Here is a 144,179-nt window from a genome sequence, read left to right as displayed (position 1 = left end):
CATAAATTACTAATTAAATCAAATGACCCATAATTTAATATATTATCAATTGAATATTATTTTGTTCCACTAAAGAATAATATTGCTCTCCCATTTAAATCACCAAATTACAAATAATTTGGGTCCATTTTATTTTACTATATTTCCGGCTTTTAAGATTATCTTGATCCATCAATTTAATTCTATCGTCTGCTATATGACTTGAATTAAATTAATTCTCTGAAGAGTTTTCTAGTTTGAAACTTTATTTATTATTCGTGGAATAAAATTCCAACTGCGCAGATTTCTGAATAATAAATTCATTTTTCAAACACCTCTTTGTGGATCACCCCTTAGGGATTTAATCACACCACATTGGGCACGCGAATTCTATTAAATAATATTCCGATATCTTCATGTTATTCAATTACTACCACCCAAGATATCATGAATTTGAATTACATACAAACTCTCACATATTGATAAGTCAAAGTGGTGTATGACTGAATAAACAATATTGATATTAATATCAAAGACTAGAAAATACTAAATTTTCTGAAATATATTCTTACAGTAGATAGCAATAAAGAATACATTTCGTATTAGATCCTTTCAGTGTTTTACCACACCGGTGTTACTAATCTCATCTTAGGTAAGAGAGAATTATCACAAACACCGCAACCGTACCAATAGGTAGCCAAAGCCTATCTAGGTTGTGAATACGTTTTTCTTCTTACTAGATCTGGCCAAGTCCCCTACTGGAAAACTCATGAGGAGATTCATCGAATTTCCCTACTTGACCTTCTTAGTAAAAAGCCTTAGACTTGTTTATCATATTTCAATAATAAACCATTATATTATATTATTTATTCTCATAATTAGGTAAACAAGTGGCCGTGGCGTTTTTCGTATACATGCACAAGCTGACTGTACAAAGGCATGTACACTTGAAGCATCTTTTAGTATACAAACCCCAACACCTCTTTGGGATGTCGCAACTAAGTTGAGTCATTTCTTTTTTTAACAAAAAACAAAACATCCAATCACCCTTACTTTATTCCACTATCTAGTAAGTACTTTACTCTCTCTTTATGTTTCCTATTTTATTCCACTTTCCTATTTTTCTACACAATTTCTTAATCTCTATGCCCAGATGTTATGTCTCAACCTAGTTGGGACGGAGGGAGTATATCTTTAGATTTACTTTAATCCAAAAGAAAAAACTTTTTCAAATTTTGTCAGTAAAAAGAGGCATAATATAAAGAATATTATTTAAGTTTGAGTTTAGTGTATATAGTTAGAGTAAAATCATATTTGATATGACATTTACACTAAAATTGATTTGAGTTCAGTTTAATTGGTTGGAGATGATCTTAGAACTAATTACCTATCTCTTTTTAGGTTTTAATGTACCTAGAGATGGTCTAACATATTTGAAGACTATTCTTTTTTATGTTGAATAATGTAAAAAGTTATACTTCTTCCGTCCCTCCGTAGTTGAGTTGTATTCTTTTTTGGGCTGTCCTACTATAGTTGATTCATTTCATTTTATGGGAAGAAGTAACACATATTTTCTCACTTACTGTCCCTTCATTTCTATATTTAATTATAATTCCTATTTTATTTTTTCCTCACTTAACAAAATTTTCTTATATCATAGGCCTAAAAAAACGTCTCTACTACATAGGGACAGAAGAGTATTTTATTTGAGAATATGTACGATAGAAAAACAAATACTCTCTCCGTTTCTTCATAGTTGAGACGAAATTTTTCGGCACGGAGTTTTAGAAATGAATATTGGGTGTGTTAAATAAATAGATAAAAAAGTAAGAGAGATGTAAAGGTAGAGAGAATAAAATATGAAGTGAATAAAGTAGACAGAATAAAGCAAGAGAGAGTAAAGTAAGAAAGAGAAAAAAGTTACCATATATGGAAATGACTCAACTATGAAGAAATTTTCCGAAATGAAAATGACTCAATTATAAAAAAACGGAGGGAGTACTAAGTAATGAATTGTTTTTGATTGGGGTTATGGTTTTGACTCAACTGTGAATCATATAAAGCCAACCAAGGAAATGGGTTTGTGAAAGTCTGGTTTTAGCTCTCGGTGCGCACAGAAGAAAATAAACAGGTTCCCTTGGTCCAGCAAATCCACTAGATCACGCGGTCTAGGAACTCGTTGGTCGTAGGAAATCCTGGTCGTCGGACACACAGAGCACTCTTTCAAAAACCCTCAACCACTTTACTAAACCTAGTATATGGAAGTAGGGATCGATCCCACAGAGATGGATGCGTAATAATCGTGTTCAAGGATTTGGGTTTGTTTTTGGTGTTGGCTGCTGCCACGCATTTTGCTTGGGTTGAGGAAAAAATAAACTTGACTTGGGAATTTTTAAAACGGCTACGCTAACAACTAGACTAGGCGAAGCAACAAGAAAACTATGCAAGGAAAATTAACCGCACAATCACTAGATCTAAGAAACTACTCTAATTACCTAGACGTGGGAAATAAACTGACTGTGGGGACCATGACTGAAAAAAAAGCAGAGTACAGGCGAAAAGCTGGCAGAATAACTAACTCTGGTTCTAACTAACAGCGACATCATCTTCTTCAACCAAATTGCGTAAAAACTCATAAGAAAAACAACATGAACGAAATCAGAGCAGAGCAAACTAAATCTAAACCAATTTGATGCATAACAACAAGAACTAAACAGATCTAGAGATGCTAGACGAAGTAAAACAGGAAACAAGCGGAAAACTCAAATCCATCCAACAACTCCCCTTTCTCACTTTGGATCCAACCTCAGACGCTAAATCCACTCCGGATCCAAGCGTCCGACACAAACTCCAACCAACATAAACATTTTATAACTTCAGATTTTAACGACAACCTTCAATAAATCAACAGACCACAGATCTATCACCAAATTCCCAGATCGAGTACCACAACATCAAAATATAAATAGAGATCGACATTAAACTTGTTAAAATAAACTCTCAGCAGCAAGATCTACGTAAATCAACTTGAAATATCACAAATAAACGCAAACCAACAGAAGCGAAAGGATAACAAGTAACATCAATAGCCGAGTCGACTCCCAAAAGTGAAGTTCGACCGCAAAAGTGCAAAAACAACTGAAATTTAAAGAGATTGTATCTTCGCCCACACGCGGACGGTGTTGCAACTGAAACTTCTGAAGAAATGAACCCCTTCGTGACCCAACTACCCCAGATCTCCCATTCCCAAGTGTGTTTTGTGTGTGTATGAGCTAAGAGTGAGCAAAAAAAGTGATAGCCTCCTCTATTGTGTGTTGCATGCTCTTCTATTTATAGGCGTTGGAGTGGGGCCCAGCGAGGTATAGATAGACTTTGTTGCCCTCAGCTACTGACTCCCTCCGTCACGCCTTCTTTTCCTTTAAAGCTTGCTCATTTCACTTTATTCCTTCGCTAGATTGTTTCCTTCAGCATTCCTTCGATCTAGCAATTCTATCACACACCTGGCTTAGGAAACGTGTTAGACCCAGCAAAATGTAAAGCTTTTCACCATATAACTGATGCATGAAATTAGCCTTATCAAACTGCTCACACTTAAACCATACTTGTCCTCAAGTATAAAGACAAGAAAGAAAAGAAAAAGAATAAGGCGAATTTCAAGCAAGGTTATCTCCTGACTGACTCCTTGGACTCTAGACAGACTCCTAGACCTAGACACGAATAAAAACTTAAAAAGTTTAACAAAAAACATACAAACACATAACACATATGCATGAGCTAGCTTCAACTTTTAGGCAACCATCCCCACAAGATTAAGGTCAATCCAACAGGTTGCATCCTCCAAATAGGCCCTTTCCCTTCCTTTACCTAGCCAATCTGTCAGCTTGTCAAGATGGCCTTTTACTTACTCAATTGTTGGATTCACTCGATCACTCATTCCTCACCAGGGATGTTAGGGTCGATTCTCTCTTAAGTTAATGGTGCACCACTGAAGCGTCGGGTTATGAGAGTTCCTCCTTTTCCTGGGTCAGGCTATTATCATTCCTGCCCTTTAGACAACTTCCCTCTGGACTTCGTCCAGCTTATTCCTCCTTTTATATATATTTTTTATATTTTCTCCTCCTTTTATATATATATTTTTTTCTTTTTCTTTCTTTTCTCTCTGGACTTCGTCCAGCTTATTCCTCCATTTCTCATCTCTTCTGGATAACACCTTACCCTGGACTTCGTCCAGCTTATACCTTCATAACCCAATTTCCATTTTTCTCCTTCACAACTCTTCTTCCTAAGCATTCAGTGGTGGCCCTTAAACATGTGTTAGCTCGAAGTTATTTAAGGCTTATTACTCACTATTATAGTAGGGCTTCACAACTAAGTAAGTAGAGGCATCCTCCATCGTTCTCGCTTCACTCAGATTAACTAGGCTTATTACAGGGAAAAGCTTCTAAGTTGAAATGCCTCCTATTTTCAATTACTTTCACTAAAGGGATCATGCCGTATTATATTCACTGGCTCATGCGACAAAATTTAGACCTACAGACTCTTAACATGCAGACAAAATAATGCATTGACTCCTCTCCCCCTCCCACTTCACTCAGGCTTGTCCCTAAGCCATCGTCGTGAAGGGGGAAAACAGAGAGATCAATGCAAAACAATAAAACAGGTTATAAAAACAGAAACTTCTCACACTTAGACCAAGCATTGGGCTAAGTGGGAGAAAAACACAATAAAACAGAAAATACAAACTTCTCACACTTAGACCACGCAGTGGGCTAAGTGGGAGAAGACACAGACAATTATAAAACACACATAGGTAACAGAGATAATAAAAAAAAACTAAAAGAATGAAAATTAAAAGTTACTTGGTCATGGGGTGGTGATTCACTTCTGGGGCTGGCTCCCTCGAGAGCCAGACTGGGTGGGATTCCGGGTTGGGTCATCCGTACTTTCTTCTTTGCTGGCTGCTCCAGCTCTTCCTCCTCCTGTGCTGATTGTTCGGGTACTGGCTTCCTCACTATAGACTTTGATTTAGATGGGCCTGGAACTTGTTTGGGAACGGGTGGGGAGATCAACTGCTTGAGCGATTGCTACGGTTGCCTGACGGAGGGACTGCTCTGAATGGGCTGCTTGACTTCACTGCTGGACCCAGGAGTTACCTTCGACTGTGTCAAGGGGAGCGTCTGCTGCAGCCACTTCAACATTTTCATCGAAAGCTCCACCGCATCCGTCATTCGCTCATTTTGTTTGGCGCACTTCACCGCCAAATCTGCAATGTTGCCCCTCAGGGTCTTCACTTCCTCCCGATTCCCGTTCAATTCCTTTCTGATCCCACCAAGTTCCTTTATCATATCCCTCCTCATTAACTGCATCTGTTTCTTCACATCCTAGACTTCCTTATGTAGCTCTTCAACCTCTTCACTTGGCATGGCTTCCTCGGCTTCCTCAGGCTCTGCTTTGACCTTGTCTCCTAACGAGTAGAAGAGGGTCTTGGCGCCATGAGTCTGCAGCAACCCCTTATTGAAAAAATAATCAACACTGAACACCTCCGGGGGTTCGCACATGACTACCAACGGAGCGGCCTTGGCAATCTTCATTTCTATGTTTCGTTGGAGGTAGGCGCCAAGGAGGTGACAGGTATACATATGACGCGCAGGGTTGCTCGCCATTTGGTGGCATGCCTGAGCCAGCCAATAGCCTAGGTGCACCTTTACGCCTTTCGCCATGCACCATGTGAAGTAGAGGTCGGTAGTTGTAAGAGCTGAATTAGCGGTACCCATCAAGTTGTAACTGACAAACGTCTAAGCAAAGTGGAGAATTCGGTCTTCAATGTGGGAGGCTTTGGAGTAGATGGACTTAAACGTTCCCGCCTTGGGGTGCGTGATCAATTCCCATGCCGTTTGCACCTTGAAACCGGGCGTGTTCTTCGGCACTCCAACCATCCTTTCATTCCATGCCCCCTCCTCATCCTCAGCTTGGGTAAACAACCCCATCCGCAGAGACCATTCCCGAATGTTCATCTCATATTCTTCATTAAAAAGCCTAAACGTTATTGAATCCGCATCGAGATCAGTGGTGTTCTTCAAACGAAAGGTGGAGAAAAACTCCCTTGCTAGATCCACGGGCACCCTCTCCTGGCTGTGCTGTAATAACCACTCAAACCCTATCGAATAGATACAAGCGCGGAATTCCTTGTCACATGTAATCATTTTAAGCTCCCTTGAGCTGTACTGCTTCCCAGATTTGGCCATCTTCCCAGCGCTACATCTTTCCTTGTACACTGCGGTCCTCTTCTGGTCGTCAAACTGCCTCATCTCCTCTAACAACTCTTTAGTCAGCCAGACTTCCGGTCGTCCTGGAATAGGCTCTTCTCCAGCTTCTTCAGATTCATAAACGGGCTCAGGGATGGGTTCGTCTTGTTCCTCGACAGAGGGATCCTCGGTTATAGGGGAAAGGGTCTCCTCGACCTCCTTGACGGAGGGAGCTTTCCTTGACCGGGTTGATGAGGTCGCCGCCGCCTTTCCTTTCCTCGCCCTTTCCTTGGCCAGGCGGCGTTCCTCTGCCTCTGCAGCATCAGGAACTAAGTCATTGACTTCATCAAGGAGACTCCTCCTGGTGCGCCTCCTTTCTGCCCTCTCATCTATTTTAGGTTCATCCTCAACCTGGTCACCCACCAGGTCCACAATCAATTTCAGCCCTCCCTCGGGCTCCGGTACTCCAGTCGCAAGTAGATCTGCTTCTTCTAACAGCTTTTCCGGGGTTTCCCCTTCACGTTCCACTATCGGGGTCGCCCCCTTAATATAAATGGGGTTCTCCCCCCAGACACCACTTGGGGTCGCCCCCTCTTCCACGAACTCAGGGGTCGCACCCCTGAAATCAATTGGGGTCTCATCCCCAGTTTCCAAAGGGGTTTCCCCCTCAGCAACATCCTTCACAATAGGGGTTTCCCCCTCAGTTGTACTGCCCACAATAGGGGTTTCCCCTCCACAACTTCATTTAAAACAGGGGTTTCCCCCACACAACCTTCATCAAAAACAGGGGTTTCCCCCTCACAAACTTCCCTACCCTCAAAATTAGGGTTCTCGTCTTCTTGCCTTCCTGTCTCCACCATGGTTTCGTCGTTCGTCGGTCTGTCACCCCCCGGCCGTTCGTCCACCGCCTCCTCTTTCTCCGCCTCCTGTGAAGCGGTTTCTGTGCGTTGAGATGTAGAATCTTGTGGCCTTTCCTCACGAAGATTCGCCGGTTGTGCAGCCGAGTCTGCCAGAGTCGTCAGTGGTGGTACGACCGGCGCGGACGTCATCAGGCTAGCGGCGAACAGGGCATATACCTCTTTTGCTTTCTCGACGCTCCCCAATTTCTGCATCAATTCCGCCAACAGGGTTGGGTCGTACACCGTGCTTTGTGAACTTCCTGTGAGTTGAGTTGAGTTGAATCCATCACTGCAGATCTGAAATTGAAAGAAAATTTGGTCGAATTTGGGTTAGGGTTTATTTTCTAGAGAGAGAGAACAAAAGTAGAGATAAGAAAGAGTAAATGCAGATATTCGTCAATTTGGGATTATTGGGGAGAGAGAGAGAGACGACGGTTGCTTTTCTGATGAAAGGATGGTGCAGTTGCAGGGATGATGTAAGCAACCGTACAACTTCCATAATTATCGGCAGATTTGAAATTCAAATTTTCTCCGTCCCTCCTTGACCTCTTCCTTCAGGTTTCTTCTGATTTCTTCCTTTAGATTCTCCTCCAGATGACTCCCTAGACCATGACCCTACATAATAAAAATTGAAGGTTCCAGACTCCCAGGTCAAGGTTAAAGTATAAAGTATTGGTTCCCTTCGGAGTCTGGTGCTTCGAAAATATTTTTGGATTTTTCTTATGTTTGAAAAGTTATTAAACTATTTACACACTTCTTTAGAGTATTCCCGAAATTCCCTGGGTCAGTTTGTATTTTCAAAATTGTTAACCTACTACTCGACCCAGGAATTCATCGAGAATATCCCCTCGTCCGTCTAGGCGATAGTAGGGTATGAATGTAGTGGAACTTCGTCCACCACACACAACTCGGAATTATCCCTATAGACTTTCACTCTATGACCATTGACAAGGAAAGGAACAGAGTTAGGAGCACTTCCCTGGATCTTCACTGCTCCGTTTGCGCGGATGCCGACGATGGTATATGGGCCGATCCATTTAGACTTCAATTTTCCTGGCATTAGCTTGATCCGGGACTGGAAAAGGAGCACCTTCTGTCCCACATGAAGTTCCTTGACCCGAAGATTCTTATCATGCCATAACTTCGTCCTTTCTTTGTACCACATGGCAGACTCAAATGACTCCAGCCGAAGTTCCTCCAATTCTTGCAATTGTAATTTCCTCTCTTCTTCGCAAGCTATCGGCTTCATGTTCAGTTCTTTCACTGCCCAGTACGCCTTGTGCTCAATACCAACAGGTAAGTGACACATCTTTCCAAACACAAGCCTGTAAGGCGACATTCCAATAGGCGTTTTAAAAGCAGTTCTGTAAGCCCATAATGCGTCTTCGAGCCTCTTGCTCCAGTCTTTCCTTGACGGATTAACTGTTTTCTCCAATATCGCCTTGATCTCGCGATTAGAAATCTCTGCCTGGCCATTAGACTAGGGATGGTACGGAGTCGACACTCTATGGTGAACACCATATTTCTTCATCAAAGCCTCGATGGTGCGATTACAGAAATGAGTTCCTTGATCCGAGGCGATGGCCCGAGGAACTCTTTATCTGTTGAAAATATTGGCCTTCAAAAATTTTGCCACCTCCTTCGATTCGCATGTTGTGGTGGCCTTAGCTTCTATCCACTTAGGCACATAGTCTACTGCAACCAATATATATGTGCTCCCACAAGATGATGGAAACGGTCCCATAAAGTCCATTCCCCACACATCAAAAATTTCGCACACGATCACCGGGACCTGAGGCATCTCGTCCCTTCTTGAAATTCCCCCCGTCTGCTGGCACCTCTCGCAACATTGGCATAACTCAAAGGCATCCCTATTTAGCGTCGGCCAATAAAAACCACTGTCCAAAACTTTCCTCGCTGTCTTCCTCGGTCCAAAGTGACCTCCACATGCTAAGGTGTGGCAATGAATTAACACATCTCTTTGTTCCCATTCGGGAATGCAGCGTCTAATCACTTGATCTGAGCACATTTTCCACAGGTAAGGGTCGTCCCAAAAGTAATATTTAGCGTTACTTCTAATCTTTATCCTCTGGGCCTGGAAAACTTCGTCTGAACTTGGCATCTCTCCCGTGACCAAGTAGTTGGCTAAATCAGCAAACCACGGTTCTGCGTTCAGTGTGCGCTTCCCCTTATCCGATTCCCCTAGACCAGTTAGAGCCAAAACTGCTTCCCAGTTAAGTGGTCTAGGAAATTTCTCCAAAAGGTACAAATGCTCCTCGGGGAAGGCATCGGGTATGGCCTCTTCTGTTTCCCCCTGATGTATTCTGCTCAAGTGATCGGCTACTCTATTCTCCGTTCCTCTTTTGTCTCTTACTTCCCAGTCAAACTCCTGCAAGAGTAACACCCAACGGATTAATCTCGGCTTAGACTCATTCTTAGCCAGCAAGTACTTAATCGCCGCGTGATCCTTGAAGACTATAACCCTCGACCCAATGAGGTAGGGTCGAAATTTTTCAAACGAGTATGCGACAGCCAACATTTCCTTCTCTGTGGTGTCATAATTTTTCTGAGCCTGATTCAGCGTCTTGGAAGCATAGAAAATCACATAGCTTTTCCCATCAATTTTATGTCCTAGGACAGCTCCCACAGCAAAATCACTCGCATCACACATTATCTCGAAAGGATGGTTCCAGTCTGGTGCCCTGTTAATTGGTGCTGATACTAACCTGTCCTAAAGCAACTGGAATGCCCTTTCGCATCCTTGGTCAAAGACGAATTCCACATCATTATGTAACAACCGAGTGAGTGGTTGCGCGATTTTTGCGAAATCCTTGATAAACCTCTTATAGAACCCTGCATGACCTAGGAAGCCTCTCACCTCTTTTTGGTTCGTAGGGTATGGTAATTTTGATATCACATCCACCTTTGCTTTGTCTACTTGAATACCTCTCTCAGAAACCACGTGACCCAGGACAATGCCTTCAGTCACCATGAAATGGCATTTATCAAAATTCAACACTAAATGCTTCTCTTGGCATCTCTGTAACACTAGATCAAGGCTGGCTAAACAAGTATCAAATGAGTTCCCATATACGGTGAAATCGTCCATGAATATCTCAATGCACACTTCCAACAGATCCGAGAAAATGCTCATCATACACCGTTGGAAAGTTCCCGGTGCATTACACAATCCAAACGACATTCTTCGGTATGCATAGGTACCAAAGGGGCACGTGAATGTGGTTTTCCCTTGGTCCTCTGGATTAACGTAGATTTGGAAATAACCGCTGTATCCGTCAAGGAAACAAAAGTACTGTTTGCCAGCCAGTCTTTCCAGCATCTGATCAATAAAAGGTAGGAGAAAATGATCCTTCTTTGTGGCTTCGTTCAACTTCCTGTAGTCGATGCACATCCTCCATCCTGTCACTAGTCTGGTGGGTACCAGCTCATTTTTTTCATTCTTAACAACCTGTATTCCAGATTTTTTTGGTACCATATGGACAGGACTGACCCACTCGCTATCTGGAATGGAGTAGATGATCCCTAGGGCAAGCAATTTTAACACCTCCTTTAGGACTACCTCTCGCATGTTCGGATTCCGGAAAAGTTTCCGTTGTGCATCTCGATGAGCCTTCGCACCTTCTTCTAAACGAATGTGGTGCATACAAAGATCAGGACTTATTCCTACAAAATCTGAGAGAGTCCATCCTATTGCTTTCTTGTTTCTTTTGATGACTTCCAATAACTCCTTCTCTTGCTCCTTGGTCAGGTTGCTGTTGACTATTACCGGAAATGTCTCATCCTCCTCCAAGTAAGCGTACTTGAGGCCTGGTGGAAGTGTCTTCAGCTCCTTTTTTGTTCCATTCGTCTCCTGGGGCAAGGGATTTTTGTCCACAATTTCTGGTAATGCCTCCTTCCCAGACCCAGGAGATTTTTTCAGACTAGCCACGTGAGCCGATCCTTTAGATTTGGCTGACTCAGGACTTCTGCAGAATTCCATAATGGCCTCCGTGAGTTCCTCATCTGTCAATTCCGCTGTGCTCATTGCTGCACACCATCCTACAACTTCTCTGTCAATCGAATGACTCAACTCCGAGTTGTCGATTTGTTCCTGTATCAATTCCGTCTCAAGATACTCTTGGACCAAGGGGTTAATAACATCAATAACATAGAGATTCTCAACATCTAAAGGCCTTTTCATCCCCTCATCTATGCTAAAAGTATACTTCTCCCCGTTATAATCCAAGCAAATTGTTCCATCAAAGACATCGATAATGGTCTTAGCGGTACGCAAAAATGGTCTCCCTAAAAGTACCCCACTGGACTCAGCAGACTCATTATCATTCATCTTGATCACATAAAAATCAGCAGGATATAGAAAATCATGCACTTTGACTATAACATTTTCCAACACTCATTAAGGGCAGATGCAAGTTCTATCTGTTAACTGGATCACTACCTTGGTAGCAACCATCCTCACTCCAGTCAATTTCTTATAGATCGAAAGCGGTAAAACATTTATTGACGCCCCTAGATCACACATAGCATGCTCGACCTTGATATCCCCTAGAGATATGGGTAATGTGAACATACCTGGGTCGGTGCATTTTGAGGGCATCCTTCTCTTTTTTTTTTTTTTTTTTTTTTTTTGGTGGAGGGTTGAGTAGGTCCCTCATCCCATCTATATCATGTCAACCAAGGTTTTACAAAATAACCATTCCCAAAAGTGGATGGTTCATACAAGAGACGTACATTAAAACGAAAAGGAAATCAAAATCTAAAGCTCGGCATGCCGAGTTGATCAAGCCTAGCAAGAGCTTTCGCCCGACTTGGAACAACACCTCCTTCAAATCTCTCCAACTCCTGGCTATCTCTTCCCATTTTTGCAAGGAAATCCGCTACTTTGTTACCTTCCCTCCTAATACATGAAACTCTCCATTGAAGCTCTTTTAGCTCCCTGCCGATTTTTGCCATAGTGTGTCTTGAATCAGCAGGGCCCAACTGCCTCTTTTCTAGTAAAGACCGCACCATCTCAGCATCCGTCTCCAGCCACAGCATCAGGCCGTGACGTTTAGCCATTTTCACACCCTCTAAAAGAGATTTCAGTTCAGCCTCAAAACCTGAGGATGCAGCCACCGGGGTGCAGAATGCCTCCACGATGTCTCCAAGGTGATCGCGCACCACTCCTCCACCCCCTGCCCTACCCGTGCATCCTTCAAACGACCCATCAGTATTGACCTTTAGCCATGGCCATTCAGGTGGCCTCTACACCACCTTGTCCACCTTTCGCACCTTACTCTTCCTGGACTGTGCTTCCATAAAGTCCACTTTCGGGTCACAGCCAACCACTGATCTGGCCCCAGGAACCCTGCTAACACCAAGTTTCTCAAATATGCAACAACCCTTTTACAAACATTTTCTACCTTGAAGACATTTTCCTGATGAACATATCCGTTTCTTTCAGTCCAAATAAACCAGCAGATCAGGCAAGGGATCAAAATACAAAGGTGATGTTTATTCTTGTTCCCCGTGTGCCTTTGCCACCACCTCAATCGACCTTCCAAATTATTCCCTCTCCTGGCAAACTCCGGAGCATAAGGGAACCATCTTGCAAAATGTTCCCATATCCTAAAAGCTGCCTCACTGTTTACAAAGAGATGTAACCTTGTTTCAATGTCTGGATTCACACAGCAGCGGCACCTAGATGCAATAGAGACGCCCCTCCATTGGATTTTCTCATCGACCAGGATTCGGTTGGCTAAGAGTCTCCAAAGAAAGACCGATATTGTTGGGCCTATGCCTCTATCCCAAATGAACTCAAACACTTCCCTTTCTTCTCCCCTATTTCTGACCAACTCCCAGGCCGAGGACACTGAGAAATTACCATGAGGTGTCAAGGCCCATCGGCCTAAATCCCTGGCCTCCACATTGAAAGGAATATCCATGATCTCCTCACTCACCTCCCTCGGCACACCCCATTCATCCAGGAAAACCGAGATGTCCTCTTTCTTCCAGCCAGAGCTTGCCCAGAAATCCTTTACTCTTACGAAAGGAGGAGTCCCTGCTCTCGAGCAAAAAGCACTAATTGGTTGATCCTTAACCCATATATCATCCCAAAAACTAATTTTCCCTTCTCCCAACATCCATTTAATAAGGCTCTGGCATTTGATTCCAGCTTTAAACATCCTTCTCCATATGGGACTAAACCTGCTGGATCTATAGATGTTTAAGGAAGAAGATATTGACCAGTATTTCTTGTACATAAACTGAGCCCATAAAGAGTTTTGTTCCCGGAATCTCCACCACAACTTGTAACTGTAGGCTTCAACAATATCCGCCATGCATCGTAACCCAAGACCTCCTTCCGAAGTAGGCCTACATACATCCTTCCATTTAATCCAATGAGTTTTATTTGTTGTGTTACACGACCCCCAGAAATACCTGGCCAGAACTTGCTCCAGCATTCTAAGGGCACCCTTTGTTGGCTCAAGGACTTGGAAGATATGTACCGGGATAGCTTCAAGGATGCTTTTAACCAAAGTGAGCCGACCCCCAAAAGAAAGGTGTCTATGGCTCCAACACATAATCTTCTGGGAGATTTTCTCGCGAATAAACAAGAAAAGATTTGTTTTCTTCCGACCTCTGAAAATAGGAACCCCGAGGTAGGTACAAGGTAAAATACCTTGCTGAAATCCTCCTACTGAAGTGATGCCCGCAGCCCATCCCTCATGCTTCTTGTCAATGAAGAAACAACTCTTCCCCTCATTAATTTTCTGCCCTGAGACTTCCATGTAGTGTCTGAGACATCCCTTAAGCTTCCGGAGAGAGGCTCGTCTAGCTTGTGTGAAGATGATAATATCATCCGCTAGGCCAAATGAGAAATCCCCATTGTGTGTCTAGCTGTGCAATATCTCATTTTCTTGTTCCCCAGGATGGGGCGGTCCAAAGTTCTGGAAAGGTAATCAGCCGCTAGGATAAAAAGAGATGGAGAAAGAGGGTCTCCTTGCCGTAAACCCCTCGAAGACTTGAAAAACCCAGCTGGAGATCCGTTTATTAGAATAGAAAACCAACACGGGTTTATGGACCTCTCAATCAACCCCAACCACATCTCTGAAAAGCCCATCTTCCTCAACACTTTAAGCAAGAAAGGCCACTGAACACGGTCATACGCCTTGGCCATATCTAACTTAAGTGCCATATTTGGTGAAGGGTTGCATTTCCACAATTCGTGGAACAATTCTTGCGCAAGCAACACATTATCACTAAGCAGTCGACCTTTAATAAAGCCACTCTGATTTGGCACCGTGAGATCAGGGAGCAGCGGTGCCATCTTTGTTGCCAAAAGTTTTGAGATGATCTTGTTTGTAACATTGCATAGACTTATTGGCCTAAACTCCGACCACATGGTGGGGTTTTTCTTTTTGGGTATCAGAACGATCATGGTAGCTGCCAGGCCTCTTGGCATCTCAGTTCCACGGAAGAAATCAATAACCGCTTCAGTAACATCCGAGCCAACTATATCCCAACATGATTGGAAAAAAAGGGAAGAGTATCCATCCGGCCCCGAAGCACTATCAACATTTATCTCAAAAACAACCTTTTTGACCTCCTGTTCTGTAGGGAGTTTTTCCAGAGAACTCATATCAAAGTTCTGGGGCAGAGAGGATAGGAGCTCCAAATTCGGATCCTGCAAAGACTCAACATCAGAGGAGGGCATCCTTCTCTTTTGTATCACAGCAGACACATTCTCCCCGATCACAATTTTCCCATCTGGCTTGGTCTTCTCTGCAATGAACTCCTTAATGAACTTGCTGAAAGCAGGCATTTTTAAAGCTTGCAAGAATGGCAGGTTGATTTCCAACTTGCTAAAAATCTCCATGAGATCCTCTGTATCATCCTTTTTCTTCTTCGCTTCCCTGCGGTATGGAAATGGCTTTGGTCGCTTTACTGCATTGGTGGAAGTCCCAACCTGGGTTCCATCAACTCCACTGTTTTCTTCCTTACTCACTTCTTCAGGTTCGGGGTCTAGGAAGAACGGGTCCCTTGGTCAAGGTAGGGATCCCCCTAAATCTCCCTTCTGGAGGTCTTCCTGAATAAGGATTTCCCTGGGTCTAGCGCTTTCCTCTTGATGCAGCTGACTCTGTTTTCCTTCACTAGCCTGCATGGGTACTTCCTCATCAATTTTCAACATCGGCCCTTCATAACCCCGCCCAGATCTCAAGGTGATTTGACTAATGTTTGCTCGGTCTGGCGGTTTGACGGTGGCAGGAAGTTTCCCTTCATTTCCTCGCATCTCATTCAAGGAGACTGCAATCTGGGACAGTTGCTTTGCCATCATATCCATGGCGGCTTTATGTTCAGACTGAGCATCTTGTAACTTGTGCACCACGTCATTGTTGGAGTGTAGGTTACTCTGCATGAATTGCTGTGAATTCACTAGATCGTGGACCATGTCATCCAAACTCCTCTGTGGTCTGGGGTTGAATTGACCAGAATTCGGTCCTTGACCTTGATTCTGACGATAGTTACCTTGATGATTGTTATATTGGTTATTAGACCCTTGATTTCCCTGATGGTTGTTGTACTGGCTACCAGACCCTTGATTCCCTTGATGATTCGGTTGGGAATTCTGGTAGTTCCCTTGGTTATTTCTCTGATGAGGTGGCACATAGGAGCTCCCTGGATTGTTCTGATTCCTATTTCCCCAATTAGTATGGTCCTGATTCCTGTACCCCAGCTGCAATTGCCCCTCTTGACCTTTTCCTGACCAGTTGGACTGCCTCTCCGGAGGATGTGCATAATTCGTGAGCTGAAGTGGGGTTGATTAGCCTTGCTCATGGTCAGTCCACCTGAAGTTTGGGTGAGTCCTCCATGGAGCATCCCTCTGTCTTCCATGGTTCCAACTTCCGTCGGGATTCCAACTTCCCATCGAATTTTCCTGAGCTTGGCACTCCCCTTCGCAGGGCTGACTGTAGTACGGTTGAAGTTGCCTTTCCTCTTGACCAGGGGGTTTCTCAATTTCCACTGGAGCATGCGGATTGTATTTCTCAATTGCATTTAGCAAGGCTTTTTCCAGTTTAACGATCCTATCTTCCACCTTCTTGTCTTCTTGTTCCATTACTGCATTGGCTGATCATCTCCTCAATATGCTTCGCGGGTTATTATAGGCCTTCTTCGCCTCAATCAGCCTTCCCGAAGTTTCCCGAGCTTCACGTGCTTTATTCTTGGTAAAATTTCCCCCGCTCGAGGAGTTTATCAAGTCCTTTGATTCAGGGTTTGCACCTTCGTAGAACAGATAATAAGTCTCCGCTTCTATCATCCTGTGGTTCGGACAAGCATCCAGCAGCCCCTTGAAACGGGACCAATAAGAACTCAGAGACTCATCGTATTCCTGCTTGCACTCCTGAATCTCCTTCTTCAAGACATTCGTCTTGTTGGACGGAAAAAAGTAATCCAAAAACTCTAATTTAAAGTCCTTCCACGTGTTGATCGAGTCTGGTGAGAGCCTTAGCAGCCAAGTGTTCGCCTCCCCTTTGAGAGCAAACGGGATTGCTCGAAGACGGTAGTCCTCCTCTGTTGCCTCGTTGGGTCGCTTCTGAATGCTGCATAGTTTACTGAACTCGTTCAAAAATTCATAGGGGCATTCGTTCCTCCGTCCAGAGAAAGTGGGTAAAACTCCAAGTACATTCGTCTTGATATCGATCGCCCTCCGTCGTGGGTTCGAGACTATAGCATGAGCGGATTCACCGTCGAGATGTGCGGTGAGCGACCCTATTTCCGGATCAGGATCTACTAGATGAGCCATATATGGAAATGACTCAACTATGAAGAAATTTTCCGAAATGAAAAAATGACTCAATTATAAAAAAACGGAGGGAGTACTAATTAATGAATTGTTTTTGATTGGGGTTATGGTTTTGCTACTGATGAATAAAGGAAAATAACCAAAATGCACATACCTTCATTTAACCTGTGAATCATATAAAGCCAACCAAGGAAATGGGTTTGTGAAAGTCTGGTTTTAGCTCTCGGTGCGCACAGAAGGAAATAAACAGGTTCCTTTGGTCCAGCAAATCCACTAGACCACGCGGTCTAGGAACTCGTTGGTCGTAGGAAATCCTGGTCGTCGGACACACAGAGCACTCTTTCAAAAACCCTCAACCACTTTACTAAACCTAGTATAGGGAAGTAGGGATCGATCCCACAGAGATGGATGCGTAATAATCGTGTTCAAGGATTTGGGTTTATTTTTGGTGTAGGCTGCTGCCACGCATTTTTCTTGGGTTGAGGAAAAAATAAACTTGACTTGGGAATTTTTAAAACGGCTACGCTAACAACTAGACTAGGCGAAGCAACAAGAAAACTATGCAAGGAAAATTAACCGCACAATCACTAGATCTAAGAAACTACTCTAATTACCTAGACCTGGGAAACAAACTGACTGTGGGGACCATGACTGAAAAAAAAGCAGAGTACGGGCGAAAAGCTGGCAGAATAACTAACTCTGGTTCTAACTAACAGCGACATCATCTTCTTCAACCAAATTGCGTAAAAACTCATAAGAAAAACAACATGAACGAAATCAGAGCAGAGCAAACTAAATCTAAACCAATTTGATGCATAACAACAAGAACTAAACAGATCTAGAGATGCTAGACGAAGTAAAACAGGAAACAAGCGGAAAACTCAAATCCATCCAACAACTCCCCTTTCTCACTTTGGATCCAACCTCAGACGCTAAATCCACTCCGGATCCAAGCGTCCAACACAAACTCTAACCAACAGAAACATTTTATAACTTCAGATTTTAACGACAACCTTCAATAAATCAACAGACCACAGATCTATCACCAAATTCCCAGATCTGGTACCACAGCATCAAAATAAAAATAGAGATCTACATTAAACTTGTTAAAATAAACTCTCAGTAGCAAGATCAATGTAAATCAACTTGAAATATCACAAATAAACGCAAACCAACAGAAGCGAAAGGATAACAAGTAACATCAACAGCCGAGTCGACTCCTAAAAGTGAAGTTCGACCGCAAAAGTGCAAAAACAACTGAAATTTAAAGAGATTGTATCTTCGCCCACACGCGGACGGTGTTGCAACTGAAACTTCTGAAGAAATGAACCCCTTCGTGACCCAACTACCCCAGATCTCTCATTCCCAAGTGTGTGTTGTGTGTGTATGAGCTAAGAGTGAGCAAAAAAAGTGATAGCCTCCTCTATTGTGTGTTGCATGCTCTTCTATTTATAGGCGTTGGAGTAGGGCCCAGCGAGGTATAGATAGACTTTGTTGCCCTCAGCTACTGACTCCCTCCGTCACGCCTTCTTTTCCTTTAAAGCTTGCTCATTTCACTTCATTCCTTCGCTAGATTGTTTCCTTCAGCATTCTCTCGATCTAGCAATTCTATCACACACCTGGCTTAGGAAATGTGTTAGACCCAGCAAAATGTAACGCTTTTCACCATATAACCGATGCATGAAATTAGCCTTATCAGTTTGCAATATTAATCGTTTAAACGTGTTAAATTTGTTTGACTGTGTGGTTAGTGGTTTAACTAGGGGTGGGTCGATACGATATATCGTATCGAAAATGTTGTATTGTGTATCGTATCGAAAATATCGATATGAAAGAATTTCATATCGTTATCGTATCGAAAGTTTCGATATATCGAATTTTGATATATCAAACTTTCGATATGGATAATATCAATATCATTATCGTATCAATATTTTGATATATCGTACCGAAATTCGATATATCGTTAAGAACGATATATTGAAATATCGTTATCGTATCGAATATCTGTATATCGAAAAATATAATTTCAAATTGAAAAATAACACAAAATTTAAATGGATTTATATATATTTATAATTTTAAACTTCAATATATATTGAATTTCAATATGTTTCGATATATACAATATATATCATGTATTCGATATAAAACGATATATCGAAAATATCGATATACTCCCTCTGTCCCATTAGAAATGCAACGTTTTCCTTTTTGGGTTGTCCCACTAAAAATGAAACAATTCCTAAAATGGAAACATCACTCTCTCTACTTTTCCCTGAATCTTACTTTAATCTCTCTTCATTAACTCACAAAACAACACTTGCATAAAATCCTGTGCCGGAAACCAAATATTTCATATTTATTGGGGCGGAGGGAGTATATCGTATATTCGATATAAAACGATATATCGCGATATAAGAAAATTTATATCGTTATCATATTGAAAACTTACGATACGATATCATATCGTATCAAAAATTACGATATATCGAAAATTCGATAATTTTTTGATATTTTTTAATACGATACGAGCGATATATCATTTTTTCGGTATTTTTCCCTAGCGTTAGGTTTAACTATAGAAAAATTAGTGAATAAGAATGTAAGGAAGACATTAACATGAAATATGAAATTTGAAAACAAGTCAAAACAGTGTCTATAATTCTATATCCAGGTATAGACTTAGATCGATAACATGAATTTATAGCCATGAATTAACTCGATTATTTTATAATGTGATATTAATAGGGGAGGGGTAGATCGGTAATTATAACAACAAATGGGGCAGCCACAAATAGAATTAAAAATTAAAATAGTTAGGAAAGTAGGAATAGCAAATTCCGAGAAAGAAGAATAATTAAAGCGCGCACGTGCGGGCATCATGTAATGGATTTTTGTGCGCGGGACCCACTTTGTCAAATTTCCCCGCTTTACCAGCCACCCACCTACATTAGACAAGTTAGATGGTTGATTGATCATATCAAATTTTCAACGCGTTTAAGGTCATATGCCAATTGCACAATGTTTTTAATAGGGCCCCGGAGCTACAACCGATGCCAATGCAAGAATCCTTGCAGACCGAAGCACCAGCCGTGCAGCCCGACGAGCTAGGTGACGAGGGAAGACTTCACGCCCAAGCAAATACAAGGATTTTACATATCATTAATTAATACTCCCTCCATCCCACAAAAGATGTCACATTTGTGGGATGACACGAGATTTTAAAAGGTTTTGTTTTGTGTGTTAAATGGAGAAATAAAATATAATTTTTATATTCATGTGAGAGAGAACTTTTTCCAAATGAGGAAATGTGACATCTTTTGTGGGACAAACTAAAAAGGAAAGTGTGACATCTTTTGTGGGATGGAGGGAGTAGCATATATCTCTCTTGGTGAGTGATCAATTGCTAACTAATTAGCAATCCCAAACTAAGACTAAATCTTAGTCTTAGATTAGAAGATCTAGTGATTGAAATAATGTCATATGGATTATATTTTTAATTAAAAAAATTAATAAATAAAATTAGAGGTTATTAATTTCAATTCTCTCTCATTAAAATCATATTAAAACTTTAAATTGACGTAACTCTCTCGATTTAAATTATTTTTTCGCAAAAAATATATTAAATTAAAGATAATTTTATAAGGATTCCAACGAGATGTCAATTGCATATGTTCCGACGACGTTCGGATGATGAAATTTGATATTTTTTATTTTAGTTTTCGTAAATGTTGATAACCAGATTTTTATCAACAAATACATCAAAAAATCTCAATAAAACCATGTAAAAATCTCAATAAATATGTGTTGATATTTTCTTGTACTAGTGTTGATATTCTTATGTCATATTATTGATATTTGTAATACACTATGTTGATATAAAAAATATTCATGAAAATTATCATATGATAACATAATGACGATATTACCCTTTTGTTGATATTTTGTCTACTATTTATTGAGATTCGTAAGATTTAATCTCATCCACTCATTTCAAAATCTAGGGGTGAAGATTTGATCTTGATTTTGGATTAGGGTGTTATAAGCATTAGAATATGACCATATCTCTCTTATTTTTAGGTTATTTTCTTTGACGAATATTATTAATTTATTAGATTAGATTGAGTCAAATTTTTTTAGTTTTTCTGTTTTCTATGTTACAGTTCTTATGTCTCTCTAATAATCAAATAAGTGGTATAGTTCTGAATCTCTAATCCACCTCCATCATCAATATGGATTTTAGTTGCAATCAATTCTTGGGTCATATACCATTATTTCCTACCAAAGCATATGCAATCATGTTGAATGGAAATATATTCGGGTCCAATTTCATCTATTTGCAAAACACCCTACGATGATTGAAGAGTTGATTTTCTGCTTGCTGTATCCTATCAATTTCTAATTACACACTTCCTAGATCCAGTAAATCAACTAGATCACAAGGTCTAGAGACTCACAAGACTGGAAGTCTGGTCGTTGGTACGCAAGCAAACCTTCAAAACCCTCAACCACAGATACTAAACTAGCACAGGGAAGTAGGGATCGATCCCACAGAGATGGACTCGTAAAATACATGCGTAGAGAATTGGAAACTATTTTTGGGTTGGCTGCTGCCACGCATATTTTGGGTTGAGGAATTTAACTAAGTGAATTTGGAAATAAAGTATGCTATGCTAACTGCTAGATCTAGGCAAAAAAATGAATTATGTATAAGAACTAAATCAAATCAACTACTAGATCTGGGACTTCTACGAACATCTCTAGACCAAGGAGATTAAAACAAGTGGGGACCAAACTCTGAAAAAGGTAAGTACGGACAGAATCGAATCTGCAGCCTAACTAACTAAAGCATCAACTGAAAATGACTTCATCTTCTTCAACGAACACAAATAAATGCAGAGATCGAGAAAAACAAACTCAGATGTAGATTGGAAACATAATTTTAACGGTAAACGAAACAACGACGGAAATCACACTACTAGACGAAGCAAACCAAGCAGAACAAAATCCCCATAATCTCATGCACAAATTTCACCTCCCCTGTTCAGATCCACACTTCGGATGCTAAATCCACTCCGGATCCAAGCATCCGAACAAAAATCCAACCGAACACAACTTCAATACCACGATTCTCGAATCTCCTAAAATATTCAGCAACAAATTCAAGAGAACATCTCAAATAAACAAACCAAAATAGCAAGCGTCATAATAATCAACACGAAATCCAACTTCATCAAGGCAAATCAAACGTAAACAGAACGGTTAAACTAATCCAGCAACAAAAACAGCAAGCTCGACTTCCAAAAGTGAAGTTCGAGACGGAACAGAGTAGTAAACAGAAATTAAGAGAACAATTGTTTCTTCGCCCTCAAGGGACGGTGGTGCACTGATACGTAATTCACGAAAACGAAAACCACCCCAAATTTCCCATATCCCTAGTGTGTGTGCTAAGAGCGTGACTGTGTGTGGAGTGTAACCGATCTGCCATTCTTGTTGCGCACTCCTTTATTTATAAGCTTCGAGGTGGGGCCCAGCGAGGTATTGATTGACTTGATTGCCCTCAGCTTTTGGCTTCCTTCCTCTAGCTTTTCCTCGTGATTCCGTTCCTGCTCCTCGCTAGATATCCTCCTCCAGCATCTCCTGGATCTAGCGCTACACACACACCTGGCTTAACAAAACTTGTTAGATCCAGCAGAAATGTGATGTTTTTCACTACATAACCAATGCATGAAATTAGCCTTATCAAACTGCTCACACTTAAACCATACTTGTCCTCAAGTATAAAGACAAGAAGAAAAGAAGAATAAGGCGAATTTCAAGCATGGTTATCCCCTTGACCGACTCTACAGACTCTAGACAAAACTCCTACACCTAGACACAACTGAGGCAAAGCTAGACACTAAAACAAAGAGTACATAATCACATAGGATGAAAACATATAAACACATATGCATGAACTGGTTTCAACTTTTAGGCAACCGTCCCCACAAGATTAAGATCAATCCAACAGGCTGCACTCCTCCAAATAGGCCTTTTTCTCCCCTCTACCTAGCCAACCTGTCAGCTCGTCAAGATAGCCTGTTACTTCCCCAATTGTTAGATTCACTCGATCGCTCATTCCTTACCAGGGATGTTAGGACCGATTCTCTCTTAAGTTATTGCCAAACCACTGAAGCCTCGGGTTATGAGAATTTCCTCCTTCTATCCTCCGTCACTATCCCCCTTTTTTTTCTTTTTTTTTTTTTTTTTTCTTTCTTTCTGGACTTCGTCCAGCTTATACCTCCTTGATTTCCTGGACTTCGTCCAGCTTATACCTCCTTGATTTTTTTCTCTCTTTTTATTTCCTCCTCTGGACTTCGTCCAGCTTATACCTCCAGATTTTATGATTATATATTTTCTCCTTTCCCCCTTTTTTATTTATATTTTTTTTTTTTTTCTTCTCTTTTCCTTCAGCATTCAGTGGCAGACTTTTGACATATGTTAGCTCTAAGTGTTATCACAGGCTTATAACTCACCTCTAGAGTAGGGCTTCACAACTAGGCAAGTAAAGGCATTTACTATCGTTCTTGCTTCATTCAGATTGGTTCGGCTTACTAAAGAATCAGGCTTCTAAGTTGGAATACCTCCTATTTTCAATTGCTCTCCCTAAGGGAATCTGCCGTATTATATCCACTAGTTCATGCGACACACCCCTAGACCTACGACTCCTCAAAGCATAATAACACTGCATTGATTCCTCTCCCCCTCCCACTTCACTCAAGCTTGTCCTCAAGCCATCGTCGTGAAGGGGGGAAAACAGAGAATTCAATGCAGAATTAAACAACAATTTCACTTCTCACACTTAGACCGAGCAACGGGCTAAGTGGGAGAAGAATAAACCAACAGAAAACATAGAACTTCTCACACTTAGACCAAGCATTGGGCTAAGTGGGAGAAGATAGCATAAAACACAGCAACGCATGGAAATAAAACACAGAAAAAGAAACACAAAAACTAAAATTTACTTGGTCTGGGGAAATTGCTCATTTCTGGGGCTGGCTCCCGCGAGAGCCAGACGGTGGTGGAACACTGGGGCGGTTTGTTTTCACTTTCTTCTTCGCTGGTTGCTCCAGCTCTTCCTTTCCTTCTGCAGCTTGATCGAGTCCTGGTTTCCTCATTAGCATTTTCGTCCTCGGTGGATTTGGAACTTTCTCGGGAATAGTCGGGGTGGTCAACTGCTGGAATGGCTTGATCGAGGGACTGCTGTGGATGATCTTCTGTGCCTCGCCACTTGACCCAGGAGTCGACTTCGACTGGGTCAAGGGAAGCGTCTGATGCAGCCATTTCAACATCCGCGTAGATATCTCCACAGCTTCCGCCACTCTTTCACTTTGTTTGGCACATTTCGTGGCCAAATCTGCTACGTTGCTGCTCAGAACTTTTACTTCTTCCCGACTCCCATTGAGTTCCTTCCGTATTCCCCCGAGTTCCTTCATCATCTCCTTTTTCATCAGTTGCATTTCCTTTTTCATGTCCTGCACCTCCTTCCTAAGCTCTTCCACCTCTTCACTTGGCATGGCCTCCTCAGCTTCCTCCGGCTCCGCCTTCGCTTTATCTCCCAGCGAATAGAAGTAAGTCTTGTTGCCTTGAGTTTGCAACAAGCCCTTGTTGAAGAAGTAGTCTACGCTGAAAACCTCTGGGCGGTCGCACATCACTATGGGCACTTGGGGCATCTCATCTCGCCTCGAGATTCCCCCTGTCTGTTGACATCTTTCGCAGCATTGACAGTATTCAAAGGCATCCTTGTTCAATGTAGGCCAGTAGAATCCACTGTCTAAAACTTTCCTTGCGGTTCTCCTTGGTCCGAAATGCCCTCCACACGCCAAGGAGTGACAATGATGGAGTACATCTCTTTGTTCCCATTCAGGAATGCAGCGTCGAATTATCTGATCTGCGCACATCTTCCAAAGATAAGGATCATCCCAGAAGTAATATTTGGCTTCGCTTTTAAGCTTCATCTTCTGGGCCCGGGAGGCTTCCTCTGAACTTGGCACCTCTCCCGTGACCAAGTAATTTGCCAGGTCTGCGTACCATGGTTCTGCGTTACGTACGCGCTTTCCTCGATCAGATTCTCCTGGACCGGTTAAAACTAAGACAGATTCCCAGCTTATCGGTCTAGGTGGTTCGTCCATATAGTACAAATGCTCTTCGGGAAAAACATCGGGAATAGCCTCGTCCGTATCTCCTTGATGAATTCTACTCAAGTGGTCAGCCACTCGATTCTCTGTTCCTCTTTTGTCTCTTACTTCCCAATCAAACTCCTGTAGAAGTAGGACCCATCGAATTAGCCTTGGCTTTGATTCTTTCTTAGCTAGCAAGTACTTTATTGCTGCATGATCAGTGAAAACAATAACCTTTGACCCAAGAAGATAAGGGCGGAATTTTTCGAACGAGTAGACGACAGCCAACATTTCCTTCTCCGTAGTATCGTAATTCTTCTGAGCTTGATTTAGTGTCTTGGACGCATAGAAAATTACGTAGTTTTTCCCATCTATCTTCTGCCCTAGGACGGCTCCCACAGCGAAATCGCTCGCGTCGCACATTATCTCAAAAGGGTGATTCCAGTCCGGTGCCCTGATAATTGGTGCGGACACTAGTCTCTCCTTGAGCAATTGAAATGCCCTCTTGCATCCCTCATCAAACTCGAACTCCACATCGTTGTGCAGCAAATGAGTGAGTGGTTGCGCAATTTTTGCAAAGTCCTTGATAAACCTTCGATAAAACCCTGCGTGACCGAGGAATCCTCTAACTTCCTTTTGATTTGTAGGGTAAGGTAGCTTTGCAATCACTTCCACCTTTGCCTTGTCCACTTGTATTCCTCTTTCAGAGACCACATGACCTAAAACAATCCCCTCAGTTACCATGAAGTGACATTTTTCAAAATTCAGAACTAGATGTTTCTCTTGACATCTTTGCAGCACTAGGTCAAGGCTGGCTAAACAAGTGTCAAATGAGCCTCCATATACAGTGAAATCATCCATGAATATCTCGATGCACACCTCTAGTAGATCCGAAAAAATACTCATCATACAACGTTGGAATGTCCCTGGTGCATTACATAGACCAAATGGCATCCTTCGGTAGGCATAAGTTCCAAAAGGGCATGTAAATGTGGTCTTTTCCTGGTCCTCTGGGTTCACGAAAATCTGGAAATAACCGCTATATCCGTCGAGGAAACAGAAATACTGTTTGCCAGCCAGCCTCTCTAGCATCTGGTCAATGAATGGTAAAGGAAAATGATCCTTTTTGGTGGCTTCATTTAGTTTCCTATAGTCGATGCACATCCTCCATCCAGTGACCAGTCGAGTAGGCACCAACTCGTTCTTGTCATTCTTCACCACTTGTATTCCAGATTTCTTCGGTACCATGTGAACCGGACTGACCCACTCGCTATCTGGAATAGAGTATATGATTCCAAGGGACAGTAGTTTCAGAACTTCCTTGAGCACTTCCTCCCTCATGTTTGGATTCAGTTTCCTTTGTGGATCACGCCGAGCCTTTGCCCCTTCCTCTAGTCTGATGTGGTGCATGCAAAGATCAGGGCTAATTCCAACTAGGTCAGAAAGTGTCCACCCTATGGCCTTCTTGTTCCTCCTTATTACTTCCAGCAGCGCACTCTCTTGGTCTTCAGTCAAGCGGCTGTTAATTATCACTGGACAAGTTTCTCCTTCCTCCAGGTATGCATACTTTAAATTTTCAGGCAAAGTTTTCAACTCCTTCTTCGGTGTGATGGCTTCCTGAGGTAAAGGGTTCTCCGCCTTACTTCTTGGCGCCATTTCCTCTAGATTCGCTCCCTCGTCTGGGCTCTTCTCCTGAACAGATCTGGCTGATTGGAATGATAGTGGCTGGTGGCAGAATGCCATGATCGCTTCATTGATCTGATCATCTGTCAAGTCCTGTGTGAAAAAAGTTTCACACCATCCTGTCACCTCCTTTTCTACAGTCTGGCTCAGCTCCGAATTGTCAAACTGTTCCTGCATTAGTTCAGTCTCAAGATATTCTTGGACTAGGGGGTTAATTACATCTACAACATGCAAGTTTTCAACATCAAGCGGTTTTTTCATAGCTTCTTCAATGTTGAAGGTGTATTTCTCCCCATGATAGTCCAGGCATATGGTTCCATCAAACACATCAATAACAGTCTTCGCGGTGCGAAGGAAGGGTCTCCCCAGTAACACCCCACTAGACTCAGCAGATTCATTACCCCTCATTTTTATCACATGAAAATCAGCTGGGTATAGGAAATCATGCACTCTGACTATGACATTTTCCAATACTCCCTCAGGCGATATGCATGTTCTATCGGCCAACTGAATCACTACTTTAGTATCGACCAAACTGACTCCCACCAATTTTTTATATATTGACAGCGGTAGGACATTTATCGAAGCACCTAGATCACACATGGCATGCTCAATTTTAATATCACCTATAGAAATAGGAAGAGTGAATATACCTGGATCTGTACACTTTGACGGCATCCTCCTCTTTTGTATCACGGCGGATACATTTTCTCCTATAACAATCTTCCCATCAGGTTTGGTTTTTCCTGCTATGAATTCCTTGATGAACTTGCTGAAGGTGGGTATTTTCAGAGCCTGCAAAAAGGGTAGGTTAATCTCCAGCTTACTAAATATTTCCACAAGGTCCTCAGTATCATCTTTCTTTTTCTTGGCTTCTCCTCGATATGGGAATGGTTTGGGTCGCTTTACTGCATTCGTGGAACTCCCTGCTGGGGCTGCACCTGTCTCCCTGCTTCCCTCTTTAAGTTCCAACTCAGGTTCTGGATCAAGGAAAAATGGGTCACTTAGTCGAGGCATAGATCCCCTTAAATCTCCCTCCTGGAGGTCATCCTGTATAGGAATTTCTCTGAGTCCAGGATCATCTCCTCGAGACTTCTGATTCCCCTTTTCTCCGTTCATCTGTGAGGGTGTCTCCTCGTTTATCACTTGCTTCGGTCCTTCATAGCCTTTCCCCGATCTCAAGGTAATTTGACTAATATTTGCTCGGTCTGGTGGTTTGACAGTGGCAGGCAATTTCCCTTCATTTCCCCGCATTTCGTTCAGCGACGTGGCCAACTGGGACATCTGCTTTGCCAACATGTCCATGGCAGACTTCTGCTCCTGCTGGGCATCTTGAATTTTGTGCACCACGTCATTATTAGCCTGCATGTTATTCTGCATGTGTTGTTGGAAATTTACCAGGTCATGCACCATGTCATCAAGATTCCGCTGTGGTCGGAAACCTTGAATTGAACTGGGATTAAATCCTTGATTTTGATTGGTTCCAACCACCTGGTTCTGGCGAAAATTTCCCTGACCTCCTTGATTATTGTTGTACTGGGTTGCTGGACCTGGGTGACTCTGTTGGAAATTTTGATTGTTTCCTGAATTGTTCCTCTGATGCGGTGGCACATAAGAATTCCCTTGGTTGCTCTGGTTCCTGTTGTTCCAGTTATGCTGATCCCCTTGGTTACGGAAATTCCAGTTGTTCAACCCCTCTTGCTGCTTCCCTGCCCAGTTAGAATTATGCTGTGGTCCTTCCTGATTCCGGCTGGGCCATGTCTGCTGGTTCTCCGCTGGACCTGGGTGTTGTGACTGTGGTTGTTGGTTCCCTTCAGCCCATCTGAAACAAGGATTGTCCCTCCATGGTGCCTCCTTAATCTTCCACTGGTTCCAGTTGGTATTTTGATTACTTTGATTCCAATTCCCCATTGCATTCACTTGAGCTTGGAAATCTCCATCGAGTGAGGGATTATTGTAAAATTGAAGCTGATGTTCCTCTTGACCTGGGTTTTTTTCCTTATCAGTCGACCCAGGGGTATTTTTCTTTTCAATGGCATTTAGCAGTGCCTTCTCCAGTCGATCTATTCTGTCTCTAACCTCTTCTCCTTCTCGTTCCTTAACTGTGTTCGCGGAGCTTCTCCTCATGATAGCACGCGGGCAGTCATACGCCTTCTTCGCGTCGATTAATCTTCCCAGAATCTCGCGTGCCTCGCTTGCCTTATTCTTGGTGAAATTCCCCCCGCTCGAGGAATTCATTAAGTCCTTGGACTCAGGATTTGCCCCTTCGTAGAATAGATAAAATGTTTCAGCCTCCGTCATCCTGTGATTTGGGCAAGCGTCAAGCAGGCCTTTAAACCGAGACCAATATTGGCTTAAAGATTCATCGTAGTCCTGCTTACACTCTTGAATTTCTTTTTTCAAAGCGTTTGTCTTATTGGACGGAAAGAAATAGTCCAGGAACTCCAATTTGAAATCCCTCCATGTGGTGATCGAGTCAGGTGGAAGCCTCAGCAACCAAGTGTTTGCCTCTCCTTTCAATGCAAATGGAATCGCTCGCAGGCGATAGTCCTCCTCGGTAGTTTCGTTAGGCCTTTTCTGGATGCTACATAGCTTACTAAACTCGTTCAAAAACTCATAAGGACACTCATTCCTCCGTCCAGAGAATGTAGGTAAAACGCCCAGCACATTCGTCTTGATCTCAATAGACCGCTGACGTTGATTTGACACTATGGCATGAGCTGGCTCTCCGTCGAGATGTGCAGTTAGCGAACCAATCTCTGGGTCTAGGTCCACTAAGTTTGCCATTACAGACTCCTCTTCCTCCCTTTCCGAATGCTCAGTTTCTGACGACGACCGTGAATCCTCTTTCCCCGATGAATTCCACTCTTCTTCACTCCCTGATTCAAACGGAAATGGATCTACAGTTGACAACCCCGATCTGGTAGTTATGGCGGATGTTGATTCCTTAACTTGCCACTTCAACTGCACGTTCCTTGACCAAGATGGGTTGCTCCAGATTCCTGACCTTGAGCCCTTGCTCATAAACTGCCAAAAGCGAAATTCAAAAGATTAAAACTATTTACACCAAATCTCTAAACACATAAACAAACTACGCCATCCATCCCCGGCAACGGCGCCATTTGAAGAGTTGATTTTCTGCTTGCTGTATCCTATCAATTTCTAATTACACACTTCCTAGATCCAGTAAATCAACTAGATCACAAGGTCTAGAGACTCACAAGACTGGAAGTCTGGTCGTTGGTACGCAAGCAAACCTTCAAAACCCTCAACCACAGATACTAAACTAGCACAGGGAAGTAGGGATCGATCCCACAGAGATGGACTCGTAAAATACATGCGTAGAGAATTGGAAACTATTTTTGGGTTGGCTGCTGCCACGCATATTTTGGGTTGAGGAATTTAACTAAGTGAATTTGGAAATAAAGTATGCTATGCTAACTGCTAGATCTAGGCAAAAAAATGAATTATGTATAAGAACTAAATCAAATCAACTACTAGATCTGGGACTTCTACGAACATCTCTAGACCAAGGAGATTAAAACAAGTGGGGACCAAACTCTGAAAAAGGTAAGTACGGACAGAATCGAATCTGCAGCCTAACTAACTAAAGCATCAACTGAAAATGACTTCATCTTCTTCAACGAACACAAATAAATGCAGAGATCGAGAAAAACAAACTCAGATGTAGATTGGAAACATAATTTTAACGGTAAACGAAACAACGACGGAAATCACACTACTAGACGAAGCAAACCAAGCAGAACAAAATCCCCATAATCTCATGCACAAATTTCACCTCCCCTGTTCAGATCCACACTTCGGATGCTAAATCCACTCCGGATCCAAGCATCCGAACAAAAATCCAACCGAACACAACTTCAATACCACGATTCTCGAATCTCCTAAAATATTCAGCAACAAATTCAAGAGAACATCTCAAATAAACAAACCAAAATAGCAAGCGTCATAATAATCAACACGAAATCCAACTTCATCAAGGCAAATCAAACGTAAACAGAACGGTTAAACTAATCCAGCAACAAAAACAGCAAGCTCGACTTCCAAAAGTGAAGTTCGAGACGGAACAGAGTAGTAAACAGAAATTAAGAGAACAATTGTTTCTTCGCCCTCAAGGGACGGTGGTGCACTGATACGTAATTCACGAAAACGAAAACCACCCCAAATTTCCCATATCCCTAGTGTGTGTGCTAAGAGCGTGACTGTGTGTGGAGTGTAACCGATCTGCCATTCTTGTTGCGCACTCCTTTATTTATAAGCTTCGAGGTGGGGCCCAGCGAGGTATTGATTGACTTGATTGCCCTCAGCTTTTGGCTTCCTTCCTCTAGCTTTTCCTCGTGATTCCGTTCCTGCTCCTCGCTAGATATCCTCCTCCAGCATCTCCTGGATCTAGCGCTACACACACACCTGGCTTAACAAAACTTGTTAGATCCAGCAGAAATGTGATGTTTTTCACTACATAACCAATGCATGAAATTAGCCTTATCAATGATCTTGGATACTTTGACCTATCAAATAATCAGTTGACAGTAGAGGTTCTCAATTGTTGGGTCAAAATGCAAAGCTTGAGATACCTCAATTTGGCTAACAACAGTTTTTTGGGTGAAATTCCTCTCTTTCGGCAACTTACAGGAATTAGTTGCACTCCAGATGCATGGTAATGGTTTATCTGGTGAGTTGCCTTTCAATTTTAGTTTGTGCCAATATTTGCTTATGATTGATGTTGGAGTGAACAAGTTGACCGGAGAGATCCCCATTTGGATTTGCCAACTGTATCAAATGCAATTTCTAAACTTTCGTGGAAATAAATAGCAAGCCAGTATTCCTCCTAAGATATGCAATCTTATTTATATTCAAGTTATAGATTTATCAATAAATAATCTATCTTTGTTAATACTTGATTGCTTCAACAATTTCTCTATCTTAGCAAGTGAGAGTTTCACTGGCACATATGTTGATTCAATTACTTTTGGTATACGATACGATACCTATGAAAAATGGGAGTATGAATATTCAACATTTCAATGGAAGGGTCATGATAAGGCTAATTTCATGCATTGGTTTAGGGATAAATTCTGTGATTTCCTGGGTCTAACAAACCTTTTTGAGCCAGGTGTGTAGAGAAAATTGCCAACCCCAGGAAGAAGACAGAGATCACCTGGTGGAGGAAGCCGGAAAGGGAAATAAGCTGAACAAGGAAGAGCGCTAGACAAAAGAGCATTGAATCGAAGGGCAAAATGGGCATTGCAAGAATAGTCTAGAAGCTCTATCCATTATAAAAAGGGAGCACGCAATCAACATGGATCATCACCTTTCAGCTCCTAACTTAGTTTCCTGCTTTTTCGACACACTCACACACTTGGGGGAAATCGTAGGGGGGTTCTCGTTTCATCGGAAGTTTGGGTGCAACACCGTCTCTACGGAGGCGAAGAAACAATTGTCTTTATTTTTCTGTCTACTTTTGGTACTTGCCGAGCCCTCGATGTTCGAGGCTCGGTTTTGGTGTTGTTTCTATCGTTCGACATTTCGTATTTTGCAATGAATATGTCTGTTTATGTTTCGTTTATCTTATCGTGTTGTTTTGGGTTTGATTTGCTGATTATTGTTGGTTGATCTTAGTTTGGAGTTGGTTTGTAAGAAATCTGTTGTCGATCGGTTGGATCTACGTAGACTAGTGAGGATCGGAGGTGGAAATGATGTTTGGTTGTTGTGGATGGCTTGGATCCGGAGTGGATTAAGCGTTCCGTGGTGGGATCTGCTTGTTTTTGTTTCATTCGATTGTTTAAGTTCTGTATTCTCATTTTACCTCGTCTAGTAGCCGTAGATCTGCTTTAGTTTTAACTATTCTTCATTTTTGTCGGTTTAATTCCGTCTACTTTGCTTTGATCTTCGTTCTTGCTCTTTTTTGAACTGGTTGTTTCATGATAAATGTTGGAGAAGATGATGTCGTTGTTAGTTAGTCCTTTAGTTAGTTATTTTGCAGCTTTTCAATCGTACCACATTTAGTTGCTTTCCCAGGTTTAGGTTAATTCAGGAAATTGTTCGTTCGATCTAGTATTGTCTCGCTCTCTTTCGTTTAATATGCATGTTTTTATGTTTCTGCCTAGATCGAGCTGTTAGGGTAGCATATTTCAATTATCAAGTCTAGCAATTAAAGCTCAACCCCAAAATTGCGTGGCAGCAGCCAACAAAAAAATAGTTCCCAAGTCTTTGAACATGTTTACTTGCGCATTCATCTCTGTGGATTCGATCCCTACTTCCACGTACTAGTTTTCTTAATTAAAGCGGGTTGAGGGTTTCGAAGAGGGAGTTAAGGTAGTGATTGTGTGCCCAACGACAGGTAGCTCAAGGTTCTCTGAGTTCCTAGACCCAGTGTCTAGCAGATTTCCTGGACCAAGGGTTTTCTACATTATTTTTGAGAACACGCTTTCGCTCACCATCATTAGCTTCTAAAGCAGCTCTTCAAATGGCGCCGTTGCCAGGGATGGATGACGTAATTTGTTTACGTGTTTGAGGATTTGGTGCATATAGTTTAATTTCTGTTATTTGTTTTTCTTGGTAGTTTATGAGCAAGGGCTCACGATTTGGGAACTGGAGTAACCCGTTTGGGTCGAAGGACGCTCAAGTCAGGTGGCAGGTTAAGGAATCGACATCCACCATCACCACCAGATCAGGGTTTACGACAGTAGATCAATTCCCATTCGAATAAGAAAGTGAGAAGGAGTGGAACTCGTCAGAAGGAGAGGACCCGAAATCGTCTACAGAAACAGAGCACTCCGAAACCGAGGAAGAGGAAGACGTAGATATGGCACACTTGGAGGATCCCGATCCGGAGATAGGTTCACTCACCGCGCATCTGGACGGTGAGCCCGCCCATGCCATAGTCTCGAACCAGCGCCAGAGGTCTATTGATATTAAGACAAATGTGCTGGGTATTCTACCTACATTCTCTGGACGAAGGATTGAATGTCCTTACGAATTCCAGAACGAGTTTAGTAAGTTGTGCAGTATCCAAAAGCGACCTAACGAGGCTACTGAAGAGGACTACCGTCTGCGTGCCGTCCCGTTTGCCCTTAAAGGGAAAGCTAATACTTGGCTGCTGAGGCTCCCACCAGACTCGATCAACACATGGAAGGATTTCAAGCTGGAATTCCTGGATTATTTCTTCCCGTCCAACAAGACTAATGCCCTAAAGAAGGAGATTCAGGAATGCAAGCAGGATTACTATGAGTCTTTGAGTCAATACTGGTCTCGATTTAAAGGGCTGTTCGACGCCTGTCCCAACCATAGGATGATGGAGGCTGAGAGTTTTTACTTGTTCTATGAAGGAGTTAATCCTGAGTCGAAAGACTTAATGAATTCCTCGAGCAGGGGGAATTTTACAAAGAATAAGGCAAGTGAAGCACGAGAGATTTTGGGAAGGCTGATCGACGCAAAGAAGGCCTATGATCACCCGCGTATCATGAGGAGAGGTTCAGCAAACGCAATCAAATAACAAGAAGGAGAAGGAGTTGGGGACAGGATAGATCGGTTGGAGAAGGCACTTCTTAGCGCGATTGAGAAAAAGAATTCCCCGACCTCGCAGGAGAAAGAGAAGCCGCCAGGTGCAGAGGAAAATCAACTCCAACTCTATTATGGTCCACCACCCGATGGAGAGTTCCAAGCCCAAGTAAATGCAGTGGGGAATTGGAATCAAAGTAATCAGAATACAAGCTGGAATTAGTGGAAGATCAAGAAGGCACCATGGAGAGACAACCCTTGTTTTAATGGGCAGACGGAAACCAACAGCTCCAGCTACAGTACCCAGGTCCAGCAGAGAACCAGCAGAACTGGCCTAACCATGGTCAGGACGGACCCCAGCATAATTCAAACTGGTCAGGGAAAAACAAGGAAGGACCGAATAATTGGAGTTATCGCAATCAAGGGGACCAGTCCAATTGGAACAACAGGAACCAGAGTAATCAAGGGAGCTCTTATGTGCTGCCACATCAGAGGAATGCCACTGGAAACAATCAGAATTTCCAGCATGCACACCAAGGAAATCAAGGGTCAGGGAACCAGTTCAGCAACAATCAAGGAGGTCAGGGTAATTATCGCCCAAATCAGTGGAGCGGACCGAGCCACAATCAGGGGTCAAGTTCAAATCAGTCGAACTACAAACCTCCGAGGAATCTGGATGAGATGGTACATGACCTAGTCAGCTCTCAACAACACATGCAGAACAATATGCAGGCAAACAATGATGTGGTACACAAAATCCAAGATGCTCAACAGGAGCATAAGTCTGCCATGGATATGTTGGCTAAGCAAATGTCACAATTGGCCACTTCGTTGAATGAAATGAGGGGACACGAAGGAAGGATACCAGCTTCAGTAAAACCACCTGACCGGGCAAATATTAGTCAGATAACTTTGAGGTCAGGACGGGGCTATGAAGGTCCGGTAATGAGAAAAGATGAGAATACACCTCTATTGACGAGCAAGGAAGGAAAAACCCCTGACCTAGAGGATACTTTAAAAGAGAGATGATTACACGGTGTGCGCACAGAAAGAATAAACAGGTTTCCTGGGTCCAGCAAATCCTCTAGATAACGCGGTCTAGGAACTCGTTGGTCGTCGGAAAATCCTGGTCGTCGGACACACAGAGCACTCTTTCAAAAACCCTCAACTACTTTACTAAACCTAGCATAGGGAAGTAGGGATCGATCCCACAGAGATGGATGCGTAATAATCATGTTCAAGGATTTGGACTTGTTTTTGGGGTTGGCTGCTGCCATGCATTTTTCTTGGGTTGAGGAAATTAAACTTAACTTGGGAATTTAAAACTGCTACGCTAACAGCTAGACCTAGGCGAAACAACAAAAGCATGCACGAAAAATTACCCGAACAATCACTAGATCTAAGAAGCTACTCTAATTACCTAGACCTGGGAAACAAACTGACTGTGGGGACCATGACTGAAAAAAAAAACCAGTACGGACGAAAAGCTGGCAAAACAACTAACTCTGGTACTAACTAACAACGACATCATCTTCTTCATCGAATTGCGTAAAAACTCAGAAGAAAAACAACATGAACCAAATCGGAACAGAGCAGACTGAATCTAAATCATTTTAAAGAGCAATTATGAAGAACCAAATAGATCTACAGATGCTAGACGAAGTAAAACAGAAAGCAAGCGGAAAACTCAAAATCCATGCACAACTCAACCTCCTCACTTCGGATCCAACCTCAGACGCTAAATCCACTCCGGATCCAAGCATCCGACACAAATGCAACCAAAAGAAACATTTCATAACTTCAGATTTAAACAACAACCTCCAATCAATCAACAAACCACAGATCTATCACCAAATTCCCAGATCGAGTACCACCGCAGCAAAAACAGAGATCGACATATAACTTGTCAAAATAAACTCTCAACAGCAGGTTCTATGTAAATCAACTTGAAAAATCACAGATAAATGCAAACAAACAGTAGTGAATAGATAATCAGTGGCATCAACAACCGAATCGACTCCCAAAAGTGAAGTTCGACCGTAAAGTGCAAAACAAACTGAAATTTAAAGAGATTGTATCTTCGCCCTCAAGCGGACGGTGTTGCGACTGAAATTCTGAAGAAATAAAACCCTTCGGAACCAAACTACCCCAGATCTCCCATTCCCAAGTGTGTGTTATGTGTGTGAGCGAAAAAGAGTGATAATTTGTGTGTTGCATGCTCCTCTATTTATAGGCGTTGGAGTGGGGCCCAGCGAGGTATAGATAGACTTTGTTGCCCTCAGCTACTGACTCTCTCCTTCATGCCTTCTTTTTCCTTAGATTCTGCTCATTTTTACTTAATTCCTTCACTAGGATTGTTTCCTTCAGCACTTCCTTGATCTAGCGATTTTGTCACACACCTGGCTTATAAACCGTGTTAGACCAAGCAAAATGTAACGCTTTTCACCATATAACCGATGCATGAAATTAGCCTTATCAAACTGCTCACACTTAAACCATACTTGTCCTCAAGTATAAAGACAAGAAAAAAAGGAATAAGGCGAATTTCAAGCAAGGTTATCCCCTGACCGACTCTTTAGACTCTAGACAGACTCCTAGACCTAGACACAATTTAAAACTTAAAAAAAAATTTGACCAAAACATACAAACACATAAACACAAAAACACGTAAACACGTATGCATGAGCTAGCTTCAATTTTTAGGCAACCGTCCCCACAAGATTAAGGTCAATCCAATAGGTTGCACTCCTCCAAATAGGCCCTTTCCCTTCCTCTACCTAGCCAATGTGTCAGCTAGTCAAGATAGCCCTTTTTCTTACCCAATTGTTGGATTCACTCGATCACTCATTCCTCACCAGGGATGTTAGGATCGATTCTCTCTTAAGTTATTGCCACACCACTGAAGCGTCGGGTTATGAGAGTTCCTCCTTTTTCTGGGTCAGGCTATTATTGTTCCTACCCTTTAGACAACTTCCCCTTGGACTTCGTCCAGCTTATTCCTCCTTATATATTTTTTATTTTCTCATTTTTTTTTCTCTCCTTTTTTTTTTTTTCTCTGGACTTTGTCCAGCTTATTCCTCCATTTCCTCCTCTCTTCTGGACTTCGTCCAGCTTATAACACTGGACTTCGTCCAGCTTATACCTTCATAACCCAATTTCTTATTTTTTCTCCTTCACAACTCTTCACCCTAAGCATTCAGTGGCGGCCCTTAAACATGTGTTAGCTCGAAGTTATTTAAGGCTTATAACTCGCTATTATAGTAGGGCTTCACAACTAAGTAAGCAAAAGGCATCCTCCATCGTTCTCACTTCACTCAGATTGACTTGGCTTATTAAAGGAAAAAGCTTCTAAGTTGAAATGCCTCCTACTTTCAATTACTTTCACTAAGGGAATCATGCCGTATTATATTCACTGGCCCATGCGACACAACACAACTTAGACCTAAAAACTCTTAACATGCAGACAAATTCATGCATTGACTCCTCTCTCCCTCCTACTTTACTCAAGCTTGTCCCCAAGCCATCGTCGTGAAGGGGGGAAACAGAGAAATCAATGCAACAATATCAACAGTTTATAAAAACAAAAACTTCTCACACTTAGACCAAGCATTGGGCTAAGTGGGAGAAAAAAAACACATCAAACAGAAAATACAAACTTCTCACACTTTGACTATGCAATGGGCTAAGTGGGAGAAGACACAGACAAGTACAAAACACAAAAAGGTAACAGAAATAATATATATATAAAAAAAATAGATAACGGAAAGCAAGAAAATTAAAAGTTACTTGGTCATGGGGGGTGATTCACTTCTGGGGCTGGCTCCCTGAGAGCCAGACTGGGGTGGGATTCCGGGTCGGGTCATCTTTACTTTCTTTTTTCCTGGCTGCTCCAGCTCTTCCTCTTCCTGTGCTGGCTGTTCGGGTACTGGCTTCCTCACTATAGACTTTGATTTAGATGGGGCTGGAACTTGTTTGGGAACAGGCGGGGAGATCAACTGCTTGAGCGATTGTTGCGGTTGCTTGACGGAGGGACTGCTCTGGATGGGCTGCTTGACCTCACTGCTGGACCCAGGAGTTACCTTCGACTAGGTCAAGGGGAGTGTCTGCTGTAACCACTTCAACATCTTCATTGAAAGCTCCACCGCTTCCGTCATTCGCTCATTTTGTGTTTGGCGCACTTCACCGCCAAATCTACAATGTTGCCCCTCAGGGTCTTCACTTCCTCCTGATTCCCGTTCAATTCTTTTCTGATCCCACCAAGTTCCTTTATCATTTCCTTCCTCATCAACTGCATCTCCTTCTTCACATCCTGGACTTCCTTTCGTAGCTCTTCAACCTCTTCACTTGGCATGGCTTTCTCGGCTTCCTCAGGCTCTGCTTTGACCTTGTCTCCTAATGAGTAGAAGAGGGTCTTGGCGCCATGAGTCTGCAGCAACCCCTTGTTGAAAAAATAATCAACACTGAACACCTTCGGGGGTTCGCACATGACTACCAAATGAGCGGCCTTGACAATTTTCATTTCTATGTTTCATTGGAGGTAGGCGCCGAGGAGGTGGAAAGTATACATATGACGCGCAGGGTTGCTCATCATTTGGTGGCATGCCTGAGCCAGCCAATAGCCTAGGTGCACCTTCATGCCTTTCGCCATGCACCATGTGAAGTAGAGGTCGGTAGTTGTAAGAGCTGAATTAGCGGTTCCCATCAAGTTGTAGCTGACAAACGTCTGAGCAAAACGGAGAATTCGGTCTTCGATGTGAGAGGCTTTGGAGTAGCTGGACTTAAACGTTCCCACCTTAGGGTGAGTGATCAGTTCCCATGCCGTTTGTACTTTGAAACCCGGTGTATTCTTCGGCACCCCGATCATCCTGTCATTCCATGCCCCCTCTTCATCCTCGGCTTGGGTAAACAATCCCATTCGCAGAGACCATTCCCGGATGCTCATCTCATATTCTTCATTAAAAAGCCTGAACGTTATTGAATCCGCGTCAAGATCAGTGGTGTTTTTTAAACGAAAGGTGGAAAAAAACTCCCTTGCTAGATCCACCGGCACCCTCTCCTGGCTGTGCTGTAGTAACCACTCAAATCCTATCGAATAGGTACAAGCGTGGAATTCCTTGTCACATGCAATCATTTTGAGCTGTACTGTTTCCCAGACTTAGCCATCTTCCCGGCGCTACATCTTTCCTTGTACACTGCGGTCCTCTTCTGGTCGTCGAACTGCCTCATCTCCTCTAGAAGCTCTTTAGTCAGCCAGACTTCCGGACGTCCTGGAATAGGCTCTTCTTCAGCTTCTTCAGATTCATAGTCGGGCTCAGGGATAGGCTCGTCTTGTTCCTCGATAGAGGGTTCCTCGGTCATAGGAAAAAGGGTCTCCTCGACCTCCTTGACGGAGGGAGCTTTCCTTGACCGAGTAGATGAGGTCGCCGTCGCCTTCCCTTTTCTCGCCCTTTCCTTGGCCAGGCGGCGTTCCTCTGCCTCCGCAGCAGCAGGAACTAAGTCATCGACTTCATCGAGGAGACTCCTCCTGGTGTGCCTCCTTTCTTCCCTCTCGTCTATCTTGGGTTCATCTTCCTCCTGGTCACCAACCAGGTCCACAATCAAATTCAGCCCTCCCTCGGGCTCCGATACTCCAGTCGCAAGTAGATCTGCTTCTTCCAACAACTTTTCTGGGGTTTTCCCCTCATGTTCCACTATCGGGGTCGCCCCCTCAATATAAATGGGGTTCTCCCCCCAGACACCACTTGGGGTCGCCCCCTCTTCTACGAGTTCAGGGGTCGCACCCCTGAAATCAGTTGGGGTCTCATCCCCAGTTTCCATAGGGGTTGCCCCCTCAGCAACATCCTTCACAATAGGGGTTTCCCCCTCAATCGTACTGTCCACAATAGGGGTTTCCCCCTCCACAACTTCATCTAAAACAGGAGTTTCCCCCTCACCAACTTCGTTACCTTCAAAATTAGGGTTCTCGTCACCTTGCTTCTCTGTCTCCACCATCGTCCCGCCGCTCGTCGCTCCATCTTCTTTTTCCGTCTCCTGTGAAGCTGTTTCTGCATGTGGAGATCCAGAATCTTGCGGCCTTTCTTCATGAAGATTCCCCGGTTGTGCAGCCGAGTCTGCCGGAATCGCCGGTGGTGGCACAGACGTCATTAGGCTAGCGGAGAACAGGGCATATACTTCTTTTGCTTTCTCGACGCTCCCCAATTTTTGCGTCAATTCCGCTAACAAGGCTGGGTCGTACACCGTTCTTTGTGAACTTCCGGTGAGTTGGGTTGAATCCATCACTGCAGATCTGAAATTGACAAAAAAACTGGGTCGAATTTGGGTTAGGGTTTGTTTTCTAGAGAGAGAATGAAAATAGAGAGAAGGGAGAGTAAATTCAGTTTTTCGTCGATTTGGGATTATTAGAGAGAGAGAAGCGACGGTTGCTTTTCTAATGAAAGGATGGTGCAGTTGCAGGCATGATGTAAGCAACCGTACAACTTCCATAATTATCGGTAGATTATGAAATTCAAATTTTCTCCGTCCCTCCTTAACCTCTTCCTTCAAGCATTCCTTGACTTCTTCCTTCAGAATCTTCTCTAGCTAATTCCCTTGATCATGACCCTATACTTAATAAAAAAAATTGAAGGTTCTAGACTCCCAGGTCAAGGTTAGAGTATAAGGTATCGGTTTCCTTCGGAGTCTGGTGCTTCGAAAATATTTTTGGATTTTCTTTAGTTTGAAAAATAATTAAACTATTTACACAATTCTTAAGAGTATTCTCGAGATTCCCTGGTTCAGTTCATATTTTCAAAATTGTTGACCTACTACTTGACCCAGGAATTCATCGAGAATACCTCCTCGTCCGTCTAGGAGATAGTAGGGAGTGCGTGTAGTGGAACTTCATCCACCACACACAACTCAGAATTATCCCTATAGAATTTCACTCTATGACCATTGACAAGGAAAGGGACAGAGTTAGAAGCACTTCCCTGGATCTCCACTGCTCCGTTTGCGCGGATGCCGACGATGGTATATGGGCCGATCCATTTAGACTTCAATTTTCCTAGCATTAGCTTGAGCCGGGATTGGAAAAGGAGCACCTTCTGTCCCACATGAAGTTCCTTGACCCGGAGATTCTTATCATGCCATAATTTCGTTCTTTCTTTGTACCACATTGCAGACTCAAATGACTCTAGCCGAAGTTCCTCCAATTCTTGCAATTGTAACTTCCTCTCTTCTTTGCAAGTTATCGGCTTCATGTTTAACTCTTTCACTGCCCAGTACGCCTTGTGCTCAATACCAACAGGTAAGTGACACATCATGCCAAACACAAGCCTGTAAGGCGACATTCCAATAGACTTTTTAAAAGCAGTTCTGTAGGCCCACAATGCGTCTCCGAGCCTCTTGCTCCGTCCTTCCTTGACGGATTAACTGTTTTCTCCAATATCGCTTTGATCTCGCGATTAGAAATCTCTGCTTGACCATTAGACTGGGGATGGTACGGAGTGGACACTCTATGGTGAACACCATATTTCTTCATCAGAGTCTCGATGGTGCGATTACAGAAATGAGTTCCTTGATCCGAGACGATGGCCCGGGGAACTCCATATCTGTTGAAAATATTTGCCTTCAAAAATTTTTTCACCTCCTTCGATTCGCATGTTGTGGTGGCCTTAGCTTCTATCCACTTGGACACATAGTCTACTGCAACCAATATATACGTGTTCCCACAAGATGATGGGAACGGTCCCATAAAGTCCATCCCCCACACATCAAAAGTTTCACACATGATCACCGGGATCTGAGGCATCTCGTCCCTCCTTGAAATTCCCCCCGTCTGTTGGCACCCACGCAACATTGGCAGAACTCAAAGGCATCCCTATTTAGCATCGGCCAATAAAAACCGCTGTCCAGAACTTTCCTCGCTGTCTTCCTCGGTCCAAAGTGACCTCCACATGCCAACGTGTGGCAATGCATTAACACATCTTTCTGTTCCCATTCGGGAATGTAGCGTCTAATCACTTGATCTGAGCACATTTTCCATAGGTAAGGGTCGTCCCAAAAGTAATATTTAGCTTCGCTTCTAATCTTCATCCTCTGGGCCCGGGAAACTTCGTCTGAACTTGGCACCTCTCCCGTGACCAAGTAGTTGGCTAAATCAGCAAACCACGGTTCTGTGTTCAGTGTGCGCTTCCCTTTATCCGATTCCCCTAGACCGGATAAAGCCAAAACTGCTTGCCAGTTAAGTGGTCTAGGAAATTTCTCCAGAAGGTACAAATGCTCCTCAGGGAAGGCATCGGGTATGGCCTCTTCTGTTTCCCCTTGATGTATTCTGCTCAAGTGATCGGCTACTCTATTCTCCGTTCCTCTTTTGTCTCTTACTTCCCAATCAAACTCCTGCAAGAGTAACACCCAACGGATTAATCTCAGCTTAGACTCCTTCTTAGACAGTAAGTACTTTATTGTTGCGTGATCCGTGAAGACTATAACCCTCGACCCAAGGAGGTAGGGTCGGATTTTTTCAAACGAGTATACGACAGCCAACATTTCCTTCTCTGTGGTGTCATAATTCTTCTGAGCCTGATTCAGCGTCTTGGAAGCATAGAAGATCACGTAGCTTTTTCCATCAATTTTCTGTCCTAGGACAGCTCCTATAGCAAAATCACTCGCGTCACACATTATCTCGAAAGGATGGTTCCAGTCTGGCGCCCTGATAATTGGTGCTGATACTAACTTGTCCTTAAGCAACTGGAATGCCTTTTTGCATCCTTCGTCAAAGACGAATTCCACATCATTGTGTAACAACCGAGTGAGTGGTTGTGCAATTTTTGCGAAATCCTTGATAAACCTCCTATAAAACCCTGCATGACCCAGGAAGCCTCTCACCTCTTTTTGGTTCGTAGGATATGGTAACTTTGATATCACATCCACCTTTGCTTTATCTACTTGTATACCTCTCTCAGAAACCACGTGACCCAGGACAATACCTTCAGTCACCATTAAATGGCATTTCTCGAAATTCAATACTAAATACTTCTCTTGGCATCTCTGCAACACTAGATCAAGGCTAGCCAAACAAGTATCAAATGAGTTCCCGTATACGGTGAAATCGTCCATGAATATCTCAATGCATACTACCAACAGATCCGAAAAAATGCTCATCATACACCGCTGGAAGGTTCCCGGTGCATTACACAATCCAAACGGCATTCTTCGGTATGCATAGGTACCAAAGGGGCACGTGAATGTGGTTTTCCCTTGGTCCTCTGGATTAACGTAGATTTGGAAATAGCCACTGTATCCATCAAGGAAACAAAAGTACTGCTTGCCAGCCAGTCTTTCTAGCATCTGATCAATGAAAGGTAGAGGGAAATGATCCTTCTTCGTGGCTTCGTTCAGCTTTCTGTAGTCGATGCACATCCTCCACCCCGTCACTAGTCTGGTGGGTACCAACTCATGTTTTTCATTCTTAACAACCTGTATTCCAGATTTTTTTGGTACCATATGGACAGGACTGACCCACTCGCTGTCTGGAATGGAGTAGATGATCCCTAGGTCAAGCAATTTTAACACCTCCTTTAGGACCTCCTCTCGCATGTTCGGATTCAGTTTCTGTTGTGCATCTCGATGAGCCTTCGCACCTTCTTCTAAACAAATGTGGTGCATACAAAGATCAGGACTTATTCCTACCAAATCCGAGAGAGTCCACCCTATCGCTTTCTTATTTCTTTTGATGACTTCCAATAACTCCTTCTCTTGCTCCTTGGTCAGGTTGCTGTTGACTATTACCGGAAATGTCTCATTCTCCTACAAGTAAGCGTACTTGAGGCCTGGTGGAAGCGTCTTTAGTTCCTTTTTTGTTCCATACGTCTCCTGGGGTAGGGGATTTTTGTCCGCAATTTCTGGTAATGCCTCCTTCCCAGACCCAGGAGATTTCTCCAGACTAGCCACTGAGCCGATCCCTTAGATTTGGCTGACTCGGGACTCTTGCAAAACTCCATAATGGCCTCCGTGAGTTCCTCACCTGTCAATTCTGTTGTGTTCATTGCTGCACACCATCCTACAACTTCTCTGTCAATCGAATGACTCAACTCCGAGTTGTCGATTTGTTCCTGTATCAATTCCATCTCAAGAGATATTCTTGGACCAAGGGGTTAATAACATCAATAGCATAGAGATTCTCAACATCTAAAGGCCTTTTCATCCCCTCGACTATGCTAAAAGTATATTTTTCCCCATTATAATCCAAGCAAATCGTTCCATCGAAGACATCGATAATGGTCTTAGCGGTAAGCAAAAATGGTCTCCCTAAAAGACGCCCCTAGATCACACATAGCATGCTCGACTTTGATGTCCTCTAGAGAGATGGGTAATGTGAACATACCTGGGTCGGTGCATTTTGAGGGCATCCTTCTCTTTTGTATCACAGCAGACACATTCTCTCCGATCACAATCTTCCCATCTGGCTTGGTCTTCCCTGCAATGAACTCCTTGATGAACTTGCTGAAAGCAGGCATTTTTAGGGCTTGCAAGAATGGCAGGTTGATTTCCAACTTGCTAAAAATCTCCATGAGATCCTCTGTATCATCTTTTTTCTTCTTCGCTTCCCCTCGGTATGGAAATGGCTTTGGTCGCTTCACTTCATTGGTGGATGTCCCAGCCTGGGTTTCATCAACTCCCCTGTTTCCTTCCTTGCTCACTTCTTCAGGTTCTGGGTCTAGGAAGAATGGGTCTCTTGGTCGAGGTAGGGATCCCCCTAAATCTCCCTTCTGGAGGTCTTCCTGAACAAGGATTTCCCTCGGTCTAGAGCTATCCTCTTGATGCAGCTGACTCTTTTTTCCTTCACTAGGCTGCATAGGCACTTCCTCATCAATCTCCAACGTTGGTCCTTCATAACCCCGCCCAGATCTCAAGGTGATTTGACTAATGTTTGCTCGGTCTGGCGGTTTGACGGTGGCAGGAAGCTTCCCTTCATTTCCCCGCATCTCATTCAAGGAGACTGCGATCTGGGACAGTTGCTTTGCCATCATATCCATGGCGGCTTTATGTTCAGACTGAGCGTCTTGTAATTTGTGCACCACGTCATTGTTGGAGTGCAGGTTACTCTGCATGAACTGCTGTGAATTCACTAGGTCGTGGACCATGTCATCCAAACTCCTCTGTGGTCTGAAGTTGAACTGATTAGAATTTGGCCTTTGACCTTGGTTCTGACGATAATTCCCTTGATGATTGTTGTACTGGTTACCAGACCCTTGATTCCCTTGATTATTCGGTTGGGAATTCTGGTAGTTCCCTTGGTTGTTTCTCTGATGAGGTGGCACATAGGAGCTCCCTGGATTGTTCTGATTCCTATTTCCCCAATTTGTATGGTCCTGATTCCTGTACCCTAGTTGCAATTGCCCCTCTTGACCTTTCCCTCACCAGTTGGATTGCCTCTCCGGAGGGTGTGCATAATTCGTGAGCTAAAGTGGGGGTGGCTGGCCTTGATCATGGTCAGTCCACCTAAAGTTTGGGTGAGTCCTCCAGGGAGCATCCCTCTGTCTTCCTTGGTTCCAACTTCCGTCGGGATTCCAACTTCCCATCGAATTTGCCTGAGCTTGGCACTCCCCTTCACAGGGCTGACTGTAATACGGCTGAAGTTGCCTTTCCTCTTGACCAGGGGGTTTCTCAATTTCCACTGGAGCATGCGGATTGTATTTCTCAATTGCATTTAGCAAGGCTTTCTCCAGTTTATCGATCCTATCTGCCACCTTCTTGTCATCTTGTTCCATTACTGCATTGGCTGACCCTCTCCTCAATATGCTTCGCGGGTTATCATAGGCCTTCTTCGCCTCGATCAGCCTTCCCAAAGTTTCCCTAGCTTCACTTGCTTTATTCTTGGTAAAATTTCCCCCGCTCGAGGAGTTCATCAGGTCCTTTGATTCAGGATTTGCACCTTCGTAGAACAGATAGTAGGTCTCTGCTTCTATCATCATGTGGTTCGGACAAGCATCTAGCAGCCCCTTGAACCGGGACCAATAAGAACTCAGAGACTCATCGTACTCCTGCTTGCACTCCTGAATCTCCTTCTTCAAGGCATTCGTCTTGTTGGGCGGAAAAAAATAGTCCAAAAACTCTAGTTTAAAGTCCTTCCATGTGTTGATCGAGTCCGGTGAGAGCCTTAGCAACCAAGTATTCGCCTCCCCCTTGAGAGCAAACGGGATTGCTCGTAGACGGTAGTCCTCCTCCGTCGCCTCGTTGGGTCGCTTTTGAATGCTGCATAATTTACTGAACTCGTTCAAAAATTCATATGGGCATTCGTTCCTTCGTCCAGAGAACGTAGGTAGAACTCCGAGTACATTCTTTTTTATATCGATCGACCTCCGGCGCGGGTTTGAGACTATAGCATGGGCAGGTTCACCGTCGAGATGTGCGGTGAGTGACCCCATCTCCGGATCAGGGTCTACTAGATGAGCCATATTCGGGTCCTCCTCCTCCTCGGTCTCGGAATGCTCTGTTTCTGTTGATGACTCCGGGTCCTCCTCTCCCGACGAATTCCACTCTTTTTCACTCTCTGACTCGAATGGGAATGGATCTTCCGTCCTCAATCCTGATCTGGTGGTGATGGTAGATGTAGATTCCTTGACTCGCCACTTGTATTGGCCACTCCCTGACCCAGATGAGCTCGCCCAACTTCCAGAATGGAAGCATGCGTTCATAAACTGTCAAGGAGAAAGAATATAACAGAAATTAAAATATTTACACCAAATCCTTAAACGCAATAACAATAAATGTCATCCATCCCCGGCAACGGCGCCATTTGAAAAGAGAGATGATTACACGGTGTGCGCACAGAAAGAATATAACAGGTTTCCTTGGTCCAGCAAATCCTCTAGATCACGCGGTCTAGGAACTCATTGGTCGTCAGAAAATCCTGGTCGTCGGACACACAGAGCACTCTTTCAAAAACCCTCAACCACTTTACTAAACCTAGCATAGGGAAGTAGGGATCGATCCTACAGAGATGGATGCGTAATAATCATGTTCAAGGATTTGGACTTGTTTTTGGGGTTGGCTGCTGCCACGCATTTTTCTTGGGTTGAGGAAATTAAACTTAACTTGGGAATTTAAAACTGTTACGCTAACAGCTAGACCTAGGCGAAACAACAAAAGCATGCACGAAAAATTACCCGAACAATCACTAGATCTAAGAAGCTACTCTAATTACCTAGACCTGGGAAACAAACTGACTGTGGGGACCATGACTGAAAAAAAAAGCAGAGTACGGACGAAAAGCTGGCAAAACAACTAACTCTGGTACTAACTAACAGCGACATCATCTTCTTCAATCGAATTGCGTAAAAACTCAGAAGAAAAACAACATGAACCAAATCGGAACAGAGCAGACTGAATCTAAATCATTTTAAAGAGCAATTATGAAGAACCAAATAGATCTACAGATGCTAGACGAAGTAAAACAGAAAGCAAGCGGAAAACTCAAAATCCATGCACAACTCAACCTCCTCACTTCGGATCCAACCTCAGACGCTAAATCCACTCCGGATCCAAGCATCCGACACAAATGCAACCAAAAGAAACATTTCATAACTTCAGATTTAAACAACAACCTCCAATCAATCAACAAACCACAGATCTATCACCAAATTCCCAGATCGAGTACCACCACAGCAAAAACAGTGATCGACATATAACTTGTCAAAATAAACTCTCAACAGCAGGATCTATGTAAATCAACTTGAAAAATCACAGATAAACGCAAACAAACAGAAGTGAATAGATAATCAGTGGCATCAACAACCGAATCGACTCCCAAAAGTGAAGTTCGACCGTAAAGTGCAAAACAAACTGAAATTTAAAGAGATTGTATCTTCGCCCTCAAGCGGACGGTGTTGCGACTGAAATTCTGAAGAAATAAAACCCTTCGGAACCAAACTACCCCAGATCTCCCATTCACAAGTGTGTGTTATGTGTGTGAGCTAAGAGTGAGCGAAAAAGAGTGATAATTTGTGTGTTGCATGCTCCTCTATTTTTAGGCGTTGGAGTGGGGCCCAGCGAGGTATAGATAGACTTTGATGCCCTCAACTATTGACTCCCTCCTTCATGCCTTCTTTTTCCTTAGATTCTGCTCATTTTTACTTCATTCCTTCGCTAGATTGTTTCCTTTAGCACTTCCTTGATCTAGCGATTTTGTCACACACCTGGCTTATAAACCGTGTTAGACCCAGCAAAATGTAACGCTTTTCACCATATAACCGATGCATGAAATTAGCCTTATCAATACTGAGGTAAGGAATGTCAGAGTAGAAGACGGTCTTCAAAACGGGGATCTGGAGAAACCACTACCTCGGATGGCCGATCCATTTTTCTTAGACCCGGAGCCTGAAGTGGAGATTGAGGAAGGAAGGAAAGAAGTCGGTGAGTCATCCGTTCAGGTATGGCAGGGACGTTGAAGCGTATAAAGCCATTCCCTCACTGAGGGGAAGCCAAAAAGAAGAAAGACGACACCGAAGACTTCATGGAGATTTTCGGCAAGCTGGAGATCAACCTGCCCTTCCTACAAGCTTTGAAGCTACCTACATTTAGTAAATTCATCAAAGAGTTCATAGCAGGAAAGACCAAGCCCGACGGGAAGATAGTAATTGGAGAAAATGTGTCGGATGTGATACAGAAGAGGAGGATGCCATCAAAATGCACAGACCCAGGTATGTTCACTTAGCCTATCTCTGTGGGTGACATAAAGATTGAGCATGCTATGTGTGATCTAGGGGCTTCAATAAATGTGTTACCACTTTCGATATATAAGAAGTTGATAGGAGTGAGTCTGGTGGATACTAAAGTGGTAATTCAGTTAGCCGATAGAACATGCATTTCACCCGAAGGTGTGTTGGAGAACATGATAGTGAAAGTGCATGATTTCCTGTACCCAGCTGATTTTCATGTGATAAAAATGAGTGATAATGAATCTGCTGAGTCTAGCGGAGTGCTATTAGGGAGACCATTCTTACGCACCGCTAAGACTATAATAGATGTGTTTGATGGAACAATATGCCTGGATTATCATGGGGAAAAATATACATTTAACATCGATAAAGCTATGAAAAAACCATTGGATGTTGAGAATTTGCATTCTGTCGATGTCATTAACCCCCTGGTCCAGGAGTATCTTGAGACTGAGTTAATGCAGGAACAGTTTGACAATTCGGAGCTGAGCCAGTCTATTGAAAAGGAGGTGGCAGGATGGTGTGAAACCCTATTAACTCAGAACCTGACAGATGAACAGATCAATGAAGCGATCATGGCATTCTGCCACCAACCACTGTCATTCGAGTTTACGGGGTCTGTTCAGGTGAAAGGTCCAGACGAGAGAACAAACTTGGATGAGATAGCAACAAAGAGTCTGGAGAAAAACCCCCTGCCCTAGGAAGCCATCACACCAAAGAAGGAGTTGAAGAAACTACCCGAGACACTGAAGTATGCCTACCTTGGGGAAGATGAAACATTCCCAGTGATCATCAACAGCTACTTGACAGCGGAGCAGGAGAATGATCTATTGGAAGTAATCCGGAGGAACAAGAAGGCCATAGGGTGGACGCTCTCCGACCTGGTGGGGATCAGCCCTGATCTTTGCATGCACCACATCCGACTGGAAGAGGGGGCGAAGGTGCGTAGAGACCCACAACGCAAGCTAAACCCAAACATGAGGGAAGAAGTTCTGAAGGAAGTATTGAAGTTGCTATCCTTGGGGATTATTTACTCCATTCCAGACAGCGAATGGGTCAGCCCAGTTCACATGGTACCAAAGAAGTCAGGAATACAAGTTGTGGAAAATGATAAGAATGAGTTGGTGTCTACTAGATTGGTGACTGGATGGAGAATGTGCATCGATTACAGGAAGCTTAATGAAGCCACTAAAAAGGATCATTTTCCTTTGCCCTTCATTGACCAGATGTTGGAAAGGTTGGCTGGAAAACAATATTTTTGCTTCCTGGACGGATACAGTGGATACTTCCAAATATATGTGGATCCGGAAGATCAGGAGAAGACAACTTTTACCTGCCCGTTTGGTACTTATGCGTATAGAAGAATGCCGTTTGGATTGTGCAATGCACCAGGAACATTCCAGCGATGTATGATGAGCATCTTCTCAGACCTGTTGGAGGTATGCATTGAAATTTTTATGGATGATTTCACGGTGTATGGAAATTCCTTCGATGCATGCTTGGCCAATTTAGATCTGGTATTGAGAAGGTGTCAAGGGAAGAATTTAGTCCTAAACTTCGAAAAATGTCATTTCATGGTACCTGAAGGAATAGTCCTTGGTCATGTAGTCTCCGAGAGAGGGATTCAAGTGGATAAAGCCAAGGTGGATATAATCTCGAAACTACCCTACCCCACGAATCAGAAGGAGGTTAGAGGGTTCATGGGTCACGCAGGCTTTTATAGGAGGTTCAACAGGGATTTTGTGAAAATCGCCCAACCGCTAACGCATCTCTTGCACAATGATGTGGAATTTGATTTTGATGAAGGATGCAAGAAGGCATTCCAGATGCTGAAGGATAGACTTTTCTCTGCCCTGATAATCCACGCACCAGACTGGAATTACCCCTTCGAAGTAATGTGCGATGCGAGTGATTTTGCAGTCGGAGCAGTCCTAGGTCAGAGGATTGACAGGAAAAGCTATGTCATTTTTTATGCCTCGAAAACCCTCAACCAGGCTCAGAAGAACTATGATACCACAGAGAAAGAGATGCTGGCAGTGGTGTACTCATTCAAGAAATTTCGACCATAACTGCTAGGGTCGAAAGTAATAGTCTACACTGATCATGCTGCGATTAAGTATCTCCTTGCCAAGAGGGAATCTAAGCCAAGGTTGATTAGATGGGTGTTGTTGCTGCAAGAATTTGATTGGGAGGTAAAAGATAAAAAAAGGACGGAGAACAAGGTTGCAGATCATCTGAGCTGAATATTCCAAGGGGATACGGATGAAGCTATACCCCGAGGAACATCTTTATTATGTATGGAAGTCTGCTAGGTCTATTGACTGGGAAGCAATGTTCACAGCAACAGGTCTAGGAACATCAGATAGGGGGAAGCGTCTGATGAATGCAGAGCCATGGTTCGCTGACCTGGCCAATTACTTAGTCACTGGAGAACTACCAGGGTCCCACGAAATTTCCTGGGCCCAGAGAATGAAGCTGAAGAGTGAAGCCAAATACTACTTCTGGGATGATCCCTACCTCTGGAAGATGTGCTCAAATCAGGTTATCCGACGATGCATCCCGGAGTGGGAACAGAAGGATGTCTTGAACCACTACCATGCCTTAGCCTGTGGAGGACATTTTGGGCCTAGGAAAACTGCCTATAAGTATTGGACAGTGGATTTTATTGGCCGACTCTGAACAAAGACTCTTTTGAGTTTTGTCAAGTCTGTGAAAGATGTCAACTGACCGGGGGAATTTCTAGAAGAGATGAGATGCCGCAGAATCCGATAATAGTTTGTGAGATTTTCGATGTTTGGGGCATGGAATTTATGGGCCCTTTCCAATCTTCATATGGGAATACATACATTTTGGTTGCGGTGGATTATGTATCCAAATTGATAGAAGCAAAGGCTACACCCACCTGCGAGTCAAAGGAGGTAGCTAAATTTCTGTGGGCCAATATTTTCAATAGGTATGGGGTGCCCAGAGCCATAATCTCGGACCAAGGTACGCATTTTTGTAACCGCACTATAGAAGCTTTGATGAGAAAATATGGTGTGCATCATCGATTAGCTACACCCTATCATCCCCAGTCGAATGGTCAAGCAGAGATTTCGAACAGAGAAATCAAAAACATCTTGGAAAAGACGGTGAACACCACAAGGAAAGATTGGAGTAAGCACCTCGACGATGCTCTCTGGGCATATAGGACTGCTTACAGACTAGTGTTCGGGAAGATGTGCCATTTGCCCGTGGAAGTGGAGCATAGGGCTTACTGGGCTGTGAGAGATGAACATGAAGGCACAGGACTGTGAAGAGGAACGGAAACTACAGCTACAGGAATTAGAGGAACTAAGACTGGAGGCATTCGACTCGGCCATGTGGTATAAAGAAAAAACAAAGCTCTGGCATGATAAGAATCTCCGAGTCAAGGAACTTCGAGTAGGGCAGAAAGTATTCCTTTTTCAATCCCGGCTGAAGCTAATGCCTGGTAAGTTGAAATCCAAGTGGATAGGGCCATACACGATCATTGGCCTTCGAGCAAATGGAGCTGTAGGGATTCAAGGAAGCGCCCCAAACTCAGTTCCTTTCCTGGTAAATGGACACAGTGTGAAGGTATACAGAGATAATACAGATATGCATGTGGTGGAGAAGATGCCACTACATGCATCTGCTATTATTTCTTAGGATGGTCAGGCAAGTGAATATCCTTAATGAATTCCTAGGTCTGGTAAAGTGGGGAACAAAAAAATTGTTTTGCACAAACCTAGGAAATCTTGGGGATGCTCATTTGCTATGTAAATTGTTTAGTCGCTTTCTAAAAACAAGAAAATCCAAACAAATTTAAAATTTTAATCTTCCAAAAATATTTTAGAAACACCAAACTCCTTGGGAAAATTGCTTTGTCACTCATGATATCCGACCCAGGAATTTGGTGTTTCATTTCTTTTGTTCTAAATTGCTAGGGGAAGGAAGAGTCTTGCAGATTGGAGAGAAGGCAGTTGCCTTTTGAAATTCGAATTCTGCTTTTCGAGGAATGTACGATTGCTTACATCATATGGCAACCGTTCGCCTGCCACTCTGAAAAAGGCTGAAGATATTTGATTTTCAATCAGAATCAATTGTCCACTTCTCTCTCTACTCGCATAATTCTCTCTCTAAATAATTTTCCCCAAAATCGTTTCAAACCCTAACCAAATCTACCCAAGAAATTGTGAGTTGCAGGTAACCATGAAGAAAGCACATTGAACCACCGTGAAGAAGGGAGACCCAGCCACCAGACTACCGTCCGGCGAGTCGTCCGGACAACCGCCGTTTCAACCGACTTTCTCGGCGCTTGTATTCGCTCAGAATGGAACCCGACTTCTGTGCAAGGTTCTGATAAGTCGTATTCTAAGCCTTGGTTACTGGTCAGTATGTCGTGAAATGCATGTATTATCTGCAAAACAGTTGCTCAAGTGTGCAGGATTAAAGGATCCAAGTCAGTGGGAGACGATTCAGGCTACGCAAGTGAAAAGGGCGCTAGAAGGGTGCAATACTGACCAGGATGCATGCCAGAGAAAAGGCTCGAGATGGACAAGAAGGATAGCTGGGATGATCATTAACAAGGGCATAAAAGTCAAAACTTGAAGGAAGTCTACCCTAAAAGCAAGGGCAAGCCTCCCTATAAAAGAAGCCACTTGGAGAGAGAGAAGGAGTTCGCCTTTAGAGTTCAGCCACCGCACTTAGTAGAATTCTCTCTAGAAAATCAGTTCCTTCAGCATTATCCAGTCTCTCGTTCCTCGCCATAGCCATGGTCACTTGACGTCCAGAAGTCCGCCGGAGAAGTCATCGATCCACCGTTCCAGCCAGTTGTCGTAGTAGTATAGTAGTATCATCGCCTGGAGTGGCAAAACAATCGTTACTTTGCTTTCTAGTTTAATATTTACTTGCTTTCATCGTTGGTTTGTTGCAAACACTCATCGTTGTTGCCTTTTGAAGTACTTTGTTATTTTCCAACGTTTAAGTTATGAAGTTTCTATTTTGCATGTCGCTTTGGTTCGAGTTTGCTTCATTCTGCCTAGGGAAGTTAGATCTAGTTATTGCTTTTAATTTCTGAGTGCTTTCTTATCTGGAGTTGTCGACCTGCAGTTGTAGTAATGTTTAGTCAAATTTCCGTGCATGAGTTTCTTTTCTGCGCCGTGATTACCACCTTGCATGTCAGTCAGTAGAAGTAAAATTGCAGTTTCACCGTTTAATTTATGTTTGAGCATTTTAATCGATGGATCTTGAGTTTGAGTTTATGAATCTGAAGTTTAGTTATGGTGTCTGTGTTCATATGATTTTTGTCAATACTTGGTGAAGAAGAAAACGTCAAAATCAACTTTAGTTTGAACCACTTTTACTTTTAAGTTACTTTTGCTTTTGTTCCCTATTTTTCAGTTGTACTATCCAGACCTGTCAGAGAGCCCCCAGCCACCAGATATACCTTGTTGTCTAATTTTCCTCTTTTAGTAACTGTCTACTTTCCATATGCCTCTGAGACACCTTGTCCCCTATTTTCACGAACACCACCACATGCCTGTTATTTTCACGCCTACTAGTCAGTAGAGTACCACCTTTATTTCTCGCCTAGGTAAAATCTCAACCCAAGCGTGGTAGCTAACCAACACACCCAGGAATGTCACCGCAGTTATCAAAACGTGTCCATCCTCGTGGGATTCGACCCTTACCTCCATTATACTAATCAGTAGAAGTGGGTTGAGGAAACTTGTTTGAAGCCAGGTCTCGGTTGTCGTACCAACGACTCAGCTGGGTCGGGAATCTCTTCCTGATCAGTTGGATACACTCCAAATTACATACGAAAACCCGAGGAATATACATATAAACCAAAAGAAGGCCATGCCCTTCAAAATGGCGTCGTTGCCGGGGATGGATGGCGTTCATACCTGTTATTGTGTGTGATCTTTTTGGTGTACATACTGTTTATAATTTTCCTTTTCTTTTTGTTTTCAGTTTAAGAGAAGTGGCTCGGCTCCTGGCCAGTGGAGACCAAGGATACTTCCCCGAGGAACAATACTCGTTACCACTCGTTCTGGCCTGTCGACAGCACTGTCCGACCTAGGCACGAGTAGCGACGAGGAGAAAGAGGAGCTAGAGTACAAACTCCAGGAGCTTCCACCCCAACCAGTAAGAACACTAGTGAGGATGGCTGACCAAGGTGAGGATGATCCCGAGCTCGCAACACTTACCGCACACGCCAACGGAGATCCCCCACAAGCCATAGTGGTTACCCCAGGCCAGACTGCCTGTGATGTGAAACCCCACGTTATCGCAATCCTACCGACGTACTGTGGGAAGAGCTACGAGGGACCATACGAATTCTTAAATGATTTCTGCAAAATCTGTAATGCGCAGAGGCGGCCAGCAGGAGCAAGCGAGGATGATTACAGACTGAAGGCCCTACCTTTTGTCCTAAAGGGAGAGGCCAACACTTGGTTCATGCGCCTGCCAGCCGACTCTATCAATACATGGGCCGATTTCAAGTCAGTGTTCCTAGCCGAGTTCTTCACGTCTTCAAAGACAAGCGCATTGAAGAGTAAAATATCGTGCATAAGGCAAGAATATAGAGGTGCACTACACCTTCTATGAGGGGATGAACAAAGAAACCAAGGATCTGGCGAACTCATCATCTGGAGGCGATTTCACCCAGTTGAGAGTAAGTGAAGCCAAAAAGGTGTTACGCAAGCTGTTGAATGCGAAGAAGACGTACGACAACGCGAGGGATGGGTACAACAGAGAAAGGGTAGCAAGTGCTTCGGCTACTGACCAGGAGGAGCGGATGGATTTGAAGATGGAGGAATTAAAGAAGGAATTGCTGACTGCAATCAAGCAGAACACTCCACCACCTTCTCCGACTGGAGGCAAGGAGGCCCCAGAACTACCATATGACCAGCCGGACAACTCGCTGGATGTGGAGCAAGCAAATGCCGCAAGATACTACAATTCCAACGACAATTGGATTCCGGGAAGGCAGAGGGATGCACCGTGGAGGGACCATCAAAATTTCCGATGGGGAGATGGAAATCAGAATCAGAACCAAAATCAGGCTCCAAATCAACCCAACCCCCACCCGAACCAAAATCTCAACCGTGGCCCAACAAACCCTGACTACCAGTCTAACTGGGTAGGAAGAAACCAGCATCCTCAGAACCAAAACCCTCAAAACCAGAACCTGAACCCTGCCTATGTGCCACCCCATCAGCGAAACAACCAGAGCCAAAACCAGAACCAATTTAACCCAGGGCCTCAACATAACAGCCACAACCAAAACCAAAATCAGTACCAGCACAACCACGACCAGTACAACCCTCCTGCCCAGTATAATCAGTACCCACAGAACCAAAACCAACAAAATTTCTCGGGCTACCAGTCAAACCCACCACCCCAGTATAACCAGCACCATGGCTCAACCCAATTCCATCACCCAAACAGGTCAAGGAGGTCTATGGAGGACATGATGGGGGAGTTGCTTGCCTCGCAGCAAAGCATTAAAAACGACTTGCAGTCCAGTAATGAAACGATGCAAGGAATGCAAAGTGCCCAGAAGGAGCATAGGGCAAATATGGATATGATGAACAGACAGTTGGCCCAGCTCGCTAACTCGGTGGGCGAAATGAAAGGGAACTCAGGGAAACTCCCATCTACAGTCCATGTACCTGAAACGGCAAATGTGAGTAAGATTACATTGCGGTCCGGAACAGCCTATAATGGACCTCAACTCAAGAACCCTGTTGGGGAGTCTAGTAGAGAAAGGGTGCTGAGCGACACCATCTCAGCGGAAGAACTCAAGAGGCCTCTGCCTCAGATGGAGGATCCGTATTTTCTAAACGAGAAGCCTACTGTGGAAGGAAAGGAGGGAGAAACACGACCTGGAAATGAGAAATCGAAGGAGCAATGCCCGCATCGGAACCTCGAACCCAGGAGGAACCCAGGGGAAGTCCACAAGGACTAACTGAAGAGGCTAAGGAAGAAGAGGAAGAAGGAAAACCCTGTGGATTTCATGTCGATCTTTGGGAAGCTGGATGTCACCATACCATTCCTCCAAGCCGTGAGACTACCCCCTCTGGGGAAGTTTATAAAGGAGTTTACAGCCGGAAAGGCCCAGGAGGATGGAAAAATCATGGTGGAAGGAATAGCGTCAGCCATTGTACAGGAGAAACTACCACCCAATAGAGCCGACCCAGGTATGTTTACTTTACCCATAACAATTGGAGATGTGAAAATCGAGCATGCAATGTGTGATTTGGGAGCATCTATCAATGTTATGCCGTTATCCATTTATAATCGGTTAAAGGGGGTAAAGTTGTCAAATACTAGGGTGTTGACCCAACTGGCTGATAGGTCATGTATAAATCCTTAGGGTGTTTTAGAAAATGTGTTGGTCAGGATACAAAATTTTACTTATCCCGCTGATTTTTATGTCATAAAAATGAGTGAACCAGAAGCTAGAGAGTCTAGCGGGATACTGTTAGGGAGACCATTTTTAAGAACGGCTAAGACAATTGTGGATATGGCCGAGGGGACAATCTGCATTGACTTTAATGGTGAGAAATTTGTCTTTGACATCTTTGAAGCCATGAAAAAACCAATAGATTCTGAAAATCTATGTTATGTTGATGTAATTGACACCTTAGTCCAAGAATTTCTTGAGACCGAATTATTGCAGGAAAAGCTCCAAGCCTTGGATGTGTATGCCCAGGCTGATGTGGAAGCAGCTGCATGGTGTGATTTGATCAGTAGCCGAGGGTTGACTGACGAAGAGATCGAAGAAGCAGTTACGGAATTTTGTCAGAAGTCAGAACTAGCACGATCCGTAGGGGCCGTGGTACCGGCCAGTATGGAGGAAAAATCATATGCTGAACAAGAGCAAGAGGATGATTCAAAGAAGAACCCTCTACCTACAGACACACTGCCCCCGCAAGTGGAGTTGAAAAAGTTGCCAGCGAACCTTAAGTATGCCTACCTAGGGGAGGAAGACTCATTCCCTGTAATCATCAATAGCGGGCTGACTGAAGAGCAAGAGGCAAGACTACTAACTGTGCTGGGCAAAAACAAGAAGGCTATTGGATGGAGCCTTACGGACCTGGTAGGTATAAGCCCGGACGTCTGCATGCACCACATTAGGCTGGAGGATGAAGCCAAGGCACATAGAGACTCTCAAAGAAAGGTGAACCCAAACATGCGGAAAGAGATACTGAAGGAAATCTTGAAGTTACTCTCACTGGGCATTATATACTCGGTACCAGATAGTGAATGGATCAGCCCAATCCATATGGTCCCCAAGAAATCAGGGATCTAGGTAGTCAAGAATGAGAGGAATGAGTTAGTGCCCACCAGACTAGTTACTGGCTGGCGAATGTGTATAGATTACCGAAAGCTGAACACTGCAACCAGGAAGGACCATTTTCCCCTGCCATTCATCGATCAAATGCTGGAGCGACTGGCTGGGAGGAAGTACTTCTGCTTTTTGGATGGGTATAGTGGTTACTTTCAAATCTACGTGGACCCGGAGGACCAGGATAAGACCACGTTCACCTGCCCGTTGGGAACCTATGCGTATAGGCGTATGCCATTTGGCCTATGCAACGCCCCCGGTACCTTCCAACGGTGCATGATGAGCATATTCTCGGATTTGATTGAAGATTGTATCGAGATCTTTATGGATGATTTCACTGTCTATGGAGACTCTTTCGACTCGTGCTTGCAACATTTGGATGTGGTACTAGAAAGGTGCCAAGCAAAGAGTCTGGTTTTAAATTTTGAGAAATGCCACTTTATGGTTACAGAAGGAATTGTCTTAGGACACGTGGTGTCAGAAAAGGGGATCCAGGTGGATCAAGCTAAAGTGGATGTCATATCCAAACTACCCTTCCCTACTGATCAGAAAGGAATAAGAGGTTTTCTTGGCCATGCTGGATTTTATCGGAGATTTATCAAGGATTTCGCCAAGATTGCCCAACCCCTTACCAGACTTCTCCAGAATGAGGTGGAGTTCGTTTTCGACGAGCATTGCAAGGCTGCTTTCAACCTCCGTAAGGAAAAGTTGATTTCTGCACCGATTATTCAGGCTCCTAACTGGGATCACCCCTTCGAGGTGATGTGCGATGCTAGTGACTATGCAGTGGGGGCCGTACTGGGTCAGAAGATCGATGGGAAAAGGTACGTGATATTCTATGCATCTAAGACCTTGAATCAAGCCCAACGGAATTATGACACCACCGAGAAGGAGATGTTGGCGGTTGTCTATTCATTCGAAAAGTTCAGGCAGTACCTACTGGGATCCAGAGTCATCGTCTATACTGATCATGCGGCGATTAAGTATCTTATTGCGAAGAAGGAGTCAAAGCCCCGACTGATCAGATGGGTGCTGCTTTTACAAGAATTCGACTGGGAGGTAGAAGACAAAAAGGGAGTAGAAAATAAGGTAGCGGACCACTTGAGCAGAATAATACAAGAAGGGAACAGTGAGGATGTGAGAGATCGATTCCCGGAAGAGCATTTATGTGAAGTGATTTTCTCCGCAAGGAAGATCGATTGGGAAGAAGTGATGAGACTTACTGGTCAGGACGCAACAACCAAGGGCAAGGAGAAAGTAGGACAGGAACCCTGGTATGCGGACTTAGCAAACTACCTAGTGACGGGGGAGCTACCAATGGTGCCAAACGTGACAAAAACTCAGAGGATGAAGATCAAGAGCGAAGCAATGTATTATTTCTGGAACGACCCATACTTGTGGAAGGCAGGAACAGACCAGGTCATTAGGAGATGTGTTCCTGACTGGGAGCAACGGGATGTACTAACGCACTGCCACTCCTTGGCATGTGGAGGACATTTCGGGCCAAGAAAGACTGCCAGGAAAGTGCTAGATAGCGGATTCTACTGGCCAACCCTAAATAGAGATGCATACGAGTTCTGCAAAGGCTGTGACCGCTGCCAACTGACCGGTGGGATCTCAGCGAGGGATGAAATGCCGCAAGTTCCAGTAATAGTTTGTGAGGTGTTCGATATCTGGGGTATGGACTTCATGGGTCCTTTTCCCTCATCTTATGGGAACTCCTACATCCTGGTGGCAGTTGACTACGTATCAAAGTGGATAGAAGCCAAAGCCACAAGCACTTGAGAATCTAAAGAAATCACCAAGTTCCTCAAGAGTCATATATTCAGCCGATTTGGGATACCAAGGGCAATCATCTCCGATCAAGGCACTCACTTCTGCAACCGAACGGTCGAAGCATTAATGAAGAAGTACGGAGTTCATCACCGCCTATCCAGTCCTTACCACCCTCAAGCCAACGGGCAAGCAGAGATCTCAAACAGGGAAATAAAGAGCATTTTAGAGAAGACAGTCAACCCCCCCAGAAAAGATTGGAGCACAAGGTTGGAAGATGCTCTGTGGGCATATCGCACAGCTTACAAAACTCCTATCGGGATGTCCCCCTATCGCATCGTCTTTGGGAAGATGTGTCACCTGCCAGTGGGAATTGAACACCAAGCATACTGGGCAGTTCAGCAGGTTAATGTAGATGCTAAGGCCTGTGAAGAGGAAAGGAAGCTACAACTACAAGAGCTGGAAGAGCTCAGATTGGAGACATTCGACTCAGCCATGTGGTACAAGGAGAAAACAAAGATGTGGCACGACAAAAATATGAGAACCAAGGATCTCCAAGTTGGTCAGAAAGTACTACTCTTCCAGTCAAGCTTGAAGCTAATGCTTGGGAAGCTCAAGTCCAAATGGGCAGGACCTTACATTATCACTGCACTACGTGCTAATGGAGCGATCGAGATTTCAGGGAGTATCCCTAACTCTGAACCTTTTGTCGTTAATGGACATAGATTGAAAATATATAGGGAAAATGAAGAGGTGTGTGTAGTGGATGAAATTCCACTACACTTTAATAGCGTCTAAATGACCAGTAGGAAAGGGATTTAGAGTTCAACCTGGTCCACGTTATATGATTTATACTTACTGGCCGGGTAAAACTTCAAATACCCTTAGTAATGATGTAAATATTGTAGATATTTCGTAATTTAACTTAAGTTAAGAAGGAAAAACAACAAAAAGATTTTTCGGATCTTAAATATTAATTTGGAGTTCGTACTGACCACGAGGATACCACTTGGGTGAAACTCTGAATTATATTAAAGAGCCATTTATTTACTTTATTTCTATTTCTAGCTAATTGGAAGAGGGGGGATGAGTAAAGTTTGAATTTTGGGGTGTTGCAGCTTTGCAGGCGAGTGCAGAGACTGGGAGGGCGCGTGGAGCAGGGACGTGACAGGCAACGTCCAATCAGCAACCGCCTCCCACACGAAGAGTCGCAACTTGGCAACCGCCTACCACCGGTCAAAACCCTCAACTACCCACCCCTCTATAAAACACCAAACCGCCTACTCCCCTTCACTTTACAAACCCTTACCTGCATTCTCTGACCCACAACCACCACCCCACTCCGAAAACTACCACCCACTACAGAAACCACCGTGAACCACCACCAGCACAGCCATGGCAAAGAGAAAGGCAACCAACAACCCAGCATCTACCACCGGCGAAGCCCCGTCAGAAGTCCAAGCAACAGCCGAGTCGCAGCCACCAAGCCCACAACGATCACAACCACCGCCGACGACACAAATTCCGGCGATGGTTCCCTTAGACGCACTGGCAGCGTATCTAAGGCAACAAGACCCCAACAAAGACTGGACAGCGACCCTGGCCGGATTTAGCCTAACTGGAGGAATGCCGGCGACATCAAACCCTACCCCAACTGCAACCACAGAAAACCCACCCACCACCACCCGAAAAACCTCAATTCCGACATCCGAAAATATTTCCCCAACAACAACTGCACAATCAGAACCCTCCCACCCTTCTCTCATACACCAACAAACAGAGCCGCTAGACGTCAGCCCTCTTTCAGCCTATCAAGATCCCAACTGGGGAGAAACAGAGGAAAAGGAGAGTGCAGGGAGAGCAAGAGAGAGCGAGAAAGGTGAAGCAGAGGAGATAATGGCCACTGAGGCCAAAATCGATGAAGCAGAGAGGGAGGAGATAGATCTGAACGAAACGGCCAGAAAGCAAGGGTTAATGACGGATGATGAATTCCAAGCGGTATTGGGCAAGGGGGATAGGATCGTGGTAAACCCTGAAGGGGTGGCTGAGGTACTGGACCTCGCATCCCAGGCAGTAGGGACGGGAGAAGCAACAAAGGAAGCGGAAAGGTCGGAAGGGGTAGTCCACCAATCAGTGGAGGAGAAGACAGACGAACAACCGGAAAAGGCCGAACAACTTGAAGAGGAGAGGCAAGAGCCAGAAACACATCAAGAGGAAGCCTTAGTGGTAACTAAACCGAAACCAGTGAAGAGGGGGCTAGTGTTGAAAAACGACCCCAAGGTAGAAAGGCAGAAACCCCAAAGAGTGTCACAAAGATGCTTAGGAAAGTGGAAGTCCAACACGGCAGGAGCAAACACAGCAGCAGATGCAGTGGAGGTTTCGAGTGAAGACAAGAAGACTACTCCTACAAAACCTGGGGAGGAGCCCTCGAATGCTAGCCAGGAGGACACCCAAATAGCAACAGGGACAGTATCATCAACGCCGACTGACCAGAAGGAGATTACTGACAAGGTGGCTGAGGGTCTGGACCTCGCATCAGAGTCAGTAGGTCGGGAGGAGGCAGCAAGAAGTGATACTAGTACCGCGTGGTGGCCGAGCCTACCGCCCAGGAGGACATTTCAACAAAAGCCGACGAAGAAGCAGAGGCAATGGACATCGAAGAAACTAAGTACATCCAAGAAAGGAAGAGAAAGGGGAAAGCCCCTGTCAAGAAGAAACAAGTCATGAAGAAACAGCGCACTGCCAATGCCAGCATAGTGATCAGAGAGCCGGAAGAGAGAGGGAGATCAAGCGACAGCGACTACACTTCCAGCGAGGAGTCTGACTCGGAGAGTGATATCTCTCTAGAAGGAGAATACCATGAGCAGCAGCTCCCCAACAACCAACTTGAACTAGTCCATCCTCCGGTAGAGAGGATCGTGTACCGGCGGTGGAGGGTAACGCTCACTGATGAGCTTATGGAGGACATGAAGCACTACGACACCAAAAAGCTTCAGGACGCATTTGACGACAAGGATGACAGTAGCAAGCAAGTCAAATGCGGAAAGGTACTCCACATACCCTCTTTGGATGAGTTATCTGTTCGTGATTCCTTCCTGGCCAGTATGGAAGCATTGGGTTTTGAATGGCTGTTAGAGAATAGGGACCCGGAGATATATGTGAGATTAGCAAAGGAGTTTTTCACCACGTTTAGGTTCCAACTCACTACAGACCTAGATGAGGTGTCAATTTCCTTTAGGATATTCGGTGGAGAACTGTCCATGAGTCTGATAGAGTGGACTGTGCGACTGGGTATGTGTAGCCTGGAGGAGGCTATAGGACCAGACTGGAGAAGCCGTGAGAGGGGGGTACCGAGGCGACATATAGAATTTGAGCCCCAGGAAGCCTGGGAGGAGCTAACCCAGCCCGATGCTGTCCAGTTCGCCTCCACTAAATCCAGATCCACCCACTTCAATAACTCCATGCTAAGATTGGTACAACTCTACTTAGGCTATAACCTACTGGGGCAGAGCAACTCAGCTGCAAGAACGTCCATGACCGAATTGTACTTGGTATGGTGCGCTAAGCGTGGAAGAAAACTGCACTTGGGATTTTAGACAGCCTACCAATGCCACCTGATAGCCACCTACCCAGCCAGAAACTTGTCCCTCTGCCACATACTAGGAGCCTTCGTGCGCAACAACATCATCATAACAGAGGCAGAAGACCAATCTCCAATGTACATGGTCGACGCTCCTGGCCTGTTTGATATACCCTTCTTCGTCCGCACCAACTTGGTATACTACAGAGAAGGAGTACCCCAGTTCTACCAAATGGGAGAAGCCCCTGGAGGAAGGGCACAACAAGGCCAGGAGGTGCAAGCTGTGCAGATCGACCAAGCGCAAAGGCTGAGGCAAGAAAATCTGGAGAGGGCAGTGACTGAGCTGGCTGAGGAGAATAGACAATCACGGGCAGAGATGGCGAAGCTAACAACCCTAATGGAGAGCATCCTAAAGGAATTGGCACGAGGAAAGGCAAGCATTCGAGCTGGGACAAGCGGACATGGAGGACAGGAAGAAAAATCCACCGGAACTGAGGAAGAAGAAGGTGATGGACAACAGGAGGAAGATGACAACCATCCCGGACCTACTGAAGAAGAACCAACGGACCCACCTGCACAGAACCTTGCACCAAGAAGGAGCAGGAGGAACATCTGATCGAACCACCCCCAAACTGACCAGTTAGTTTTTTTTTAATTTTTAAGTTTTCTTTTAGTTCTGTTTTTTTTACTTTGTTAATAGGTAGAATTATGTGTTTTAATTGTGAGCAAACCCCATTCATCACACTTAGCCTATTTAATAGTCTAAGTGTGAGAAGTAAAGGGTTTGCTACTTTGGTGCATGTGTTTTATCATGTTTTTCTTTGTGTTTTGTTATAAGCATGTTAACTCACACTTAGCCTACTGCGTAGACTAAGTGTGAGGAGTTTATATATTTATATAACATGTTTGTAAAATTTTCTGTTTTGTTTTATATATCTAGGAATATATCTGAAACTCTCCCACTTAGCCTATTGCATAGTCTAAGTGTGAGAAGTTTTTAGATATAATATGTGTTTGTTATAAGTGTGTGTCTGTCATACTTGTCATTCCTAATTTTTACTTCACAGCCTGTATCTGGGGCAGACACTTGTGAAGCGAGAGGGGGGAGCAAACGGCCAGTATGGCATGTATATATATGTGTTATTTGAGTCAGTGCATGTTAGTTTTTTTAGGGTTTGTTTAGGTCTAGGAATTATGTGTTATGTTTCATGAATGGGCTTAAAACTCAACTGCCTCGAACTGACGGTAAAGGGAATTGAGGGAGATAAGGCATGCCGGAAAACAGAAACTACCCCCCCCCCCCAGTAACCCCTAGTCAGTATAGATGATGCAAGTATGAAGGAAAAACCCATCCCTTAGGTCAGACACGAAAGCCCTCTTAAAAGGTGAGTTAGAAACCCCAAAGTGGAACTATTTTCCACTAAATACTGAAAAAAGAAAAGAGGCTACCACATGATGTCTAGGGCAAGGTGACCGCGTGTAGCAAACCCTGAAGGCAGTAGAAAACCCCTCACATAAAAAAAAAAAAAAAGAAAGAAGAAAGAAGAAATCCCTACCCTTAGAACCCCATTTTCTAGCCTGACTTATACCCCGAAATAACCCATCAGCCACTGGAACTGTGTGCGTGCAAGGCATAAGGCAAGGAAGCAACTGCCCAGGAGGACATACAAAAGGAACCAGCTGAAGAAAAGAAAAGCAAGGAAAGAAGGAGAAAATCGATCTTAAAATTTCCAGATCCAAAAAAATAGAAGAAGGAATAAGGGTGGCAAAGCCACAGAAGAGAAAATTGAAGAAAATGGTCGCAGATATTTGACCACAAAAAGAGAAAGGAGAAAGAAGGAATAAGGGTGGCGAAGCCACAAAGAGCTACTGACCAGTTGGAAGCCAATGTCAGAAATTGTCCAGCCGAAGAAGAAGCCCTAGCCAGAAGCCCGAATGCACACAGTTCTCCCTCATCAAATAAGTAGTTAGTTTTTGAACCATAGAGCCTTAGGGACAACTAACCCAAACACTACAAACCACTAGCCTCATTACAAGCCTTAAAGACCTTCAGGAGCTGCATGTGAGATCTAAGTCCGAAACATCTGTGGTTTAGCATTGAGAGAAAACAGTCCTAACATCCCCTGTGAGGAATGAGTGACTGAGTGAACCCAGTGTTTGGCCTAGGATTGGGTGGTCCTGACAAGCAGATATACTGACTGGGGAAGAAAAGGGGGGCGGCGGAAGTTCAAGGATTCCTAAGGCCGGATTGCACCTAATCTCGAGGGGAAGGGTGGTTGAAAATATAGCCTGTTCTATGTGTTTAAGTTGACTATGTGTTTTATATGTTTGTGTCGTTGTTGTTTTCTTTTTCTTTGCGTCAGAGTCTTGAGTCTAGTTAGATAGAGTCGGTCAGGGGGAGTAACCAGGCTCGAATTCGACTTATTTCTTTTTGTTTGTCTTCACGCTTGAGGACAAGCATGTGGTAAGTGTGAGCAGTTTGATAAGTCGTATTCTAAGCCTTGGTTACTGGTCAGTATGTCGTGAAATGCATGTATTATCTGCAAAACAGTTGCTCAAGTGTGCATGATTAAAGGATCCAAGTCAGTGGGAGACGATTCAGGCGACGCAAGTGAAAAGGGCGCTAGAAGGGTGCAATACTGACCAGGATGCATGCCAGAGAAAAGGCTCGAGATGGACAAGAAGGATAGCTGGGATGATCATTAACAAGGGCATAAAAGTCAAAACTTGAAGGAAGTCTACCCTAAAAGCAAGGGCAAGCCTCCCTATAAAAGAAGCCACTTGGAGAGAGAGAAGGAGTTTGCCTTTAGAGTTCAGCCACCGCACTTAGTAGAATTCTCTCTAGAAGATCAGTTCCTTCAGCACTATCCAGTCTCTCGTTCTTCGCCATAGCCATGGTCACTTGACGTCCAGAAGTCCACCGGAGAAGTCATCGATCCACTGTTCCAGCCAGTTGTCGTAGTAGTATAGTAGTATCATCGCCTGGAGTGGCAAAACAATCGTTACTTTGCTTTCTAGTTTAATCTTTACTTGCTTTCATCGTTGGTTTGTTGCAAACACTCATCGTTGTTGCCTTTTGAAGTACTTTGTTATTTTCCAACGTTTAAGTTATGAAGTTTCTATTTCGCATGTCACTTTGGTTCGAGTTTGCTTCATTCTGCCTAGGGAAGTTAGATCTAGTTATTGCTTTTAATTTCTGAGTGCTTTCTTATCTGGAGTTGTCGACCTGCAGTTGTAGTTATGTTTAGTCAATTTTCGGTGCATGAGTTTCTTTTCTGCGCCGTGATTATCACCTTGCATGTCAGTCAGTAGAAGTAAAATTGCAGTTTCACCGTTTAATTTAAGTTTGAGCATTTTAATTGATGGATCTAGAGTTTGAGTTTATGAATCTGAAGTTTAGTTATGGTGTCTGTGTTCATATGATTTTTGTCAATACTTGGTGAAGAAGAAAACGTCAAAATCAACTTTAGTTTGGACCACTTTTACTTTTAAGTTACTTTTGCTTTTGTTCCCTACTTTTCAGTTGTACTATCCAGATCTGTCAGAGAGCCCCCAGCCACCAGATATACCTTGTTGTCTAATTTTCCTCTTTTAGTAACTGTCTACTTTCCATATGCCTCTGAGACACCTTGTCCCCTAGTTTCACGAACACCACCACATGCCTGTTATTTTCACGCCTACTAGTCAGTAGAGTACCACCTTTATTTCTCGCCTAGGTAAAATCTCAACCCAAGCGTGGTAGCTAACCAAAACACCCAGGAAAGTCACCGCAGTTATCAAAACGTGTCCATCCTCGTGGGATTCGACCCTTACCTCCATTATACTAATCAGTAGAAGTGGGTTGAGGAAACTTGTTTGAAGCCAGGTCTCGGTTGTCGTACCAACGACTCAGCTGGGTCGGAAATCTCTTCCTGATCAGTTGGATACACTCCAAATTACATACGAAAACCCGAGGAATATACATATAAACCAAAAGAAGACCATGCCCTTCAGGTTCCTCTACCGTCAAAAGTCCCGATGAGGAAGCATTCTTGAAGGAACTAGAAGAGAAGTTCGGAAGTAAAGAAGAGGCTGAGAAACTGTTCTCCCGTTTCTTGATGTTTCGTCAGCAACCGCCAGCAATTCCGGAGGAATCAAAGGCGCATGCAGCAACTGGGCCGAACCCAAAAAGTGCAGAACAGGGAAAGGGCGGCAGCGGACTCGAGGAGGAAAGCGTCAGCAGATTTGCAGACGAAATTGACAGGATGGCGGTGGATTATTCGGTGGATGGAATCGCGAGGGAAGGTAATGCATCTACCGTACAATTAATGGAAGGGGAAACACAGGTAGTTGAATCTGTGAGGGGGGGAACCCCTGTTTCTAAGAATGTGGGGAGGGGGGGAACCCCGACTGTGTATGTGGAGGGGGGGACCCCGTTTGATCATGAGGGGGAAACCCCAACTTTGCTTGTTGAGGGGGAAACCCCAGTTGTGTCCGAGGGAGAAATCCCTAACAAACCTAAGGAGGAGACCCCGATTAAATCTATGGGGGAAACCCCAGTTACGTGTGCTGAGGGAGAAATCTCTAAGAATTCTGGAGGGGACGAGGTCCCTGTTGATGTTGCAGGACAAAGGCCCGAAAAGGACGGGCCGTTGGAGGTAGTGGATCTGGAGAAAGAACCAGAGGACTCACCCGCTGATCTGCGGGCGTCAAGGAGAATGGTCCGGCGAAGTTTGCTTGTCGAAGTAGAAGAGGATGACCAGACTAAGGGATCAGGATTCCTGGCCCCAGGGGCGACAAGCATGCAGGAGGGAGAGACTCCCGACTCTGAAGATGAGGTAGACGCCGCGGAAGAGCGTCGAGTTGTCAAGGAGTGCAAACGGAAGGGAAAGACAATTGTCGTCTCTCGGCCCAGGAAATCTCAGAGACTCATCTCGGTCAGGAAAGCTCCCCACCCACTCCCCAAGGCCTCTGGACCTGGTGATGAGAGTAGCGAGACCGAGGAAGAGATCGAGGAAGAAGAGGATGTTAGGTTTGGTATACTGAAAAGCATGTTTCGAGCAAGTTTCGCGCGAATAGAATCTTGCTTGTATACGTAAAACTCTACAATCCACTTTTAACCCGATTCAGTATTATTCGAGCAGTCTCGCACGAATAGAATCACTATTATTATTACATTGTGTTTGCTTGTGCATTTATAAGATGTTTTACAAACATTTAAATGCATAAGAAGTAAACAAAGTCTAAGTCTTTTGCTTAGTAGACCGGTTGTGGGCGTCGTCCACTTTAAGGTAACACGGTCAGATCTATGCAATGCTTTGCAAAAGAAAAAGAAGAATTTCACAACCTAGATAGGCTTTGGCTACCTATCGTGAAAGGTTGCAATGTCAGTCCGCATATTTCTAAGCCTTACTGAAATAAGATGACATTGGTGTGGTATAGCACTGAACGGATCTAACAGCAAGACGTGTCTTTATGCTATCTACTGAAAGACTAGGTCTTGATAAAATACTATTTCTTAATCTACATATGTTAGCATTGAGCATAGGGTATTGATTATGCACTACTTTGACTTATCAAATGGTGCGGGTTTTTCGCAACTCAATAATCTTGATATATTGGGTAGTGGTGATTAATATCTAGCGGTGCTAGGATTGCTATTATGTTGAAACGTGCGCGAGGTGAGTCTCGTTTGATAATGTCCTCAAGAGGAGCTCGAACAAGGTTTTATTATTCAGAAAACTAGTCAGTTTGAGTTTTATTACTCTATGAATAATAAATAAATGTTTCTTGCTAAATCCACTCTTGGAATTAATAAGATATTAATTAATTAAGGTCATAGCAGACATTAATTAATTAATGGACATTTATATCTTAAGCGCGGGAAATAAGTAATAAATAACGGAAACCCGGATTACTTGTAATTTCGGATTCGGATGGGGAGAGTTCAATATTACTTCTGTAGTGGCTGCTCGTAATATTCCAATTATAACTTATATTAAATTGTGGGTTCAATTTAATTAGTAAAAAGTAAATTGGATGAGCCCATATCCAAAACCTTCCATAGAACCCTGTCTGGGCCCAAAAGGAACTTAATATAAATAGGAGAATAAAGGAGACAGAATTAACACAATTTTATTTCATAAAATTTTCCAAATTTTCGAAAATCTCCAGCTGTGGAGAATTTCAAATTCTTCACCTATTCTCAAAAGGATTTCTTCTGTCTTCTTTATTCGATTCCTAATATTTTGATAAGATCAGCCCACCCTGATATCTAGATACAGTTCGGGAACTAGAGAGAAGATTTGTGGTCTAGTATCGAAGATCATCACGTGGAGAAGGCGCGAGCAATCGACGATTCTTTGGAGAATCAAATCGGTAACTCTAAACCGTAGTATTCATGTTTAGGTTTTATATTTTTTAGGCATGAATTATTTGCGTTCTAGCATGCAATTATCTATTTAACATGTGAATTGATTAATCGCATAATCGGTCAAATAGATCCTTATCTGATTTATTTGTTTTGTACAAGTCTTCCGCTGTGCAAGGGGCTCCAAACCCCATCAATTGGTATCAGAGCCAATTTTTGGCTCTAATTATGTGGATTAATTTCATATTATGTGAATTGCTTGAATGCATCTAACTTTTTACATATGAGTTGGTTTTATGAAGTACGTATATCATTAGCTATACGAATCAATTGATTCTTTGACTAGTGAATTGGTATATTTGTATAAACTAATTATGTAATGATTGCGTGTAATTATTCCTTCGAATTATCACATGTTTTATTGTGTGGATTGTGTTGCCGTCAACATTCAACAATTCGTATGTGATGATGGAATCGCGAGCTGGGCAGTTTATGCCAGTTCAGCTGCGGAATTTCGGGCAGCAGCAGCTGCGACGCCGGGCAGGCGATCAGCGAGCAAAAATAGCAGCGGCGCTGTTGGACGGGCAGCAGCGGTGGTCCGGCTCGGGGGCGATGACGCAGCAGTCGTGACGAGAACGACGCAGCGGCAGCAGCGACGTTGTCACACTTGCAGCAGCGGCAGGTGCGTCCTCACGAGCAGACGGACAGCAACGTGGAGGCTAGGTGTCTTCGTGCAGCAGTGCCAGCGAGGCACGGGCTGCCGGAATTCGCGATGGCGGCGGCTGTTATTGATGGCTGTTCGTGGTCGAGAATTCGGCTGGGCTTGTTGCGGTGAGAACGTCGCTGATGCAGCGACTACACCGAGGCAGAGCCAGCAGCCGTGTCAAGGACGACGCAGCAACGCCGGAGACGGAGCAGCAGCAACAGCAGCTCCGGAGGAGCGACGTCGACGCAGCAGCGTCGGAGACGTCAGGCTCGGCGAGATCGCGAGACGAGTGGGAGCCCAGCAGCGGCTGCGGTTCAGTGGGAGTACGACGACGCAAGATTAGGGTTTCCCTATGCGTGGTGTCGTTTTGTCTCGTCTCACGACTTCGCTTTCCAAATTTTGATTAGGATTTCCAAATCCTTGGATTCAATTTCGGAATAATTCAAGATTAATTAGGAAATAAGATTTGAATATATCTTATGTGAATTTTATATATTATATAAGATTTGATTTTGTATCAAATCATGGATTAATTATAGATTTTATCCTTATTTTATGGATTTGTAGGGATTTAATTCCTAGACGAAAATCCTAGTTAAATTTGGATAATGACAATCTAATATTTATCTATATCCTATGGATTAATGTGGATTTATCCCTAGACGAATCCTAGTTGGATTTAGATAATGATAATATTATTTTATTCTTATCCTGTGAGTTTATATGAATTTATTCATAGATAAATTCTAGATGGATTTGGATAGTGATAATATAATATTTTATTCTTATCTTATAGATTTATATGGATTTGTTCCTAGATAAATCTTAGATAGATTTGAATAATTCTAATATAATATTATCTTATTCTATGGATTTATATGGATTTATTCCAAGATAAATCCTAGATGAATTAGGATAAATATTTACATTAATTTATTTTATCCTAGGGATTTGAATAGATTTAATTCTATTAAGACAAATCCTAGATGGATTAAAATAAGAATTAATACAAGTTATCCTTATCTTTTGGATTTATATCCTAGATAGATTAGGATAAAGATGATATATAAGAAATCCTTATTTAATTGGATTTTGATAAATTTATTTATCTAAGAAATCCTAAGTAATATTTGATATATATTCTAGATGTCTATTCTAAATAGAATTAAGATTTGTATAAATCTTAGTTGATTGGATTTTATTTATGTTAAGGATTATGATGGAAATGTTTCTATCTAGTAATATCCTAATACGTTTTAAATAATGATAATCCTAGATCAACGTTATCTTGAATTGTAGGATTTGATTTTATCGAAATAAAATCTTGAATAATCCTAAATGGATTTAGATAGTTAACTCTATCTTCATAAATCCTAAATAAATTTGGATAATTATTATCCAATATAAAACTTAATTATTTAATTGATTCTCCCGTGACTAGATTAAATAATTGTCGTTAATTATCATGTGTGCTTAAATGCCATGCATTAAATGGACTTATCTGTTTATTTGGTGTTTATCTATTTTAAGTGGATTATCTGTTTTATCTGCTTATGTGATAATTATGCAAAAACCATACAAAATATCTAAGTGATGATTACAACAAGTGCGTTGTATACGGTCTCCGTCGGTTGGTCTGCCAAATTTTGTGAAGCTGATTTTCTAATATTATCGCCACCTACAGAGTAGGGACAATAATCCTACGAAAATAGCAAGTTCATAAGGGCGGACTTCTCACATAATAAATAAAATGAACTAGAAAGTGGTTCCAAATATTATTGCCACCTGCAGAGTGGGGATAATAATCCTAAGGAACTGCGAGTTTCACGGTTCAATCAGAATTTATGAGATAGCTTGGTTTTGTTGTCAGCACATTAACATTGTTATGGGAGTGTGTTGTAGAAATAAAATTCTGTAATGCTAAATCTGATGGTCGTGCTTAGGCAACATTAGGCGTATCAACCTCCAGAGGAGGAAGCAATTGATGCGTCGGTGTTGTGACCAGTAAAATTGTCAAAATTTTAATGCGTATTAACCTCCAGAGGAGGATACAATTTATTAATTTTGCAGTTGTAAGATACATAATTGTTTTGTGGTTAATTGTGATTATGTATTGAGCATGAGTATGTGATAATAAGTTTCTTTGCCAAATCTTCATTATGTCATTTAATATTTGTCTGCGATCCTTAAAGAAAGAAAACTCGAATGCCTAAATTAAGTAGACCGGAAACGAAAATGGATAAGATTCTCATCGCTGAAAGCTTGGAGTTTATACTCAATGATTCATGTCCTCCATTTCCTCGACATAATTCCACGAAGAATGTTCAAGAATGCATTATGCATGTACTTGACAAGCTCCTTGAGGAATAAGGTCAAGCTATTTTCCTTTAAGTAGCTCGACAAGTCTTGGTTAATGACGATGAAAGATGGATATCAATAGAATCTGTCAAGATGATTCGATTGGAATATCCTAGAGTGACAGAATGTTTTGAGGATCTTTTGATCACTCAAATAGTTTCTGACACAAGTCATCGCCTAAAGTAACAAGAAATGACTATAAGAAGGTTTAACTGAAAAGTAGAAAATCTTCAGAATAATAGTCATTGTGTTACTATTAGAGGAAAGTAACATGATAGATGACGAATTCATAAAGGCTGCATTTTTCTTAAGTCCTAGTTCATTTGAACAAAAGACTAGATATGGAAATGGGAGAGCCTGGATTGTCATCGAAGTTTGTTTAAAGCGAGAAAAGATGCTTTGTGAGTTGGATTGACCTATATTATAGAAGGACAATGACTTACATGACAATGCAACTTCTAAGTAAGAGATCTTGATCCAGTTAGGTTTTTATTGCAGTGGGAGCTATTAATGCTCAACTATTATTTTATGGTTGATGCTTAAGGCATCATAGTATTAAAATAATATAAGTGCGACAAGGTTGAGTATTCAAAAACACATCAACTTCTTAATCATTGAATGATAAAGTATTTATGGCTCTTAGCCTTAAGGCCAAGAAAATACTTAGAAATTGTTCGAACTGATCTAGACTATCAAGATTTAACATTTTGTTAAATAGCTTGAGAGTTGAGAAAGTCTATTTGATGCACTATGAGTTAGAATCATTTGATTTTTCAAGAGATTCGGAATACTTATAGAAGTGCAACATAGAAAGACTAGCAAGTCTCAATGGTTTACACCATAAGGAGACGAGCAAAGGGTTATGATCAGTAGTGGGAGTCCAATCTCCATTAACGAATCCAACCATTCATCTAATGAATGTGATAGTTATGTAAGAAGGAATCTAAGTCTTTCTAAGACAAGTTTGATTAAGAGATGAGTTGTACTCATTAAAATCTTATCATTGATGGGATAAACATTAAAGAAACTACCAACATCAGTACTTTCTACAAAACACGAGTTGTGGACTAGAGAGTCTCTAGTCTAGCACATCTCAAGGTGTAATGTTGTTCCACCACATGTTGGAAAAGTGTCCAAGAAATTGGAGTTGAGTACTGAGGCATGTTTTAAGCTTTTTCCCAAATGATGTAAGGTTATAAGTTCTGTAATCTTCAAAGATATAATTCTTGCATGAAGATCAAGAGATGAACTACAAGCCTAACAGCGTGATAACTCTCAAAATAAAGAGAGAGATATCGGACTTTCCACATTACCAAAAGGTCATACCATTAGAAACTTTTGCACTAATAAATCAACTTCAGTACCTAAGATTGTAAGAACCATATCGTAGTGGGAGCGTTCCACAGGAACACAACAAGTTCTTGGGTCTAAGAGTGTCGTAAGACTCGGTATTAGATTAACTTGAACATAATCCCTTTAACTACAATGTAGTATTGGTTAATTTGGACAATCATCTTTGAACAGGTGATAGATTCCATATTACAATCTAAGATAGACAACATGTTTTACAAGACTTGCAATACTACCTGCAGGCTGTGTCAGTCAGTGGGAGCAAGTAGATTTGCAAGTGTAAATATGGATCTCAAAAGGCTAGACAATGACAATGGGTTATGCCCAAAGAGAATTATCTTCTCGCTATCGTTGTGCCAGGATTTATTCGATCCTATTGTCTATTAGAACTTACATAAATTAGAATGTATGTATTATGATTGTTAAGACAGCCTTCTATAAATAGAAGTCTTGAGGAAATCATCTACTAGAACATTCTAATGGATATGTAATTAAGGGCAAGAAACGCATGATTGGAAGCTTATATAGACCTTCGTGGTCTTAGGCAAGCATCTAAATCAGAGTATATGTGTTTTATCAAAATTGTCAAACATTTGGTATTTGACTTGTGTCCTTAACAGTGCTATAAGCACAAGGAAGTTGAAAGTGCATTACATATGGTATTATTGGTACTCTACGATGATGAAATCTACAAAAAGTTGCAAACAACTAAGATTGACATCTAGCGTAGGAAACTGGTTGTCTACCCAGTTTAAGATAAATGATTTAAGAGAAACTAATTACATTCTTATCATCTAAGTCCTTTTAAGATTGCTAGAAAGAATGTTGAGATTCTCTTAGGAATCCTATATCTACACATTGCTTGGAACATTTAAGCATTAGAAATTCCATCAAAAGGTTTATACCTCTCAAGATGGAATTGTCTTGTCTCTAGTCAAGTGTCGTTTGACGCTTAGTGAGATCAAGAATTATGAGACTAGTTTCGGAGATAGTTGTTTCATATATGCTATAATGTGTACTAAGTTTGATATTAGTTGTGCTTATGCATAGTGATAAGACTAATTTCATGCATCGGTAATGTGCGAAAAATGTTATAATTTGCTGGGTCTAACACGTTTCCTAAGCCAGGTGTGTGAATAAAATCGCTAGATCAAGGAAGTAATGAAGGAGATGGTCTAGCGAGAGAAAGGAACGAAATGAGCAGGATTTACAAGGAAAATTGGCGTGACAGAGGAGTCTACAGATGAGGGCAACAAAGTCATTATCTATACCTCGCTGGGCCCACCCGAACGCCTATATATAGAGAAGAGCATGCAACGAAAGGATAGATAGTTTTTCACTCTTCTTAGCTCACACACTTTACACACACACACTTGGGAATGGATCTGGGGTAATCGTGATCGGGAGGGTACTTTCTAGAAGATTTCGTGTTTGGCAACACCGTCCTAGTGAGGGCGAAGATACAATTACCTTTAATTTCAGTTGTTTTTGCTAGTTTTCACCGTCGAACTTCACTTTTGGGAGTCGACCTTGATGTTGATGATGTTTAATTGTTTTATCGTTCGTGGATTAGTGTTTAGCTGTTTAATTTCAAGTCATTCTGCATAGATCTCTCTGTTGTTAGTTTATTCCTTCAATTGCTATGTCGATCTCTGTTTATTTTGATGTTGAGGTGTTTGATGTGGAATTTGGTGACAGATCTGTGGTTGTTTGAGTATTCGGAGTTCTTACTTTTAAAATCTGACGTAATGGAGAGTTTCTTCTGTTTGGACTTCATGTCGGACGCTTGGATCCGGAGTGGATTTAGCGTCTGAGGTTGGATTTGGCGTGTGGAAAGACAATAGTTTGATAGATTTGTTTTGTTTCTTCTTGGTTTCTATTTCACTTCGTCTAGGGTATGCAGATCTGCTAAGTTCTTCGTTTATTATGCATAAATTTGATTTCAAGTCAGTAGCTCTGTTTTTGTTTTGCTCATGCTGTTTTTCTTAAGAAGTTTTACGCAAATTTGGTTGTAGAAGACGATGTCACTGTCAGTTAGTACGAGAGTTAGTTATTCTGCCAACTTTTCAGTCGTACCTTGCTTTTTTTTTAGACATGGTCCCCACCGTAGATTTATTTCCTAGGTCTAGCTGTCAGTTTAAGAATTTTTAAAGGTTCCCAAGTCAAGTTAATTTTGATTTTCCTCAACCCAAGAAAATGCGTGGCAGCAGCCAACACCAAAAACACTCCCAAATCCTTGAACATGAGTATTACGCATCCTTCTCTGTGGGATCGATCCCTACTTCCCTATACTAGGTTTAGTAAAGTGGTTGAGGGTTTTTTGTTAAAGAAAAAGTGCTCCGTGTGTCCGACGACCGGGATTCCTCGCGACCCACGAGTTCCTAGACCGAGTGATCTGGTGGACTTGCTGGATCTAGGGAACCTGCTATTTTCTTATTTGAACAGCCATAGCACAAAATAAACCTTTCAAGTGGCGCCGTTGCCGGGGAATGGATGGCGTTTGTTGTTATTTCATTTAAGGATTTGGTGTAAATATTTTAATTTATGTTATTTTCTTTCTCCCTGACAGTGTATGAAAGCGGGCTTCCAATTTGGAAGTTGGGCAAGCTCATCTGGATCAGGGAGCGGCCAATACAAGTGGCGAGTCAAGGAATCTACATCTACCATCACCACCAGATCAGGATTGAGGACGAAAGATCCATTTCCGTTCGAGTCAGAGAGTGAAAAGGAGTGGAATTCATCGACAGAGGAGAACCCAGGGACATCAACCGAACCAGAGCATTCCGAGACCGAGGAGGAGAAGGACCCAGATATGGCTCATCTACTAGACCCTGATCCGGAAATAGGGTCGCTCACCGCACATCTTGATGGTGAACCCGCTCATGCTATAGTCTCGAACCCATGATGGAGGTCGATCGACATCAAGACGAATGTACTTGGAATTCTACCTACTTTCTCAGGGCGTAGGAACGAATGCCCCTATGAATTTTTGAACGAGTTCAGCAAACTATGCATCATTCAGAAGCGACCCAACGAGGCAACAGAAGAGGACTACCGTCTTCGAGCAATTCCATTTGCTCTCAAAGGGGAGGCGAACACTTGGCTGCTGAGGCTTCCACCGGACTCGATCAACACGTGGAAAGATTTTAAACTGGAATTTCTGGATTACTTTTTTCCATCCAACAAGACGAATGCCTTGAAGAAGGAGATTCAGGAGTGCAAACAAGAATATGATGAGTCTCTGAGTTCTTATTGGTCCCGATTCAAAGGATTGCTGGATGCTTGTCCTAATCATCGGATGATCGAGGCGGAAACTTACTATTTGTTCTATGAAGGTGCAAACCCTGAATCGAAGGACTTGATGAACTCCTCGAGCGGGGGAAATTTTACCAAGAATAAGGCATGCGAAGCTCGGGAAACCTTGGGGAGGCTGATCGAGGCAAAGAAGGCCTATGATAACCCACGAAGCATATTGAGGAGAGGATCAGCTAATGCAGTGATGGATCAAGAAGACAAGAAGGTGGAAGATAGGATCGATAAACTGGAAAAGGCCTTGCTGAATGCAATCGAGAAATACAATCCGCATGCTCCAGTGGAAATTGAGAAATCCCCTGGTCAAGAGGAAAGGCAACTGCAACCATACTACAGCCAGCCCTGCGAAGGGGAGTGCCAAGCTCAAGCAAATTCGATGGGAAGTTGGAATCCCGATGGAAGTTGGAATCAAGGAAGACAGAGGGACGCTCCATGGAGGACTCACCCGAACTTTAGATGGACTGACCAAGATCAAAGCCAGCCACCTCCTTTGCAGCTCACGAATTTTACACACCCTCCGGAGAGGCAGTCCAACTGGTCAGGGAAAGGTCAAGAAGGACAATTACAGCTGGGGTATAGGAATCAGGACCAAGCTCATTGGGGAAACAAAAATCAGAACAACCCAGGAAGCTCCTATGTGCCACCTCATCAGAGAAACAATCAAGGAAACTACCAGAACTTCCAACCGAATCATCAAGGGAATCAAGGGTCGGGTGGCCAGTACAATAACCATCAGGGAAATCAGGGGCCGAATAACCAATACAACAATCATCAAGGCAACAATCGACAGAACCAAGGTCAAGGACAAAATTCTGGTCAATTTCACTTCCGACCACAGCGGAGTTTGGATGACATGGTCCATGATCTGGTAAATTCACAGCAGTTCATGCAAGGTAACCTACACTCCAACAATGACATGGTGCACAAGTTACAAGATGCTCAATCTGAACATAAAGCCGCCATGGACATGATGGCAAAATACCTTTCGCAGATCGCAGTTTCTTTGAATGAGATGCGAGGGAATGAAGGCAAACTTCCTGCTACCGTCAAACCGCCAGACCGAGCAAACATTAGTCAAATCACCTTGAGATCTGGGCGGAGTTACGAAGGGCCGACGTTGGAAACTGATGAGGAAGTGCCTATGCAAGCTAAAGAAGGGAAACAGAGTCAGAAACAGCAAGAGGAAGGCGCTGGACCGAGGGAGATCATTGTTCAGAGAGACCTCCAGAAGGAAGATTTAGGGGGATCTCTACCTCGATCAAGGGACCCGTTCTTCCTAGACCCCGAACCTGAGGAAGTAAGTAAGGAAGGAAACAAGGGAGCTAATGAAACCCAGGCTGGGACTTCCACAAATGCAGTAAAGTGAGCAAAACCATTTCCATATCGAGGGGAGGCGAAGAAGAAAAAGGATGATACAGAGGATCTCATGGAGATTTTCAGCAAGTTGGAAATCAACTTGCCATTCTTGCAAGCTTTGAAAATGCCCGCCTTCAGTAAGTTCATCAAGGAGTTTATTGCAGGGAAAACCAAGTTAGATGGGAAGATTGTGATTGGAGAAACTGTGTCTGCTGTGATACAGAAAAGAAGGATGCCCTCGAAATGCACCGACCCAGGTATGTTCACATTACCCATCTCTTTAGGGGATATCAAAGTTGAGCATGCCATGTGTGATCTAGGGGCGTCAATAAATGTTTTGCCACTTTCGATCTATAAGAAGTTAACTGGGGTAAGAATGGTTGCTACCAAGGTAGTGATCCAGCTAGCAGATAGAACTTGCATTTGCCCTGAAGGAGTGTTGGAAAATATTATAGTCAAAGTGCATGAATTTCTATATCCTGCTGATTTTTACGTGATCAAGATGAATGATAATGAGTCTGCTGAGTCTAGTGAGGTACTTTTAGGGAGGCCATTTTTGCGTACGGCTAAGACCATTATCGATGTGTTTGATGGAACAATTTGCTTGGACTACAATGGGGAAAAATATACCTTTAGCATAGATGAGGGGATGAAAAGGCCTTTAGATGTTGAGAATCTCTACGCTATTGATGTTATTAACCCTTTAGTCCAAGAATATCTTGAGACAGAATTGATACAGGAACAAATCGACAACTCGGAGTTGAGCCATTCGATTGACAAAGAAGTTGTGGGATGGTGTGCAGCAGTGAACACAGAAGAATTGACAGATGAAGAGCGCACAGAGGCCATTATGGAATTCTGCAGAAGCCCGGAATCAGCTAGGTCAAAGGGATCAGCTTATGTGGCCAGCTTGGAAAAATCTCCTGGGTCGGGGAAAGAGACTTTACCGGAAATTTCAGACAAAAATCCCTTGCCCCAGGAGGCGAATGGAACGAAAAAAGAGCTGAAAACACTTCCACCAGGCCTTAAGTACGCTTACTTGGAGGAGGACGAGACATTTCCAGTAATAGTCAACAGCAACTTGACCTAGGAACAAGAGAAGGAGTTGTTGGAGGTCATCAAAAGGAACAAAAAGGCAATAGGATGGACTCTCTCAGATTTGGTGGGAATAAGTCTGGATCTTTGCATGCACCACATTCGTTTAGAAGAAAGTGCAAAGGCTCATCGAGATGCACAACGGAAGCTGAACCCAAACATGCGAGAGGAAGTCCTAAAGGAGGTATTGAAGTTGCTTGCTCTAGGAATCATTTACTCCATTCCTGACAGTGAGTGGGTCAGCCCTGTCCATATGGTGCCAAAGAAGTCTGGGATACAAGTTGTCAAAAATGAGAAGAATGAATTGGTACCCACCAGATTAGTGACAGGATGGAGGATGTGCATCGACTACAGGAAGTTGAACGAAGCCACAAAGAAGGATCATTTTCCTTTACCTTTCATTGATCAGATGCTGGAGAGATTGGCAGGCAAACAGTATTTTTGTTTCCTTGATGGATACAGCGGCTATTTCCAAATCTACGTTAATCCAGAGGATCAAGAGAAGACCACATTCACGTGCCCTTTTGGTACATATGCATACCGAAGAATGCCATTTGGACTGTGTAATGCACCGGGGACTTTTCAACGATGTATGATGAGCATTTTTTCGGATCTGCTGGAAGTATGCATTGAGATATTCATGGACGATTTCACCGTTTATGGAAACTCATTTGATACTTGTTTAGCCAGCCTTGATCTAGTGTTGCAGAGATGCCAGGAAAAGCATTTAGTGCTGAACTTCGAGAAGTGCCACTTCATGGTGACTAAAGGCATTGTCCTGGGTCACGTGGTTTCTGAGAGGGGTATCCAGGTAGACAAGGCAAAGGTGGATGTGATATCAAAATTACCATACCCTACGAATCAAAAAGAGGTGAGAGGTTTCTTAGGCCATGCAGGGTTCTATAGGAGGTTCATAAAGGATTTTGCAAAAATCGCTCAACCACTCACTCGGTTGTTACAAAATGATGTGGAATTCGTCTTTGACGAAGGATGCGAGAGGGCGTTCCAGCTGCTGAAGGACAGATTAGTATCAGCACCAATAATCAGGGCACCAGACTGGAACCATCCTTTCGAGATAATGTGTGATGCAAGCGATTTCGCTGTGGGAGCCGTTTTGGGACAAAAAATTGATGGAAAAAGCTATGTGATCTTCTATGCTTCCAAAACACTAAATCAAGCTCAGAAGAATTATGACACCACGGAGAAGGAAATGTTAGCCATCGTGTATTCCTTTGAAAAATTCCGACCCTACCTTCTCGGGTCAAGGGTTATAGTCTTCACAGATCACGCAGCAATAAAGTACTTACTGGCTAAGAAGGAGTCGAAGCCAAGGTTGATCCGTTGGGTGTTACTTTTACAGGAGTTTGATTGGGAAGTACGAGATAAAAGAGGAACGGAGAACAGGGTAGCAGATCATTTGAGCAGAATCTTCCAAGGAGAAACAGAAGAGGCCATACTCGATGCCTTTCCCGAGGAACATTTGTACCTTTTGGAGAAATTTCCTAGACCACCTGACTGGGAAGCAGTTTTGGCCTTGACCGGTCCAGGGGAATCGGATAAGAGAAAGCGCACGCTGAATGCAGAACCGTGGTTTGCTGATCTAGCCAACTACTTGGTCACGGGAGAGATGCCAATGTCAGAAGAAGTTTCCCGGGCCCAGAGGATGAAGATTAGGAGCGAATCCAAATTTTATTTTTGGGATGATCCTTACCTGTGGAAAATGTGCTCAAATCAAGTGATTAGGCGCTGCATTCCCGAATAGGAACAAAGAGATGTGTTAAATCATTGTCACACGTTAGCATGTGGAGGCCACTTTGGGCCAAGGAAAACAGCGAGGAAGATTCTAGACAGCGGATTTTATTGGCCAACATTGAATAAGGATGCTTTCGAGTTCTGCCGGTGTTGTGAGAGATGCCAGCAGACAGGGGGAATTTCAAGGAGAGATGAGATGCCTCTGATCCTAGTGATTGTGTGCGAAATTTTTGATGTGTGGGGAATGGACTTTATGGGACCGTTTCCGTCATCCTGTGGGAATACTTACATATTGGTTGCAGTGGATTATGTATCTAAGTGGATAGAAGTTAAGACCACCACAACTTGCGAATCGAAGGAGGTGGCGAAATTTCTCAAGGATAATATTTTCAATAGATACGGAGTTCCTAGAGCCATCATCTCAGACCAAGGAACACATTTCTGTAATCGCACCATCGAGGCTTTGAAGAAGAAATATGATGTACACCATCGAGTGTCAACTCCTTACCATCCTCAGTCTAATGGCCAGACAGAGATTTCTAATCGCGAGATCAAGGCGATATTGGAGAAAACAGTTAATCCGTCAAGGAAGGACTGGAGCAAAAGACTCGGGGACGCATTGTGGGCCTACAGAACTGCTTTTAAAACACCTATTGGAATGTCACCTTACAGACTTGTGTTTGGTAAGATGTGTCACTTACCTATAGGTATTGAACACAAGGCGTACTGGGCAGTGAAAGAAATGAACATGAAGCCGATAGCTTGCGAAGAAGAGAGGAAGTTGCAATTGCAGGAGTTGGAGGAACTTCGGCTGGAGTCGTTTGAGTCTGCCATGTGGTACAAAGAAAGAACGAAGTTATGGCATGATAAAAACCTCCGGGTCAAGGAACTTCATGTGGGACAGAAGGTGCTCCTTTTTCAGTCTCGGCTTAAGCTCATGCCAGGGAAACTGAAGTCTAAATGGATCGGCCCATACACCATCGTTGGCATCCGAGCAAATGGAGCAGTAGAGATCCAGGGAAGTACTCCAAACTCTGTTCCTTTCCTTGTAAACGGTCATAGAGTGAAAGTCTATAGGGATAATTCCGAGTTGTGTGTTGTGGACGAGATTCCACTACACACACTCCCTATTATTGCCTAAAAGGACGGGGGTAATTTCCGATGAATTCCTGGGTCAAGGAGTAAGTTAATGATTTTGAAAATTCACAACTGAACCAGGGAATCTCGGAAATACAACACGGATGTAAATAGTTTAATTGTTTTCTTAAAAAAAAAAAAATCAAAAATCAAATCAAAAAAAAAAAAAAATAATATATTTTCGAAGCACCAGACTCCAAGGGGAACCCATATTTTATGCCCTAACCTCGACCTAGGGGTCTGGAACCTTCATTTTCTTTATTTTGTAGGGCATGGTCGAGGGAATTAGCCAGGAGGAGAATCTGAAGGAAGGAGTCAAGGAGGGAAAAGATATTTCGAATTTCAAATTCTAGCCGATAATTATGGGAGACGTACGGTTGCTTACATCACGCCTACAACCGCACCATCTTTTCACCAGAAAAAGCAACCGTTGTCCTTCTCTCTCCAGTCATTCCTAATTAGACAAAAATTTGTGTTTGCTCTTCCTTCTCTCTTCATTCACTCTCTCTCTCTAAAAACGGATGAAACCCTAACCAAAAATCGCCCAGTTCTTTTCATTTTTTTTCAGATCTACACCGATGAATTCTACCAAGGGCACTGAGTATGACCCAACCTTATTGGCCGAGTTAATGCAGAAGGTGGGAAGTATAGAGAAGGCAAAGGAGGTGTATGCCCTATTCGCCGCCAGTCTAATGCCGTTTGCGCCGACTGCACCGTCACTGACAATTCCGGCAGATTCGGCTGCGAAATCGGCGAATCTCTCTGGAGAAGGATCGCGAGTCGCTACACCACCGCATGCAGAAACCGTTTCGCAAGAGGCGGAGGAAGAGGAGGCATTACGCAAACAGTCGGAGGATGGTGAACCGACACATGACGAGACCTTGGTGGAAACAGAAGGGAAAGAAACTGAGAGCCCTAATCTTGAGGGTAGGGAAATGTGTGAGGGGGAAACCCCTATTTTTGTTGAAGTTCGTGAGGGGGAAACCCCTGTGTTTGAGAAGACTGCTGAGGGGGAAACCCCTGTGTTTGAGAAGACTACTGAGGGGGAAACCCCTACTTTGGAGAGAATCGCTGAGGGGGAAACCCCTATTCTGGAGACGGGGGATGGGACCCCGGTTGATTTCGGTGGTGCAACCCCTGAGTTCGTGGAGGAGGGGGCAACCCCAGGAGATGTCAGGGGGGAGAACCCCATTTATATCGAGGGGGCAACCCCAATGTTGGTTGAAGAGGGGGAAACCCCAGAAAAGCTTTTGGCGGAGTCAGATCTACATTCAACGGAAGTACCGGAGCCCGAGGAAGGGCTGAAACTGATCGTGGACCTGGTTGATGACCAGGAAGAAAGTGAGCCCAAGGTTGATGAGAGGGCAGAAAGGAGGCGCACTAGGAGAAGCCTCCTTGATGAGGTCGATGACTACGTGCCTGACGCAACAGAGGCAGAGGCGCGCTTGGCCAAGGAAAAGGCAAGAAAAGGAAAGGCGCTGGCGACTACATCCACCCGGTCAAGGAAAGCTCCCTCCGTCCAGGAGGTCGAGGAGACCCTTTCCCCTGTACCCGAGGAAACCTCTGTCGAGGAGCACGACGAGCCCATCCCTAAGCCCAGCTATAACTCTGAGGAGGCTGAAGAAGAGCCGAATCCCGGACGCCCGGTAATTTGGCTGACTAAAAGCTTGTTGGAGGAGATGAGGCACTTTGACGACCAGAAGAGGATCGCGGTATACAAGGAGAGGTGTAGCGCAGAGAAGATGGCCAAGTCAGGAAAACAGTACAGCAAGAGGGAGCTCAAGATGATTGCATGTGATAAAGAATTCCGCGCCTATATCCGAGCAATAGGATTTGAGTGGCTGTTGCAGCACAGCCAAGAGAGGATACCAGTGGATCTAGCAAGGGAGTTTTTCTCCACTTTTCGTTTGAAGAATACCACTGACCTGGACGCGGATTCTATCACATTCAGGCTTTTCAATCAGGAGCACGAGTTGAGCATTAGGGATTGGTCCCTACGGATGGGGTTGTTTACCAAGGAAGAAGATGAAGAGGGGGCATGGAACGACAGGATGGTGGGGATGCCAAAGAACACGCCTGGTTTCAAAGTACAAACAGCATGGGAACTGGTCAAGCACTCTAAATCAGGGGCGTTTAAATCCAGCTACTCCAAAGCTTCCTACATCGAAGACCGGATCCTCCGTTTTGCTCAAACATTTCTCAGCTACAATTTGATGGGCAGTACGAATTCAGCTCTCACTACTACCGATCTCTACTTCACATGGTGCATGGCGAAGGGTGTTAAGGTGCACCTCGGATATTGGATGGCGCAGGCGTGCCACCAGATGACGAGCAACCCGGGGCGTCATATGTACACCTGCCACCTCATCGGCGCTTACCTCCAGAGAAATATAGAAATGAGAATTGCCAAGGCCGCTCCGCTAGTAGTCATGTGCGACCCCCCAGAGGTGTTTAGTGTTGATTATTTCTTCAACAAGGGGTTGCTGCAGACTCAAGGCACCAAAACTCTCTTCTATTCATTGGGAGACAAGGTGAAGGCAGAGCCGGAGGAAGCCGAAGAAGCCATGCCGAGTGAAGAGGTTGAGGAGCTGCGCAAGGAAGTCCAGGACGTTAAAAAGGAGATGCAGATGATGAGGAAAGATATGATAAAGGAGCTCGTTGGGATAAGGAAGGAATTGATGGGAAATCGGGAGGAAGTACAGACCCTGAGGGGAAATATTGTTGATTTGGCGGTGAAGTGTGCCAAACAGAATGATAGGATGACGGAAGCGGTGGAGCTTTCAATGAAAATGTTGAAGTGGATGCAGTAGACGCTCCCCTTGACCCAGTCGAGGACAACTCCTGGGTCCAGCAGTGAAGTCAGGCAGCCCACACAGAGCAGTCCCTCCGTCAAGCGACCACAGCAGTCGCTCCAGTTGATCTCCCCGACCATTCCCGTGCAAGTTCCAGCCCCACCAAAATCAAAGTCTATCGTGAGAAAGCCAGTACCTGAACAAACAACACAGGAGGAAGGAGAGCTGGAGCAGCCAGCTAAGAAGAAAGTGAAAGTGACCCGACCCGGAATTCCATCTCCTGACCAAGTAACTTTTATTTGTCGTTCTTTTCGTTTTTTTTTTATTATTTTTATTTACCTGTTATATATGTGTTTAACTTTTGTTATATCTTCTCCCACTTAGCCCACTGTGTGGTCTAAGTGTGAGAAGTTTGTGTTTTCTGTTGTTATGTTTGTTTTCCTATGTTTTCTGTGTTTCTTCTCCCACTTAGCCCATTGCTTGGTCTAAGTGTGAGAAGTTTTATTATTTTGTTTTGCATTGATCTCTCTGTTCCCCCCTTCACGACGATGGCTTAGGGACAAGCTTGAGTGAAGTGGGAAGGGGAGAGGAGTCAATGCATTACCCGTGTTGCATATTAAGAGTCTGTTAGTCTTAAGTGTTGTCACATGAGCCAGTGGATATAATACGGCATGATTCCCTTAGTGAAAGTAATTGAAGATAGGAGGCATTTCAACTTAGAAGCTTTTTCCTTAAATAAGCCTAGTTAATTTGAATGAAGCGAGAACGACGGAGAATGCCTCTACTTACTTAGTTGTGAAGCCCTACTATATAGTGAGTTATAAACCTCAGATAACTTTGAGCTAACACATGTTTAATTGGGTTATGAAGGTATAAGCTGGACGATGTCCAGAAGAAAGGAAAAATGGAGGAATAAGCTGGACAAAGTCCAAAGAAAAAAAAAAAAAAAAAAAAAGAAGAGAGAAAAAAAGGAAAAAGAGGAGGAATAAGCTGGACGAAGTCCAGGGGGGGGAAATGGTCTAAAAACAGGAATGATAATAGCCTAACCCAGGAAGGAGAAACTCTCATAACCCAACGCTTCAGTGGTGTAGCATTAACTTAAGAGAGAATCGATCCTAACATCCCTGGTGAAGAATGAGTGATCGAGTGAACCTAACAATTGGGTAAGTAGAAAGCTATCTTGACAAGCTGACAGATTGGCTAGGTAAAGGAAGGGAAAGGGCCTATTTGGAGGAGTGCAAACTATTGGAATGACCTTAATCTTGTGGGGACAGATGCCTAAAATTGAAACTAGCTCATGTATATGTGTTTGCGTGTTTGTATGATTTTCTTATATTTTCTTAGTTTTTCTTGTGTCTAGGTCTAGGAGTCGGTCAAGAGATAACCTCGCTTGAAATTTGCCTTAATCTTTTTCTTTTCTTGTCTTTATACTTGAGGACAAGTATGGTTTACGTGTGAGCAGTTTGATAAGGCTAATTTCATGCGTCGGTAATGTGCGAAAAATGTTATAATTTGCTGGGTCTAACACGTTTCCTAAGCCAGGTGTGTGAAGAAAATCGCTAGATCAAGGAAGTAATGAAGGAGATGGTCTAGCGAGAGAAAGGAACGAAATGAGCAGGATTTACAAGGAAAATTGGCGTGACAGAGGAGTCTACAGCTGAGGGCAACAAAGTCATTATTTATACCTCGCTGGGCCCACCCGAACGCCTATATATAGAGAAGAGCATGCAACGAAAGGATAGATAGTTTTTCACTCTTCTTAGCTCACACACTTTACACACACACTTGGGAATGGATCTGGGGTAATCGTGATCGGGAGGGTACTTTCTAGAAGATTTCGTGTTTGGCAACACCGTCCTAGTGAGGGCGAAGATACAATTACCTTTAATTTCAGTTGTTTTTGCTAGTTTTCACCGTCGAACTTCACTTTTGGGAGTCGACCTTGATGTTGATGATGTTTAATTGTTTTATCGTTCGTGGATTTGTGTTTAGCTGTTTAATTTCAAGTCATTCTGCATAGATCTCTCTGTTGTTAGTTTATTCCTTCAATTGCTATGTCGATCTCTGTTTATTTTGATGTTGAGGTGTTTGATGTGGAATTTGGTGACAGATCTGTGGTTGTTTGAGTATTTGGAGTTCTAACTTTTAAAATCTGACGTGATGGAGAGTTTCTTCTGTTTGGAGTTCATGTCGGACGCTTGGATCCGGAGTGGATTTAGCGTCTGAGGTTGGATTTGGCGTGTGGAAAGACAGTAGTTCGATAGATTTGTTTTGTTTCTTCTTGGTTTCTATTTCACTTCGTCTAGGGTATGCAGATCTGCTAAGTTCTTCGTTTATTATGCATAAATTTGATTTCAAGTCAGTAGCTCTGTTTTTGTTTTGCTCATGCTGTTTTTCTTAAGAAGTTTTACGCAAATTTGGTTGTAGAAAACGATGTCACTGTCAGTTAGTACGAGAGTTAGTTATTCTGCCAACTTTTCAGTCGTACCTTGCTTTTTTTTTAGACATGGTCCCCACCGTAGATTTATTTCCTAGGTCTAGCTGTTAGTTTAAGAATTTTTAATGGTTCCCAAGTCAAGTTAATTTTGATTTTCCTCAACCCAAGAAAATGCGTGGCAGCAGCCAACACCAAAAACACTCCCAAATCCTTGAACATGAGTATTACGCATCCTTCTCTGTGGGATCGATCCCTACTTCCCTATACTAGGTTTAGTAAAGTGGTTGAGGGTTTTTTTTTAAAGAAAAAGTGCTCTGTGTGTCCGACGACCGGGATTCCTCGCGACCCACGAGTTCCTAGACCGAGTGATCTGGTGGACTTGCTGGATCTAGGGAACCTGCTATTTTCTTATTTGAACAGCCATAGCACAAAATAAACCTTTCACATAGCAAGTATATATCATATTAACCATGGCAAAGGATTTTGATTGAGGTAATGAATATACCCTAGTGCTTGAGAAAGACTAGTAACTATATTCTAGTTTACCGGTCATTCATGTAATGTCCTTGGGGTTACACTATCTTAGTTTTATGACTAATCAGTGATCGAGTAAGTCATCCTCTGAATATGTGTTTAATTTAGGAATATCTTCCTAATAGCTTTAATCGTAAGTTTGAATATGCCTATGAGTATTTTTATTACTCTAGTGAAGGCTATCTCAAGGGACACACGAGTTTATTAAGCTAAGCAATCACATATGGGGATGAAATTAATTAAAGATCAAGTATGCAGCAAAGACATTTTGGTGAAAAGGATATAATCAGAGAACAACCAAGCAGATTTTTCTTTCACCTTGTGAAATGAATGGTAGTTTGATATATCTAGTATCAATACCTGCTTTGTGTATAAGTGGGAGAGTTTTTGGCAGTGGGTATACTCGAAAGCATGTTTTGAGTATAAGTGGGAGATTGTTAGGTTTGGTATACTGAAAAGCATGTTTCGAGCAAGTTTCGCGCGAATAGAATCTTGCTTGTATACGTAAAACTCTACAATCCACTTTTAACCCGATTCAATATTATTCGAGCAGTCTCGCACGAATAGAATCACTATTATTATTACATTGTGTTTGCTTGTGCATTTATAAGATGTTTTACAAACATTTAAATGCATAAGAAGTAAACAAAGTCTAAGTCTTTTGCTTAGTAGACCGGTTGTGGGCGTCGTCCACTTTAAGGTAACACGGTCAGATCTATGCAATGCTTTGCAAAAGAAAAAGAAGAATTTCACAACTGAGATAGGCTTTGGCTACCTATCGTGAAAGATTGCAATGTCAGTCCGCATATTTCTAAGCCTTACTGAAATAAGATGACATTGGTGTGGTATAGCACTGAACGGATCTAACAGCAAGACGTGTCTTTATGCTATCTACTGAAAGACTAGGTCTTGATAAAATACTATTTCTTAATATACATATGTTAGCATTGAGCATACGGTATTGATTATGCACTACTTTGACTTATCAAATGGTGCGGGTTTTTCGCAACCCAATAATCCTAATATATTGGGTAGTGGTGATTAATATCTAGCGGTGCTAGGATTGCTATTATGTTGAAACGTGCACGAGGTGAGTCTCGTTTGATAATGTCCTCAAGAGGAGCTCGAACAAGGTTTTGTTATTCAGAAAACTGGCCGTTTGAAGTTTTATTACTCTATGAATAATAAATAAATGTTTCTTGCTAAGTCCACTCTTGGAATTAATAAGATATTAATTAATTAAGGTCATAGCAGACATTAATTCATTAATGGAAATTTATATCTTAAGCGCGGGAAATAAGTAATAAATAACGGAAACCCGGATTACTTGTAATTTCGGATTCGGATAGGGAGAGTTCAATATTACTTCTGTAGTGGCTGCTCGTAATATTCCAATTATAACTTATATTAAATTGTGGGTTCAATTTAATTAGTAAAAAGTAAATTGGATGAGCCCATATCCAAAACCTTCCATAAATCCGTGTCTGGGCCCAAAAGGAACTTAATATAAATAGGAGAATAAAGGAGACAGAATTAACACAATTTTATTTCATAAAATTTTCGAAAATTTCAAAAATCTCCAGCTGTGGAGAATTTCGAATTCTTCACCTATTCTCAAAAGGATTTCTTCTGTCTTCTTTATTCGAGTCCTAGTATTTTGATAAGATCAGCCCACCCTGATATCGAGATACAGTTCGGGACCCAGAGAGAAGATCCGTGGTTTAGTATCGAAGATCATCACGTGGAGAAGGCGCGAGCAATCGACGATTCTTTGGAGAATCAAATCGGTAACTCTAAACCGTAGTATTCATGTTTAGGTTTTATATTTTTTAAGCATGAATTATTTGCGTTCTAGCATGCAATTATCTATTTAACATGTGAATTGATTAATCGCATAATCGGTCAAATAGATCATTATCTGATTTATTTGTTTTGTACAAGTCTTCCGCTGTGCAAGGGGCTCCAAACCCCATCAGAGGAGGTCCCAAACTTCGAGCGAGAAGAAGTCTGGATCACGAAGAAGCTCCTAGGAGCTATGTCTAAGTTCAATGACTCGAAGAGGACACAGACGTACAAGGATCAAAGCGCAGTTGGGAAACTGGCCACATCAAGGGAATAGGCTTTGACTGGCTCCTGAACCATAGTGAACAGGATGTGCCAGTAGAAGCGGCCCGAGAATTTTTCTCCACTTTCAGGTTCAAGGCTACTACCGATCCAGATGAAAACTCCATCTTTTTCCGTCTGTTCACCATCGATCATAACATGAGTGTGAGGGAGTGGTCTTTGAGGATGAGGCTATTTACCAGTGCCAAGGATGATGAGGGCATTTGGGACGACAGAGTATACGGCCCACCAAAGGACACACCCGGATTCTCACCACAAACTGCCTGGGAAGACTTGACATACGCTAGGAGCGGAATTTTTAAAACCAGCATATCAAAAGGGATCCACCTCACCGACCATCTTCTGTGTTTCGCCCAAGAATTCATCGGGTACAATCTGATGGGCACGGCCAGCTCCAACATCACCACCTCCGAGCTCTACTTTACTTGGTGCTTGTCTAAACGCATCAAGGTTCACCTTGGATATTGGTTAGCCCAGGCCTTCCATCAGATGACTGCCAACCCTTCCCGCCACATGTACACTTGCCACCTTCTCGGCGCCTACATAGAGCGCAACTTCGACATGAAGATTGGGAAGGCAGAGCCGAGTGTTACAATGTGTGAGCCCCCAGAATTATTCAACATGGAGTACTTTTTCAATAAAGGGCTCTTACACATGGAAGGGAAGGAGTTGTGCTTCTACAACATAGGGGCCAACGTAGACAAGGTGAAGCGTGAACCAGAGCTGGTGGAAGCATGGTGAATGTGGATGTGACCGAACTACGGAAGGAGGTGGCTGAGGTGAGAGGAGATATTGGGAAGTCAAGAAGGTGCTACAGGAGATCAAGGGGAGTTTGAACACCCTGGTTGGATGCTCATCTGCCCAGAATGAGAGGATGACCGAGGCGGTCAAGCTTATGCAGAGAATGGCAGTATGGTTGGGAGAGATGTTTCCCCAAATCAAGGAGAAGCGGCAGCCCGGTCCGGGAAGTTCCTCCCAACAGCAGCTTCCACTCCCCCTTCAAGTCTTCGGTAGCCTCGCATGTGTCTCCAGCCTTGACGTCTGTCCCTGTGAAGAAACCCCTGTCTAGACCCCCCGTTATTACTGAAGAGGAAGCGCCAGCATCATCGGCAAAGAAGAAAGTGAAAGTGAACCGCCCCAGCATACCATCCAAGTCTGGCTCCCAAGGGAGCCGGACCCAGAATTGAATCCCTCCGTTGACCAAGTAAACTTTATTTTTCAGTCATTTTATATGTGTATCCATGATGTTTGTGTTGAGCATGTTTAACTGTTTTCCTGTGTGTTCTCCCACTTAGCCCAATCTTTGGTCTAAGTGTGAGAAGTTTATATGTTTCTTCAGCATGTTTTTCTTGTGATTAGGTGTTCATCTCCCACTTAGCCCAATTCTTGGTCTAAGTGTGAGAAGTTTGTGTATATATTCAGCATGCTTGTTCCTGTTTATGTCTTTGTTTTTTTTCTCTCCCACTTAGCCCGTTTATCGGTCTAAGTGTGAGAAGTTTTATGTTTTTTATTTTGATTGTGTGCACCAACTCCCTCATTTCCCCCCTTCACTAGGATAGCTTGAGAACAAGCTGGAGTGAAGTGGAAAGCGGTGGGACAGTTAGTGCAGTATGTGCTCCGCATGTGAAGGAAGTTCTTAGGTCTAGGAGTTCTAGTTTTTTTTTTTAGGTTATGTATTTAAGCATGAATTAACAAGGATAATAAGGCAAGATTCCCTTAGGGAGAGTAATTGAAAATAGGATGCACTACAACTTTGAGGCCTCTTTCCTTAATAAGCTAAAATCGGTTTGGAGGAGGCAAGAACGATAGAAGGTGTCTTAGCTGACCTAATTGTGAAGCCTCACTATTAATGTGAGTTAGAAGCCTTAACATTGAGTGCTAACATAATAAAAGGGGTTGCTACTTGATGCTTAGGGATATAATTTAGAAAGGAGTTATTAAGAAAAGAAAAGGGAAAAAAGAGAAAAATTTCGAACCCGGAGATATAAGCTGGACAAAGTCCAGAGGAGGAAAATAAAATAAAATAAAATAAAGAGAGAGAGAGGGAGAGAAAAAAAATCTAGAGGAATAAGCTGGACGAAGTCCAGGAGAAAAAATTAGGAAAGGAGGATAGAAGGAGAAAATTTTCATAACCCGAAGCATCAGTAGCAAGAACTAACTATGAGAGATCGATCCTAACATCCCTGGTGAGGAATGAGTGATCGAGCGAATCTAACAATTAGCAGGCTAATGGCTATCTGGACGAACTGACAAACCGATTAGGTGGAAGAAGGGAAGGGGAGGATATGGAGAGTGTAGACTATTGGATTGACCTTAAACTTGTGGGGACAGCTGCCCAAAAATCTGAACTAATTCATGCCTATGTGTTTTATTAAGTGTTATTGTTTTTTCTTTCTTTCATGTTAGTATCTAAGTCTAGTAGTTCTCTTTGGTCAGGGAATAACCATGCATTGAAATTCGCCTTATTTCTCTTTTCTTGTCTTTATACTTGAGGACAAGTATGTTTTAAGTGTGAGCAGTTTGATAAGGCTAATTTCATGCATTGGTTAAGGGATAAATTCTGTGATTTCCCGGGTCTAACAAACCTTTTTGAGCCAGGTGTGTAGAGAAAATTGCCAACCCCAGGAAGAAGACAGAGATCACCTGGTGGAGGAAGCCGGCAAGGGAAATAAGCTGAACAAGGAAGAGAGCTAGACAAAAGAGCATTGAATCGAAGGGCAAAATGGGCATTGCAAGAACAGTCTGGAAGCTCTATCCATTATAAAAAGGGAGCACGCAATCAACATGGATCATCACCTTTCAGCTCCTAGCTTAGTTTCCTGCTTTTTCTACACACTCACACACTTGGGGAAAATCGTAGGGGGGTTCTCGTTTCATCGGAAGTTTGGGTGCAACACCGTCTCTACGGAGGCGAAGAAACAATTGTCTTTATTTTTCTGTCTACTTTTGGTACTCGCCGAGCCCTCGATGTTCGAGGCTCAGCTTTGGTGTTGTTTCTATCGTTCGACATTTCGTATTTTGCAATGAATATGTTTGTTTATGTTTCGTTTATCTTATCGTGTTGTTTTGGGTTTGATTTACTGATTATTGTTGGTTGATCTGAGTTTGGAGTTGGTTTGTAAGAAATCTGTTGTCGATCGGTTGGATCTACGTAGACTAGTGAGGATCGGAGGTGGAAATGATGTTTGGTTGTTTTGGATGGCTTAGATCCGGAGTGGATTAAGCGTTCTGTGGTTGGATCTGCTTGTTTTTGTTTCATTCGATTGTTTAAGTTCTGTATTCTCGTTTTACCTCGTCTAGTAGCCGTAGATCTGCTTTAGTTTTAACTGTTCTTCATTTCTGTCGGTTTAATTCCATCTACTTTGCTTTGATCTTCGTTCTTGCTCTGTTTTTAACTGGTTGTTTCATGATAAATGTTGGAGAAGATGATGTCGCTGTTAGTTAGTACTTTAGTTAGTTATTTTGCAGCTTTTCAATCGTACTCTACCTTTTCAGAAAATGGTCCCCACATTTAGTTGCTTTCCCAGGTCTAGGTTAATTCAGGAAATTGTTCGTTCGATCTAGTAATTGTCTCGCTCTCTTTCGTTTAATATGCATGTTTTTATGTTTCTGCCTAGATCTAGCTGTTAGAGTAGCATATTTCAATTATCAAGTCTAGCAATTAAAGCTCAACCCCAAAATTGCGTGGCAGCAGCCAACAAAAAAATAGTTCCCGAGTCTTTGAACATGTTTACTTGCGCATTCATCTCTGTGGATTCGATCCCTACTTACACGTACTAGTTTTCTTAATAAAAGCGGGTTGAGGGTTTTGAAGAGGGAGTTAAGGTAGTGAATGTGTGCCTAACGACAGGTAGCTCAAGGTTCTCTGAGTTCCTAGACCCAGTGTCGAGCGGATTTCCTGGACCGAGGGTTTTCTACATTATTTTTGAGAAAACGCTTTTGCTCACCATCATTAGCTTCTAAAGCAGCTCTTCAAGTCAGGAACCAGAATACAAGGAAAATCTCAGGCTTCTCAAACTCGTTGATTTCAAGTACTCCCTCTGTTCTATAATAATAGAGTTATTTTTAGAGTCATATTGTCATTTTGGTACGTTGCATAGTAATAGAGTCATTTTCCTTTTTAGTAAAAGTCAACACATTTTTCCACACCTACTTTTAGGGATGTCAATGTAGCCCGCAACCCGTGGGCTGGCTCGAATAGCCCGTCAAATTTGTAGGGTTAGGGCTGGAAATTTCTAGCCCGATAAAATTAAAACCTGATTAGCCCGCACCCGATTAACCCGCGACCCGTTAGGGCCAGACCCGAAAACCCGATGGGCTGGCCCGAAAACCCGATAACGTTTATATTATTCTATTTTTTTTACTTCTAATTCGACACTTCATTGATTAATTTTAGAGCAAAGATACCTAAAAAAATTACTTTCAATTTAGTATTAAAAATATAAAAATTATATATTGAATTTTTGTTAATATAATAGTTAATAAATAATTAAAAACTTCAAATTCACTTTTAAAAATATTTAAATTCTTAAAATATGAATTAAAATTTCACGAAATATCTCATAAATTAGTATTTGATCATGTTTATGATTGAGTTTGAGCATATATCTCAAATTTATCATAATTAAATATTTTACACTTAATGAATATAACTAATTTTTATCATTATTTATTGGTTTGATCGCATGTTAATCTTATCGGTAGTAACCCGATTAGCCCGTTGGGCTAGCCCGAAACTCGAGCTTTTAGGGTTAGGATTGAACTTTTATAACCCGAAAAAAATCACAACCCGATTAGCCCACTCCGATTAACCCGTAACCCGAGTAGGGCCGGCCCGAAACCCGATGGACCGGCCCGATTGACATCCCTACCTACTTTACTCTCTCTTACTTTTTTCTCTCTTCATCTCTCTACCTTTTTTCATTTTCTTAATCTCTGTGCCGAAAAGAAACGTATCCATTACTATGGAACGGAGGGAGTAATAGATTGACCGGAAGTATTCCCAAATCATTGTCAAGTATGAGCCATTTGAATTCCTTGAATCTTTCAAGAAATAGTTTGACAGGATATATAATTCCAGATATAGTTAAAATTGAGAAATTAGATTCTATTGATCTATCTTATAACCAACTTATGGGAAACACACCCGTAAGTTTGACAAAAATAAATACTCTCGGGGTTCTTCATTTGTCGAGCAACAAGTTGTCCGGAAAAATTGCGACGTGTACTCAACTTCAGAGCTTCAATGCATCGGCTTATGACGGGAATGATTGACTCTGTGGGAACCTTCTGCCTATGTGCCCTGAAAATAGCTTGAGGCAATCCTCCACTAATCAGGTGGATAACATGAATGAGAAAGGTGGCAGCAACTTCTCATTTATGAAAGAAGTTGGCATATCAATCGCTTTTGGTTTTATTTTTGGATTTTTGTGGAGTTATTGGTTCATAAATTAATTCATACTGAAGAAATCCTGGAGAATTGTGTTCTTCAACTTGTTTGATGTTGCTAGAGATTGGTTCTATGTCATGGTTACTGTGTTAGTATCCATAAAGATATGAAGCTGAAATATAGGCAATATCAACTATATTTCTTGAGCTTAAATGCAGGTAATATCAACTAGATTTCATATTACTTTTAAACACTCAATATTTGATATTTGGATTCCTAACATCAACAAACCTCATGTATATACTTTGGTTGTTTTCTTTCTATCTCTTTTTATGTGATTTATGCCAATTACCTTCACCTTATTTCAGTTTTCCCCCTTTAGCTTGTAAAAGAAATAAATAAAGTGCTCTAAGATTATACATCAAGCTCAACTGTGTAACATTTGAAAGAATTCATTAATCATTCACCTCAATAGGAAGATTTTGTTAAGAAAGATCATCCTACAAGAAGGAGCTTCTCTCGATGTAGAATTTCTCCAAATACATGGTAGTTGAACGAAAACGTTTGTTACTAGGGCTAGACAAAGATGTCATTGGGCAAGTTCCCTTGGAAGATCTCGACACCACTATGGCAAACGATAACTTGCCTAGGAGATATGCAAAGGAGTTATTCAAGCATGCTAGGAGTCATCTGTTCTCAAAGTGTTTTATTTGGAACGAATTCTTACCTCTAATCACATTTTATCTAGGAGGGGAAACCTCAAAGCCTCTGTTATCATTGACTCTGTTCATTACTTCATGGTTCTGATATAGACCTAGACTTTTACTTTATTCTGGAAGTAAGTTAACAATCTCTCCATATAATTATTTAGTTTATTTTGTGATTTATTGTTTAATTGTTATGATTTGATTTACATTCTATAGTAGTTAGAATTTGATTTGTTCTGCTTAGGAATCTATATGTTTTCCTAGTTTAAAGGAAATCCTTTTGTACCACACATATTATAAATAAATATGTGTGGAGTCTTTTATTATCAATAAGAAGAATAAATTAAATAAAATATTTATCATTCTCTCTTTACAGTTTCTTCCTTCCGGAGAAAACAGACATCTCTCAACCTCTCTCTCAAATTTACAATTTTTCCTTTCTTTATGCTCTTCTCAAATAACTTCTCTGATAAGTAATAGTATTAATTTATAAATTAATACTCCCTCCGTCCAATAAAAATATGGGCATATGAAATGACACGAGAATTAATGTACAATAGATAAAGTAAGAGAGAGGATGAGAATGGTAGTTAAAGTAGTTTTAGTGATAGTGAGGCATACATTATATGTTTAATGAGTTGTAATGGTGAGTCATAATGATATAATGATATATAAGGGTAATGAGTTGATGACAACTTTCCATAAATGGAAATGTCTATATTTTTATGGGACTGATGAAAATGAAAATTACACATATTTTTATGAGGCTGAGGGAGTAATTAATATCCTATCAGCTTCTCACCTTGAGCACAAAGTGGATTTCAACAGTGAGGAGTTGATACGAGCATATCTCCCTTTGGTTTAGTCTATTATTGATTTACCATATCTTTCACATATATTCTTAGGATATTTATTCTTAGGAGACATTGTTATTCTTTTCAAATGAACCAAGAAATACAAATATATTTTATTATTGTCTTTATTGTTCTTCTTCTAATCGCATTTATCATTCTACTCGACGGACCCAACGTCTGCGACGGAAACCCTTGCTTACTCGACGGGCAAAGCTCCCACTATGGCAACCCTGTCTTTGATCACCGATCACCAACGATAAGGGTTCCTTATCAGTCCCCCGCTATAATTTAGGCGTAGCTGTTAATTGGTTGATTTAACACGCTATAGCTTCTTTATTTATTTTTTTATCTATAAATATGTTTTATTTGTACATTTATTACTTATTTTCTAATTGCCTTGTCCAGTAGCATCATTGATTTTTTTGCAAAAAGAAAAATTGTTTCAATAGGATTCCTGGTCTTTACCAATAATAGTACATTTATATTCATATATTTTACACTCTTTATAAGTGATTATTATGTTACTAATTTTGTGTGATTATCAAAGAAAGAAAGTTGAAACCATGAAATCCACATTCCTCAATTATCTACCCCGCCTAGCATAACTTCATCAGTCATTAAAGTTTGGTATGTTGCGTGGTTTAGAAATGATCAAACCTAAATACAATTCAAACGCTGTCAAATTGGTGAACAGAAGAATAAAAACTGGTCATTATGCCAGAGAAGGATTAGTTCGGATGTTTTACTTTATGTTTTTCACATGTTTTCATTATGAGATTGTGCAAATCGCTGGCAAACTGGGAACGTCGGTTCCGGTCATAGTCCCTAGAAATACTTGGACAAACGAGAACACTGATATAAAAGAGAAACTGCAAATGAACTTTCTTCATAAGCATATGAGTACTGACAGGTTTCAAACTTTATCATCACACAACAGCATATAATGTACATACAGACAAACAGTAATAACCTTGTCTGATTTCCTCTCAAGGATCTGCTTTTCCAGCAATTTCCTCATCGCTGGACGCATATTCATCTTCCGTCAGTTCCTCGTCACTGGATTTTTCATCAGGCGCGACCCCTGCATCGGTGGGCTTTGCATATTTTTCACAGTACTCTGACAAAAATTGATGTGTGATAAGTCTCTTATATGAAGTTATAATCAAAGAAAAAGGAAGGAATGACAGCAATACTAAACTAGCACAGGTGTTGCAACATAACATAGCACTCCAACAAATAGACAACAGAGTTCTTTGCCATCGCAAATGAAAGATTGTGGCTGGCCGTGAGAAAACCATTAGACCTAACTTACCGATATTTTGTATTTACCTACTCTTGATAAATAGAGAAAAATAAACATGGCCTGGGAGTTAAGATGTAGATGCAAGCAAGCTTGTGAGAGCTGCAAATTCCCAACAGTGTATAATAGAATGATATTTACACACTCATGGAAAGCAGTAAGTGGGCTGCATGCTTAACCTAGGTAATCGATAGTATTTCGGTATCATGTAGGATTTCGCTAGTTCTACAACCACAAACACAGGCTATTGTCCCCGGAAATCTCTTATGCTGATCTGCATCTCCCCCTTTTCCTAGTCCAGCATCAACATTCCCATAGTTTTCATCATCACCAACAATCTTCAAACTACAGTGTCATAGTTTATACCTCTCCATGTGTGTGCGCGCGCGGGAGCCCACTCTCTCTCTTTGATTTGAAGCAGTTTTGTGCTCATTTTTGATACCTATGTCCTTACTGGTTATATTTTGGTGTTTTTGGTGGTGCAACCATGGCTTTTAAAATTCAATTTATAGATTTCAGAAAAACTTTAGCATAGAGTAATTATCCTGCGGCGAGGCTGACATGTAAAACATAAAACTGGTCTATATAGATTATTATGGATGATGGAGTGGTTCTCAGTTCTCATAAAGCATGTGAGAAATAATAGATTAACCATAACCACAGCCACAATAAACTTTTACATCCTAGCAATATGCAGTCTTAAAACCATAAATTTATTTGCAGCACCCATGGTGAAGTCCATGATGAGTAAGATTGATGAGTGATAATTAAATGTGACTTTAGCATATATGGCTTCCTCGTATAAAGATAATAATAACCGATTATCCAATATGAGAAACACCAACGGGGATCATCTGGACTAGAATGCTTCAGACCCCAACTATCATGCACCTCAAGGGCCCAATTATTCTTCCAAAAAGAAAGGCGCTCACGTCAAAAGAAAAGAAGCGCGACCATTTCTTAACAACAACAATCAGATGCATGATGCATGATGCATGGGTGCTTGATTCAGATCCCTGAACGGCAATCGCACTGGGTTATATTGAGGAGGGCAATGGAAATGGGAATCAAGTTAGCAAAGAGAGTAAGTAGATAAAGGCAACATATAGCTATTCCAGACCAACATACGAAGCACCATTGATGGGAATGTTTCGGCTCTATTTCGGTCCTAGTTCTTCTCATGCACCCAACCATGTACCACTCAGTTCTTTTTTAATCTATATTCACTCGTCTAGTCAAAAGTACGCTTACAAATTTCATTCAAATGAAATACTACCTTTGACTCTCTGATTGTATACATCGCGGTCACGCATCATCAAAGCTGCTGCCTCTCCATTTAAAGGATCTGATGGATTCGGGTATAAAAGAAGTTGTGGAAGAAACACTTCAAACACATTCACCAAGTCTGAAAAGACAAATAAATTGATCAAGCTAATGGTACAAACATCTGTCAGACACCAATAGACCCTGAAAGATGCAGCATTAAAGCAGTCCACAATCAATAACCCCACAGCGAGAGAGAGAGAGAGAAGACCTGTTCGACTTACCAAACATGGGACTCCACGTCTGATTGATTACGTCTAAACACACAGAACCTGACCTGGGAAATAAATGAGAATGAAACTGTTGAAGTCAATGTAATTTCTACAAGCATTATACTAGATTCAGTGCAAACCAAGAAATCTGCTAGAGAAGATCAATGTGTGAGCACAATATATCACATACTCACATCTCATCAACATTTGGATGGTAAATCTTATTGACAAAACCAATGGAAGGAGATTTATACGGATAAGCATCTGGCAGTTCCACCCTAACCTTCCAAACACCTCCTTGATAAGGACCTGTCATACACCACAAAATTCGGGGCAAAACCCCCTTTTCTATAAATGAAAACTTCATCATGGAATAAGCAAGCTAGCTACCACATTCACCAAGATTAACAAAAGAGATGAAACTGGCAATCCACAGAAAACCTCACAATCGGACACTGAATTCTCCATAAGTCGATTTAAATGAGCTGAGTGTAAGAATTGATAATCACAGGTATTAACATAAAATCCAAGCTCATGATGCAAGACAACAGAATTAGCTCAAAACTCAAAAGCCAAGATCTTATCAAGGATGCAACTTCATTTGACTCAACTGAAGTTGAAAACACTACCATCCAACCTCTAATCCTAAGCACAACTATAAACCTCAAACCAAATCAAAACAACGCCTAATCACAAATCCAGATAGCAACATAAAACTATAAGAACAGAAAAGGCAGCCCAAAATCAGCTCAAAAAATAAATTTAAAATCAGAAGCTGGGGATTTAGAAAATAATTACTTTCTTTGGGTCCATTAAATTGCACATGAAACTCCTGCATGCCATCATTGATCATATCCACCTTATAGTCAGTCATCATCCTGAACCAAAAGGAAACCGAAATCTACAATCAAACATATGCAAAATTATGCATCAAACAAAAAAATCAAGAGTCACTACAGCTTCATCAAATCCATTTCACGGCGTTTGCTTGGAGAAGACATGATTCTTTATGATTGCACTAGTTTTCCCCCAAATGCTCTTTGTTGATTAAGTATGGCGAAATAATGTGTGTGCGAGTGTGTTAGGCGGTTCCGACATGGATGAGCAAAAGTGGGGATGAAATTGAACTTTTGTCTAAATTGCATTTTCCCCTCACCATTTCTCGCTTATGTAAATTATCAGCTAAAAAGAAAAGTTCCATTTTCTTAATTTAGGTAAATTCAGTAAATGGTATTGGTTGTAAATCCATCAATTATTCAAGTTTTTAACATAAATCTTAAAATTTTGTGTACATATTAATAAACTACTCTCTCCGATTTCAATAATTGACGCTATTTTACTTAGCACGAGTTTTAAGAAATGTCATAGAAAGTTGATGAAAAAAGTTAGTGAAATATGAGTCTTACTTTTAAATATTAATTTTTTACTTTTAAATATTAATTTTATAATAAAATATGAGTAGAATGAGTGAGTAAAATGTGAGGTTCATTACCTGAAGTAGTAAAAAGTAAGTCGTCAATTAATTGAGTACGAATGAAAAAGGATAATGGTATCAATTCATAGGGGCCTCATGGAGTATTTAGAATTTCATAATTAATTTCAAGTGGATAGTGCACCATAGTCTATAGACTATAGTAATAATTACTTTTAAATATGAATGTTAATGGAAAATTTAGAATTGAATTAATTGAAAAAAAAAAAGGAATTTCATGATATTGATTTCATTAACTCTGTAGTAAATTCAGTCACTAGTTTAATATCCAATTATAACTCAAGTTATAGTAGAACGATACATATAGGGTTGTCAAATCGGGTTCCCAATTCCGAAATTCCCAAAGAACATACCTGATACCCGATCCAAAGCTACAATCGGGTGCTCGGATACCTGATTCAGGTATCCAGTCCCGAAAAACCCAGTGCCGATATTTTTACCTTCACTCTTGAACTGGTAGTAGACGGCAGTGGGTGGGATGGCAGCGGTTGGGCGTGAGAGGGCCGAGAGTCCTAGACCGAGAGGGGGCCTATGGCTGGCCGGCTGGGAAAGGGCCGAGTGGAAGAGGGAGAGCGCGTTAGGTGGGAGAGGAGCGATGGACGGCAGCGGAGGAAGGGGCGAGAGGAAGAGGGGATCAGGGAGGCAGCGGGCAGTGTGTAATTGTGTTTCAGTGTTTGAATTTATAGGCTTTTAGTTTTACTCAATACTCCCTCAGTCCTACTAAAGATGGCCCTTTCCTTTTGATGTGAGACTCACTAGCTCGCCAAGACCTCGTGACACCTCTCCGAACAAATTAGCCTCTCGCCGACCATACGGCTCGCGATGGCTGTTGTAGACGGCTCTGACTTGGCATTCCTCGACTTGTAACATCTATAACACGAACATGGTCTGGAATATGGATGAAAGTTGCAAGAACTCGTTGTAGCCATGACATTGCAACTTTTCGGACTAATGTCATCTTATTTCAGTAAGGCTTAGAAATATGTGGACTGACATTACAACTTTTCGCGATAGGTAGCCAAAGCCTATCTAGGTTGTGAAATTCTTCTTTCTCTTTTGCAAAGCATTGCAAAGAACCGACTGTAGTAACCTTAAAGTGGACAACGCCCACAACCATTCTACTAAGCAAAAGACTTAGGCTTTGTTTGCTTCTTATGCATTTAAATGTTTGTAAAACATTTTATAAATGCACAACCAAACACAATGTAATAATAATACTGATTCTATTCGTGCGAAACTGCTCGAATAATCGGATTAAAAGTAGATTGTATAGTTTTTGTATACAAGAAAGATTCTATTCGTGCTCCAAACATGTTTTTCAGTATACCAAACCTAATAATTGGTCACGGGGCAGTGGCCGTGGTCAGACGGCAGCTCACAAAAGCAACACCGCTGTTACAACTGGGAGAGAAGATGGAGTCACCGTGGCTTGGTTGGTAGAGCAAAGAGAGGGTGGGAGAAAGAGTTTACAAAAGAGAGGGACATGGTAGAGAAGAGTTGCACAAGAGAGAGTAAATGAGGATGAAAATGGGCGAGAGAAGAATAATGGGAGAGAGAGTGAAAGGGAACATTAGAGCACTCATAATAGGGTGCCGATCGGCCACCCAATCAATCGACGGTCCGATCGGCACCTATTGCGACCTGGCCTCCGATTGGTGGCTCTTCGTACAATGCCCACATTTCGTCCGCTCCGACCACGCGATCTGGACTCCGACTATTGCCTATTTTGCGTGCGATCATTGATGACCCCTTTGTTGGACGGCACAAGATTTTATATAGTTTTATTTTATGGGTTAAGTGAAAAGAGTAAAGTAAGAGAGAGTGAATAAAGTAGAGATAAAGATGTTTTATTTTAGGTAATGGGTCATCTTGGTTGGGGACAAACCAAAAAGAAAAGTAGGTCATCTTCAGTGGGACGGATGGAGTATTTTTTATTTTTTCTTCACCCCTTTCTATTCTCACCTAAAATATTTCTCTCTCTAGGACTGAGTCCCGATGGAAGTCCCCCGAATTCCGGTTGCTTCCCTCCATAAAGCGTCCAAGCAGAAGGGTGATGGTCAAGCTGAGAGCACAGTACATTTCTATGTTCACAGATCCCAGGTCAAGAGATCTTAACCGAGAAACCCATGGTCGCTAGACTCACTCTCAGCCAACTGTCAATAAAAATCTCAACCCACTACACTTGGAACTAGTATAGAGAAGTAAAGGGTCGATCCCATAGGGAGGAATGTAACGAAGGTTTGAGTTCAGAGGACTTGGGAATGGGGTTGGTGTTAGAGTTTGTATACTAGAAATCACCTTTCGAGTGATTGAATACTGTTAAAACTCTCATTTTATTTTCCAAATGAATAAACAGATTATTTTTGTCATAATGTTGTTATATTTTACATTTAATGGATGTTAATTGCATATTTAAATGTATAAGTAATTTAACAAAGTCTAAGTCTTTGTTTTAGTAGACCGGTTGTGGGCGTCGTCCACTTTAAGGTAACACGGTCAGTTCTAAACAAAGAAAAAGAATAATTTCACAACCTAGATAGGCTTAGACTACCTATCGTGAAAGGTTGCAATGTCAGTCCGATTATTTCTAAGCCTTACTGAAATAAGATGACGTTGGTGTGGTATAGCACTGAATGGATCTAACAACGAGACAGTCTTTATGCTATCTACTGAAAGACGAGGTCTCGTAAATTATTTCTCAATCAATGTACGTTAGCATTGAGCATACGGTATTGATTATGCACTACTTTGACTTACCAAATGGTGCGGGTTTTTCGCAACCCAATAAGCCTGGTATATTGGGTAGTGGTGATTAATATCTAGCGGTGCTAGGATTGCTATTATGTTGAATCGTGCGCGAGGTGAGTCTCGTTTGATAACATCCTCAAGAGAAGCTTGAAATAAGATTTTATTATTCGGAACCTAGCTAGTTGGAGTTAATTACTCTATGAATAATAAATAAGATTTTCTTGCTGAGTCCTCTCTTGGAATAAATAAGATATTAATTAATTAAGTCCATAGCAGGCAATAATTAATTAATGGATGTTTCTATCTTAAGCGCGGGAAATATATATAAAGTATTGGAAACCCGAAGTACTTGTAATTTCGGATTTGGATGGGGAGTGCAGTATTACTTCTGTAGTGGCTGCTCGTAATATTCTAATTTTAAGCTAATATTAAATTGGGTTTAATTTAATTAGTAAAAAGCTAATTGGAGGAGCTCATATCCAAAGCCTTCCATAGATCCCTGTCTGGGCCCAATATGTGACTTATTATAAATAGGAGAATGAAGGAGACAGAAAATACACTTAATTTTCTCTTAAAATATTCGGCCCTCTCTATTCCTAGTAGAGGTCGAATTTTTCTCCTCCGTGGGAAAGGATTTCTGTCTTCTCTATTTAAGTCCTAGTGCGCTGGTGAGATCAGCCCACCTTAGAACAGCATGTTTTAGGTTTCTATTAATTTAAAGCATGTTATTATTTGAGTTATCAGCATGATAGGTGAGATAATTACGCGAATAGAATTTGTCTAAATAATCCGCTAAATAGATCTGATTATTATGTAATTGATTAATGAATGCGCTTGCGCTGCCAGCCCCTTCAATTGGTACCAGAGCCAGTCTTTGGCTCTGATTATTTGGATTTAAATTTCGCGAAATTCATGTATGCATGCGTTTTTGTTTTCGAAGCATGTTCTTGTTTTTAGTTGTTATTTTTTATGCATGATGAACTCAAGAACTATCGAAACAAAGAACTCAAATCTTGGAACCCTAGAGACGTGCGATTCGTCGGCGCTTGCGCCGAGACGAATCGCGCGACAAGCGATCCGATTAGGGTTGTCGAGCGAGTGGGAGATCGGGCAGTTATTGACCGGCGACGCACAGACGAGAGTGGACTCATGTGCGCCGCCGGCGTGACCACCGGAATCGGCGGTCTCCGAGCACTCACAGCCGATCGAGTGGGAGCTAGGGCGCGATCATGCGGCGACGCGAATACGAGCGTGGGCTCGTACGCGCCGCCGGGAAGACCGCGACGGCTGCTCCTCAACTCAGGCGGCGATCGACTATGGCGGTGGTTTACAAGAGCCGCTGCTCGTCCGAGAGCAGCGGCTGTTTTCCTCCGACAAGAAAAACCCTAGACCTAACCCTAGTCGAACCCAGCCCTAGCGTCGCCGGACCGGGAAGCAGCGACGCCGCTCGCGGCTGCTGCTGGCCTGAGCGAGAACGTCAGGGCGGAGGGAGATCGCCGGTGCTGCGCGGCGTTAGCCGCGCGCTAGGCGACATCGACGGAGGGAGTCTCGCGGTGCGTCAGCGCCGCAGTGGGAGAATTGGAAGCATCCGCGCCTAGCGCGAGCTGCCGGAGATGGCTGGGCGGCGAACTCGCCGGCCCGGCGGTCGAACTCCGGCAGGTCATCATCGACGTGGATCATGCGAACCTCGACCACGAGATAACGATGAAATATTATCTTATTGATTTTTTTTTTAATTCCTAAATTAATAGAAATCATTAAAATATTATTATTTAATTGAAATAAAATATTTTGGGAAGATTTCCCTAGATTTTAGGAATATTTTGATTATTTTCTATATCTATGAATATTTTATATCCTAGATGATATAGATGACAATAATTAAATAGTTTCCTAAATTATATTATATATCTAGAATCCTAATAAGGATAGATATGTAGGATTTCATTAAATAATAAAATATATTCTCTTCCCAATCTTAATAAGGAATTAATTTAAGTTTATTTATTCATGTCCGTAAAAGATATAAATAATTATTTATTTTAGATAAATCTTATAGAAGACATGAATATGGATTAAACTTTAGTAATTAATAAATTATCCTTTAATAAGATGTTTAAAAGATTATAAAAGATTTAATTATCCAGTAAATTAAATACCAACAGAATTTAATTAAGCCTTTAATCTGCACTAAGGCTAAGGATAATTAATGAAAAACCATAACTTAAATATCTAAGCGATAATTACGAACTAAGTTTGTATATGGTCTCCATCGATTGGTCCACAACTTATGAAGCTGATTTCTAATATTATCGCCACCCATGCTGTGGGGACAATAATCCTAAGAAATAGCGAGTTCATATAGGTGGACTTCTCAAATGTAAATAGTATGAACTAGAAAGTAGTTTCCAATATTATCGCCACCCATGCTGTGGGGACAATAATCCTAAGAAATTACAAGTTTCAGAAGTTCAAACAGAATTTACGAGATAGCTTGGTCTTGTTATCAACACATGAGCATTGTTATGGGAGTGTGTTGTAGAAACGAGATTCTGTAATGCTAAATCTGATGGTCGTGCTTAGGCAACATTTGGCGGTCATGCCGTGCTGCGGTCTCTGGACTATTCGTCGGTGTTGTGACCAGTAAAAATGTTAAAATTTTAATGCGTATTGACCTCTGCTTGAGGGTACAAAATTTTAATTTTACAGTTGTGAGAATTTGAAAAGTTTTATGGTTTAATCTACTCAATTTCTTCACATAAGTTTATGACAAATAGTAAATATTCTGTTTTGCAGTGCAACCTAAATCGTCAACATGTCTCTTAATCCTCTTTCTGCAATTCTTAAAGAAAACAAACTCGAGGGCCAAAATTACATAGAATGGAAACAAAATTTGGGCATCGTTCTCACGGCTGATGAGTACAAGTTTGTGCTCACTACTCCTCGGCCCCCAGTGCCGGCGGCTAACGCCGCGCAGGCAGCGCGAGATGCCCATAGACGGTGGCACAAGGCGAATGAGATGGCTAAGTGTTATATGTTGGCCTCCATGTCAACAGTGCTTAGACATCAGCATGCCGCCATGGCAACTGCCACCGAGATTATGGAAAATCTCACGAATCTCTTTGGTACTCAGAATCGAACGGCTAAGTCTCAAGCCTTTCGGAGTATCATGTGCAAGTCTATGAAGGATGGCTCGTCTGTGAGGGACCATGTCCTCGAGATGATGAGCCACCTCAATCAAATTGAGGTTTTGGGAGGCGTCATTGATGCCGAGTCCCAAGTTACTATTATCCTTCAGAGTCTGCCCCCTAGCTTCCAGCAGTTCAAGCTCAACTTTGAGATGAACAAAAGGAATTACACCTTGGCTGAGTTGTTGACTGAACTTCAGTCGGCGGAAGATCTCATGAACCAAGCTAAGGCTGCGATGGTTAGTTCGTCACATCGTTCCTCTGGCCCTAGGCCTGGCGCAGGAAAGAAGAAAGTGACAAACCAGGTCGCACCTAAAGATGCTAAGGGAAAGAAAAAGAGGAGGTCGGGAAAGAAGCAAACCGGAAAGTGTTTCAAGTGTGGAGAGAAGGGGCATTGGAAGCCAGATTGCCCTAAAAGGAGCAAGGCTACAGGTATGCACCAAGCTCTAGTTGTTGAGTCATGTTTGGCTTCGACTTCTTCTCATACTTGGGTTATTGACACTGGAGCTACTGATCATATTTGTTTTGATCCTGACTTAATGCAGGTGACAAGACGGTTATATGATGGAGAGATCGAAGTCCAGCTGGGCGACGCTACTAAAGTGGCGGCCGTTGCAGTGGGAGACGTTTATTTGCGTTTTAGTAGTGATAGATTTTTGATTATGAAGAATGTTTTGTTGATACCTTCTTTTAGAAGAAATTTAATTTCAGTTTCTAAATTGGTTTTTGATGGATATTCGATTTCTTTTAATGACAGTTGTGTTATTAAGAAAGATGGTTCTTATATCTGTCGTGGTATCATGGAAAACAATCTGTACACAATCGTATCTACACAATATAATGATCGCAAATTAGAACTCAATAATGCATCGAAAATTTCAAAGAAAAGAAAAGAACCTTCAAGTTCAATGAACGAAACGTACTTATGGCATCTTAGACTTGGTCATGCCAACCAAAAGAGGATTCAAACACTCGTGGATCAAGACCTTCTTAAAGGTCTAGATACTGAATCGTTTTCCACGTGCGAATCCTGTTTGGAAGGCAAGATGACCAAGAAACCTTTTAGAGTGAAAGGTAATAGGGCCAAGGAAGCACTAGAACTCGTTCATACTGATGTGTGTGGACCAATGTCAACCGAGGCAAGAGGCGGCTTTCGCTATTTCATCACTTTTATTGATGATTACTCGAAAGTTGGATATGTTTATTTGATGCGTTTTAAGTCTGAAGCTTTTGACAAGTTCAAGGAGTTTAAGGCTTATGCTGAGACGCATCATGGAAAATGTATCAAGAGCCTGCGATCTGATCGCGGAGGCGAGTACCTCAGTGCCGAGTTTTTGGACTACTTATCAGTAGAGGGAATTGAATCCCAAACGACTGCGCCGGGCACACCTCAGCAGAATGGCGTAGCTGAAAGAAGGAATAGGACCTTGTTAAACATGGTCCGATCGATGATGAGTTATGCACGACTGCCCATTTCGTTTTGGGGACATGCCTTGCTTTCCGCAAGTCATATCTTAGACAATTTACCGTCAAAATCTGTTCCTGCTACTCCATATGAGTTGTGGACTGGGCGTAAGCCCAATCTAGAACATCTCAAGATATGGGGGTGTCCAGCTCATGTTTTGGAAAAGGATCCAACTAAGCTCGGCTCAAGGACAGAGGTATGTTTGTTTATAGGGTACCCCAAAGGTTCGAAAGCTTATGAATTCTATAGTCTCCGAGACAAGAAAGTCATTGTGAGTACTCACGCGACATTCTTAGAGGAAGACTTTGTTATGAATCGTAAACCCAGCAGTGAGGTAGCTCTTGAAGAGCTTACTTCAGTCACAAGTTCCATTAACCAAGAACAAGTACCTATAGTACAACCAATTCCCGAACCTTCAACTTCTACACCTAATATTGTAGTGCCGCGCCGCAGTGGGAGGGTCTCTCATGAGCCCGAAAGGTACATTGGTTTGGGAGAATCTATGGTGAAAGCGATGGATTCGGAACTACAATCTATGATAGACAAAGACGTCTATGATTTGTCCGTCCTACCCGAAGGCTGTACTGCCATTGGGAGCAAGTGGATATACAAACGTAAACGTGGACCCGATGGACGAGTTAAAGTCTTTAAAGCAAGACTAGTGGCTAAGGGGTATACCCAAAAGGAAGGTGTCGACTACGACGAGACCTTCTCCCCAGTGGCCATGCTCAAATCGATCCGGATACTGTTGTCTATAGCAGCTTACATGGATTGGGATGTGTGGCAATGGACGTTAAGACTACGTTCTTGAACGGTAGTCTTGAGGAGACCATCTACATGGAACAACCCGAGGGTTATGCCATCAAGGGCAAAGAGCACATGGTTTGGAAGCTTAAGAAGGCCATTTATGGTCTCAAGCAAGCATCTAGATCATGGAATCAGTGCTTCGATCAAACTGTTCATAAGTTTGGATTCGAGAAATGCCCTAACGAAAGCTGCGTGTACAAGAAGGTAGAAAAAGGGAATGTGGTGTTCTTAGTTTTATATGTAGATGACATTCTTCTAATTGGAAACAATAAAAAGATGTTGTCATCAGTTCGAACTTGGTTGTCCAACCAGTTCAAGATGAAGGATATGGGAGATGCGGGTCACATCCTAGGTATCAAGGTCCTTAGGGATCGTGAGAAAAGGACGTTGTGCTTATCCCAAGAACCCTACATCGACACTGTACTTAGTCGTTTTAGCATGCAAGATGCCAAGAAAGGTTTCTTACCTTTTAGACATGGCATCCATTTATCTCAAGAGATGTGTCCCAAGACAGCATCTAAGATAGCAGAGATGAGAAGGATGCCATACGCTTCGGCAGTTGGTAGTCTCATGTATGCTATGCTTTGTACAAGACCTGATATTTGCTTTGCTGTTGGCATGGTAGCAAGATATCAATCAAATCCTAGCCAAGGACATTGGACTGCAGTAAAGAACATACTCAAGTACCTTAAACGGACTAAGGACTATGTTCTAGTTTATAAAGCAGGCGAGCTGTGCCCTTTGGGATATACTGATTCAGACTTCCAAGCTGATCAGGACTCGAGGAAATCTACTTCTGGTTATGTGTTTACCTTAGGAGGTGGAGCCGTAATTTGGAAGAGTGTAAAGCAGAAATGCATTGCAGACTCTACCATGGAAGCCGAATATGTGGCCGCTTCGGAGGCTGCAAAGGAGGCTGTATGGCTCAAGAACTTTCTTATGGACTTAGGTGTGGTTACGAATCTGCCCAAGAGCATCATCATTTATTGTGACAGTTCTGGTGCTGTGGCTAATTCGAAGGAACCAAGAGCTCACAAAGCGAGCAAACACATTGAGAGGAAGTATCATATCATCAGAGATATAGTGCAGAGAGGAGACATAGAAGTGGTCAAGATTGCGTCAGAGAACAACCTGGCAGATCCTTTTACTAAGGCATTGGCGGTCAAACCGTTTGAGTGCCATGTAGAAGGAATGGGAGTTCGACTCGCTCGAGACCTCAACTCGCTTTCAGTATAAGTGGGAGAATTAGACGTAGTGCACATTTTTTTTTATATACTCGAAAGCTGTTTTGAGTATAAGTGGGAGATTGTTAGAGTTTGTATACTAGAAATCACCTTTCGAGTGATTGAATACTGTTAAAACTCTCATTTTATTTTCCAAATGAATAAACAGATTATTTTTGTCATAATGTTGTTATATTTTACATTTAATGGATGTTAATTGCATATTTAAATGTATAAGTAATTTAACAAAGTCTAAGTCTTTGTTTTAGTAGACCGGTTGTGGGCGTCGTCCACTTTAAGGTAACACGGTCAGTTCTAAACAAAGAAAAAGAATAATTTCACAACCTAGATAGGCTTAGACTACCTATCGTGAAAGGTTGCAATGTCAGTCCGATTATTTCTAAGCCTTACTGAAATAAGATGACGTTGGTGTGGTATAGCACTGAATTGATCTAACAACGAGACAGTCTTTATGCTATCTACTGAAAGACGAGGTCTCGTAAATTATTTCTCAATCAATGTACGTTAGCATTGAGCATACGGTATTGATTATACACTACTTTGACTTACCAAATGGTGCGGGTTTTTCGCAACCCAATAAGCCTGGTATATTGGGTAGTGGTGATTAATATCTAGCGGTGCTAGGATTGCTATTATGTTGAATCGTGCGCGAGGTGAGTCTCGTTTGATAACATCCTCAAGAGAAGCTTGAAATAAGGTTTTATTATTCGGAACCTAGTTAGTTGGAGTTAATTACTCTATGAATAATAAATAAGATTTTTTTGCTGAGTCCTCTCTTGGAATAAATAAGATATTAATTAATTAAGTCCATAGCAGGCAATAATTAATTAATGGATGTTTCTATCTTAAGCGCGGGAAATATATATAAAGTATTGGAAACCCGAAGTACTTGTAATTTCGGATTTGGATGGGGAGTGCAGTATTACTTCTGTAGTGGCTGCTCGTAATATTCCAATTTTAAGCTTATATTAAATTGGGTTTAATTTAATTAGTAAAAAGCTAATTGGAGGAGCCCATATCCAAAGCCTTCCATAGATCCCTGTCTGGGCCCAATATGTGACTTATTATAAATAGGAGAATAAAGGAGACAGAAAATACACTTAATTTTCTCTTAAAATTTTCGGCCCTCTCTATTCCTAATAGAGGTTGAATTTTTCTCCTCCGTGGGAAAGGATTTCTGTCTTCTCTATTTAAGTCCTAGTGCGCTGGTGAGATCAGCCCACCCTGATATCAGTTCACAGTCCGGGAACCAGTCAGAAGATCCGTGGTTTTGTACTGAAAATCTTCACGAGGAGAAGGCGCTAGCCATCTTCGATTCTTTGGAGAATCATCAAGGTATAATGGCTAAACCTTAGAACAGCATGTTTTAGGTTTCTATTAATTTAAAGCATGTTATTATTTGAGTTATCAGCATGATACGTGAGATAATTACGCGAATAGAATTTGTCTAAATAATCCGCTAAATAGATCTGATTATTATGTAATTGATTAATGAATGCGCTTCCGCTGCCAGCCCCTTCAGTTGGCTGCTGCCACGCAAACTTGGGTTGAGAATTTTAACTACTAGACTTGGGAAATTGTAGAATTATCTAACAGCTAGACCTAGGAAACGGAAAATACGATGCAAGCATTCATGATGAAATAGAGATCAGACAGAGAGTAAAACTAAACAACTGAAATTTACTAGACCTAGTGAATGAACTTCCTAAAAACAGCTAGACAGAAGAAAACATACAGTGGGGACCATTTTCGCAAAACAGAAATAGTACGGATGAAAAGCTGCAACAACTTGAATCTGGCTCTAACTAACAACGATCTTCATCTCTTCCAACAATTTAAGCATAAACATGTAGAAAACAGAGCAACAAACTAGATCGGAACAGAGTATACTTAATCGGACGTCAGAAATTGCGATTAACCGGAAAATAAAGCAGATCTACAACTACTAGACGAGGTAAACGAAAGAACAGAAGCTAAACATCATATACATGCAGAAATTCAGCAGATCCAAACGTTAGATGCTTAATCCACTCCAGATCCAAGCCATCCGAACTCAACAACAACGAAACTCATCTCCGACCACTCTGATTCAACCGATTTACTTCGATCAACAACAATCAAACCACAATTCAACCTCAACCAAACGGGTCAAGTGCGAAACGCATCCAAAGCAAGTAAACAACAGGAATTAACGTAAATCGGAAACGAAATGAAAAGTAAACTTCCATAGCTAAACATCCAGAGATTCAACAATAATTCAACAGACACTGAGCTTCGAACAGCGAAGTCTCAGCACAAAAGCAGCAAAAACAGAATTAAAAGAACAATTGTTTCTTCGCCCTTTGCAAGGACGGTGGTACACAACGATCAACTAACAATCAAGACGAAACCCCCTCGGAATTACCCCATTGCGTGCAGTGTGTGTAGAGAAAACTATATGAGCAGTGAGCTAGGAGCTGGAGCGTGAAAAGGTGATGATGCCCATGTATGATGTGTGCTCCAGTATTTATAGACAGGGAGATGGCTTCTAGATTCTTCTTTGGATTCTCCATTTTGCCCCTCCTTCTTGAAGTTTCCTCCGTGGGGCAAATTTTTGCTCTTTTGCTCCTTTTTCCGCTTCTTTCCTCCGCCTGGAAAATATTCTCCTTCTTTTCCTCGGCCCGGCGGTTTCTCTACACAACCTGACTTAAAACATGTGTTAGACCCTGGAAATTACTGATTTTACGCCCATAACCGATGCATGGGAAGGCACAGGCGAGCGGGTCAAAAGTCCAATCGGCTTAGACCTTCGAAGACGGTGCTATGTTTGAGGTTGCAGATGTGGCGCTGACCAGAACGCTGTTGGAGACCTACAAGATGTACAAGGCCGAAGACGACGAGGAAATGAAGAACGAGCTCAGGGCACTCATCAAAAAGATGAAGAGAACAGTGGGTATGAATGAAGGCATTTGAAAGGTGAAATGCATGTCTCGCAGTAAAATACCAAAAATCGTGGTCAGGAGGTTATAGTAGCCAAAGCCATTTGAATTTTTATTTTATATATTGGAAAAATCCGTTTGGTTATTAATAGGCTAGGGCGGTAAAAATAATAACTGAAAGAAAAAATCAATTAGTTATTTGTCAAAATTTTATTTATTCAATGACTAGAGTTTAACGCGGATATATAGCCCGAAAACGTAGAACAAAAATTTGTTTATTTGCATCAAGTTTTCGAGGATCTCATTCAATACTTACTCGAATTATTAATCAACAGAAAATAAAAGCTTTGGTTTCAACTCTGTTTTTTTTAGATTTTAATAGTTTTTTTTTATTATTTAAACTAGGTATGCTTTGTTTTTGCTATGTTTTTCCCTTATGTTTTATTTATTTGATAAAAACCAATAATTAAAATAAATAAACAATATAGTGGTGACGTGGGAAATGGAGATGGTCGTTGATGGATAGATTGCTACTATTGCAGGAATTTGAACTGGATGATAAAATCTTTAACGTGGCAGGAGAAAATTGGAGATGGACGGATGGATAAGTTGTGACTACTATGAATGCTCTTAATGACTATCACGAAGAAAAAGTCTACTATTGCGATTTTTTAGTGGTAGTGTATTCCCTAATTTATAGTTAGTCAGGGGACCTAGACGGACTTCTTATACTTTTTCAAGCTTAGAGATAGTAGTAACAAGGCAAACGAACCAGAGTGTCTAATATTATACGTATTAAATGAAAAATTTATTAAATAAAAGTATTTCTATTTTTGTTAATAAAAGAATAAAGCATCAATGATTCCATCTATATTATCTAATTCGTCCACCAAACGAAGCACCTACTGTCTAATACCAAAAGACACTAACTTCTTCCTCTCTTTTTAAGCTAATCTATTATTCAGCTTTCGAATAATCAAGCACCAAACGTCAACAAAAATGAACATGGAGTGGCAATACCATTGAATAACGCTTAGAATTTTATAATTCCACCTTGGTGGAGATAATCAGTCCAAGATGTCGATATAAACAAACCAAATGTGCAAGAAGTCAAATTTGACATATTTGTAGTATTCACTTGTATGCAATTGAATGTATTCAGATTCAAATCGTATCTAACACAAGACTTCCCAAAATGAACACATTTTCAGCTTTGGTTATTAAAGGCAGATATGGTTATGTGATACAGAAAAATCAAGAGCTAGCATGAGAGAAAACAAGTCCTTGCTATCGAGAAGTAGGTCAAACCGAAACTTGTTATCCTGGCTTGACTGCAAGGCTATTTACAAACCAACCAAAACTTGATTTACAACCGCCACCCAAAATTGTTGGAACTTCCCCTTGCATATAAGCTCCAAAACCATAACTTAGACAACCTGTATGCAGTATTTTTCAGTCAAGTTCAGCATATATAAGCAGCAACTAGTGAACACTAAATCCTTCTTGGTATGATGGAATGGAAATGGAATGGAATGAAGGTAAGACCGGAATGAAATGACAATTTCTTTGCATTTCGTTTGCATTTTCATTTTATTCCCTCCTTCATTCCATCGTACCAAGCAAATGAATATAATAGAAGTAGGAATCACATTCCATTCCACCATACCTAGAAGGGCATGCCTAAAGAGGTGCTTGGTATGTTATAATGAACAATGGAATAGAATGGTGATTCCTACATCCATTTCAATTTATTTGTTTGCATCTCTTTATTAGGAATCATCATTCCCACTAGACAATGCATACTCTCCTTGGGATTAGCCATTATGTGCCTATCTTCATTCAAATGACATTTCCATTCCAATCTCTTCTAACTCCATTCCATCATACCATGCAGAACTTTGATCAAAGGCATATTCATGTTGTATATAAAATTTGCAGAAAGGGAAAAAGATGAAGGTACCTTGTAATTGGACTACACAAATTCAGTCGACTCCGTGTTCAGGGCACACGAAACTGAACTAGGTCTAGGTATATAAAGTGCTTTATGGCCGAAACTGCCACCAATTGAACCACAAACTTTTTCGTCATCATCGCTATCAACATCTCTTGGACTTACCCGGTTCTGATAGCTTCTACGCTGGACGAGGTAGACATTGAAGTAATAGCTAACCAATTTCTCCCTCGATTTCGAAGGCAAGAACCTCCAGGAATTGTTCCAGAACTTGTTTGAGAAAGCAGCATACGACTTCATATTATCCTTGAATATCCCCTCCTCCTGTTCACTCCAAGAAAGTGAAACCTCCTCTCCCATGAGGTTGAATCGCCAACGGTAGAACAATGAGCCGAGTTCTTGCTTTAGCTTTAACCTCTTCTCAGCAATATGAAACCTAACACATTCAACAGATTCTGGAAACGAGCAACTGCACCGATGTTGCCTTCCTTTCCCAATTGGATCCAGTTTAACAGTAAAGTTAGTTTTACCACCTTCTGGAGGCCACATTCTTGTGCCCAGCCACTTGGAATCACTATCGGAAGCAGTACCAGTCCATTGTGGAACTTGTGCTTGAAAACAAGGACCAATGGGGACTTCCCTCTCAGCTGGCACATCACAGGACTTGTGATCATTCATATTTAGAGGCTGCTCCTTAACGATTGTAGCAGCTGCTTCAGATGGTTCTTTGGGCCTAGCCACATCTGCTTCTCGATGACTATGAGGGGCTGCAGAAGAAGGGCAGCATGAACACGAGGGAGGTTTAATCACGGGTTTCCTCCTGCTATATCTTAGTTTTTCTGTAGTTTGGTGGTCGATAACATCATCCTCGTACATTGAGGGAAGCATCCTTGGCTTTTTCTGCTGATCCTGATCCACGACATAACATGTAATGGAATGTTACAAGCCTTTAAATACAAAATACCATCATCAACATTGAGGGAAGCATCCTTGGCTCTTTTCGCACACAACTTAAGAATCTTGGATCAAATTAAACCACAACAAAAGATTTCTGTGTCTGCGATACAAGTATACAACACATTTTGTTAACAAGCTGTTCGTGAATTAGGCACAAGCACTTTCTAATTTTTACAGAATGACCTGCTTCTATGACATTCTCATTATTTCTTTATACGTGATTGTCAAACAACAGGGGCTTTTAATCTTTCTGTGCAATATTTCAAAATCGCACTACACATTATAAGTTTAAAACTCAATTGTAATCATATGGAAAGGAATGAACTTGAGATATAACATTAACATCAATTGTCAAAAAAAATTCCCTTATTTCCTTTCGGTCCATCCACAAAATTTTCCCCTTTCTATGTATAGTAGTAGTAGGGTTCACTCAACTCACAATATCCTTCGCACAGTTAAAGTGGCTCCACTCAACTCACAATATCCACAATACCACAAACTATTTTATTAAAACTTGTGTTGTCCACAATAGGGAAAATTTTATGTGGGCGTATGGAGTATTGAGTAAGGTGGGAAAATAAGGCCCTGCCGACAAGAGAAGAATTCTAGTACGATTTATGAAGGATGAATCCCGAGAATTCTGTGAGTTTAAGCACAATTATTCCTTATTAAGGACCATAAAAATGCAAACTTTCCATGAGGTTGCAAGTATAATGAATTTAACTACTAAAAACTAAAAGAAGATCAATCAAATTGGTGTATTTATTAATTAATGGTTATGATTCGACTAGCTTATTTTTATGATTTGACCAGAAAAAATAATATCCTGCAAGCATAACGGACAATATGCCAAGAACATATGTTACCATTTATTCACTAGAATGCGATTCGACTCACTCCTAACCAGTGTTGTTAAAAGCGCACCCCAAGCGCGTGGCGCTCAGGGCGACAACTGAATCGCCTCGAGGTGTTTGGGTGAGCCTGGGGCGGCTAAAATTTATAAATCAGAAAAAACCCTAAAGCCTTCAAAACTTCATTTCCTAAATAACTCAAACATAATTAATTTTGAAATATTATCATTTAAATCTGTTCCTAATTCCTTCAAATCACTAAAAATATCACCAAAAATAATAAATTTTTCATTTCTCCAAAAATAAAACCATTCCAGCTCTTCTCCTCTTCTTAAGACATTAAATATTCCTATTTATCCTCTTCTCAATTAATTCTTCCCTCTTCTACCCAAATTCTTTTTTAGTATAGCAAGAAAAGAAGAATTCTAATCCGATAGTGTGCCCCATTGCCCGGTGCCCAGACTTTTACATAATCATCCAGTGGCCCTAACAACACTATTCCTAACATTGGAATAGGTCTCAAGTAGCAATTAAGATTTACAATGTTTCACGCATCCACGAGTATCAGAGCTTCATCACTAGAGTTCCACAAATTAATCTAACATTTAATCTGTTTTAAGGGAATATTCTTATGCACTGAATATGTGTCATTCTATAATTTGGCACTCTACCTATGAGAGAATACCTAAACCTAAAGGTTTACATGTTTGAGTCAAGTTATTATAGATTGATCAGTTTAAAATGTCCAGGTGATTCCTGGATGCCCATCATTTCAGCTACCCTAAAAGTAAAATCTGTCCCAATTTGAGGGTGATAAAGTATGTGGAAACAGCAGAAAAAAGTTATAGTTGCAAACACAGCAGGAAAACTAGGATGCTCATTAGTTACAGAAACTGTTTTTTTTGTCACCCAATTAACACAATAGTAGTATAAAATATGAATCTTGTCCACAGGAGATATGGTACACAAACTTGGGGAACGTGAAGCTGAGTTGGACCATGTGAATCATGTAATTATTGACAGAGGATATATTTTAACAGCTCAAGACAGAGAGCTAATCACTTGCAAATTTCAACTGGCGGCCCTATTCGGATAGTGGTAAACAAATAATTTAATTAAATAACGTAAACTCAAATGTAGCAGATGCAACATTCTAAAATATCGCACAAACTTTAATTCTGAGCTTGCAGTTAAATTATAGATCTGAGGTGCAATAATACAAATTCCAAATTCAGTTATTTAATTATTTATGTGAAGAACGCAGTCCATTAAACCACAGAATACAATCAAGAAAAGATAAAGATGTAACCTTTTGGAGGACTTCACCAGCAGCTTTACTAGCATGCCTTTTTATCAGCAATGCATCTCGAACTAACAGGGCTTCAGCCCAGAATTCTCCATTCCTGTCACCCCACTTGGAACATTCAGGAACCGACCCAACGGAAGGATCACCTGAATGTTTTGCAGTGTGGATCAACCACTCCAGCATACCGGAAAAAGAATGAGATTCTTGTTTCCTCTTACGAGAAGCCAGCACATTTCCAGCATCAATTTTGGGCGTAATCTTATCATCAATACTCAGTTGAGCTCTGAATCTCTCTTCTCCATCAGGAATTTTTTCAAAACCATTGGGTTTTCTACAGTTGACATTGTTAACTTTTTTGGAAGATGTACAAGATCCACTGTTTTCAAGGGCAGAAGAACTTTCATAATCATTTTCAATAACAGAAATTGTAGTTTCTCTATGATTTAGGACCTTATTGGTAATGTCGTCAATGAGTTTCTTGGCAGATCCTATGATGTCACCATCATCATCAACTTGTCCTCTAGAAACACCATTTGGTTCGTTCATGATCTTCGCTGCTGCATTATTCGCTGATGAAGCAAAATCATCAATCATGATATGAGACCTGTCATTTGCCTCTCCACCAAATGTAGCAACTTCCCCTAGCTGCTCTTGCTCTTGCTCTTGCTTGTTTGGCAACATACCCTTGAACCTGATTTCCAACTCCCGAGACAATAAATCCAGTTTCTGAATAAATCCACAATGGTCATCCTCCAACACTCTGTTGCTAAACACTCGTTGCAGCCATTGATCCAGTTCGTTCAAATAATTCATATAAATCAACTTAAGGGATGCAATCACACCACGTCCTAGTCCACATTCATCCGAAACGAAACCCCACAAGTTATTTCTTGTAACGGCATCGTATCCACCAAATTTCCTCACAAGCCAAAAAAGTTTAAACAAATCCACTGGCTGCCCTTCACCACAGAATGCTGGAATAGGCCTATGAAATTTTCCAGCAGACTTATCTCTCAAAAAGGCAACCACGACTTGATCAAACAAACCCCTTAGTCTATGCTTACAAGAATCGAAACGGTACTTCTCTATCTGAAAATTGAGATCAAAAGCAAACCTAAATGTTTTCATATCATTTCCATCACCAAAGTTACCGCCACCATTATTTCCATCTGTGTCATCTCGCAACTTAACCATTTCCCGGTTAACCCCTTTCCCTCTGACCTAGTCCAAAACTTTCTTTTATCTGGGAATATTCGATTAAATAAATTAGAATTGATTATATGCAGCAGGTTTATATACAAATGATGCTATTTTACGTGGAAAATGAAAAAAGATCGGATTTTTACCTTGTTTTCAGCTTCAACGGCAATGGAGGTATAATCCAGTGAGCATTGCAAGACGATGTATAATAAACCCTGCGGCAATTTACTGCCAATTTTTTCAGGTGTCATGACAGCAGTGATTGAGTTGTTGACCAGATAGGAAGAATCAAATCAGGCTACCAATTATGGAAATCAGGCGAATTTTAAGGAAAGGTATTTCATTGTTGACGAAACAAAGAAGATTATTTAGGAGGAAGTCGATTTTTAGATGATTTCTTAGGGCAAGATTAAGTTTAGGGATGAATGCTACCCTAATTTTTGCTAAATATAATAATCTTTTCGACAAAATCAAGGATAGTGTGGGATGTCGGCTTGAAATTTATGGGTTAAATAATTTCAAAATATTTAGGTTTAGGGTAGCACAATGGGCTAAAATCCAACAATCGAATATTACTCCGTTCGTCCTCAAAGAGCAAAGAGTATAAACTTTAGATTCGGCAGGAGTTTTAATAAATAAGGGAAAAAATAAGAGAGAGACAAGGCAGTGGAAATAATGTTAGCGGAGAGTGGGGTCCACATTATTATAATGGTATAAGTGTTAATGGTGATGGCATAAGTTGTAAATAAAATGATGGAGGGAGTTCATACTCTTTAGGGACAGACGAAAAAAGAAATAGTTCATACTCTTTGGAGACGGAGGGAGTACTACATCAAATGGCATTGCTTTATTGATGAACGATGAAGAATCAGCTTAGCAATGCAACGGAATACTTTAATGATGGACAATGAAAAGCGTAAATGGGATGGATGGATGGATGGATTGTTGGAAATTATTTATCGTCATATATTCAAGAATACATAATTGAATATAAATAAAGCAAGATCTTCGAACATCATGTATTTCACGTAAAACCATAAACATAATAGGATCGAAATATACCTTGGCGATCCATAGCGGAAGCGATTGAGGAAGGAGGAGACGATTTCCTTGAACCTTTTCCGGCGTAGTAGCGCAACTCCAAGGATTTGTTTCTCTCTCTTTCCCCCGTTTATGTGTTCTCTTAATGTGTGTGATTTGATGAGATCACCACACTTGTATTTATAAGCAGAGAGAGGACAAACCCTAATTATGAAACCTTAAAAGCCCTTTCCATCAAAGAGGCCCAAAATAATTAGTAAATACGTTTCTTATTGACCAAGAATACAATCTTCCGTCTATTAATATTACTAATTGATCACAATCAATTCTAATCAAATCTTAATGATATATACGCACGATTCTTTACTTGATGGCCAAGGGAATGAATATTCATTCCATAAAAAGATTATGTAATCAATCTTTTCCAATCATTGGCAATCAATCGGCACATATATATAAACATATATTCTCTTTGGAGAAATATAATATGATTATTTAATTAATTGATATGTGACAATAATTAATTGATAGTCAATTAATTAGGGTAAAATGTGTCTTATACCAAATAATGTATTATACTAAAATTCAATTCTATTTAGGACTCTATCACATGTCACATATGTCAGACACAAAACTTACATTCTCCCACTTGGCGAACATGTGGGACACAAAGCTTTCTATTCTCCCACTTGTCACACTTGACAGAGCCACAATAAAATAGACATAATAAACATAAGGCGCGCATAATATTGGACTTTATAAATACTTTAATTACTGGTAAACATAAGTATTATATTAGAGAGACTACTAATGCGGGTCCTGGCGGGCGTATATCATTCAATCGATGTAGTTCCTTCCATGTACCACATCACTAATATCCACTCTAATATAATCTATAAGTGACACCGCGTCCGTAATTGTCTTATTTCAAGACCTCCTGCATTAATACTAAAAACGTATATATGCATATCAAATAATAAGTATATACAGGAAAAGTGGAAACAACTTTATTGAATTCAAAATATCCATAAGTTAAGTGTCTGAACCAACATGGAAACATAAAGATTAGATGTTTCCAAACCCAAGACTCATTATGTTAACTTATTCCATAAATGTCTTAGGCAGTAAAGCCTTAGTCAATGGGTCAGCAACTATAAGCTGTGTGCTTATACATTCTATAGATATTATTTGTTCCCGAACTTAATCTTTCATGACAAGAAACTTTAATTCCATGTGTTTAGCTCCTTTGAATACTTGTCATTCTTAGAGAAAGATACGATTGCACTATTATCACAATACATTTTAAGGGCTTGGATATTGAGGAGACAATACCAAGGCTTGAAATAAAATTTTGCAATCATTAATGCTTCAAAGCAAGCCATAAATTTAGTTTTAATGGAAATCCAATCATTTCTAGTTGATCATATTTCCTTAACGTGAGCATAAAATCTTTTGTTCCCTTTAAGTATCTCATTATTATCTTTGCAGCTCTACAATGTTCAACACCAGGGTTACTTTGGTAACGGCCAAGCATTCCAACTGCAAAGTTGATGTCTTGTTCAGTACAGACTTGAGCATACATCAAACTTCCCACAATAGATGCATAAGGAATATTTTCCATCTCTTTACGTTCCAATTCAGTTTTTGGACATTGATCCAAACTGAATTTGTCACCTTTATGATTTGGAACAACACTTGGAGAACATGCACTCATTCCATGTCTCTCTAAAAGATTCGATCTATGTAGCTTTTATGAGACAATCCAAAAGTCCACGTGATTGATCACAAGATAATTCTATCCTATGACATAGGACGTCTCACACATATCTTTTATGTTGGAATTTTTAGAGAGATAACTTTAGTGTCATGTAGTAATCCAATGTAACCATTAGCAAGCAATATATCATCAACATACAAAACCAAAATATGAATTGCTCCCACTAACCTTGAGGTATATGCTGTTAGGTTTGGTATACTGAAAAACATGTTTCGAGCAAGTTTCGCTCGAATAGAATCTTGCTTGTATACGTAAAACTCTATAATCCACTTTTAACCCGATTCAGTATTATTCGAGCAGTCTCGCACGAATAGAATCACTATTATTATTACATTGTGTTTGCTTGTGCATTTATAAGATGTTTTATAAACATTTAAATGCATAAGAAGTAAACAAAATCTAAGTCTTTTGCTTAGTAGACCGGTTGTGGGCGTCGTCCACTTTAAGGTAACACGATCAGATCTATGCAATGCTTTGCAAAAGAAAAAGAAGAATTTCACAACCCAGATAGGCTTTGGCTACCTATCGTGAAAGGTTGCAATGTCAGTCCGCATATTTCTAAGCCTTACTGAAATAAGATGACATTGGTGTGGTATAGCACTGAACGGATCTAACAGCAAGACGTGTCTTTATGCTATCTACTGAAAGACTAGGTCTTGATAAAATATTTTTTCTTAATCTACATATGTTAGTATTGAGCATACGGTATTGATTATGCACTACTTTGACTTATCAAATGGTGCGGGTTTTTCGCAACCCAATAATCCTGATATATTGGGTAGTGGTGATTAATATCTAGCGGTGCTAGGATTGCTATTATGTTGAAACGTGCACGAGGTGAGTCTCGTTTGATAATGTCCTCAAGAGGAGCTCGAAAATTATTCAGAAAACTGGCCAGTTGGAGTTTTATAACTCTATGAATAATAAATAAGTGTTTCTTGCTAAGTCCACACTTGGAATTAATAAGATATTAATTAATTAAGTCCATAGCAGACATTAATTAATTAATGGACATTTATATCTTAAGCGCGGGAAATAAATAATAAATAACGGAAACCCGGATTACTTATAATTTCGGATTTGGATGGGGAGAGTTCAATATTACTTCTGTAGTGGCTGCTCGTAATATTCCAATATAAGCTTGTATTAAATTGTGGGTTCAATTTAATTAGTAAAAAGCTAATTGGGGGAGCCCATATCCAAAACCTTCCATAGATCCCTGTCTGGGCCCAAAAGGAACTTAATATAAATAGGAGAATAAAGGAGACAGAATAATCGCAATTTTTATTCTCAAAATTTTCGAAAATTTCGAACTCTCCAGCTGTGGAGGATTTTGAATTCTTCATCTTTTCCCAAAAGGATTTCTTCTGTCTTCTTTATTCGAGTCCTAGTATTTTGATAAGATCAGTCCACCCTGATATCGAGATACAGTTCGGGAACCAAAGAGAAGATCCGTGGTCTAGTATTGAAGATCATCACGTGGAGAAGGCGCGAGCAATTGACGATTCTTTGGAGAATCAAATCGGTAACTCTAAACCGTAGAATTCATGTTTTAGAATTTATTTTCTTTGAGCATGAATTATTTGCGTTCTAGCATGCAATTATCTGTTTAACATGTGAATTGATTAATCGCATAATCGGTCAAATAGATCCTACGTCTGATTTATTTGTTTTGTACAAGTCTTCCGCTGCGCAAGGGGCATCAAACCCCAACAATTGGTATCAGAGCCAATTTTTGGCTCATGTTATGTGAATTGCTTGAATGCATGATTTCTTTGTTTGGTCTCTATAACAAAGAAGGGATTAAGAACGACGACGAGGGCACATTCGATAAGGACGTGCACGTCGTCGAATGCGCAGACCATGGCGTCAGCAAAAGAATTTGAGCCTCCGGTTGTGGAATTGTCATGGACATTCTGAGGAATTCATCTCTCAAATTCTTTGTAATCAGTACGTGAATGCAGTGATACATATATATTAATCATATTTGTATGCATTCAAGAATCTAATGATTACTTATGATTACATTAAGTAATCAATTGTTTCGTAATCTTTGATTCATATTAGCTTGTGAATCGACTAAATTCTCGTTTTGATTCTTATCAATTTGTACGCGACTTGGATTCGCGAGAGAATTGTTGGCGACGTGAGGAGCACGCAGCGGCTACTGTTATGCAACGGTTTTGGTGCCTGGCAGTTCGGCGTCTTGTGCCGAGGACGGCGGTCTGCGCGTGAGCAGCGCCGACGGCTACAGAGACAGCGCCAACAGCAGCGACGGCACCAAGGGCGACTCCACTGGCAAGCTGTGACGTCGGCTAGTCCCTATGGCTGGGTAGGCGATCAGCGAGCAGGGGGAGTGCCAACGGATACGGAGCAGTTTCGTCGGGCAGCAAAGGCGGTGTTTTGAGTGGGAGTCCGGCAACGGCTCCCGGACTCGTGTTCCATCGCCTTGCATAGCTCACCGAATAATCGCTTTCCAAAATTTGATTAGGGTTTCAAATCCTTGGATTCAAATTTGGAAATAATTCAAGATTAATTTGGAAATAAGATTTGAATATATCTTTTGTGGATTTTATATATTATATAAGATTTGATTTTGTATCAGATCATGGATTGATTATAGATTTTATCCTTATTTTATGGATTTGTAGGGATTTAATTCCTAGACGAAAATCCTAGTTAAATTTGGATAATGACAATCTAATATTTATCTATATCCTATGGATTAATGTGGATTTATCCCTAGACGAATCCTAGTTGGATTTAGATAATGATAATATTATTTTATTCTTATCCTATGAGTTTATATGAATTTATTCATAGATAAATTCTAGATGGATTTGGATAGTGATAATATAATATTTTATTCTTATCTTATAGATTTATATGGATTTGTTCCTAGATAAATCTTAAATAGATTTGAATAATTCTAATATAATATTATCTTATTCTATGGATTTATATGGATTTATTCCAAGATAAATCCTAGATGAATTAGGATAAATATTTATATTAATTTATTTTATCCTAGGGATTTGAATAGATTTAATTCTATTAAGACAAATCTTAGATGGATTGAAATAAGTATTAATCCAAGTTATCCTTATCTTTTGGATTTATGTCCTAGATAGATTAGGATGTTGATGATATATAAGAAATCCTTAATTAATTGGATTTAGATAAATTTATTTATCTAAGATATCCTAAGTAATGTTTGATATATTCTAGATGTCTATTCTAAATAGAATTAAGATTTGTACATATCTTTATTGATTGGATTTTATTTTTATCTTATGGATTATGATGGAAGTATTTCTATCTAGTAATATCCTAGTACGATTTAAATAATGATAATCCTAGATCAACGTTATTTTGAATTGTAGGATTTGATTTTATCGAAATAAAATCTTGAATAATCCTAAATGGATTTAGATAGTTAACTCTATCTTGATAAATCCTAAATAAATTTGGATAATTATTATCCAAGATAAAACTTAATTATTTAATTGATTCTCCCTTGACTAGATTAAATAATTGTTGATAATTATTATGTGTGTTTAAATGCCATGCATTAAATGGATTTATCTATTTATTTGGTGTTTATCTATTTTAAGTGGATTATCTGCTTTATCTGCTTATGTGATAATTATGCAAAAACCATACAAAATATCTAAGTGATGATTACAACAAGTGCGTTGTATACGGTCTCCATCGGTTGGTCTGCCAAATTTTGTGAAGCTGATTTTCTAATATTATCGCCACCTACAGAGTAGGGACGATAATCCTACGAAAACAGCAAGATCATAAGGGCGGACTTCTCACATAATAAATAGAATGAACTAGAAAGTGGTTCCCAATATTATTGCCACCTGCAGAGTGGGGACAATAATCCTAAGGAACTGCGAGTTTCAGGGTTAAATCAGAATTTATGAGATAGCTTGATTTTGTTATCAACACATGAACATTGTTATGGGAGTGTGTTGTAGAAATAAAATTCTGTAATGCTAAATCTGATGGTCATGCTTAGGCAGCATTAGGCGTGTCAACCTCCAGAGGAGGAAGCTATTGATGCGTCGGTGTTGTGACCAGTAAAATTGTCAAAATTTTAATGCGTATTAACCTCCAGAGGAGGATACAATTTATTAATTTTGCAGTTGTAAGATACATAATTGTTTTGTGGTTATTTGTGATTATGTATTGAGCATGAGTATGTGATAATAAGTTTATTTGCCAAATCTTCATTATGTCATTTAATATTTGTCTGCGATCCTTAAAGAAAGTAAACTCGAATGCCTAAATTATGTAGACCGGAAACGAAAATGGATAAGATTCTCATCGCTGAAAGCTTGGAGTTTATACTCAATGATTCATGTCCTCCATTTCCTCGACATAATTCCACGAAGAATGTTCGAGAATGCATTATGCATGTACTTGACAAGTTCTTTGAGGAATAAGGTCAAGCTATTTTCCTTTAAGTAGCTCGACAAGTCTTGGTTAATGACGATGAAAGATGGATATCAATAGAATCTGTCAAGATGATTCGATTGGAATATCCTAGAGTGACATAATGTTTTGATCACTCAAATAGTTTCTGACACAAGTCATCGCCTAAAGTAACAAGAAATGACTATAAGAAGGTTTAACTGAAAAGTAGAAAATCTTCAGAATAATAGTCGTTATGTTATTGTTAGAGCAAAGTAACATGATAGATGACAAATTCATAAAGGCTACATTTTTTAAGTCCTAGTTCATTTGAACAAAAGACTAGATGTGGAAATGAGAGAGCCTGAATTTTCATCGAAGTTTGTTTAAAGCGAGAAAAGATGCTTTGTGAGTTGGATTGACCTATATTATAGAAGGACAATGACTTACATGACAATGCAACTTCTAAGTAAGAGATCTTGATCCAGTTAGGTTTTTGTTGCAGTGGGAGCTATTAATGCTCAACTATTGTTTTATGGTTGATGCTTAAGGCATCATAGTATTAAAATAATATAAGTGCGACAAGGTTGAGTATTCAACAACACATCAACTTCTTAATCATTTAATGATAAAGTATTTATGGCTCTTAGCCTTAAGGCCAGGAAAATACTTAGAAATTGTTCGAACTGATCTCGACTATCAAGATTTTAACATTTTGTTAAATAGCTTGAGAGTTGAGAAAGTCTATTTGATGCACTATGAGTTAGAATCATTTGATTTTTCAAGAGATTCAGAATACTTATAGAAGTGCAACATGGAAAGACTAGCAAGTCTCAATGGTTTACACCATAAGGAGACGAGCAAAGGGTTATGATCAGTAGTGGGAGTCTAATCCCCATTAACGAATCCAAGCATTCATCTAATGAATGGAATAGTTATGTAAGAAGGAATCAAAGTCTTTCAAAGACAAGTTTGATTAAGTGATGAGTTGTACTCATTAAAATCTTATCATTGATGGGAGAAGCGTTAAAGAAACTACCAACATCAGTACCTTCTACAAAACACGAGTTGTGGACTAGAGCGTCTCTAGTCTAGTACATCTCAAGGTGTAATGTTGTTCCAACACGTGTTGGAAAAGAGTCCAAGAAATTGGAGTTGAGTACTGAGGCGTGTTTTAAGGTTTGTCCCAAATGATGTAAGGTTATAAGTTCTGTAATCTTCAAAGATATAATTCTTGTATGAAGATCTAGAGATGAACTACAAGCCTAACAACATGATAACTCTCAAGATAAAGAGAGAGATATCGTATTTTCCATTACCAAAGAATTATACCATTGGAAACTTTTGCACTAATAAAATCAACTTCAGTACCTAAGATTGTAAGAACCATATCGTAGTGGGAGCGTTCCACTGGAACACAACAAGTTCATGGGTCTAAGAGTGTCGTAAGACTCAGTCTTAGATCAACTTGAACATAATCCCTTTAACTACAATGTAGTATTGGTTCATTTGGATATTCATCCTTGAAAAGGTGATAGATTCCAAACTACAATCTAGGATAGACAACATGTTTTACAAGACTTGCAATACTACCTATAGGCTGTGTCGGTCAGTGGGAGCAAGTATCTTTGCAAGTGTAAATGTGGATTGCAAATGGCTAGACAATGACATTGGGTTATGCCCAAAGAGAATCATCTTCTCGCTATCGTTGTGCCAGGATTTATTCGATCCTATTGTCTATTAGAACTTACATAAATTAGAATGTATGTATTATGATTGTCAAGACAGCCTTCTATAAATAGAAGTCTTGAGGAAATCATCTACTAGAACATTCTAATGGATATGTAATTAAGGGCAAGAAACGCATGATTGGAAGCTTATAAAGACCTTCGTGGTCTTAGGCAAGCATCTAAATCAGAGTATATGTGTTTTATCAAAATTGTCAAATGTCTGGAATTTGACTTTTGCCCATTGCAGTGCTGTAAGCACTAGAAAGTTGAAAGTGCACTAAATGTGGTATTATTGGTACTCTACGATGATGAAATCTACAAAAGTTGCAAACAACTAAGATTGGCATCTAGCGTAGCAAACTGGTTGTCTACCCAGTTTAAGATAAATGATTTAAGAGAAACTAATTACATTCTTAGCATTTAAGTCCTTTTACGATTGCTAGAAAGAATGTTGAGATTTTCTTAGGAATCTTATATCTACATATTGCTTGGAACATTTTAGCATTAGAAATTCCATGAAAAGGTTTATACCTTTCAAGGTGGAATTGTCTTGTCTCTAGTCAAGTGTCATTTGACGCTTAGTGAGATCAAGAATTATGAGACTAGTTTCGAAGATAGTTGTCTCATGTATGCTATAATGTGTACTAAGTTCTATATTAGTTGTGCTTATGCATAGCAAGTATATATCATATTAACCATGGCAAAGGATTTTGATTGAGGTAATGAATATACCCTAGGGCTTGAGAAAGACTAGTAACTATATTATAGTTTACCAGTCATTCATGTAATGTCCTTGAGGTTACACTGTCTTAGTTTTATTACTAATCAGTGATCGAGTAAGTTATCCTCTGATTATGTGTTTACCTTAGGAATATCTTCCTAATAGCTTTAATCGTAAGTTTGAGTATGCCTATGAGTATTATATTTAATTACTCTAGTGAAGGCTAACTCAAAGGACACACGAGTTTATTAAGCTAAGCAATCACATATGGGGATGAAATTAATTAAAGATCAAGTACGCAGCAAAGACATCATGGTGACAAAGATATAATCAGAGAACTACCAAGCAGATTTTTCTTTCACTTAGTGAAATGAATGGTAGTTCGATATATCTAGTATCAATACCTGCTTTGTGTATAAGTGGGAGAGTTTTTGGCAGTGGGTATACTCGAAAGCATGTTTTGAGTATAAGTGGGAGATTGTTAGGTTTGGTATACTGAAAAGCATGTTTCGAGCAAGTTTCGCTCGAATAGAATCTTGCTTGTATATGTAAACTCTATAATCCACTTTTAACCCGATTTAGTATTATTCGAGCAGTCTCGCACGAATAGAATCACTATTATTATTACATTGTGTTTGCTTGTGCATTTATAAGATGTTTTATAAACATTTAAATGCATAAGAAGTAAACAAAGTCTAAGTCTTTTGCTTAGTAGACCGGTTGTGGGCGTCGTCCACTTTAAGGTAACACGGTCAGATCTATGCAATGCTTTGCAAAAGAAAAAGAAGAATTTCACAACCTAGATAGGCTTTGGCTACCTATCGTGAAAGGTTGCAATGTCAGTCCGCATATTTCTAAGCCTTACTGAAATAAGATGACATTGGTGTGGTATAACACTGAACGGATCTAACAGCAAGACGTGTCTTTATGCTATATACTGAAAGACTAGGTCTTGATAAAATATTTTTTCTTAATCTACATATGTTAGTATTGAGCATACGGTATTGATTATGCACTACTTTGACTTATCAAATGGTGCGGGTTTTTCGCAACCCAATAATCCTGATATATTGGGTAGTGGTGATTAATATCTAGCGGTGCTAGGATTGCTATTATGTTGAAACGTGCACGAGGTGAGTCTCGTTTGATAATGTCCTCAAGAGGAGCTCGAAAATTATTCAGAAAACTGGCCAGTTGGAGTTTTATAACTCTATGAATAATAAATAAGTGTTTCTTGTTAAGTCCACACTTGGAATTAATAAGATATTAATTAATTAAGTCCATAGCAGACATTAATTAATTAATGGACATTTATATCTTAAGCGCGAGAAATAAATAATAAATAACGGAAACCCGGATTACTTATAATTTCGGATTTGGATTGGGAGAGTTCAATATTACTTCTGTAGTGGCTGCTCGTAATATTCCAATATAAGCTTGTATTAAATTGTGGGTTTAATTTAATTAGTAAAAAGCTAATTGGGGGAGCCCATATCGAAAACCTTCCATAGATCCCTGTTTGGGCCCAAAAGGAACTTAATATAAATAGGAGAATAAATGAGACAGAATAATCGCAATTTTTATTCTCAAAATTTTCGAAAATTTCGAACTCTCCAGCTGTGGAGGATTTTGAATTCTTCATCTTTTCCCAAAAGGATTTCTTCTGTCTTCTTTATTCGAGTCCTAGTATTTTGATAAGATCAGACCACCCTGATATCGAGATACAGTTCGGGAACCAGAGAGAAGATCCGTGGTCTAGTATTGAAGATCATCACGTGGAGAAGGCGCGAGCAATCGATGATTCTTTGGAGAATCAAATCGGTAACTCTAAACCGTAGAATTCATGTTTTAGAATTTTATTTCTTTGAGCATGAATTATTTGCGTTCTAGCATGCAATTATCTGTTTAACATGTGAATTGATTAATCGCATAATCGGTCAAATAGATCCTACGTCTGATTTATTTGTTTTGTACAAGTCTTCCGCTGCGCAAGGGGCACCAAACCCCAACATATGCACCGATCAATGGTGTTCTCTTTAAAACCAAAAGCAGTAATAGTGTCATGGTATTTAAAATACCATTGTCGAGAAGCATGTTTCAGTCCATAAATTGATGTCTTAAGTTTGCAGACTAAATTTTCTTTTGTAATGAAGTCTTCAAGTTGTTTCATGTAGACTTCTTCCAAATCATCATTTAGAAAAGCAATTTTCACATCCATTTAATGTAGTTCCAAGTCAAAATGGGCTACAAGTGCCAAAATGATTCTAAGTGAGCCTTTCTTTGATACTTCAGAGAAAGTCTGTTTACAATCAATGCTATCTTTTCTGAGTATAACCTTTGGCAACAAGTCTGACTTTAAATCGTTAGATTAAACCATTTATGTCGAATTTGGTCTTGAAGACCCAATTACACCCAATACACTTTTGTTTATCGGGTAATTCGACAAGGTCCCAAACTTTAATCCATAGATTTTAACTCGTCTATCATGCATCAATCCATTTATTAGAATTACACTTAATGGCTAGTGAATATGAAACTGGATCATTACGTATTCCTATATCACATTCGGATTCTTGGAGATATGCCACATAGTCATCAGAAATGGCACTTCTGTAGATGTTTCTTCCACACCCATGTTCAATGACGTTGGCATCATCATTAAGTGGTTGGTCATTCAAATATTGTTAGGCTGTTCAACAATATTTGGCACACTTAATTCTTGAGGAAATGAGGGAAGAAGGTTATACCCTTATTTCATTAATGACTGCATTATGAGTAACTCCCACTGATCTCACCATTCTCAAAGAATCATATATTTCCAGTTTTCACAATTCTCATGCTATCATTAGGACAATAAAATCGATACCCTTTGGATTTTTTCTAGTAACCCATAAAGTAACCACTAACTACCTAAAATCCAATTTCATTTCTTGCGAAGAGTATACTCTAGTTTCCGTTGGACAGCCCCAAACATGAAGGTGCTGCAAACTGAGTTTTCTACCTATCCAAAGTTCATAAGAGAGTCTTTGGTACAACCTTACTAAAAACTTGGTTTAATACATAAATAGCAGTTCTAAGAGCATAAATTCACAACATTATAGGTAAGGTAGAATTAACATTCTTCTAACCATTTCCATGAGATTCGGTTTCGTCTCTCAGCAACATCATTCTGCTGAGGCGTACTTGGCATAGTATATTAAGCATAAATGTCATGCTTTTCTAAGTATTTGGCAAAAGGTCCATGTAATTGACTTATTTTAGTGGTACGACCATAAAATTCACCACCTCTAGATCGAATAATTTTCACCTTTCTATTTAATTGCCTTTCAACCTCAGTCATAAAATGTTCAACTGTGCCTGAGATTTTTCTTGCAATAAATAAATTCATAACGCGAAAAAATAATCAATAAAGGTGATAAAATATTTTTCTCCACCAAAAGTCGAGACATCAAAAGGTCCGCAAATATTTGTATGTATAATTTTATGGAGCTCATTGTTTCTTGTGGCATTTTTACTATTGTGTTTGGTTTGTTTACACTTAATACAATCCACACAAACAGTAATGCTTTGTAAAGTCTAAATTCGAATGAATATTATCCTTTGTAAGCCTCTTAATTCTTTCACTAGAAGTATGATCCAGTTCCTTTATGCCATAAGAATGATAAATTCGAATGAATATTATCCTTTAGACGCTCCTTCGGTTGCAATGTGAGCATGGGATGCACCTATTCCATACTTCTTCATCTTATGCTTCTCCTAGACCAATACGTTTCCCAATTCTTTAAGAGTCCACTAATCTTTTATAGTGAATCAATTTGGAATGGTCCATATTGAGGAGGTAAGGAAATTAGGGGTCAATTGGACAAGGAAATCCTCATTCACCTATAATCCTAATTTCAGCTTAGAAGAGATGTTATTTATGTCCATCACATGCTCGTACATAGTCCGAGAACCATTATATTGCATGCTCATGAGATCCTTCATAAGTTTTGCAATAGACTTTATATGCAGTTGTGAAGCGATCCTCAACATTCTGCAAACATTCCTTTGCAATGTCAGTCGTTGAGAGGCTTTATCTGCAACGAACATTCTAATGAACTGTAAACTTAGTTCTGTTAGATTTTTCCCTAACATTATGGGTAATCAGCCAACTACTTTGATCATAGAATAATTGGCTTATCATTCAACAGTATTAGGTCCAAGTCCATTACTTCAAAAGTGAACTTAAGTTTCTTCTTCCATTCAAAGAAGTTAGTTCCATTAAGTTGGAGAACGTTTGAGGTAAACATACTAGTAGCAAAAAATATATGTTTTTACATTATAGGAGCAATTAAGAAATGAATGCTCACATATAAAAGCTTTGAATAATAACACGAACATTAATTTGAAAACCCATATCATGAGGCAATTATGAAAACTCCTTTTGGTAGTCTTCATACAATAATAAAAATCATGCTTTTAATATCCATATCTCAGTTCAATAATTGAGTAATAATAAATTGGCGTTACCTTTGGGTAATCGACACCAATTTATATTATTAACTCCATTAGTGTTTATTATGTCGCAAATACTATTTCCTTTGGGAATCTAGACCTTATAACAAACAAACTATTTAGATAATGAATAGCCACAACAAGCATGATGATTAATTGCATACATAGATTTTCATATTAACTTGATTATAAACTCTTCTCTTTTTACCTCACTTTGGTGATTGCAAAATAAACATAATATAATCAAGAATGTATAGCGATTAATTGCTTAAGCAGATTTTCACTTAATTTGATTATAAACTATTATTTTACCTCACTTTGGTGATTGTAAAATAAACATAATATAATCAAGAACATATAGAGATTAATTGTTTAAACAAATTTTAATATGAGTTCGATTATAGACTCTCCTTATTTTGCCTCACTTTGGTGATTGCAAAATAAACATAATATAATCAAAATACATGTTAAAACGAGAATTGAATTATGTAATCATTCATTCCACCGTCTCGGTAGATTCATAATCATAAAACATTTAATTAAAATCTTAATTCATCAATGCATATATTCAAACTCAATTTACATGAAATATATACACAATCAAAATACTCAAATCAATTCCATATATATAAGAATCAATATGGAAACAATATATTTCAAAGCATAGAAACCATTAATTCTCGGGATTGAGCATACAAATATGAATTGACAATTCATTAATTAAAAATATCCATAATCAAAACTATGGAAATGAAAATATAGGATACTAAAAATCAAATCTCAATAAAATATCAATTAATTTCATTCTATACACATACGAACATATTTCAAGCATAATCACTCAAAATAAACAACCTTTAATTAATAAAGTAATTAACCATACAATTTACAAATATATCATGCGAAGATAGTAAATAAACTGAATTACCACTCCTTTCACCCACTGTCTCTATGCGTTCAGAAACAAGTTTTCCATAAAGAGACAATCAAAACATAATTATTTAATTTGACAAGTGTGCGTAATTAGTCAAAAGAATTATAAACACGTAAATAACTAATACAGTACATAATATTAGGCATACGAATTCATTAGTTACGTTATACGGGAATAATTGAATCAACAAAACTTGAATTTATAATATGCCGACCATATTAAAATAATCGATTTAATTCATAATAATCTATCAAAAATAAATTCAAAAATATGGTTTCAATAATAAAAAAATACCTGAGTTCTCAACCATGCTCTGATACCACATGTTGGAAATTATTTATCGTCATATATTCAAGAATACATAACTGAATATAAATAAAGCAAAATCTTCGAACATCATGTATTTCATGTAAAACCATAAACATAATAGGATCGAAATATACCTTGGCGATCCACAGCGGAAGCGATTGAGGAAGGAGGAGACGATTTCCTTGAACCTTTTCCGGCGTAGTGGCGCAACTCCAAGGATTTGTTTCTCTCTCTTTCCCTCGTTTATGTGTTCTCTTAATGTGTGTGATTTGATGAGATCACCACACTTGTATTTATAGGCAGAGAGGGGACAAACCCTAATTATGAAACCTTAAAAGCCCTTTCCATCAAAGAGGCCCAAAATAATTAGTAAATACGTTTCTTATTGACCAAGAATATAATCTTCCGTTTATTAATATTACTAATTTATCACAATCAATTCTAATCAAATCTTAATGATATATACGCACGATTCTTTACTTGATGGCCAAGGGAATGAATATTCATTCCATAAAAAGATTATGTAATCAATATTTTCCAATCATTGGCAATCAATCAGCACATATATATATGAACATATATTCTCTTTGGAGAAATATAATATGATTATTTAATTAATTGATATGTGACAATAATTAATTGATAGTCAATTAATTAGGGTAAAATGTGTCTTATACCAAATAATGTATTATACTAAAATCCAATTCTATTTAGGACTTTATTACATGTCACATATGTCAGACACAAAACTTACATGGATGGACTGTTTGTTAAGTTGTGGACGGAAATAAACAATAAGATCTTCGTCGCTTGATTGATGAATAACAAGGAATGGGTGTTGGAACGTGGCGGAAGACACAAATAAAAGATGAATGACACCACAAAAGGAATGGATGGATCAATACGATAAGTAGTGGATGGAAAAATTGACGTCATGGACAAGTGTAAAAGTTCATTTGATAAGTTAGACAAAATATATGGTATGCTCGGTATATTTTAGTATAGTGCGGTGTAAGAATATGCATTATGCTACCATACCGAAATCTTACGGTACGATATCATGCTGTACCGAAAGTTTGGTGTACCAAAAATTGATATTTTTTACTTATTTTTTTAGTACGATAAGTGTGGTATTACGATAAAATTGCTTTTTTTACCCACCCCTAGATTAAAGTCTCAATAACTCCAAAATTTAACAGAGAATTTAAAGACATAAACAAACAAAAAAATAATTATTGATAAAGGTTGAATTTCACCCATAGTGGAGCCTTCATATAGGCACACTAATTCTAAGGCATAAGAAAATAAACTAAAAGGAAACTATAATTAGTAAAAAGAAATAATATGAAAGTCAATTAAGATTTAAAAACAACTTTTAATCTACTTATTATAAATAACTAGGAAATTAAATAAATATCAAAATAAATTATGAAATTTAGAAAACCTAATTTTAGAAGAGGAAAAATCAAAGTTAATTAATGTCGAACTATGTCTACATCAAACTATTTCGGCGTGATAACAATTGCATTAAATTACCATGTAACCCGTTGACTTCCTATAGAAATCTGATTCTCTCCCTCTTTCAACTCAAAAATCAAAACCCTACAAATCCAAAAAATCAAACTCAATGTTGCATTTATCACAAAATCTACAACATTTGTACCAAAAGTTGCTGCAATTTGTTTTTTCCAGTTCTGGGCGATGTTTACTCGGTTGATAATTGTCTTGTCTAGTAAAACATCAACAAACATTGACTAAAGTTGTTGTTGAGAAGGTAATAAATGTACTCGTCTATCAAAATCCGTGTCATTTAAAACTTTTTCTATTTTTTACGGACGGAGGTAGTATAAGATTATATGATTATTATGTCTTTTATTATAATGAGTAACTACTTGACCATTGAACTCTTAATTTATAATGCAATGGTTTTATATTGGAAAGCGAATGTTTCTTTATTTGGCTATATATGAATGTTTAATGCAAAATATTCAGTTTATAGACTCTTTAATAATAAGATGCATAAGATATGCCTATGTGATGCATATCTGGTAAATGGAAGCATTAATGGTGATCAAATTAGTTAGGATTATTGGTGTGTAATATACGCAAACATCGAAACAATTTAATTTTTTTTTCACAAACTTCTAACTTTAAAAATAATATCACAAACCTTGACCAGATTATCAATTTTCCTCCGACAATAGATTCTAGCTTATTAAAAATGACATGGCATCTAATGAATGATGTGGAACGTCACTTAATATCTACACATATATAAAAGGGGAGTTTTGGAGATATTATAAAAACACCATTTAAGGTAAAAAAGAATATATAATTTAATTAAAATTGTGTTTTATTCCTGAATTCGTATATCTTAACAGTTGGCAGTTTCATGTTTAAATGTAATCAATTTCTGCATTCATTGAATAATGCAATTAAGTGGAAAAAATAATTTTTTTTATGAAAGTGAGGAGTGAGGGAGGTGAAAGGATTTGTAAAAGGATCTATAATGACTATAAATATATGGCACAATTGTTCATTGTTTATACAGAATATACCCAACACATAAACATCTTAAAATCGACTAAAACATGCTTTGATAACTTGAGCTTGTGAACAAGGAAATATCCAAAGATGCAGATAATAGAAAATGATAGGGTATGAAATATGCAAGGTATGGGTTACCAAACAAAATGCATGAGGTATAAATATTTCATTATACCCACAACAAACACATGAAATTCGTTCGTAAGAACTGCAGTCTTTCTGAGACCAAGATTTCAACTGTCAAGATTACCTTTATTATACTAAATGCATTTTATTGCAACTAGAATCTTCATGCACTAATTGATAAAAAAACATTTCTAAACCGCATGTGGGATTAGTTACTAGTTCAAATTTGATACAAATTTATTTTTTTTGGGAACTGGTTGGAATGTGTTCCTATCTATTAATAGGGTTTTGGTTTACGCGACCTCCTGCGTCAAATGCTTGATAAAAGGCATTTGTAACTAATCGTGTAGGGGATTTTGGTTTATTATTAGGAATTTTAGGTTTTTATTGGATAACAGGTAGGTTTGAATTTCGGGATTTATTCGAAATACTCAATAACTTCATTTATAATAATGAAGTGAATTTGTCCTTTGTTACTTTGTGTGCTACTTTATTATTTGCCGGTGCGGTTGCTAAGTCTGCTCAATTTCTCCTTCATGTATGGTTACCTGATGCTATGGAGGGACTCACTCCTATTATAAATGCTTCTCTTTGACAATGAACGATGAAGGAGAACTAAGGTTCGTAAATGGCAATTTTTTTGTTAAAATGATGGTCAACTGTTCGGAAATATGCAGAATTCTGTTGAAGAAATGGTGAATTTGTGGAGTAGAGTATGGTTTCGAAGAAGAGAACAAGGAGGCAGACATCAAGGTTTCCTATCTAATATATTAAGCTACATTTAATGGGTTCAATATGATGAAATATTAGATAAGGCAGATGGGCCGAGACCTTTTTCTACTTGATTGGATTTTAAATTCAGTATGAATTGTAAGCATAGATACAATCTACTTTTTAATTAGAAATTTATGTTTATTATCTTTTTAAAAATGAAAAAGTTTATCAAGTAACAATTCATGCCCTTAACCTTCTTTCGGAAGTTGAAATTCGGCGTCTTGAAGCCGACTACTGTCACCCTTCAAATGGTGGATAAATCTGTCAAGTTTCCCAATGGAGTCCTCGAGAATGTGTTGATGCGGGTGAATGATTTTATCTTCTTCGTAGACTTTGTGGTTTTGGACATGAGAAGATCCAAATGTCCCTTCATCCTTGGAAGGCTATTTTCTTGCAACGTGAAAGCCTCTAATTTATGTCACGGGAAAACTTACCCTTTGACATGAAAACAAGACGACCATCTGATTCACTTGGATTTTACACTACACAGTTTTAGAGGGCAGTTTTACTTGGTTTTGATCATATATTATGTACTTTGAGATATGGTTATAGCTACTTCTCTATTATATTGGTATTTTGACCATTTTGTGAAGAATGTGTAGAAAAAGGGCCGAAAACGAGCTTAAACGGCGAAAGGAAGCATTCGATATGGAAAGGGCCAAATTGCCGAACATTGCTGGCGAGCCGCCAGCTTCGCACCTGACCAACCTGGCGACTCGCCAGGATCCACTCAGAATTATCGTAAGCAGCTGGCGAGTCGCCAGGTTCGGCCGACAATGCTAATGATGGAAATTCGAGCCCTAGTTTATATAATATGCATGGAAATGCCTCCCAACACGTTCTACAAGCCTCCTACCCCAAAAATCCCAGTTTTTCACCTAATAAGAAGAGAATAATGAGCAGAGGACGAGTATTCATCACAAGATTGAAGACGAGGCCTCCAATCTACCCAACCCAATTATAGGAGTTCATATTTTAGTTTTATTTTTGTTCAAACAATGTTTTTGAATATTTCATTGACTTTTGTGATGAACATCAGTGAATGAAGCTAAGTATCTTAGGAACTTCTAGGAGTTGTTGTCTTAGTTCTAGGAAGGACACTTCGGTTCTAGGAGACCCTTTGTTGGCATAGTTTGAAATTTAGTCGAGCATAGGATAATTGTTATCGAACTCATAGGATTCTACCTCTCCATCCTTGATCTACATCTGTTACCTTTTATTTGTCTAAGTTGTTTTTATTTGCTTTAATTATTGTTTATGTTTTGCTTTCAAGTAGATTTAGGGCATCCGCAATGGTGCGGACGATGCATCGTCCGTCGCATCGTCCGCCACTACAACATCGCGGACGATGCGCGGAGGATACCCCATCGTTCGTCGCATCGTCCGCCACTGTGGATGACGCGGAGTCGCGGACGATGCGACGCGTTTCCTTTTTTCTTAATTTTATTAAAATTTCAAAACTTATATATACCTCTCATTTTCACTTCAATTTTCACTCTCTTCACTCTCAAATTCACACTACATTTTCTACATTTCAAGCAAAATGGATTCCGGAGATTACCCAAATCCGAATAGTCCGATGTTCGGTGGTGCACGATGGCCGGGTACAAAACCCGACGAATACCGGCCATATGACACCAACACCGAGTACGATCCCGACTTCAGCACCGACTCATACGGGCTGTTCGACATGGAGCCTTCTCCCCACCGCCCCTCCGCCGCTGCCGCCGCCGCCGCGTCTGGGTCTGCCACCAAGAAGAAGCGGACCAAGGCACGAGCCCAGAAGTTGCCTTCAACAAAGGTGTGTGAAGAGTTCGCCCGGGGAAGGACGAACTACTCCGACACTGAATCCATCGTCTTGACGAGATGTTGGATTGATGTTTCGGAGGATCCGGTGTACGCCAACAACCAGAAGGTGATTGCGTATTGGGAGCGCATCGCCGAGAAATACAACGCGGCCAAGCCGGCGTACGCCTACAAGCGCCACAGGGAGCAGCTCCGCAATCACTGGGATTAAATAAAGAAGCAGGTAAATTTGTTCGCGGGGGAGTATGAGAAGTGCGAGAGGGAGCAGGGCAGTGGCGAGAGTCTCGCTGATGTGCGGGACAAAGCGATGCAGTCGTACATTTCATTGTACGGCGATTTCAAGCACTACTAGTGCTGGGCACTCTTAAGGGACAAACAGAAGTTCGTTGGTGGTGTGATTCCCCCATTGACGGCGGCGAGGAGGAGGGCGTCGAAGCGCACCTTCGCTGATTATACAAGTAGCGATAACGGCGCGTCTCCAATGGACCTCAACAATTCGGTGTTCGAGGATGAGAGTTCCAGCACACCGATGTCCTCCCGGCGTCCCCCTAACGTCAAGGCTGCCAAGGGTAAGGGCAAGGCCACATCCTCCTCCGCCGCGCCGCCTGAAGAGGCCCCGTCGCCGACCCCGAGTTCGACGCCGTCCGCGACTTCGACTGCGGCACATGCCTACTCGGATTTGGCAGCCTCCTCTGACTACAGGACGTTGTTGACGCGCACACCGCCCTCATGCAGGCGCCCAACCCGGCTCAAATCGAAGGCATCCAGCGGATGATCGATGGCCTCAGCCGCAAGTTGGGACTACTCTAGACTAGCCGCCTTGTTTTGTATTTAGTGTTTTTTTTTTAATTTCTTAATTTGTAACTTTTTTTAATTAAGTAAATTTAGAATTTCCCTTTAATTGTGTAATTGTGTTGTTTTTATATGTTTGTTTTTATTTACATTTGCAAACATAAAAATATAAATACAAAATAGAAGTAAAATGCTTAGAGCGTCGCTTAGGGCGGGCTATAGTCCGTCCCACTGCAGGTGGAATGGGAGGAGGATAAAATGCTGACGTGGCGGTGCATAGGGCGTCACTTAGGGCGTCCATAGAAAAACAAAATCTTCCGATTCTTCAATATAGTAGTTAAGATTGGTTCGTGGTGAAGGGGCTGGCAGCGGAAGCGTATTCATTAATCAATTACATAATAATCAGATCTATTTAGCGGATTATTTAGACAAATTCTATTCGCGTAATTATCTCACGTATCATGCTGATAACTCAAATAATAACATGCTTTAAATTAATAGAAACCTAAAGCATGTTGTTCTAAGGTTTAGCCATTATACCTTGATGATTCTCCAAAGAATCGAAGATGGCTAGCGCCTTCTCCTCGTGAAGATTTTCAGTACAAAACCACGGATCTTCTGACTGGTTCCCGGACTGTGAACTGATATCAGGGTGGGCTGATCTCACCAGCGCACTAGGACTTAAATAAAGAAGACAGAAATCCTTTCCCACGGAGGAGAAAAATTCGACCTCTACTAGGAATAAAGAGGGCCGAAAATTTTAAGAGAAAATTAAGTGTATTTTCTGTCTCCTTTATTCTCCTATTTATAATAAGTCACATATTGGGCCCAGACAGGGATCTATGGAAGGCATTGGATATGGGCTCCTCCAATTAGCTTTTTACTAATTAAATTAAACCTAATTTAATATAAGCTTAAAATTGGAATATTACGAGCAGCCACTACAGAAGTAATACTGCACTCCCCATCCAAATCCGAAATTACAAGTACTTCGGGTTTCCAATACTTTATATATATTTCCCGCGCTTAAGATAGAAACATCCATTAATTAATTATTGCCTGCTATGGACTTAATTAATTAATATCTTATTTATTCCAAGAGAGGACTCAGCAAGAAAATCTTATTTATTATTCATAGAGTAATTAACTCCAACTAGCTAGGTTTCGAATAATAAAACCTTATTTCAAGCTTCTCTTGAGGATGTTATCAAACGAGACTCACCTCGCGCACGATTCAACATAATAGCAATCCTAGCACCACTACCCAATATACCAGGCTTATTGGGTTGCGAAAAACCTGCACCATTTGGTAAGTCAAAGTAGTGCATAATCAATACAGTATGCTCAATGCTAACGTACATTGATTGAGAAATAATTTACGAGACCTCGTCTTTCAGTAGATAGCATAAAGACTGTCTCGTTGTTAGATCCATTCAGTGCTATACCACACCAACGTCATCTTATTTCAGTAAGGCTTAGAAATAATCGGACTGACATTGCAACCTTTCACGATAGGTAGTCTAAGCCTATCTAGGTTGTGAAATTATTCTTTTTCTTTGTTTAGAACTGACCGTGTTACCTTAAAGTGGACGACGCCTACAACCGGTCTACTAAAACAAAGACTTAGACTTTGTTAAATTACTTATACATTTAAATATGCAATTAACATCCATTAAATGTAAAATATAACAACATTATGACAAAAATAATCTGTTTATTCATTTGGAAAATAAAATGAGAGTTTTAACAGTATTCAATCACTCGAAAGGTGATTTCTAGTATACAAAC

At 41.0% G+C, this 144,179-nt stretch overlaps 3 protein-coding genes and 1 pseudogene across 3 annotated transcripts; 1 reads left to right on the top strand and 3 right to left on the bottom strand.

Moving 5' to 3' along the window:
• Positions 1-11,893: 11,893 nt before the first annotated feature.
• Positions 11,894-13,464, bottom strand: LOC148934191 (uncharacterized). Its single transcript, XM_089062231.1, has 2 exons — positions 12,681-13,464; positions 11,894-12,336 (listed from the first exon to the last, which is right to left on the bottom strand). Exons 1-2 carry the CDS (start codon positions 13,462-13,464, stop codon positions 11,894-11,896), a joined length of 1,227 nt encoding a protein of 408 aa, XP_088918357.1.
• Positions 13,465-48,528: 35,064 nt separating this feature from the next.
• LOC148934190 (uncharacterized) lies at positions 48,529-91,747 on the top strand (annotated as a pseudogene).
• A 7,067-nt stretch (positions 91,748-98,814) lies between these two features.
• Positions 98,815-101,936, bottom strand: LOC125218561 (ubiquitin-conjugating enzyme E2 5-like). The gene is made up of 6 exons (XM_048120249.2): positions 101,749-101,936; positions 101,590-101,669; positions 100,986-101,100; positions 100,804-100,856; positions 100,533-100,661; positions 98,815-99,073 (listed from the first exon to the last, which is right to left on the bottom strand). Exons 1-6 carry the CDS (start codon positions 101,790-101,792, stop codon positions 98,943-98,945), a joined length of 552 nt encoding a protein of 183 aa, XP_047976206.1. The 5' UTR covers positions 101,793-101,936; the 3' UTR covers positions 98,815-98,942.
• A 13,818-nt stretch (positions 101,937-115,754) lies between these two features.
• Positions 115,755-121,377, bottom strand: LOC125224343 (ARID/BRIGHT DNA-binding, ELM2 domain and myb-like DNA-binding domain-containing protein). Its single transcript, XM_048127727.2, has 4 exons — positions 121,065-121,377; positions 119,722-120,961; positions 116,614-117,513; positions 115,755-116,089 (listed from the first exon to the last, which is right to left on the bottom strand). Exons 2-3 carry the CDS (start codon positions 120,910-120,912, stop codon positions 116,626-116,628), a joined length of 2,079 nt encoding a protein of 692 aa, XP_047983684.1. The 5' UTR covers positions 120,913-120,961; positions 121,065-121,377; the 3' UTR covers positions 115,755-116,089; positions 116,614-116,625.
• Positions 121,378-144,179: the final 22,802 nt, after the last annotated feature.

The sequence above is a fragment of the Salvia hispanica genome, chromosome 1, assembly GCF_029641045.1.
Source record: "Salvia hispanica isolate PSC_SH4W2 chromosome 1, Shi_PSC_v1, whole genome shotgun sequence".
Lineage (NCBI taxonomy): Eukaryota > Viridiplantae > Streptophyta > Magnoliopsida > Lamiales > Lamiaceae > Salvia > Salvia hispanica.
The sequence above is the reverse complement of the archived record's forward strand: the minus strand, read 5'-3'. Positions and strand labels throughout refer to the sequence as shown.

Excerpts from the sequence above, each read along its gene's own strand:
- LOC125224343 (XM_048127727.2), bottom strand. The coding sequence starts at position 120,912 with ATGGTTAAGTTGCGAGATGACACAGATGGAAATAATGGTGGCGGTAAC. Across the intron at positions 117,514-119,721 it reads CTGGTGAAGTCCTCCAAAAG|GATCAGCAGAAAAAGCCAAG; the intron begins GTTACATCTTTA and ends GTCGTGGATCAG.
- LOC148934191 (XM_089062231.1), bottom strand. The coding sequence starts at position 13,464 with ATGGCGGATATTGTTGAAGCCTACAGTTACAAGTTGTGGTGGAGATTC. Across the intron at positions 12,337-12,680 it reads GAGAGGGAATAATTTGGAAG|GATGCACGGGTAGGGCAGGG; the intron begins GTCGATTGAGGT and ends GGTCGTTTGAAG.
- LOC125218561 (XM_048120249.2), bottom strand. The coding sequence starts at position 101,792 with ATGTCTTCTCCAAGCAAACGCCGTGAAATGGATTTGATGAAGCT. Across the intron at positions 100,662-100,803 it reads GACGTGGAGTCCCATGTTTG|ACTTGGTGAATGTGTTTGAA; the intron begins GTAAGTCGAACA and ends TTGTCTTTTCAG. Across the intron at positions 99,074-100,532 it reads ATACAATCAGAGAGTCAAAG|AGTACTGTGAAAAATATGCA; the intron begins GTAGTATTTCAT and ends AATTTTTGTCAG.